The sequence below is a fragment of the Bos javanicus genome, chromosome X, assembly GCF_032452875.1.
Source record: "Bos javanicus breed banteng chromosome X, ARS-OSU_banteng_1.0, whole genome shotgun sequence".
In the NCBI taxonomy this organism is placed as follows: domain Eukaryota; kingdom Metazoa; phylum Chordata; class Mammalia; order Artiodactyla; family Bovidae; genus Bos; species Bos javanicus.
In genome coordinates this window covers 65,662,103-65,806,281 of record NC_083897.1, presented here as the reverse complement: position 1 = coordinate 65,806,281, position 144,179 = coordinate 65,662,103, and the positions used below count along the sequence as shown (strand labels likewise).

Sequence of the window (144,179 nt, the reverse complement as noted above, 5' to 3'; positions counted from 1 at the left end):
ATGAAATGTCCAGTAATGAGTTATGGGATGTCTATGGTTTTGAGGTGACTTTGGGCTGCCTGTATCTTGGAGCTCAGGGCTGTGTTCCTTGCTGCTGGAGAATTTGCTTGTTATGTCTTGCGCTGAAACTTGTTTCACCCAGAGAGGTTTACAGCATTATATGGAGAAGAGAAGAGTGAGGAGGGAGTTAGAGGTGACCCGAATGAGATGAGGTGGAATTAATAGAGCAGAGAGTGGGCTATTCAGTAATCTCTTCCTTATGTGCACTCCACAACTGGACCGCTCAGAGTTGTTCACAGAGTTATACAGAGAAGAGATGAAGGAGGAAGGTGGCAGAGGTGGCCAGGAGGATAGATGGGGGGAATGAAAAGGAGGGAGACAGATCCAGCCAGTAATCAGTTCCCTAAGTGTTCTCCACCGTCTGGAACACACAGAAATTCACAGAGTTGCGTAGAGTAGAGAGGGGTTAGGGAGGAGACACAGGCGACCTGGTGGAGAAAAAGGAGAGTCCAAAGGGAGAGAGAGCAGTTAAGCCAGTAATCTCGCTCCCTAGTGAAAAATGGGTACTGAAGATTGGGTCCTTAAAGGTACAAAATTGGTAACAAATACATAAAAGCAAAAATTAAAAATCCAGAGTAGAGTTTGGAATTTCAAAAATACGATGTTGAGGAAAAGAAGAAGGAAAAGAAAGAGATAAAAAACGAACAAACAAAAACAAACAAGGTTGCAAAAAGTATAAAGAAAATATAGGTACAAAATTGATAACAAATACCAAAAAGCATAAATTAAAAATCTAGAGTAGAGTTTGGAATTTCAGATATACAATGTTATTTAAAAGAAGAAGAGAAAGAAACAGAGAAAAATAAAAAGAAAAAATAAAAAAGGGTCACAGAAATTATTAAAAAAAAAAAAAATATATATATATATATATATATATATATATATAGGTACAAAATTGATAACAAATACCAAAAAGCTAAAATTAAAAATCTAGAGTAAAGTTTGGAATTTCAAAAATACAATGTTAAAGAAAAGAAGAAAAAAAAAGGTAAAAAATTATTTAAAAATATATATATATGAAGTTTGCTTTAAAAAAAAATAGGGTCTTCTTTTTTTTTGCAAAGTAATCGGTTATAAAAGTGGAAATTAAAGGAATAATAGAGGACTTAAAATTTTTTTTTAAATTAAAAAAAATAATTAAAAAAAAAAGAAAGAAAGAATGATCATACAAATAGTAAAAATATATTTACAACTTTCTCCAGTTTTGCTGTGAGTATTGTGGGTTCAGTTCATTTTTGGCTAGTTCCTTGGTCCGACTTATATTTCTCAAGATCTATAGGCCCCTTCCTATGTAGTTGGTAGTAACCATAGGGTTTTAATCTATTGCCTGTAGCTTCCAAGGCAGTTCCCTCTGTTATAGCTTCTTCTGTTTGCTGGTCTCTTCAGTGTCTGGTTTCCGCCCTGACACAAAGGGGACGGTGGAGGACACTTTTTTTTTTTTGTTTAGGCTCACTTGTTCAGTCACGCTGAAGGAAGGTAGGGAGGGATGCTGCAAACAAATAACACTGGCGTGTGCTCGCAGTGCCTCAGCCACACTAGGTCTGCCCCCCGTTCACAGCGCGTGTAGCCTCTCTGCCCACACTGCTCAGGCTCTAAGTTGCTCCACCGGGAACCATCCCGGCCGGCCCTGGGCTGCCTGTACTTCCCAGGTCCAAGCCGCTCAGGTTCAGGCACTCGGGTAGGTTCAGGCGCTCAGGTAGTCCTCAGAGGCACATACTCTTGGTTGGGCCTGCGTTTTGTGCCCTTCCCAGATCCGAGCAGCTCAGGTGATGAGGTGTTTTGCGCGCACGATTGCTGCGACTTATCGCTCCCTGTCGCTCGGTTATCTAGGTGTGCACTGGCACACCTTCTCAGACAGATGTTGACCGTCCAGACCCCCAAGAAGTTTTAGTTAGCAAAGAAGCCTGCTTACAGTTTTATAGATAATGTCTCTCTGGGGCTGCGATTGTCCCCTTCCGGCTCTGGCTGCCTATCACCGGAGGGGGATGGTCTGCCGCCAGCTATCTCTGTTCAGTCCTTTGTTCCGTGCTCGGGCCTGGCGGTGTCATAGGTTAGGGCTGGCTTTTCGCGTGGTAGATATCCCACAGTCTGGTTTGCTAGCCCAAATTATTTTGCTCTGATAGCGCTCGGGGTATTCAGGCCAGATTCTTGTGATGCAGCCCGCACCGCGCCTCCCTGCCCAGCCCCCGCTTGCTAATGGTGGATGCAGGCGTCTGCGCTGCTTCTCCGCTGGGGGAGTTACCATAGGGCTCACAATGTGTGGGGTTTAATTGTTTATTTATTTTTCCTCCCTGTTATGTTGCCCTCTGTGCTTCCAAGGCTCGGCACAGATTCGGCAGTGAGAAGGTTTCCTGGTGTTTGGAAACTTCTCTCTTTTTAAGACTCCCTTACTGGGATGGAACTCCATCCCCTCCCTCTTTTGTCCCTTTTTTTTTGTCTTTTATATTTTTTCCTACCTCCTTTCGAAGACTTGGGTTGCTGTTCTGGGTGCCTGATGTCCTCTGCCGGCATTCAGAAGTTGTTTTGTGGAATTTACTCGGCATTTAAATGTTCTTTTGATGAATTTGTGGGGGAGAAAGTGTTCTCCCCGTCCTACTCCTTCGCCATCTTAGCTACTCCCCTCTTCTTGCTATTCTTTGGAACTCTGCATTCAGATACTTATATCTTTCCTTATTTCCTTTGCTTTTCACTTCTCTTCTTTTCAGAGCTATTTGTAAGGCCTCCCCAGAAAGCCATCTTGCTTTTTTGCATTTCTTTTCCATGGGGATGGTCTTGATCCCTGTCTCCTGTACAATGTTACGAACCTCCATCCATAGTTCATCAGGCACTCTGTCTATCAGATCTAGTCCCTTAAATCTATTTCTCACTTCCAGTGTATAATCATAAGGGATTTGATTTAGGTCATACCTGAATGATCTAGTGGTTTTCCCTACTTTCTTCAATATAAGTCTGAAGTTGGCAATAAGGAGTTCATGATCTGAGCCACAGTCAGCTCCTGGTCTTGTTTTTGTTGACTGTATAGAGCTTCTCCATCTTTGGCTGCAAAGAATATAATCAATCTGACTTCAGTGTTGACCATCTGGTGATGTCCATGTGTAGAGTCTTCTCTTGTGTTGTTGGAAGAGGGTGTTTGCTATGACCAGTGCATTTTCTTGGCAAAACTTTATTAGTCTTTGCCCTGCTTCATTCTGTATTCCAAGGCCAAATTTTTCTGTTACTCCAGGTGTTTCTTGACTTCCTACTTTTGCATTCCAGTCCCCTATAATGAAAAGGACATCTTTTTTGGGTGTTAGTTCTAAAAGGTCTTGTAGGTCTTCATAGAACCGTTCAACTTCAGCTTCTTCAGCATTACTGGTTGGGGCATAGACTTGGATTACTCTGATATTGAATGGTTTACCTTGGAAATGAACAGAGATCATTCTGTCGTTTTTGAAATTGCATCCAAATACTGCATTTCGAATTATTTTGTTGACCATGATGGCTACTCCATTTCTTCTGAGGGATTCCTTCCCACAGTAGTACATATAATGCTCGTCTGAGTTAAATTCACCCATTCCAGTCCATTTCAGTTTGCTGATTCCTAGAATGTCGACGTTCAGTCTTGCCATCCCCTGTTTGACCACTTCCAATTTGCCTTGATTCATGGACCTGACATTTCAAGTTCCTATGCAATATTGCTCTTTACAGCATCGGACTTTGCTTCTCTCACCAGTCACATCCACAACTGGGTATTGTTTTTGCTTTGGCTCCATCCCTTCATTCTTTCTGGAGTTATTTCTCCACTGATCTCCAGTAGTATATTGGGCACCTACTGACCTGGGGAGTTCCTATTTCAGTTCAGTTCAGTTCAGTCACTCAGTCATGTCTGACTCTTTGCAACCCCATGAATCGCAGCATGCCAGGCCTCCCTGTCCATCACCAACTCCCAGAGTTCACTCAGACTCACGTCCATCGAGTCAGTGATGCCATCCAGCCATCTCATTATCCGTCGTCCCCTTCTCCTCCTGCCCTCAATCCCTTCCAGCATCAGAGTCTTTTCCAATGAGTCAACTCTTCACATGAGGTGGCCAAAGTACTGGAGTTTCAGCTTTAGCATCATTCCTTCCAAAGAAACACCAAGGCTGATTTCCTTCAGAATGGACTAGTTGGATCTCCTTACAGTCCAAGGGACTCTCAAGAGTCTTCTCCAACACCACAGTTCAAAAGCATCAATTCTTTAGTGCTCAGCCTTCTTCACAGTCCAACACTCACATCCATACATGACCACAGGAAAAACCATAGCCTTGACTAGACGGACCTTTGTTGGCAAAGTAATGTCTCTGCTTTTGAATATGCTATTTAGGTTGGTCATAAGTTTACTTCCAAGGAGTAAGGGTCTTTTAATTTCATGGCTGCAGTCGCCATCTGCAGTGATTTTGGAGCCCAAAAAAATAAAGTCTGACACTGTTTCCACTATTTCCCCATCTATTTCCCATGAACTGATGGGACCGGAGGCCATAATCTTCGTTTTTTGAGTGTTGAGCTTTAAGCCAACTTTTTCACTCTCCTCTTTCACTTTCATCAAGAGGCTCTTTAGTTCCTCTTCACTTTCTGCCATAAGGGTGGTGTCATCTGCATATCTGAGGTTATTGATATTTCTCATGGCAGTCTTGATTCCAGCTTGTGCTTCTTCCAGTCCAGCATTTCTCATGATGTACTCTGCATAGATGTTAAATAAGCAGGGTGACAATATACAGCCTTGACGTACTCATTTTCCTATTTGGAACCAGTCTGTTGTTCCATGTCCAGTTCTAACTGTTGCTTCCTGACCTGCATACAGATTTCTTAAGAGGCAGGTCAGGTGGTCTGGTATTCTCATCTCTTTTGGGATTTTCCACAGTTTGTTGTGATTTACACAGTCAAGGGCTTTGACATAGTCATAAAACAGAAGTAGATGCTGTGGATGTTGGCGATTGGATCTCTGGTTCCTCTGCCTTTTCTAAATCCAGCTTGAACATCTGAAAGTTCACGGTTCATGTACCGTTGAAGCCTGGCTTGGAGAATTTTGAGTATCACTTTATTAGTGTGTGAGATGAGAGCAATCATGCGGTAGTTTGAGCATTCTTTGGCATTGCCTTTCTTTAGGATTGGAATGAAAACTGACCTTTTCCAGTCCTGTGGCCACTGCTGAGTTTTCCAAATTGATGGCATATTGAGTGCACCACTTTCACAGCATCATCTTGCTATCATTTTGAAATATCTACCCTTAAATAAATGGGAGGTGAAAGTAAATGCATCCCAAAAAATGAAATTGGGCTAATAATCAGTTAAGCTTGTTCCTTTTCTTATATCTTGTATTTTATTCTTTGGCATTAAAAATATCCATTTCATAATTATGTTTGCTAGATTAATTGACAAATCTTCACAAAGTTGTGGTAAGGTTTTTCATGAGCAACATGCTTCACATGTTCTCATCTGTTTAAAGCTATTGTCTTTGCTTCTTTTCTCTTTCCACTACATTGAACACAGTGCCTCTGCTCCCCCACTCCTAGCCATTTTTTTTCTCATTAAGATTGCAGGTTCATGAGTTCCATTATTTAAGCTCAGACATAGAGAAAAGATGTAATTGAGGTCCTTCTTAAAAAAGTAGAGCTCATAAAAATATGTTTCTTTTCTTTCTTTATTTATTTTTTTGTGTGTGTGTGGTCTCTCATCTTTCCCATGGACTGAATAGGAGTAGTCTGTGGCAGATCCCCCTGTACTCACACTCTGATACACAGCTGGTGAATTGTTTAGCACTCAGCTTGTAGCCTGATCTGCACCAACACCCAGAGCTGGCTCAGTCTATAAAGAATCGGCCTTCAATGCAGGAAACCACCTCCAATGCAGGAGACTCAGGTTCCATCCCTGGGTCAGGAAGATCCCCTGGAGTAGGGAATGGCAACCCTCTCCAGTATTCTTGCCTGGGAAATCACATGGACAGAGGAGCCTGTCCAAGGACAGGGGAGCCTTCGTGGGGTCATGAAGAGTTGGATATGACTTAGCGACTAAACTACTCCCCCCACACACGTAACAAAAGACAGATTAACAAAAGAAAAACAGACAGAACTTTATTAACACGTATATTTCATGTATACATGGGAGATACCCAGGAAAACTAACTCCCCAAGATGGCCCAAGCCGTCACCTTAAGTAAATTCCATCTTTAGTTAAAAACAGAATAAAGATGTTGTAAGTGGGGAACCAGTCCTGGGAGGTGGCCAGGAAAAGCACAGTAGACAAGGGTAAGGTTTGTTATGCAGATTTAAGTAAACATCTTGTCCATTGATAAGGTTCTCTTCTGATTTAGAGTTTTTCTTCTCTTCCTGGTACAGAAAGGGAACCACATACAAGTGGACATTTACTCTATAAATGTAAATTTCCCTTATGAAAGAGTAACTTCTCTGTTTTCAGAGCTTCTTCTGTGTCTGCTGCCTCTCAAGATAATTAGCTCAAAATAATCCATATGCTAAAGAGGCATATTTTGGAGTGGCATGTTCTGCTACATCTCACTACCTTAGTTTAGTTTGTGTGGGAGGCTTTGGAGTCTATTTAACTCTACATGTAGAATTTGACTAGTCTCTGAACTGAATACTCATTTTAAAATATGTGACAAAATGAAAAGCCAGTATACACATACACAACCACAGTATGTATACCAGGGTTTTTAGTGATATAAGAAAAAAATTAATGCACTCCATTTCTGTTCCTGCACCCCATGAACAGAAATTCAACTCTTAGTGCATCTCTATTGCTCTGTATTGGAAAATAATAGAGAGCAAGTTCTCTGGATGTGTACTCTTAGGGATAAGGGAATCATTGGCACAGATTCCCTTGGATGATACAGTTGTAAAGCTACAATTGCACATTTATCTAATTTGTTATTATTAATATAGGAAGGCAAAATACAGGACCACTTAGTTCCATAAAGGCAGAAGTCAGCATTTTGGATTGTCATCACAAGCAAGTATGTGAACTGAGTTCATTACAGTTCACAGTTTTTAGATGTTCCACATGGTCAATGCCTAAAAGCAATCAATCAAGTTGCTATGTCTGGTGTTCCTGAAGATTTTTGGATACTTTTCAGGAATATGCTTAAGAATAATGCTTGGTTGTAGAGGAAAAGAAGAATACAGAGAATGTGATTTCCATATTAATATATATGGAAAGGAATGCTCCTAGAAAGAAACATCATCTCATATGCTTCATTCATTCATTCACTTATTCAATAAATACATATTGAACCAGATACTGTTCTACATTGTGTGAATACAACAGTGAATAAAGAACACAAAAAATCCCTGTCCTCATGGAACTTATATTCTAGTGAGGGAAGATGGATCATATACAAAAGAAGTAAGTAAAATGAATAGTGTAAGTGATAAGTGTTATGGAGAAAAAAATATGAAGGGAGATAAGAAGTTGTGTGTTGTGGGAAGTTGTAATATTAAATAGAATGGTCAGGAAATTCCTTGATGAGAAGACATTTTGAAACCTTTAGATAGCATTTTGGGGGACACCAAAAAGCTCCAGTCCTTTATGTCTCCGCACAGGAAAAATTCAGTGAGAGACAAAGTAATAGACAAGAAGTGATTTATTAGAATAGGAAGCTTGTGAGGCTTACAAGCAGGCAGAGGAGAGGGTGCCATGCCGATAACTTAGTGGACTACAGTTTTATAATCAAAGGAAAATATGGAGGGAGAAAAGATCATCTTCTTCCTCATTCTTGAACAGGAGATCAGAGTATTAAATGTTGGGGAAGGGAAGGAGGGAAAGTTGTGCATGACTAGGATGAAGCTATCATAACATTTTTGGCTCTTTATGTGACTAAGGTGGGAAGCCGTTTGCAGAGTTTTGAACAGAGGAGTGAAGTGGTGATTTGACTTATGTTTTAAACATGAATCATTCTGGTTTCTGTTTTGAGAAAAGACTCTAGAGTGCAAGAGTGGAAGCGGTAAATAAGGAGACCCATTATGCAGGTGATAGATGATGGTCATTTGGAACATCACAGTGTAAAGTGGTTGGATTTGGAGTATATTTTGAAGGAGCAAAATTGCATGTGGAGTGTGAGACAAATGAAGATAACAAGATTGTCAAATGTTCTACATATTTTTAAGTTATCCCTCATTTTAAATATTAGAAATATTTCTAAAAAGTTGTGTCTATAACTGATTCACATTTGAAAGTTATCAGAGTAATTTATTATCAACAATAAATAAACTATGAATTTATAAGAAAAATATTTTTAAAATAATTTATTGATTCCTTAATTTCTGATTTTGGTGTCATTGTTTATATATATTATTGATTTTTCTAAAAGCAGTATATAAAATGTAAGTAAATGTAAAATGTAAGCAAAATGTAAGATCCATTTATTTAATTTTTATAACCTTATTAAAGTATGATTGACAAAAATGGTATATATTTAGGTTATACATGTGATTTTTTTAAATATGTGCAACATGATGATTTAATATACATATACATCATGAAATGATTACTAAAATGACATTAATTAACACATCCATCACTTCACTTAAGATCTACTGTCTTAGCAAATTTTTGGTATGCAGTGACTTTTCACTTTCATGCATTGGAGCAGGAAATGGCAACCCACTCCAGTATTCTTGCCTGGAGAATCCCAGGGACCGGGGAGGCTGGTGGGCTGCCGTCTATGGGGTCACACAGAGTCAGACATGACTGAAGCGACTTAGCAGCAGCAGCAGCAGCAGCAGAGTATTATTAACTATAATCACCATACTGTGCATTAAATCTCCAGAAATTATTCATCTTATAACGGGAAGTTTGTACTCTTTGACTAACATCTACTCATAACTCCCACACTCTAGCCACTGATAACCACGGTTCTACTCTCTGATTCTCTGAGTTCAACTTTTTCACATTCCACATATAAGGGATATCATACAGTATTTGTCTTTCTGTGTCTGGCTTATTCACTTAGCATAATGTCCTCCAGGCCCATTCATGTTGTTGTGTTAGAATTTCTTTCATTTTTATGGCTGAATAATATTCCATTGGGTTTGTATAACATATATGTTTATATATATATATATGTATGTGTGTGTGTGTGTGTGTATTTGTGTGTGAGTTGCTCAGTCATGTCCAACTCTTTGCAGCCTCATGGACTGTAGTCTCTGTCCATGGAACTCTCCAGGCAAGAATACTAGAGTGAGTAGCCTTTCCCTCCTCCAGGGGATCTTCCCCACCCAGGGGTCGAACCCAGCTCTCCTGCATTGGCAGGCGAATTCTTTATCATCTGAGCCATCGGGGAAGCCCATGTTCTACAGAACATGGCATAGGAAGAGTCTAGCTGGCTGCTAAGGCTGTATCTTACAGGATTCTATACATGGCAGCGGGGTGGAGAGTCATAGTACACACAGAGTCTACTTATGAGGGACTTGAGGGGCAATGTTCACAATGAAAAACATGATAGATAAAAGTCTCCTTTGGTATAAAAGAAGTATGAGGGACAAAATTATCTTAATAGGTTACTGTAATCCAATTATGATAATTAGATACATCCACTCTTTCTGTAGGGATGAAGCTGTCAAAAAGAACAGAATCTTTCTTTAGTCCTCTCAATTGCATGGCACTGAGGAAATGGACAAATTGTTATACTTCGCATACCTTACTTTGAAGGGCATGCGTGCTGTCACGTCAGACTTTTCGAGACCCCATGGACTGTAACCAACCAGGCTCCTCTGTCCATGGGATTCTTCAGGAAAGAATATTGGGGTGTGTTGCCATGCCCTACTCAAGGGGATCTTCCTGACAGGAGACCATGTCTCCTGCAGCTCCTGCATTGGCAGGCAGATTCTTTCCACTGAGCCTCCTGAGAAGCCCACTTTAATATATCTCTTTATCAATCATCAAGATTTCTCTTCCATTCAAATTTCCTCATGAAAGAAATGTTTAAAAAGCCTCAATAATAGTTGATTGTTATATTTAAAGTTGACACTTTCTTTTAAAGGGGGTGCTTCTGACTTAGGAAACTTCTAGTCCAATGTCAAAACACTCATAAGTCATTTCATACGTGGGCTATTTTCCTGAGACTATTTTCACAGGTGATTAATCTTATCCATTTAGTTTTATTTTAATTTTCCCATCAGGCCACAACATTCCTGACCTTATCCAAAAATATTGGGGGTATATTGTATTTGGAGCCTATAGTTCTTTTAATTGAGTACAATTCACTTGGAGACTTTTTTTAATGTATATAATGCATTTAAAACCACTGAAGGGTTAAGACTTTCAAATTCTTAATTTTAGCTAAATACACCCTGAGTTTCCACCAGATCTTACCCACACTAAGGTATATTCAAAAGCTCTTCCTCTGGGATTAGTCATGTCTCACTGACTTCACTTACTGATTAACAGTCTGAGTAAAGGTCAGTTGCTTTCAAGCAGGTCAATGAAGTATTTCCATGCATTTAACCAATTTCTCAATTCGTACTATGAAACCTGCCAAGGAAGGACTTTAAGTAGGAACCAAGACATATTTCTTTAGTTTCAATTCACTATATTAAATCCTGTCTTGCCTCAATTTAGTTAGCTTTTTAATGCTGAAAGGATAACCAAAAAAATGTTAGAAGTTTCCAAGTTAAAAATGCAACCATTTTATATTCCTCTAAAACAAAGAATGCAAAGCAAAACGGCCATTTAAGGACATCAATAGAAGTACTTTCCAATATTCCTTTATTAATATTTCTATGATTATAATTTATATATGCTATTTATATTTTGTGAGACTATTTTAGATTTCCAAAGCCTGTCATGTTTTATCTTTTCCGTACTATAATCACTAGCTATACTTTGTAGTACTTGAAAAATTATATTGATGTGGATTTTAAAAATTGGGTAATTTTTAATATATCAGTTGCTTTGATAATATGTTCCTAAAGGTATAGAATGGTTTAAACTTGTTTCGAAGTTCAGAAACCAAGCATTACCTAAGTACTATGGCTGATCCTTTATATTTTAATGTGCAAGCCTTTTAATGATGAATTTCAAAACCACTCTGTGGGAGTTACCATGGACACTAAGAGGCACTCCACTACCAAATCAGGTGGATAGAAAAACGGCTCTTTTAATATATTTCAGGTATCTTCAGCCTTCCAGAACTGGTTCTGTCACTAATAAATGGGACTAAGCCTTAATTTTTCAGGAATTTTCTGACAGCATTTCAGCTACACATTTTTGTTTCATTCTCCTCTGCATTCTGTCTCAGTTCATATGTTAACTTTGTGAAAGGCCTTACAGTGAAGACACATGATAATTTCCTAAATGTTAGTTAGCTGAGACAATAAGGCCTATATTCAACATTGGGCTGGCAGATAAAGAAAGGAGAGATTTGCTCCTCCACAGAGAGACCTATTACATCTTGGAGAGAAAGACTTATTTATGCCTATACCCTTTCATCTGGTAAGTGTAAACCTGCATGCATTCTGCTTGTTGTAATTTTTGACTGTTGCTATGTATACTCTAAAATCATGAATATGAAATCTATTCATGTTCTTCACAGGATCTTCTTTGATAGGGATTCATAATATAATCCACTAGATAGACTTATGAAGCCTAATCTCTGAAGAGGTTTGACATATCGAGGATAGAATATCTTTATGCTATTATTTTTAGTATAACAAGTATTTTGCTTTCTAAAAATTTCTTTAAATGTAATGGAAAAAGTTAGGACATAATAGGATTGGCTGTTTACTTACTATACAATAACTAAACATTTTCATATATTATCAACTATTTTTCAAGCATTTAAGTAAATGTATATTATGTATTACAGTTTTGCTTCTATAATAGTGTTCTAAAGGTGATCAGTGATGTTGAGCTAACCAAGGTACTAACACAAATTTATGTCTTTTCCTCATTCTAGTCATTTAATTATTTTTATCTTTGGATGAACTAAAATTTTTATTACTATCAGACCTGAGTGCGTGTGTGCTCAGTTGCTTCAATCCTTTCGGACTCTATGACCCTGTGACACTCTGTGACTGAGTGTTAGTTGCTCAGTCGTGACTCTTTGTGATCCCATGGACTGTAGCCCGCCAGGCTCCTTTGTCCATGGGATTCTCCATGCAAGAATACTGAAGTGGGTTGCCATGCCCTCCTTCAGGGGATCTTCCCAACCCAGGGATCCAATTCACATCTCCTGCATCTTCTGTATTGTAGGCAGATTTTTTACACACTGAGCAACCTGGGAAGCCCGATTATTAGACCTACAAAAATTTAAATCCAATCTCTATGAATCACTCTAGTTTTAGAGATTAAGGCCTTTAAAATATAAAAATCAGCATAGTGTTATGTAGCATTATTCTTTCTTTTACCATATCAGTTACCTTTATTTAAGTCACTTGTTCAGAATTTTACCTATATTGGCAAGACTACTGTTTGTTTTCATTTCTATAGCATTAATGTACCAGCAGATACATTAGGAAGACAGGCAGACAGCTGGTAAACAGATTCATTCCCTGCCTCAGGGCTGACAGAACAATTCACCAAATTTATCTTTTCATAGTTCGTTTCACATCATCACTATTTCCAAATCATCTGCTTTTGCCCTCTAAGAATTTGAGAGTGTCTAATATATAAAATCAGCTGAAAACAAAGTTGTACTGCATCAGTTTTTATATTAGTTGATAGGGTTTTCTTTTATGAAATTCTGTACTATGCTCCTTTTTTTTGATTGACTCATTTCCCTTTTATTTTTAATTATATCGCACAACTCTAATTTCAGAGATTATTATTATGAAGGTTGTAAATAATATATTTTTAATATTCTGAATTATACATTTTCAGCATTAATTTCAATACATTAGAATTTTTAAATGACATTTTTTTATGGTTCCCTTTACATAAGATGTCTAGACTAGACAAACCCATAGCAATAGAAAGTAGATTAGAGATTGGGGAGAAAAGGGAGTGACTACTAATGAGTGCAGGTATCTTTTCTTCTTTATTTAAACTTTTTATTTTGTATTGGGGCATAGCTGATTAACAAACAATGCTGTAATAGTTTCAGGTGAACACTGAAGGGACTCATACATTAAATGACACTTTTATTAATCTTTCTGCTTTGGGTGAAATCAGAATCACAATTACAGAAATAGAGAGGATGTAGAAATTATTACCAAGTATTGAGGCAACTGGCAATCTCATGCAATTACATAGGAGGTGAAAAGTCAGGGTCACTGGAATCCAGCCACAGCTGTAAATTATAATAGAATAGGGAGATAAAGTGGTGCTCTAGAGCCAAGAGCCGGAGAAGGCAATGGCACCCCACTCCAGTACTCTTGCCTGGAAAATCCCCTGGATGGAGGAGCCTGGTAGGCTGCAGTCCCTGGGGTCGCTCAGAGTTGGACAGGACTGAGCGACTTCACTTTCACTTTTCACCTTCATGCATTGGAGAAGGAAATGGCAACCCACTCCAGTGTTCTTGCCTGGAGAATCCCAGGGACGGGGGAGCCTGGTGGGCTGCCATCTATGGGGTCGCACAGAGTCGGACACAACTGAAGCTACTTAGCAGCAGCAGCAGAGCCAAGAGCAACAAGGCATCATCATAATAATGACAGCCCTATTTGTGGACCATCACTATGTTCTAGGCATTATACTCATTATGTAGCTATCACTTTTAATACTAACCACAGCAGTGGGTAAGTATGTGCCAGAGTCCCCATTTTGTGAATTCACTGTTCAGTCAACAAATACTAAGTAATAAAGATGTCCCAGGTTCTAGGGATAGCACAGTGAACCAGATTTTTGTCTTCATGGAGCTTATGATCTTGTGGTGATGAACCACTTACCGAGTCTTAGAAAGGTTGTATACCTAGCTTAAGATCAGTTAGTGTGGATCCACAATCACATATTTACTTTCTACTTTATATTATGATGGCTGTGAAGTAGCACTCAGAAAGCAGGCAGTAGTCACAGGAAACTATGTGCAAGAGATCAAAGCTAGTTGGACTCTAGATAAGTGGATGAGTTTCCAGAATACTGGTACTGAAAGACAGAGCAAAAGGCATTCTGTGTACTAAAGAATGGGTTTTTTTGTATACTGAATATTTGTTCATATTATTTCTTGTATTAGAACCCTTCAATGGCTCCACATTGCCTTTGGGGCAAAAGCCAAACTTTTATGATAATCTATGTGGCCCAGAGGGAGAAGGCAATGGCACTCCACTCCAGTACTTTTGCCTGGAAAATCCCATGGATGGAGGAGCCTGGTAGGCTGCAGTCCATGGGGTCCCTAAGAGTCAGACACGACTGAGCAACTTCACTTTCACTTTTCACTTTCATGCATTGGAGAAGGAAATGACAACCCACTCCAGTGTTCTTGCCTGGAGAATCCCATGGACGGAGGATCCTGGTGGGCTGCTCTGTATGGGGTCGCACAGAGTCAGACACAACTGAAGCGACTTAGCAGCAGCAGCAGCAGCAGCATGTGGGCCAGAGAGTGTGAACACTGTATGTACCATTTCAGTCATTTTGTATCTTTGCGGCACTTCTGCTCTGAAGTGCAAGTCACTCAGTCGTGTCTGACTCTTTGTGACCCTATGGACTATACAGTCCATAGAATTCTCTAGGCCAGAATACTAGAGTGAGTAGCCTTTCCCTTCTCCAAGGGATCTTCCCAATGCAGGGATCGAACCCAGGTCACTTGCATGGCAGGGGAATTCTCTACCAACTGAGCCACAGGAGAAGCCATGCTCTAGCCATTCTGAATTACCTTCATTTTCTTGATTGAGCATGCTGTCTCTTACCTCCTGCCCTTTGCACAAGCTCTTCCCTCCCTTGCCTTGCTAACTACTGCTAATGGCTGAAATCTCAGCTTAGATAGTATTTCCTCCAGAAAGTTTTCCCTGACTCCCAAGTTCAGTTAGGTGCCCTTTCTCTATGTCCCCTTAGTACCTTACACTTCCTCCACCACACCACTTATTATTCTATAACTGTGAGTGTGTGCTTAGTTGCTTCAGTCGTATCTGACTCTTTGTGAACCCGTGGACTGTAGCCCACCAGGTTTCTCTGTCCATGGAATTTTCCAGGCAAGAATACTGGAACATATTGCCATTTTCTCCTCCAGGGGATCTTCCCTACCCAGGGATCAAACCCATGTCTCCTGCATCTCTGGCATTGGCAGGTAGGTTCTTTACCACCAAGTCACTCTATAACTGTACTTTTACCCTTTACTCAGGACACTATAAATTCCACCAAGACAGGAATGCTGCTGCCTGTTGACCATTGTATCTCTACAATGTAGCACAATGTTCGGCACATAGTAGTTGCTTATAAATGAATGCTAAATGAAGGAAAGATCAGATAGACCAGGGATATCAGCTTTGGAGGCCCTGACATAATTTTAATGATTCAAAGCATTTTATATAAATTTATCAAACATGTAAGCTAGAAGAGACACAAGAAGTCAGTTTACTGAACTCCCTACTCAATGTAAGAATTTCTGCTACATCGTACCTTAAAGAGAACTCTCTGTCCTCTATATATGAACACTTTCAGGGGTAAAAGTTCAGTATTTTGCAAGACAGTTGCTACTTCTATTGATGGCTATGCCTAATTGCTTTAAAAATATCTTCCTCATATTTGAACTTTACTGCTATAGCCTTCATCCATAGTTTAAGTTCTACCTTCTTAAACTACACAAACCTATGCTTTTCCTTTCTTGAGCAATTCAGATTCAATCTTTTCCTTTTTCCATATAAGAACCCTTACAAACAGTTGAAAGCCATTATGATGTACTTTGTAAATCATTAGTTGTCAAGCTTTAATATGCAAAATAATTGTCTAGAGGGCATGTTAAGAAACCCAGATCACCTAGTCCATTTCCCAGATATACCGATTGGGCAGGTCTGGGATGGATCTTAGGAATCTGAAAAGTTAACAAGCATCCCAGATAATTTTGATGCAGATAAACTACTCATCAAGAAACACTGCCCAGGAAAATAAATTTAAAATTTTTCACAATGAATGATATTTCTAACACTTGATCTTCAAACTCCCTGGATATTTTTGTTCATTCTCTTTAAGTGTAGCTCTCATGCTGGAACCAAATACCCAGTTGTATTTTGATGAACAAAAAGTAAAGTGAAGATAGTATCTCCTTTAACCTGATTCATGTACTTCTATTGAAATTGTACACAATTGTGTCACCAATTTTCAGTAGAGGTGTCACATTATTGACTGTGATTCTATTATTAACTAAAGCCTGAAAAAGCTGGAATGAATTACAGGGAATGGATTACCCAAAGTCACAGAAAAGAGGAAAGAGGGAATGGGATGAGATGACAGTAGACAGAAGTATATCCTGAAGAGGGGTAGCAATGTATAGTATTTCCGCCAAAGGGGGCACATAGACTCCTCAAAGACTGAAGTTTCCTTCTCCCACTGCCCATTAGATTTCCTACTGCCAGCCATGTATAAGAGCTGGTGCTCACTATTACCTACTGATTCTCTCTCTGAAGTCAGCAGACAAGCAATCTGTTTAGCTCCTTATTAGAAAGCTAGTAGACCTACTTAACCTACAGTAAGAATCAGCATCCTGTAATCAGTCCTGCCACATCAGAAGAAGTTGGACCTTGGCACATGTCTTTGGAAATATTTTTGATCTCTAATAGACTACTGAGGATACCTTGGCATATTTGTTGAAGATGATCTAAAACTCTAAAAATAGCTATGAGCACAATTCTCCCACATGTATACAATTTGAATAGGTCTGGCAAGATGCTTTTAACCTGATAAAAATGTCATAGACTTTTGCAAATTGGCTTTATACGCTTCAATACACCCCACGTATAGATTAGCACTTTTTGTTATGATACGCAGGCTCTCTGCCCTCTACTCCAAACAGCAGGAAAAATTTATGAGCCAGAAAACCTTTCTTAGATTTGAACTTAAGGCAGTAAGCAGTGGAATTTAGTTGCTCACAAGGCTGGAGTCTGAGGCTCCCAGAAATTGCCAGGGACAGGGGGCAGTCACATTGAGGAAAATTCCAGGCTTGCAAATAACAAAGCTTTGGAAAATGGCAACTTTGTGCTAAATACAAGAATAGAGAGTGGATTCCAACTATGATGTGGAGAGAGGCAAGCTTTGAACATGAGTCTGAGAAAAAAAAATCATTCTATTGTGGATATTAGGATTAAATGACTTTGATTCTCATACAAATATATGTGTGCCTCAAACGGGGTTGGGAGCAAAATATAAGGTGTTTATCCTAAGCCTTATTTTGCATTTTTCTATTCTGGAACAAATATTTTTGAGTTATACTATGTTCCAGAACACAAATACGAATTTGACACAGTCCCTGCCTTTTAGGAGTTCACATCTGAGAGAAAGGAAACAAGACCAAAAGTGATAATGTGTAATAACTAATGTGAAACAAATATACACAGAGTGTTTCGAGAATGCAGTGAACTGTAGGGAAGTCAACTGATGAGAAGTTGAAGAAAGGCTTTTTGGAAAAGTGATGTCTAAACTGAATCTTGAAGGATGAGTTGGAGTTACTCAGAGGAAATAGTTTGGGGAGGTCATTTATGTCAAGAGAAACAGCATGGTGTGTGGCAAGAAATATAAGTGATTTAGTATAGCTAGACTAGAGCATAAAGTAAAAAGCATCTGAATGGTGAGATGAGACTGGAGAAATAGGCAGGAACAAATCATGAAAGGCCCTATATGCCATACTGAAGGAATTGGACCTTCTTTTGTAGGAAATAAGGAAGGTGGCAAGTGACCATTTTTGATAAGTCACTCTGGCAGCAATGTGGAAATAGGCAGAGGAAAAACATCTATTTCTGTTTTATTGACTATGCCAAAGACTTTGACTGTGCGGATCATGACAAACTGGAAAATTCTGAAAGAGATGGGAATACCAGATCACCTGACCTGCCTCTTGAGAAATCTATATGCAGGTCAGGAAGCAACAGTTAGAACTGGACATGGAACATCAGACTGGTTCCAAACAGGAAAAGGAGTACGTCAAGGCTGTATATTGTCACCCTGCTTATTTAACATATATGCAGACTACATCATGAGAAACGCTGGGTTGGATGAAGCACAAGCTGGAATCAAGATTGCCAGGAGAAATATCAATAACCTCAGATATGCAGATGACACCACCTTTATGGTAGAAAGTGAAGAAGAACTAAAGAGCCTCTTGATGAAAGTGAAAGAAGAGAGTGAAAAAGTTGGCTTAAAGCTCAACATTCAGAAAATGAAGATCCTGGCATCTGGTCCCATCACTTCATGGCAAATATATGGGGAAACAGTGGAAACAGTGACAGACTTTATATTTTGGGGCTCCAAAGTCACTGCAGATGGTGACTGCAGCCATGAAATTAAAAGACACTTGCTCCTTGAAAAGAAAGTTATGACTGACCTAGACAGCATATTAAAAAGCAGAGACATTACTTTGTCAACAAAGGTTCTTCTAGTTAAAGCTATGGTTTTTCCAGCAGTCATGTATTGATGTGAGATTTGGACTATGAAGAAAGCTGAGTGCCGAAGAATTGATGCTTTTGAAGTGTGGTGTTGGAGAAGACTCTTGAGAGTCCCTTGGACTGCAAGAAGATCCAACCAGTCCATCCTAAAGGAGAACAGTTCTGCGTGTTCATTGGAAGGACTGATGTTGAAGCTTAAACTCCCATACTTTGGCCACTTAATGGGAAGAGCTGACTCATTTAAAAAGACCCTGATACTGGGAAAGCTTGAAGGCAGGAGGAGAAGCGGACGACAGAGGATGAGATGGTTGGATGGCATCACCGACTCAATGGAGATGAGTTTGGGTGAACTCTGGAGTTGGTGATGGACAGGGAGGCCTGGCGTGCTGCAGTCCATTGGGTTGCAAGGAGTCGGACACAACTGAGCAACTGAACTTAACTGAAAGGCAAGACCAGAAGCAGGGACACTAGTTAGGAAGCTGGTGTAATAATCCAAGAGAGAGATGACTAGGGTCTATTGAGGATGGCAGAAAGGGAATGGATTTGAGTTTGAGACTATTTAGAAAGAGTTTTGTTGTTGTTGCTCTTTTGTTTTGATCCAAGACTGAGTGTGACCTTGAGGTCAAAAGGGTTAATGTGGTGGCAACAGAAAAAGAGTAATGGGGTGGCGTGATGCAGCATCAAAAAAGATTATTTCAGAGAAGATATTTGTTGAAAATTTCTTCTGAAAGTGTTATTTTCAAAAAATATCCTTCTCAGCTTTCGAGGTAACCATTTACTGGAGATTGTTGCTTAATCTGTTGAGGGTTAATAACTCACATGTTTTAGCATGCTTTAGGCTAAATTGTACAGTGGGAATAAAGAAAGTTAGGGTTAGTATGAGGGAGACAGGCTCTGTCAACTGTCTCTTTTCCTTCTCTCACAAGGCACAAATATCCTGTAAGCGATCTCACACACACACAAAAAGGAGCTTTCTGTGCCAGAAATGTTTATTTTGCAAAGGGAGAGTCCAGAAGACCATATGGAATGCAATAGATAATGATATCAGTTCAGAATGTACAAGAACAGTAAGAAGTAACTAGAATAAAAGGTAAATTGTTAGTGATTTGCACTGAATCACAGAGAATAAACTTTAAAATATTAACTTTTTTAAGATAAAGGTTGATATATACATTGGAAAATGAGTCTTGTGTAAGAAAAAAATCAGAATAAACAGTGTATCAGATTGTGAAATAAGGTTATAATAGAACATAATTATACAAAGCACATCAATGAAACTGAACTCAGAATTCTTAATACTGAATAAATTAATCAAGAAGAATTAGATGATATATTATGCTTGGATAAGAAGAGAAAAGATCCCAGGCTTAGACTGCATAAATTGACTATGCAATTATTCTTGAATATAGATGTGAAAGGAGATGTAAATGTTAAATTATCACTAAATATCTATTAATGTCAAGGAAACAAGGAATAGAACTAGGGAATAAATGTCTAATCCATCTCCAAATCCTGTTAAGTCTTCCTGTAAAACCTCTTTTAAATTTGTCTCCTAAACATTTCTCTAACACCACTACCTTAGTCTAACATCACAATTAATTTCCCCCACTCCAGTTTCCTTCTGCCTAAAATCATCGAGCATAATGATGCCAGATCCTCTGAGAAATTTATCTAACGAATCCAACCTAATCACCTCTTTCTGACTTTAAGACCAACCATAATCCAGTTCCATCTTACTTAGGTAAGCTTATTTTCCATTATCCCCAATATGTCCCCTTTGCTCTGGTCAGGCCATGTTGAATACTGTTCCTAAAACACCACATGTTTACTTCCGTGTTTGCCCTTTCCTGAGATGTCATGTCCCTTCTGCTCTGTCTAGGCCATCACTCTTCAAGATTCAGATCAAGTTCCTCCATAAATATTTCCTTAACTCTATTCTCTGATTTCCCAGTACCATTATAAATGGAATCAATTATTACATGCAAGTTTTGCTTCTACAACTACACTGCAAACTCATCAAAGGGATATAATTGACAATTGCCTCAATAATCTCAATTGGAGCTAAACCATTTTTATTCAAATATTTTGGGCCATATTGATACAGTAGATATTTGGACTCTAAGGACATATTCATTTCTTAATTATATACAAACATTTAATTCAGAATTACATTTCATTATTTTTGTCAAGAAAGCATATTGAGAGTAAACTCACGTGGTTGTATGGCATAAACCAACACAGCACTGTAAAGCAATTATCTTCCATTTAAAAATAAAAATTAAAAAAAGAATAAACTCAACTCACTAAATTTAATTCTTTGGTCAATTTATATTAAATGCTACTAAAACATGTAAATATTTTTGTATTCACTTTCAGTTCAGTTCAGTTCAGTTCAGTTGCTCAGTCGTGTCTGACTCTTGCAACCCCATGAATCGCAGCACGCCAGGCCTCCCTGTCCATCACAAACTCCCGGAGTTCACTCAAACTCAACGTCCATCGAGTCGGTGATGCCATCCAGCCATCTCATCCTCTGTCGTCCCCTTCTCCTCCTGCCCCCAATCCCTCCCAGCATCAGAGTCTTTTCCAATGAGTCAACTCTTCGCATGAGGTGGCCAAAGTACTGGAGTTTCAGCTTTAGCATCATTCCTTCCAAAGAAATCCCAGGGCTGATCTCCTTCAGAATGGACAGGTTGGACCTCCTTGTGTCCAACAGACTCTCAAGAGTCTTCTCCAACACCACAGTTCAAAAGCATCAATTCTTCGGCTCAGCCTTCTTCACAGTCCAACTCTCACATCCATACATGACCACAAGAAAAACCATAGCCTTGACTAGATGGACCTTTGTTGGCAAAGTAGTGTCTCTGTTTTTCAATATGCTATCTAGGTTGGTCATAACTTTCCTTCCAAGGAGTAAGCGTCTTTTAATTTCATGGCTGCAGTCACCATCTGCAGTGATTTTGGAGCCCCCCAAAATAAAGTCTGACACTGTTTCCACTGTTTCCCATCTATTTCCCATGAAGTGATGGGACCAGATGCCATGATCTTCATTTTCTGAATGTTGAGTTTTAAGCCAACTTTTTCACTCTCCACTTTCACTTTCATCAAGAGCCTCTTTAGTTCCTCTTTACTTTCTGCCATAAGGGTGGTATCATCTGCATATCTGAGGTTACTGATATTTTTCCCAGCGATCTTGATTCCAGCTTGTGTTTCGTCCAGTCCAACGTTTCTCATGATGTACTCTGCATAGAAGTTAAATAAGCAGGGTGACAATATACAGCCTGTATTAACTTTAAATTTATTGAAATTTTAATCTTAAAAAAATCTTTTCCATGTTCATTTTGCAATGAATAATTTGTCACTTTAACATTTTTCTAGAGGTGTAATTGACATCAAATAAATTGCACATATGGAATATGTAAATTTGATAATTTTTGGCATATATACATACCCATGAAACTATTATCACGATTAAGATGTGAATATTCCTATTACCCCCAAGAATTTTTTAATGCTCCTTTGTGATTTCTCTTCCCATGCTCCCCACTTCTACATGCCTCCAGAAAACCACTAGTCTGCTTTCTCTCCATAGAGATTAGTTAGCATTTTTTGAGTTTTATGTAAAGGGAATCATACATTATGTACGCTTTTTTTTCTGGCTTTTTTCATTCAGCATATTTATTTTGAAATTCATTCACATTGTTATGGTGTATCAATAGTTCATTCCTGTCTATTACTGAAAGGTATTCCACTGTATGGAAATAATCCAATTTGTTTGTCCATTCTTCTATTGATATACATTTAAGCTGTCTTCAGTTTTTGACTATTTGACTAACAGTTTTTACTATTCCAGACAAATACTCTGTTAACATTCATATGTAAATCTTTGTATGTATGTGAGCTTTCATTTCTCTTGAGTAAATATCTAGAAGTGGACCAACTGAACCATAGGGTGGATGTTTGTTAAACATTTTAACAAATTGCCATACTGTTTCCAAAGTGGTTTTACCCTTCTACATTTCCAACAGCAGAGTATGAAGGTTCCAATTTCTCCACCTCCTTGTTAACATTTGGTATGGTCAATGTTTTTAATATTAGTAATTCTAAGAGAGGTATAGTAGTATCTCATAGTTTCATTTTTCATTCAGTAATGAGTAATGATGTTGAGCACATTTTCATATGCTTGTTTGCCATCCAGATGTTTTCTTTGGTGAAGTATTCAAATCTTTGGCTCATTTTTTTATTGGGTTGTTTGTTTTCTTAATATTACTTATGATTCTCATTACTCTGGAGAGTTATGTACATAGTGTAATCATGAGTCTTTATCTTATGTATGGTTTGAAAATATTTTCTCTCATTCTGTGTGTTTTTTTTTATTCTTTGAACAATCTCTTTCAAAGAGCAGAGGTTTATAATGTTGATGAAGTCCAATTTATCAACCATTTCTTTTATGGATTGTGCTATTTGTGTTATATTTGAGAAGTCTTTGTCTAAATCAAAGCCAGAAATATTTTCTCCTTTGTCTTAACTTTTCGATTTTACATAAGTCTATGATGGATTACTGGTAAATTTTTAGATGTAATGTGAAGTATGGATTCAACTTTGTCTTCTTTTGCATATGGATATTCAATTGTGCTAACAGTATTTGCTAAAACTGTCTTTTTCCTACTGACTTGTCTTTACACCTTTGTCAAAAGTCATTTGCCCATAAACAAGACATTATTTTTGAGCTTTCTATTCTGTGCAATTGATTTATGTATCTATATTTATACCAGTATGACACTATCTTAGTGTAGCTTTGTAGTAAGTCTTGCATTTTCATAGTCTTAGTCTTCCAACTTTGTTTTATTTTTCCAAATTGTTTCCACTATTCTAGATTTTTTGCATTTTCATATGAATTTTAAAATTAGCTTATCAGCTTCTCCTAAAAAAGGCTTGCTGAGACTTTGGAGAGAACTGGCATCATAGCAATATTGTCTTCTAATCCATGAAGATGATATATCTCTCTATTTATTTATTTATGTCTTAATTAATTTCCTTTAGCCATGGTCTGTAGTATTCAGTGTGCAGGTCTTTCACATCTTTGTCAGAGTTTCTATCCTTTATCTTTGCCAAACTCACTTATTTGTTCTTGTAGCCTTATTATAGATTCCATTTATTTTCTAAATAAATGATCATATTATCTGTGAATAAAGACTCCTTTCCAATCTGGATGCCTGCCTCCTTCCCTTCCTTCTTTCCTTTCCCACTTCCCTTCCATCCTCTTACCCTCCCTTCTCTCTTTTCTTTACCTTCTTCCCTTCTTTCTCTCTTGCTTTCTTACTCCATCTGGAAACTTTAGTACATTATTCATGAATTGGACACCCTTGAACACCCTTATTTTGTTCCTGATCTTAGAAAGAAAGCATTCAGTCTTTTGCAATCACAGCTCAGTGGTCAAGAATCTGCCTGCCAATGCTGGAGACATAAGAGAGGCAGGTCAGTCCCTGGATTGGGAAGAACCCTCAGAGAAGGGAATGGCAACCCACTCCAGTATTCTTGCCTGGAGAATCTCCTGGACTGCAAAGCACGGTGGGCTACAGTCCAGGGGGTTGCAAAGAGTCTCACACGACTGAGCACACACTCATGCACATTTCCACCATTAGGTTTATTGTTAGCTGTAGGTTTTTCATAGATCCCCTTTTTTCCAGCTGAAGAAGTTTCTGGAAACTCACTCAAAACACTAAGATTGGGCATTTGCAGGCCTTACTTCTTTTGTGTCTCATACCAGTATTACTGTTTTTGTTTAGTGATACTCAGTATTTTGAAAGTCATCGTTCTATATACATTGTCCAAATTTTTGATGGTTTCAGGTGAGAGGCTAAGTTTTGTCTTTAAAGCAGAAGAACTAACATTTTTTTTCTGTGTCATAATATACTAAAGATATTTACAGATAAAACTGACCATTCCCAATACTGGCAAAGATATTCTTAGAAAATTCCCTGGTGGTCTAGTGGTTAGGACTCTGTACTTTCACTAATGAGGGCATGAGTTCAGTCCTCGGTCTGAGAACTAAGATCCAACAAGCCATGTGGTACAGCCAAAAAAAATTTTTTCTTGCTTATATTGTTATTGACAATGTAAATTGGTACAAGCATTTTGGAAATGACTTGGCAATGTTTATTAAGAGGATTAAAGTACTTCTACTCTATGATTGAATAACTTAATTTTTTGGACTCTAACATAAAGGAATAATAAGAAAAATTCTTTATTAATAATAATATTAATAGAAAGCTTATATATAATAAAGGAATATTGGTAAGAACCTAGCTATCCCATAGCAGGTGTACATATCAAGTGGTATGTGGTTATATAATATAGAGTGTTATACAATATATAGTATCTAGCTATAATATCTATAAAGAATGTATAATAATAAAAGTACTTAAATAATTTCATAAAATAAATAAGTTTTGTAAATATTTATAAATAAAATAAAGGTTTGTGTTAATAGGAAAGCCTAGAATCAAATACATAAAAAACTTATCACTAAATATATCCCTTTGGCTGTCTTCATGAATTAGGATTATGAGAAAATTTTCATAATGAGAGGAAAACCTTTAAAAAGGCTGTTATAATAATTTGGTTTATGGCATTTTGAAAAAGAAGCCAGTCAATAGAAGCCCATATAGAAAAGTAAATTGGTCATCATCAAAAAGTCTACAAATAGTAAATGCTGGAGAAGGTGTCGAGAAAAGGGAAACTTTCTACACTGTTTGGTGGGAATGTAAATTGGTATAGCCACTATAGAAAACAGTATGGAGGTTCCCTAAAAAACTAAAATAGAATTAGTTACCATATGATCTAGTAATCCCACTCCTGGGCAAAACTATAATTCAAAAAGATACATGTACCCCAATGTTCATAGCAGCACTATTTACTATAGCCAAGACATGGAAGCAATGTAAATATCCACTGACAGATGAATGAGTAAAGAAGATGTGGGGTGTGTGTGTATATGTATGTGTGTGTGTGTGTGTGTGTGTGTGTGTGTGTATATATATATATATGCATGTGTGTGTGTATAATGGAATCTTAGTCTTTTAAAAGTATGAAATAATGCCATGTGCAGCAACATGGATGGACCTAGAGATTATCATACTAAGTGAAGTAAGCCAGAGAAAGACAAATACCATATGATATCACTTGTATATGGAAGCTAAAAAAATGGTGCAAGCGAACTTATTTTAAAAACAGAAATAGACTCTCAGAAAAAACACTTTATGGTTACCAAAGGGGAGAAGTGGTGGGAGGGATAAATTAGGAGTTTGGAATTAACATATACACACTAATATATATATAAAATAGTTAAACAACATGGACCTACTGTATAGCACAAGGAACTATATTCAGTACCTTGTAATAACCCATAGTGGAAAAGAATCTGACAGAGGAGCCTAATGGGCTATAGTCCATATGGTTGCAAAAATTGGACACGACTGAAGAGACTTAGCATGTGTGTGTGTGTGTGTGTATATATATATATATATATGGTGTGTATATATATATATGTGTGTGTGTATATATATAACTCAGTCACTTCGATGTACACTTGAAACATAAATTATATTTCAGTTAAAAAAAGGTTGATTTGAAACTTGATGAAAGTTGTTAATGAATAAACTTAATAATTTTATATAAGTTTACCAGGCAGTACTTAGCAACTGTTTTTTGGAGATAGTTTGGAAGGAATTAAACAGCTAAGAATTTTTGGACTGAGAAAAGATTCAAGGCAAATATCAATAGATTACTGCCAGAAGTTACAGTGGTTAAGAGCCTCAATTTAGCAGTCAGGTATGTTTCTATTCAAAGTTTTGCTGTGCCACTTCTCAACTGAGACCTTGAACTAGTTACTTAATTTCTCTGGAGTGTAGTATCCTCACATGTAAAATGGGGATAATAATGTCCACTGCACAAGACTCTTGTGCAATTCAGAGAGATAATTTACCTTTCACTGCTAGATATTATTAGCCAGTGGAAAATTTTAATGATAACAATAATGACAATGATACTAGATAAAGTTCTTACCATATGCTAGACATGTATTAATTCTAATCCTCATAATATCCCTATAAGGTAGGTAGTATTATCATTCCTATTTTTCAGATGAAAATGAAGGCATGAAGAAACTAAGGTTCTTGCCCAAGGCCACATAATTATTAAGTGGTAGAAGGGTAGGAGTAGAAAAGTCAATTAGGAGACAACTGTAGTAGTCCAGAGAAAATAGTGACTTGAGTTAAGGTTGTGGCAGTGGAGATAATGCTAGTAGTCAAACAGTACGGTACATTTTTATCTTTGGTTTTGTCAGCTTATCAAAAGTCTATTGTCTATGACCAGTGGGAGAAATCACAACCATCTCAGGAAATTTTAAAGTCCTCTGAAACTTTAAGTATGTGTCCTGGAAAAAAAAGAATTTATTCTAAGTAGAGGTATTTAAGATGAAGATTTTATTAAGGAGAGTTTAAGAAATACAAAATGGAAGAAGGGGATGAAGTCATCAAGGATAACCTAACACTTTACTAATTAGTACCTTAGAATTATCTACTCCATTATTTAAGGACTATGGCTAGCTGTTTTAAGAGATTTTTAAAACCACAAAAGAGTGGCAAAGTATGTTAGTTTCCTACATCAATACACCTATTAAAACCCGGAAGTGTGAAACATGAGGTCATCAGAACCAATATATTTTCTCCTACTTTGTAGAATCATACCATAATTGTAGACAAAGTACTTAAGCAGAAGTAAGTTTCTTCTTAAGGGTCAGCATTGCCAACCTAGACTTATAAGTGAAGGCTGAAATTTCTGACTGCCACACCAAAACAAAATACATCTAAAATATCCTGCAATATTTCATAACACACTCTCTTATTGGAACAGAGCTTTGACTCTTCTTTCTGACAACCCACCAATAGGCTAACTGGGGTCACGATCATGACCATGGTTCAGAAGAAATAGTCTTGTTGCCACATAGAGAGAAGCACTGGATTTTAAGGTCATGTGTGACCCAGTTATCACTTGAGAGCTTCAGGTTAAAGATTCAGCCTTTTAAAGAAGTTGCATCATAAATTAAAAACAAAACAAAACAAAAAAACCTTATAATTTAGGCACACTGCCACCAGGCCTGAAGTCACTTCAGTCACACTCCCACAGAGATTTATTTCATATGTTTATTTGATTTAGAGAAAGAAACAAAACCCCATAAACCTCTAACAGACACACTTTCCCATATATAGTGATGAAGATTTGAAGCAAAATTTAAGGTAAACAAATATAATTAGACTTTGGTAGATGCCCAACTTGATTCTTCATCATTTCATTTCAACTTTCATTTTGTACACAGATTTTGGTCCAGTATTTCTATTTCATTCTGTTTAAGGAAATACAGAATCTAAACCTTTTTGGGATTTATCTTTTCTCCTGGGGTTTTAATCTATCTTGATATTGTAATTCTTTTAATGTTGTTGTTCAGTCGCTAAGTTGTGTCCAACTCTTTGCAACCCCTTGGACTGTAGCCTCCTCTGTTTCTGGGGTTCTCCAGGCAAGAATATTGGAATGAGTTGCCATTTCCTTCTCCAGGATATCTTCATGAACTAGGGGTCAAACCCAAGTCTTCTGCATTGGCAGGTGGATTCTTTACCATTTGAGCCACCTGGGAAGCCCAATTCCTTTAACAGCCTTTACTGAAATGTCATTAACATCTTTTATTTTTTCCCTTACACATGTATAGCCTGCTTAGAGGTAACATGACAGTTGCCTAGGTCTTCCTTTTAGGAATTTAGATTTTGCTTGAAAAGGCCCTATTTCATCATTTTCTCTCACATACTGCCGGCAGAGGAAGATAATTATACAAGATTGCCCAAAAGGCATGTGGCTTGTTTCCATGTTTACCTATAAAGAGGAGAATTTCCAATGTAATACCAAAGAAAACTAAAAAATCTTTCTCAACCTTATATTTTCTAATTGAACATAAGAGTCTGAATAATTTAATGTGATATTTTATTTACTTTCTTTTGGCCAAGCTAAACTAAGCAAAAATTCAGCAATCTGTATTTTATACACTAATAAGAAACTCTTCAGGATTCTTTCATGTCTGACTCTGTGACCCCATGGACTGTGGCACTCCAGGCTTCCCTGTCCATCATCAACTCCTAGAGCTTACTCAAAATCATGTCCCTCAAGTTGGTGATGCTGTCCAACCATCTCATCCTCTGTTGTCCCCTTCTCCTCCTGCCTTCAGTCTTTCCCATCAGCGTCTTTTCCAATGAGTCAGTTCTTCATTACCTCCACCATAGTTTGGCCTCAGGTCAAATAACAGGGAGGGAACACAGCCCCACCCATCAACAGAAAATTAGATTAAAGATTTATGAAGCATGGACCCGCCCATCAAAACAAGACCCAGTTTCCCCCACAGTCAGTCTCTCCAATCAGGAAGCTTCCATAAGCCTCTTATCCTTATTCATCAGAGGGCAGACAGAATGAAAACCCACAATATCAGAAAACTAACCAAATTGATTACATGGACCACAGCCTTGTCCAACTCAATGAAACTATGAGCCATGCCATGTATGGTCACCCAAGACAGACAGGTCATGGTGGAGAGTTCTGAGAAAACGTGGTCCACTGGAGAAGGGAATGGCAAACCACTTCAGTATTCTTGCCTTTAGAACCTCTGTGTTGTTTACATAAAGCAAAAACATTTAAGATATATTTTAAATGAGGATTTGGAACAGATACTTAAATGGATTTCATGATATCAGAAGCCCCTTTTTGGTGGGGAGGGGGCAAGACTACTGGAGTTGGTTGCCATTTCCTTCTCTAGGAGATCTTCCCGAGCCAGGGATTGAACTTGGGTCTCATACTAGGAACACAGAGGTCAAAAACCTGGGATTGCATTAGAGACAGTAAGCAAGAATTGGAATCAAGTTACCGGATCATATAGTGAAAACACAAAAGTTAGGAGAGGCAGAAACCTGGGGTGAATCAGTAAGGATGTAACTTCAAGAGCAACACAGAAGAAAAGGTCTATTAATACTGGTAGCACAGTAGTACAGAGGAATTTAAGAACTGCTGTGCTGATAATTCATCATTCACTTTGCTCAGTGTTCTACAGGCAAAGTAAACAAAAAAAGGTAACAACTGTTATACGTGCTTTGTGTAAATATCTCATGTAATCCTTACTACAGTCTTCTGAGATATCTAACAATGTTATGATCCTTGTTTGATAAACAAGAAATCTGAGACTTTGAGAGCTTAAATGACTTGTCTATCTTGCGTCTTGTAAGCATCATAGCAGGGATTCTAACCAAGACAGAACATAATAGTGCTTACTGACATCACCATTAAAGTTTAGTTATATAATAGTCTCTTTTAAGTAATAGTAATCATTCTATATTTCTCCAAATCCCTTTTGAGTTAAGAAATATTAACTTTTGGATTAATGAATGTGTTAGGATTGGTTAAAGCAGTGCAAAGGGGGAATTACCTGGTGGTCCAGTAGTTTGGACTCAGTGCTTTCACTACCAGGGAACCTGGGTTTGATCCCTGATGGGGGAACTAAGATCCCATCCAGAAAGCTGTGTTCAGTTCAGTTCAGTTCAGTTCAGTCGCTCAGTCATGTCCAACTCCTTGCGACCCCATGAATCGCAGCACGCCAGGCCTCCCTGTCCATCAGCAACTCCCAGAGTTCACTCAAACTCACGTCCATCGAGTTGGTGATGCCATCCAGCCATCTCATCCTCTGTTGTCCCCTTCTCCTCTTGCCCCCAATCCCTCCCAGCATCAGAGTCTTTTCCAATGAGTCAACTCTTCGCATGAGGTGGCCAAAGTACTGGAGTTTCAGCTTTAGCATTATTCCTTCCAAAGGACACCCAGGGCTGATCTTCAGAATGGACTGGTTGGATCTCCTTGCAGTCCAAGGGACTCTCAAGAGTCTTCTCCAATACCACAGTTCAAAAGCATCAATTCTTCGGTGCTCAGCCTTCTTCACAGTCCAACTCTCACATCCATACGTGACCACAGGAAAAACCATAGCCTTGACTAGACGGAGCTTTGTTGGCAAAGTAATGTCTCTGCTTTTCAATATGCTATCTAGATTGGTCATAACTTTTCTTCCAAGGAGTAGACGTCTTTTAATTTCATGGCTGCAGTCACCATCTGCAGTGATTTTGGAGCCCCAAAAAATAAAGTCTGACACTGTTTCCACTGTTTCCCCATCTATTTCCCATGAAGTGATGGGACCAGATGCCATGGTCTTCGTTTTCTGAATGTTGAGCTTTAAGCCAACTTTTTCACTCTCCTCTTTCACCTTCATCAAGAGGTTTTTTAGTTCCTCTTCACTTTCTGCCATAAGGGTGGTGTCATCTGCATATCTGAGGTTATTGATATTTCTCCCAGCAATCTTGATTCCAGCTTGTGCTTCTTCCAGTCCAGCATTTCTCATGATGTACTCTGCATAGAAGTTAAATAAGCAGGGTGACAATATACAGCCTTGACATACTCCTTTTCCTATTTGGAACCAGTCTGTTGTTCCCTGTCCACTTCTAACTTTTACTTCCTGACCTGCATACAGATTTCTCAAGAGGCAGATCAGGTGGTCTGGTATTTCCATCTCTTTCAGAATTTTCCACAGTTTTTTGTGATCCACACAGTCAAAGGCTTTGGCATAGTCAATAAAGTATAAATAGATGTTTTTCTGGAACTCTCTTGCTTTTTCCATGATCCAGCAGATGTTGGCAATTTGATCTCTGGTTCCTCTGCCTTTTCTAAAACCAGCTTGAACATCAGTAAGTTCACATATTACTGAAGCCTGGCTTGGAGAATTTTGAGCATTACTTTACTAGCGTGTGAGATGAGTGCAATTGTGCTGTAGTTTGAGCATTCTTTGGCATTGCCTTTCTTTGGGATTGGAATGAAAACTGACCTTGGAATAGTTCAGTATGATGTAATTAATATTTTCAGGGTTTCTAATATATATGTCTTTTAAAATCTTAAGTGAAGTAGGTTGCCATGCCCTCCTCCAGGCGATCTTCCTGACCCAGGGATAGAACCCAAGTTTCCTGCATTGCAGGCAGATTCTTTACTGCTGAGACACCAGGGAAGCCCCCTTGATATGTCTTGATGATACTCAACATCTCACTGTTTCTTCTCCCCTGAGTTTAGTATTTAGCTGACGTTAAATACTAAAGTTTTCAGGAAACAAACTGCAGAGACTCCCTTGGCTTTTTCCTGCATCATGATCAGAATTTTAACAAAAATTAATATTATAATTCCGTGTAGTTCATCCTCAAGTTCATTGCCTTCTTCTAGATCCTGAAATAAAACATCTCACTTTTAATTTATTTGTAGGCTGATAAGAACATCCTGTAGTCTATCCCAATAATCTTGATGTCTAATAGAAGAATTTGGAGCTTTGGACTCTGCGTCTTCTTCTCTATATTATTTATAAATGTTGGGTAACTACCAATTTGCTTGGTTCTCTTGAATACAAATCACATTTGTAGTTGGCCAGTGCTTTATTCAATAAAGACTGCATATTTTGTTCAAAACTCTTTGTCAAAGAGCTTCAGAATGTGTTATTTTGCCTGTTTTCATGTATATCTAGCCTACCTTGTAGGCTTTCTGTTTTTTCTACTTACACTATCTTTTAAATTCTTTGAAAGATTACTTTTCTTCTGAAATTTGTTGTATAAGGCCTTCTCTTGACAGGTATTCTGAGGACATACTTTTCCTGGAGTCCAATACATTGTTTTAAATAATCACTAATTTTTTTATTGCCTAATTATTAAATATTCCTTTCCTAATCTTATCTCTATCTAATGCATTTAGTTTCCCTTTCCACCCTTTTTGATTCTGGGAATTCTCAATTAATACCTAATTTGATTTGTGATGTAAGAAAGATGAGATATAAGGTAGAATGTTCTTTTTTGACACCAGTGAGTTTAAATAATTTGATTTCGCTTCCTAATATGTTGTGGAGGTCTAATTTTCAGTACTGGTCCTTCTGTGGGTCATGCATGTGGCAAATGTGATTTCTTGCACCATAGTTATCTTAGTTAACCTATATGGCCACAAAGCAATTTAGACAAGTTGTAATTCTTTCCTGTATTTTTTCCCCAAAGTAGTGATTTTTGTGGAGCTTTCTCCAAGAAAATGAGACTGTTGATAGATTGTTTAAACTGAAGTGGATGTAAAAGAGATGCAGAAGATATTCTAATTAATGATAACTGAATATGATCAAGTATTCTGATAGTTTTCTTGTGTAACTTTTCTACGAGTGAAAAAGATTTGAATAACTCTGAGTGCGAGTGGAGGGATGGCAGTGACCTATCTAAATGGTTGGCTTCAGGTTCCAAGAATGAACTCGGAAAATCCAAGATTGATTAGCTTCCTATCCACAGCATTAAATCTTCAGAAAGCCTGTATATCAAAAATAAACTTTAAGGTTGTTTGATGATTAGAGTTTTCCATCAGCCATACTAACATGATGAGAAGAAATTCCAGATATTTTGGAGACCTTGGCAGCACTTCAAAGAGTTATAGAACAGAATGTAGAGAACTTTTCCAAGTTTTGGAAGGCAGCAGTTTGGCTGAGACATACACACACTGAAACGAGAGGCTTCCTTGAAAACATTTTAAAATGCTTTTCTTATTTTGGAATTCTAAATTATGGCAAAATTCATGCAGGCTTAAAACACAATTCTGCACCCATATTCCTCCCCGAAGTTTTTCTCCGTGTTCACACTGCTAAAGGATTCCTGAGGCATTTGCAGTAAGCGTTTCCATCAGGTAGCTGATAGTCCTTCTAAATGCCGCTTCAAAATATTCTAAAACGAATCTCTTTCATCTCTAATATATTTACTTTTGTTTTGCAGATCTCAAAAGGTGAAGCAACTTAGAGATCTGGGGTCACATCCCTGACGACCTAGAGTTAAGCTGGTGTCGCTTCGCAAGATTTTGGTACCCAAAGCAGCGGAACCGGGATTTAGCATCCTTCCTCTGATAGCACATTTCTTAAAGCAAGCATTCTGCACGTTTGAACAGCGTCTCTTCCATACCCAACACCTCCTCCCAGCCCGCCCCCTGGTTCCTTCCCACCCTCTACCTCGCATCCCCCACCTCCCGCCCCCAGCCTGCGCATGCGTCCTAAGAACCCCCTACACTCGCGGCACAGGCTCAGAGTATTGTCGGGGGCTATTCTCTATCCCAGGAACATGGCGGCGAGTCAGGGAGGTGGTGGTAACAGTGGGGGCGGCGGTTGTGGTGGAGGTGGAAGTAGCGGTGGCGGTGGTGGAGCCGGCGGGGGAGGTGGCGGAGCCGGAGTGGGAGGCGGCGGCGGCGGCGGCGGCGGGACCATGGTGGTGCCCATCCCGGTACCGACTCTCTTCGGTCAGCCGTTCCCCAACGGGCCGCAGTGGAACCCGGGGAGCCTGCAGCCTCAACACACCGTGAGGAGCCTGGACCGGGCCCTGGAGGAGGCGGGCAACTCCGGCATCCTGAGCCTCAGCGGTAGGAAGCTCCGAGACTTCCCGGGCAGCGGCTACGACCTGACGGACACCACCCAAGCAGGTGACAGGGCGGGGAGGGGGAGGGGAAACTGGGCGAGGAGGTGGGGGCAGTGGGTTTCTGGGTGGCTGCGTGGCTGCGTTGTTAGACTCTGCTGATCTGGGCGGGTGCGCGGGGGCGGCGAGACTGAGTCGGAGCAGCCAGTTCTGAATGTGAGGGGCAGAGCAGGGAAGTGGCGGCGGGGGGCGGGTGGGGGTAGTGGGGGTGGGCAGGAATGCTGACTGAAGGGTCTCTGGAAACCTGGTGGGATGTGAGGAGTGAAAGAGCATTACTGTTAAAGCGAGTTTCTCCACTAAAGGGATGGGGAGGGAGGTATTGACACCTTCCTGAATGCACTTCTTCCAACTCTCGTGAATGTTCCGGTCTTTCCTGGAGGGAAAAAAAGACAATACATGAGACCATAATCTATACATATTCTTTAAAGCCATGCGTGCCTGTAGGAATGGTATATCCCTTTTCCTAGTGCAGCAGCAGTATTGCCACGGTTTTTTTCTGTGTTCTTATTTTGTGTGTGTTTTAATCATCCTATAATAGTCTTGGCTTCTTGTCACGTATGCCTTTAAATACTGAGATTTGTCATTTTCCTGGTGTTGAGGTAGTGGTGCTTAAATTAGTATTTGCTGCAACGGCAAATTAAATCATCAATCACTTATGTGTCTGCTTTACTAAGGGAAAGAATCCTTGTTTTGAGTTGTGTTGGAGTCTTAATTTTCATTACAGATGTAACCAAAAATTGTAAGGGCATTTTTGAGAATCAAAATTAACTCCATTCTTTTTGGAGTTGTGGGTTAATGGCTTATCATTTTGGATGGGAAATTGGCTATTGTAATGTTCTTCATATACTCTCTGGTACTCTTTGTTGTGGATGGCATTTTTTGTTATGAGCAGTCTCCCCTCTGCCTTATAAGCCAATGATGATTATTTTAGTTGTGTTTTGATTTGATGAAAGACTTTTCACTTTTCATAATCTTCAAATATGTTATTTATGTATCTGTTTTCATCTGCTTTGCTGAAAGAAATCATGGACAAAATGATCTTAATAAATTTAGTGATTTTGAGGCAATGTAGTAAGTAAATTCACTCATAATGGGAGGTAATAAAAGACCTCTTATTTTCAGAATAACACTATTTCATTGTATTGTGTTTCTAGATATTAAATCAAGATGTGTGTTTGGATGAGGGTGGTGTGAGGAAGAGAACCTAAAATTGAAGCCTCCTATCCAGTTATTCTCTTAGGAGTTATCCTAAGAACCATCAATGATTTTGTGTGTTGGAAAGCATATTTGAGTATTTACTCTTTCACTCTGAACAGATTTCCTAAACAAGATGTTCACATATTCAAGATATACTGGCAAGACATTGTACTACTAGGTATGTTCTTCAAAGGCTTCGAGAAAAATGATTTCAGACTGCATCATTATAGGGATTTGTTGTTTTGCTTCTTGGTTAGCTATAAAAGATTTATCTATCTATAGTGCAAAGTTGAAGCATCCTAGGTTGGCATTCTGGCCTTTCATTGTCTGGCTTCTGTTTATTGTTGTAACCTTAAGTCCTCAAATGCTCCTACATAGAACCCTCTGTTCCAAATAGGTCAGCTCCCAGTTCCTCAAACATAGTTTATGAATTTCTGCCTCATCTTTGTAGAAGATCCATATTCATGAGATTTCCTTTTCTCCACCTATTTAATTTTGTTCAAGCCCCAGCTTTTCCAAGATGCTGTCTCCACCTCCCTTAGTCCAGGGCAGTCTTCTGTTTCTTTGAATTCCCATGGTACTTAATGTCTTTACCACTTACGTGCTAGTGCTGGCTTTATTTTCTTTTTTACGTTTTGCTTTCCCTGGGAAGATGGAAAACTGCTTAAGGGCAGGGAATAAGTAATACAGTTCCTTAGTTTTCTCATTATATACTGCTTATATTGTACTTAATACTTTTCATAAATATGAATATCATCTTATGTGATTATAACCATTGGCTTTTAAGGCTTCAGTTTGTTTTCTGAGGCAAGTTTTAACACAAATCAGAACCATATTTATTCTTGGTAAAATTCATTCATCATAAACTTTATCAGTGTCTACAGTAACAGAGAACTTTTTGAAATAATTTCACCTCATTTTACTTTTTAAAGAAAATTGAATTGGTGTTCCTTGTGGGAACACATGAGAATTTAAATTAGAAATCTGTGGGTGATTCATTTGCCATTCATTTTTGACCAAATTCAACCACAAGAGACTAGTATCCATTGTATATAAATGGAATTGAAGAAAAATAGAGCATGTTTGAGATTATACATACATACCTGTATATATACAAACATATAAATATGTATATGCAATATAGTCTCTGCTCAATGAAAACAGTTCTGTTTGTTGTTATTGTTATATTTAAAATGACTCTCAGTGGAATAATGTTTCAGTACCAAATTGATTAGTTAGACAGCAATGGTTTATTGAGTTGCGAAGAGACTGGAAGAAGGGAAAATAGGTAGGAAGCTATTTGTTAATCTAGGTGTGAGGTGGTGAGAATCTAGGTTAAAACAAAATTGTATTAGAAGGGGAAATTGATACATTTAAAGGAAGGGAGATAGCTCTTCACATTGTTTGCTGTTCCTTACCATGTATATAAAAGATGAAATAGACCTGTGCCTTTCCACCTTGCCTGCATTTTAAGATAGCAAGGGAGTTTTTTTTTAATCTATTCCCCGGGCTCCACCCCAGACCAATTAAATCAGAGTCTCAGGGGCAAAGAGATGTGTGTGTGTGTGTGTGTGTGTGTGTGTGTGTGTGTGTGTGTGTAAATATTCCCAGGTGATTCTTCTGTGCAGTCAGGGTTGGGAAACTCTAGAATTTTTTAGACATTTAAGAAATATTTATTGTTTGAGTGAATGAGAACATTGATAAAAGTTTGGTGACTAACCTAAAGCTAATTGTCAAGAAGGTCAAAACCAAAGCTAGGAAGGAACTAAATGTTCACGTTCTAGTTCAGTACTCTTTCAGATAGACTTGTGTGAAGCAGACTCTTTTTTTTTTCATCATATTATGTCTGTAGTGACTAGGAACTTACAGGAAACTATAGTTTCTCCAGTTCCCTTGAATAACTGTTTTACATTTAACATTGTTGGATAAATTTGTGTTAAAATACTGACTGTAAAATATGTAGCAGCAAAGTCTTATTTTCTCTATTAATAGTCTTCCTGTGAGGAAATGTGGATTATATGTAGCTGATGGCAAAGTTTATCTTTGGTATCTTTTTTATTTCTCTTTGCATTTCTGGTGTCTGTTCTTCTTCACCTGTCCCCTTCCTCCTGCTGCCCTCCTTATTTCTTTTCCCCTCTTCAGCCTCACTCCCTTTTCTTTGCTGGGATGGAGCTCAACTGCTAATAACTAATTATGGCAGCCTTTCTAGGCGATTAACATTTAAAAGAGAGAGTTTGCCAATTTACTTGATTCTCCATTTGGTTGTGCTCACGACCTTTTTTGAATTGATAAGCCTTCCAGATACTTCTTAATTAAAATCCTCATCCATATAAAAACATGAAATCAGGGATCAGAAAGTTTCAGGAAAGTAGCTAACTCTGGTTGTAATGTCTTATCTTTGCTGGTCTGTGGGTAGACTTGGCAAGACAAAGGGAAATTGCCTAGAAAGTTTTAGTCTATCTGGATACTGTGATACTTGTTGACTTTAAGAGAGCTTAAAAATGATAATGGGTAATGGCTATGAAAACAAATTTGGAAACTTTTCATATTTGACTGTCACCAGTACTACAAGTAAGTCTCAGTCTATTTGCAGCTGCCCTCTCTGCTTATTCATACTTCTTTATGCCCATAAACAATAGGTCTGTGAAACAGATTTAGGAATTCTTTACATACATCAGATTGTGCTGTGTCCTGGTGAATCACATGTTTTCCTGTAAACCTGGAGTCAACTCTAGTATTTCCTACATGTGCTGGTTCACCTCTTCAACTGTGGAGCATGATGCATTGTATCTGCTTGTAAAATGGAGCCAGTTAAACTTTGCAGTCTCTGATTTTGTTACATAGGTGAAGGCCATCTTAGTGCATTCGGTGGAATAAGCTTGTGATTTTGTTGCCAGAGTCAAATATCTGTCTTGCTTTATGTAATAAATATCTTGCTGAAAAATTGAATATGAAGGACATTTTTGTTGGTTGACTCATATTTTAATTGGTTCAGATTGAATTTGAGTTGCTAAACCTTGCAGTGTTTTTATTCAGTGATGAATTCTCCTAGAGCATAAATAGTTGCCCTTTCTTTCTTTTGCAAGTTCACATTTTAAAATGTTAAAAAAAAAAAAAAAAAACCCAAACCCACGGTAAATAAGAAACACAAAATAAAAAAAAAAAGTTATCTTAAATCAGAGTGTATGTTTGTCATTAAACTCATACCATTTATACAGCTCCTTGTAAATTCTAAGCACTTTCATATATATTACCCTTTTGTATCCTAATAATAACCCTGTGAGCTTTGTAGAGTGCATAGTAATTACCCTTTGTTGTTGAGAGAGATTAAGTGATTTGCCAGAAGTTAAATGGCTAGTATATGTCAGAGTGTGGGTCAGAGGCTAGATTTTCTAAATTTAACACTATTCCAGTGTTATTTCTGTTGCAATACTTTCTCTTCTTATAACAAAGCTATTAATAAACACTGTGCTAATAAATGGGTGATTTAGTCTGAAAGATGAACACTTACTTAGCTTCATAGATTATATAGTTTCTGTTTATGGTCCAGTGTGTTTTGTTTTGCACATGATATTTGCATAGCTTGTCTTCATGGTATTGGTTTTACAATAGGTACATTAAGCAAGCTTTTATTCAACTCTAACTCTGGAAACATGATCCTCTAAAGGTTTATAAAATAGGTGCATGTGTTCAGTAATATATGTAATTATTAGAAAAGAGATGTAGCAATATTAAAAATATATATTTTAATAAACTATACAAATAAGTTATATGGAACTGTGGCATACGGCTTAATTTTATTGGGAGTTAAGTTAGTTTGAGAAAATTTCCTATAAAGTTAACTTGCTGAATCTTGAGTTAAATGATCACTATGGGATCAGCTTCAGTTCGGTTCAGTGGCTAAGTTGTGTCCCCCTGTTAGCGACCCCATGCATGCCGAGTTGGTAAGGATTAAGCAGAAAGGGACAATTGCAGGCTTTCAGGGGAGAAATTACACCCATATGGAGTTGAGAATGGCATTGCATATTAAGGGCAGATGTTACCTGAAAGTTCACTCTGTATTTTCTCAAACATACTTGGAGGCTGAGAGGAGGGAATTGGTGGAGAGTTCAGTGTTAAAATACAAGATGGGGAGGGAGGATCTTCATGGACTGGGTGTAGAGTCCTTAGCAATGGAAGGGAGGGGTTACCTAGTTCCCTGACTTTTACTAAGGTGGACGGGAATGTAGATCCGTGGGGATAATAATGTCTTAAATTTTAATGTTAATCGATGCAGTGTCATCTGGGAAAACAAGTTTACAAGCATAGGAATAGGTACTCAATAGAGCAAAATGCTTTAAGGAGTCATTATGGAGAATAAGCCACAGTTTAGAATTAGGACTGTGTGATAAGCAGCTAGATTAGTTGCATTTGAAAAATATGAGCTTACCATGTTTTCTGAAAAAAAATTACCATATATACTACATGACAGGTAAAAGAACAGAAGTGGTTGATTGGAATATTTTATAATTGGGATTATAGAGACACTGGCTTAAAGTTTAAATTTTAATATTTTGATTTAGATTGTTTGTAACATAAACTCTGAAGTATTTATTTATCATCAAAAGCATAAAGATATACAAGATCCAGAACCTCATTGACAGCATGAGAAGTAATGTTCAGGACACTTTTCACAAATAAAAGTAATTGAAGACTTAGAGCATATTGATTTCCTGGGAGGTGGTATTTAAGTTCCAAGGCATACAGTCACACTTTGCAAAAGGGTATATCATTCTTCTAGCCCATCCCAACAGTACACTCTAAGGGATACTTAAACTGTGTGATGCCCACCCCCATTGTATAGAGACTGTTCATCATCATGAACAATTTAGAAGGGGAAACCTTTTACATTTCTCTATACTTTGTGTATATTTAGGTAGTTCTTGAAGCATTGTAATACAATCAGTTCTCTGAAAAGTTTCAGAAAGTTTTCTCTGCTTCCCTTTTTTCCCCCATTTCCCTTTTATAGAAAAAAAAAATACCTTATACTCCAGGGAACCATTTAATGTAATAAAAGAAAACTGTACAAGTGAGTTTTATAACAATACTTTAAGTTTGTGTTTAGTTTCATTTTAAACTAGTATATTCAGTCTGCTAAAGGTCTTTTAGTCTTTACATTTCTACTGTTTCAAATAAATTATAAATTTATAGCATTCCACTTATAGACTACCAGTCAGTAGACTGTAATGGATAGTTAAACAATAGATATTTTCTAATATATATTTTGATAAAAAAAATTTTTTTAAGTTTTTTTTCCAAATAGGAAAGTAAAGTCTTACCTATTTGTGGACATTGTTTATCTGTATACTCTTATAATTTGAGGCATGGATTAGTGTTTAAATTAATTATGCTTCTTTCGGTGAAATTTTATGCATAATATTAGGGATGTAAGGGGACAAAAGACAGAAATAAAATGACTGTGTGTACACTTTTATTTGAACTGTATAGAGACTAACCAATTCTAGAACATTTGTGAATTTGGATTTGATTAAAAAATGACTTCGTTAAATGATTATGTCCCTAAGAGACTCCAGAACGTGCAGCATAGAAATTTTCCCCTCTTAAAAAAAGAATTCCAATAAATAAATCCTTAGTACTTTAGCTAATTGATTAGAGATGCCTGTGTCAATGGGAAATCAATTACTTTTAAAGTTATTTATAAATTTAAAAATAGTAAATCAAACATAGATAACTATCTCCTTAATCTACCTTGATGAGTATGTAAGAATACATTTGTCATATCTATTTTATATAAATGGACAAGATGGTAAAGTTGCTGCCTTTAGGGAATTTATGATTTAAAGTGGTGGTATAAATTAAGTATTCATGTATCTATTATATAGGCTAGATCATGGTTTTAAGGAATGGGAAACTTGCCCCCAAGAGATACTTGGTAATGTTGGGGCTTCCCTGGTAGCTCAGATGGTAAAGCGTCTGCCTGCAATGCAGGAGATCTGGGTTTGATCCCTGGGTTGGGATGATCTCCTGGAGAAGGAAATGGCAGCCCACTCCAGTACTCTTGCCTGGAAAATTCCATGGATAGAGGAGCCTGGTAGGCTACAGTCCATGGAATCGCAAAGAGTTGGACACGACTGAGCAACTTCATTGGTTTTTGGAAACAGTTTTGATTGTCATAACTTGGGGATGCTACTGACATTTAGTGGGTAGAAGCCAGGGATGCTGCTAAGCATCCTAAAATGAACAGGACTGCACACACAACAAAGACTTTCCAAGTCCAAAATGTCAATGGTGCCAAGACTGAGCACTGCTTGGCTAAAGTAAGATGAATGTCATAAGCGAAAACAAAGCAGTGTGCAAATTTGAAGAGGGAATGGTGACATCGATTATAGGATAGGCTTTGAAGGGGAAAGGATCAGATTTTATATTTAATCATGAAAAGAGGATCCAATTCTCTATAGCTTACCAGTCTCCTCTGTCCATGGAGTTTTCCAGGCAAGAATACTGGGGTGGGTTGCCATTTCCTCCTCCAGGGGATCTTCCCAACCCAGGGGATCGAACCCATGTCTCCAGCACCTCCTGCAGTGGCAGGCGGGTTCTTTATCACTGCACCACCTGGGAAGCCCATTTAAAAAAAAAAAAAAGAGGATACTACATGAATATTGACATCCCAGAGTCTCTTGAAACTCAAAATGTCAAAAAAAAAAAAAAAATCAACTTTTGTATTTACCCTAGGACCTCTGGTCTTGCAGACCAGAAACTTGGGAATTGTTCTTGACTCTTCACCTTCCCTCACCCTCTATATATGGTTGGAACTTAAGGGCTCTTGATCATAACTCTTTGAATAGCTTTCAATTCTGTTCCATTCCTGTCTAATCTCAGTGTCAGTTGTTGTTGTTTATGTCCTTCTCTCCTCACCTTTAACTGACTCTATCAGCAGTTTTCCCAAATGATTTCTCTGCTTCACGTTCAGTTTGCTTCAAGTCCAATTTGTTCTTCATACTGTAGCATGAGGACTCTTTCTCATAAGCAAATCTGCTTGACACTTGTTGCTACTAAGACAGCTTCGAGCCAGTAAGCTAGCTCCTTAATAATACATTGCTTAGTTCTTGTTTTGAACTTTTAAAAAATGTAATTCATAACTCTGCTTTATATAACTGGTAATTTTAATATTATATTACTTACTACTAAGTTGCAAAGATATAAATTGTTGTATGAAACTGTAGTTCATTCTTTTTGATGGCTGAATTATCTTTCATTGTGCAACTATAGCATACTTTATCCACTTTCTCACTGGTAGCCATAATATTATTAACATATTTTTACTCTTGTGAACAGTACTACTATAAGCCTTATTATTCATGTGTCCTGTTGTACATATGCAAGAATTTCTTGTGTGTATACTTGTGAATGAAATAGCTGGGTTATATAATAATATTTGTTGTTGTTCATTTGCCAAGTTGTGTCTGACTCTTTTTGACCCCATGGACTGCAGCATGTCAGGCTCCCTATCCTTCACCATTTCCTGGAGTTTGCTCAAACTCATGTCCATTGAGTTGTTGATGTCATCCAGCCATCTCATCCTCTGTGGTCCCCTTCTCCTCCTGGCTTCAATCTTGCCCAGCATCAGGGTCTTTTCCACTGAGTCAGCCTATCGCATCAGGTGGCCAAAGTATTGGAGCTTCAGCTTCAGCATCAGTCCTTCCAATGAATATTCAGGGTTGATTTCCTTTAGAATTGACTGGTTTAATCTTCTTGCAGTTGAAGGAACTCTCAAGAGTCTTCCCCAGCACGGCAGTTCGAAAGCATCAATTCTTCACCGCTCAGCCTTCTTTATGGTCCAACTCTCACATCCATACATGACTACTGGAAAAACCATAGCTATGACTATACGGACATTTGTTGGCAAAGTGATATCTCTGCTTCTTAAAAGCACTGGCTAGGTTTGACATAGCTATACTTCCAAGGAGCAAGAATCTTTTAATTTTGCAGTCAACTTCTGCATTGATTTTGTAGCCCAAGAAAATGAAATCTGACACTATTTCCACATTTCCCCCATCTATTTGCCATGAAGTGATGGGACTGGATGCCATGATCTTAGTTTTTTTAATGTTGAATTTTAATCCAGATTTTTTCCTCTCCTCTTTCACCATCATCAAAAAGCTCTTAAGTTCCTCTTCACTTTCTGCCATTAAAGTGGTGTCATCTGCATATCTAAGGTTATTGATATTTCTCCCACCAATCTTGATACCAGCTTGTGCTTCATCCAGCCCAGCATTTCGCATGATATACTCTGCATATAAGTTATATAAGCAGGGTGACAATATATAGCCTTGACATACTCTTTTCCCAATTTTGTTCCATGTCCAGTTCTAACTGTTGCTTCTTGACATGCATACCTACCTCAGAAGGCAGGTAAGGTGCTTTGGTATTTCCATTTCTTTAAGAATATTCTGCAATTTGTTGTGATCCACACAGTCGAGGGCTTTAGCATAGTGAATGAAGCAGAAGTAGATGTTTTTTTTTTTTTTTAAATTTTAATTGGAGCCTAATTACTTTACAATATTGTGGTTTTTGCCATACATTCACATGAATCAGCCATGGGTGTACATGTGTTCCCCATCCTGACCCTCCCCCGACCTCCCTCCCCATCCCATCCTTCAGGGTCATCCCAGTTCACCAGCCCTGAGAACTCTGCCTCATGCATCAAACCTGGACTGGCGATCTATTTCACATATGATAATATACATGTTTCAATGCTATTCTCTCAAATCATCCCACCCTCACCTTCTCCCACAGAGTGCAACAGTCTCTTCTTTACATCTGTGTCTCTTTTGCTATCTTGCATATAGGGTCGTCATTACCATCTTTCTAAATTCCATATATATGTGCTAATATACTGTATTGGTGTTTTTCTTTCTGACTTACTTCGCTCTGTATAGTAGGCTCCAGTTTCATCCACCTCATTAGAACTGGTTCAAATGTATTCTTTTTAATGGCTGAGTAATATTCCATTGTGTATATGTACCAAAGCTTTCTTATCCATTCGTCTGCTGATGGACATCTAGGTTGCTTCCATGTCCTGGCTATTGTAAATGGTGCTGCAGTGAACATTGGGGTATACGTGTCTCTTTCCATTCTGGTTTCCTCGGTGTGTATGCCCAGCAGTGGGATTGCTGGGTTGTATGGCAGTTCTATTTCCAGTTTTTTAAGAAATCTCCACACTCTTCTCCATAGTGGCTGTACTAGTTTGCATTCCCACCAACAATGTAAGAGGGTTCCTTTTTCTCCAGACCCTCTCCAGCATTTATTGTTTGTAGACTTTTTGATAGCAGCCGTTCTGACCGGCATGAGATGGTACCTCACTGTGGTTTTGATTTGTATTTCTCTGATAATGAGTGATGTTGAGCATTTTTTCATGTGTTTGTTAGGCATTTGTATGTCTTCTTTGGAGAAATGTCTGTTTAGTTCTTTAGCCCATTTTTTGATTGGGTTGTTTATTTTTCTGGAATTGAGCTGCAGGAGTTGCTTGTATATTTTTGAGATTAATTCTTTGTCAGTTGCTTCATTTGCTATTATTTTCTCCCATTCTGAAGGCTGTCTTTTCACCTTGCTTATGGTTTCCTTCATTGTGCAAAATCTTTTATGTTTAATTAGGTGCCATTTGTTTTTAAGGAATTCGCTTACTTTTTCTATGATCAGCGTATGTTGGCAATTTGACCTCTGGTTTCTCTGCCTTTTCTAAGTCCAGCTGGTACATCTGGACATTCTCTGTTCATGTACTTCTGAAGCCTAGCTTGAAGGGTTTTGAGCATAATCTTGCTGGCATGTGAAATGAGTGCAATTGTACAGTAATTTGTACATTCTTTGGCATTGCCCTTCTTTGGGATTGGAATGAAAACTGATTTTTTCCATTCCTGTGGCCACTGCTGAGTTTTCCAAATTTGCTGGCATAATGAATGCAGCAGTCTAACAGCATCATCTTTTAAGGTTTGAAATAGCTCAGCTGGAATTCCATCACCTTCACTAGCTTTGTTTGTTGTTCAGTTCAGTTCAGTTGCTCAGTCGTGTCCGACTCTTTGGGACCCCATGGACTGCAGCATGCCAAGCTTCCCTGTCCATCACCAACTCCCCGAGTTTTCTCAAACTCATGTCCATTGAGTTGGTGATGCCATCTGACCATCTCATCCTCTGTTGTCCCCTTCTCCTCCTACCTTCAATCTTTCTCAGCATTAGGGTCTTTTCCAATGAATCAGTTCTTCACATCAGGTAGCCAAAGTATTGAAACTTCAGCTTCAGCATTAGTCCTTTGTAATGAATTGAATTACATCACTTTTGTTATAATGCTTCTCAAGACCTACTTGACTTCACATTCCAGGATATCTGGCTGTAGGTGATTCACCACATCATCATGGTTAACTGGGTCATTAAGAGCTTTTTTGTACAGTTCTGTGTATTCTTTCCACCTTTTCTTAATTTATTCTGCTTCTGTTCCATCATTGCTGTTTTATTCCTTTATTGTGCCTATCTTTGTATGAAATGTTCCCTTGGTAACTCCAGTTTTCTTAAAGAGATCTCTAGTTTTTCCCATTCTCTGGAACTCTGCATTTAGTTGAATATATCTTTCCCTTTCTCCTTTGCCTTTCATTTTTCTTCCTTTCTCAGCTATTTGTAATGCCTCCTCAGAAAACCACTTTGCCTTCCTGCATTTCTTTTTCTTGGGGATGGTTTTGGTCATCACCTCCTGTGAAATGTTATGAACCTCCATCCATGGTCCTTCAGGCACTCTGTGTACCAGATCTAGTCCCTTGAATCTATTTGTCACCTCCAGTTTATAATCATAAGGGATTTGATTTAGGTCATAATGAATGGCTTAATGGTTTTCCCTATATTCTTCAATCTGAGCCTGAATTTTACAATAAGGAGCTGATGATCTGAGCAACAGTCAGCTCCAAGTCTTGTTTTGGCTCACTGTATATGTCTTCTCCATCTTTGCTGCAAAGAATATAATTGGTTGACTTTGGTACTGACCATCTGGTGATGTCCCTGTGTAGACATCACTACATAGGGATGTACATATCTACTACATCACTACACAGTAGATGTACACATCTACTCCCTGTGTAGAGTTGGCTTTTGTATTGTTGGAAGAGGGTGTTTGCTATGACCAGTGTATTCTTTTGGCAAAACTCTGTTAGCCTTTGCCCTATTTCATTTGGTACTCCAAGGCCAAACTTGCCTGTTATTCCAGGTATCTCTTGACTTCCTGCTTTTGCATTCCAGTCCCCTATGATGAAAAGACATCTTTTTTTGGTGTTAGTTCGAGAAGGTCTTGTAGGTCTTCATAGAACCATTCAACTTCAGCTTCTTTGGCATTAGTGGTCGGGGCATAGACTTGGATTATTGTGATATTGAATGCTTAGTCTTGGAAATGATCAGAGATCATTCTGTCGATTTTGAGACTGCACCCAAGTACTGCATTTCGGACTCTTTTGTTGACTATGAGGGCTATGCCATTTCTTCTAAGATATTCTTTCACACAATAGTAGATATAATGGTCATCTGAGTTAAATTCGCCCATTCCAGTGCATTTTAGTTCACTGATTGCTAAAATGTTGATGTTCATCCTTGCCACCTCCTGTTTGACCACTTCCAGTTTACCTTGATTCATGGACCTAACATTTTAGGTTCCTATGCAGTATTGTTCTTTCCAGTATTGTTCTGGAAGTAAAACATTGGACTTTACTTCCATCACTTGTCACATCCACAACTGGGTGGGTGTTGTTTTTGCTTTGACTCCATCTCTTCATTCTTTCTGGAGTTATTTCTCCACTCTTCTCCAGTGACATATTGGGCACCTACTGACCTGGGGAGTTCATCTTTCAGTGTCATGTCTTTTTGCATTTTCATACTGTTCATGGCAAGAATACTGAAGTGATTTGCCATTCCGTTCTCCAGCATCCCATGTTTTGTCAGAACTCTCCACCATGACCTGTTTGTTTTGGGTGGCCCTACATGGCATGGCTCATAGTTTCATTGAGTTAGACAAGGCTGTGGTCCATGTGATCAGTTTGGTTAGTTTCTGTGATTGTGTTTTTCATTCTGTCAGCCCTCTGATGAATGAGGATCAGAGGCTTATGGAAGCTTCCTGATGGGAGAGACTGACTGGGGGTGGGGGGGGGGGGGACTGGATCTTGTTCTGATGGGCAGGGCCATGCTCAGTAAATCTTTAATCTAATTTTCTGTTGATGGGTGGGGCTGTGTTCCCTCCCTGTTTGTTGGCCTGAGGCCAAACTGTTGACCCATGCCTCCACTCCTGGACACTCACAGGCAAGTCTGACTCAGTCTTTTGTGGGGACACTGCTCCATTCTCCTGGCTCCTAGTGCACACAGGTTTGGTTTGTGTCCTCCAAGAATCTGTTTCCCCAGTCCTGTGGAAGTTCTGTGATCAAATCCTACTGGACTCCAAAGTCAAATTCCCTGAGGGTTCTCAGTCTCTTTGCTGGATCCCCAGGTTGGTAAATCTGTTGTCAGTCCTAGAACTTTCTTAACAGTGCAGGAATTTCTTTGATGTAGTTGTTCTGCAGTTTGTGGGTCATCTGCCTGGTGGCTTCATGGTGCAGCTAATGGTGACCTCCTCTAAGAGGGCTTATGCCACATGCTGCGTGACCCAGGTCTGCTGCAGTCCAAGCCCCTGTCCCCACGGCAGGCCATTGCTGACCAGTGCCTCTGCAGGAGACACTTAAACACTCAAAGGCAGGTCTGCCTCAGTCTCTGTGGTCCTGGTGTGCATAAGGTTTTGTTTGAGCCCTCCAAGCATCTCTGGCGGGTGTGGGGTTTGATTCTAAACGTGATTTTGCCCCTCCTACCGTCTTTTTGGGGCTTCCCCTTTGCCTTTGGACATGAGGTATCTTTTTGGTGGGATCCAACATTCTGTCAATGGTTGTTCAGCATCAAATTGTAGTTTTGGAGTTCTCATAGGAGAAGATGAGCGCACATCCTTCTACTCTTTGATTGATTCCTGTGCTCATTTACACATCTGAAGGTTGTCAGGGGGCCTGCAGATTCTAGACACTAGGGGGACCAGCAGCTTTTAGACACATTCCCTAAGCATGGGTCACACACTTGTCATCAGTTACTTAAGCCAGACTGGTTCCTCCTCACCCTGCAGATCTTGGTGGCCGCCATCGGGATTCTGGCTGTGACAGCTCTACCAACCCAGCTGGGGTTTAGAGTGGGTAGCCTATCCTTTCTCCAGGGGATCTTCCCAACCCAGGAATCTAACTGGGGTCTCCTGCATTTCAGGCAGATTCTTTAGCAGCTGAGCTACTAGGGAAGCCCCTGTAATATCTTTGAGAACCTTTAAAATGATGGGCAAATTATAGTGTCTTATTCTTTACTCTTCTTTTGATTAACAGTGAGGTTGAATGTATTTTCACATACATCTTGGTCATTGATAATTTTTATTTTTGAATCTATTTATGTCCTTGGCCCAGGCTTTATATATGAACTGTTAGTATCATTTTGCTTAAAAAAACTTTTTAAAATTTATTTTGCTGCACTGGGTCTTACTTGCAGCACTCTGAATCTTCGATTTTCGTTGGCGGCATGGGGATCTTTAATTGCAGCATATGAACTGTTAGTTTCAGCATGTGAGATTTTTGCTGTGGCTTGTGAACTCCCAGTCGGTGCATGTGGGATCTAGTTCCTTGACCAGGTATTGAACACAAGCCCCTGCATTGGGAGCACAGAGTCTTAGCCACTGGACCACCAGAGAAGTCCCTCATTTTGCTCTTTGACAGACTGTAGTTTTCTTTATGTAAAACTTATGTAGCTAAATCTAGAAATCTTTTCATTTGTGAATTATTTCTTCATTTGATGCTTTGAAAGTCCATCCCCAATTCTAGAATTGAGTGACTGTTCACTAAAATGTTTCTCTAGTTTTCTATGATTCATCTTTATGTTTATCTTTTTCTTCCATCTGAAACTTATTTTAGTAAAAGTTATGTGATGAGACTATAACATTTGTCTTTTGAAAATAAAGTTTTTGAGAACCATTTAATAAATAATACAACATGAGTTCAAAATGCTAAATTTATAGTATAATCAATTTTATAGGGGCTGAAGTAGAGTGCCATTCTCAAACATCACTTTGATGTTTGAATGTCATTATACTGCATTATTTTTTTGTGAAATTGAAACAATATGTAGAATTTTCTACAGACAGCTGTGCGTAGAGCTTGCCCTTCCCCCCTTAAAAAATAAAGTCTTGTCTTTCCACGTGGCTTAGTAATTGTATGACTCAAAGTCCTTTTCTCACTGAGCATGCATGTAATCTGTCCTCTGGTTAGCAGCTGTGGTTTCTCCTTGCAGCATCTGTTTTTGTTTGCACCCTTGTTTCTCAAAGTGCCTGTGCTCAAAAAGAAGTCTTCCATTATTGGTTGCTGCAGGTCACTGAGGTCTGCTTGTTATTGTTTCTCATAACTGTTGGCTTTAAAGCATTTTTATTCACTTTTTTGAATATCTACATCACTTTTTTTCTCTCCACTGTACTTATGGTTAATACTTTAACTCATCATGAAGTAGCTTATAAATTCTTGAGCTGTGCATCTTATTCAATAAGGCTTCAGTGCTATAGCGGAGAAGGCAATGGCACCCCACTTCAGTACTCTTGCCTGGAAAATCCCATGGATGGAGGAGCTGGTAGGCTGCAGTCTATGGGGTTGCTAAGAGTCGGAGATGACTGAGCTACTTCACTTTCAGCTTTTCACTTTCGTGCACTGGAGAAGGAAATGGCAACCCACTCCAGTGTTCTTGCCTGGAGAATCCCAGGGATGGGGGAGCCTGGTGGGCTGCCGTCTATGGGGTCACACGGAGTCGGACACAACTGAAGTGATTTAGCAGCAGCAGCACCTATAGACTGATTTTTCATTATCTTGTTCAGAATGACAGCACAATACCCTTTTAGGGAATACTGAATCAAGAAATCACCTGTCTTTGCTGAGGGCATCTGTTGAAAGCAGATGCCAGAGCCATGGGGTTGTCATTTCCCATCAAGTTCCGACATCAGAGTCTAATACTTCAAAGATATTCTCCATTCTTTTATCGACAGACAGCTGTGGTGCCTCGTGTTTTCTTGTTGCTTTTGTTTCTACTCCTAACATTTCTTTTAGATGAGAAAATAGATAAGGAAGCATTAGTATTTTAGAGCATATTAATCAGATATCATGTACACCAATTACTGAAAAGCACAGAAAATTTATTTTTTTCATTTTCATGTTGGGAAATAAGTATTTAAGTTAGTTGATTTTATGCACTTTCCTAAAGACATGTAATTCTAGCATATATTTTTCATGTAAATAAGAACTAAGTATAATAGTTTTCAGCATTTTATTTTGTACCTTTATGAACATTATACATCATTGGCTGCAAATTGATAATTTTCCTTTCATTTCTTTTGCTTATTTCCTCCAGGGATTTAAGAATGTTTACTTATTTCCTCCAGGGATTTAAGAATGTTTACTCATTTTCAGTAGCTCTGAGGTAGTGAGGAGCAGTAATCAAGTGATTTGGACAATCTTTTATAGGTAATCATGAATAGAATTAGAATATAGTTCAGATACAGTCTAGTGCTCATCTACTAAGTAACAGTTATACCTAATTTTTCAGTCTACAGGACTTCTGTAAACTGTGAGATAAACCCCAAGGATGATGAAGTATTGGTCCCATCACAACATGTTTGTACAAATCACAATTTTAGTCAAACTAAGTGGGGGTATTTTTTTTTTTTTTTTTTTGCATAGTTCCTTTTACCGAAGTGTTATAATCTGAGCTGATAATATTTGGTGCTAGGAGGGAACCATAATTAGAATTTCTTAGAGGTGATATCTGATTGGCTTTTAACCTACCCTAACATGTAGTACCTGATTTGGTCCTTAAGGAATTTTGAATGAATGACACAGGTTATGATTCAGTTTAGGATGCTGCCTGGGAAATAAGAATGAGACTTGGAAGGTGAGAATGAGGATTTGCCTGCCTCTGTCTCAGACTCTGAGTGCAGAACTACAGAGAATTTGGTGCTTATGATATTTATTTTACCTTGTATATTTTCTGTGGTGAGGCTGCAACTTCTAATCTCTGGTCAATAAGGAATGTACATGGTAGAGTTGGGAGATAATATTCCATGGGTCTCGTGTTTTTACACATCTTGCCAATGAAACACTAACAGCCCTTTTGTTCAGGACCATCTTTTGGAAGAATGAGATAATTTCTGTCTCGAGAGCAAAGGACAATTATGCTTATTATCAAGAAAAATAATGTTTCCTTTTGAACACAGTGCAGGCATATGTAGTATTATAAAAGATTTGAGTTCCCTTAATTCGGAGCTCCTTTTCTGTAGTGTGGTGTATTTTAGGTGCAGGTATCCATCTATACCCATATATGTTGCCCCTGTGAGATTTGGGGAGAAAGAGGAACTGCTACAGATATGCTGGTCATGCCACTTGCTTTGCTATGAGTAAATGAGTCCTTTGACTCACACACGGGTTTCATGCCTTCTGCCAGCACCCATTAAACTGTTAGGCTAACTTGTTGGCTGACAAGTAGGTTGAAGTCTCAGATCCTTTAGAGTTCTTGACAAGTACTCAATAGAATGGTTTTGCCTGTAAGATGTTACAAACTTTTCGAAGAAACTTGTTTAATTTTTTTAATCCTTGTTAATTGAGTTGGTTAAAATATTGAAAAATTAATAAGGGTCCTCTCTTTTAAGGAGCCAAGAAAGCTGTGTGTTGGCTCAGACTAAGCAGTTCCGAAATGCTAAATTGGGAACAGCTGAAAGTTTTATAATGTTCATTATTTTCTTAACTAACAATTGGTGCTTGAAGTAAGATTTTTGTTCTGCTTCCTATTGCAAGAAGAAACCTAGGATATGAATGTAGTTAGGAGATTTAGACTTTCTTTGACTCTACTTTGGGGTTCCAATGGAACAGAATATTTGAAGTCTGAGACAGGAAGTCACAGTGCATAATGTGTTGGAGGAATGGATGAGCACACATAAAACATGGACTTTGAAGTCATATCTGAGTTGGGAACCTCTGTGCTGTCAATTATTAGTAGTAGTTTTTTAACATTAGACATGCCATTCAATATGTCTTTGATTCATGTGTATAATGAGGAGTAGTGGCTACCTCATAAGGTTGTTTTGAAGATTAGAAATTGTGCAAAGCCTATAGCCTTCAGATCTAACATATATGGAAGGTGCGTGTTTATGTTCATGCACGCAAGTGTGTGTATGAGGTATTTGCTTTAGTTCCACTTAGGTTATTGTTGATGTGAATTTACAATACTGATTTCAAATTATTTCTCTACTTAACTGTCATATTTCTTTAAGCAGAAAATTCTCTGTCTCTGTTAATGATGAGCCTTTGTTCTAACAACACCCATCATTTGTTAAACATTTTTCCATAGGTGAAAATGTGACAGTTTTTCAAAGATGATCTAGGACTTTTTTAAAATAAGAGCAACTATAGCAGTGTGTACTATTAAATATCACTCAGAGAAGACTCATGTATCTTAGTTCATTTTAACAATTTGTGACAAAAGTCATACAGCCTTTTGTACAGTGAATAAGACAAAACTGAAATTAGTATAGTATAATAGTATACTTCCTGAAAATAATTTGCTGTACCTTGGCAGAAATGATAGCCAATGGGCCAAGAATTGTACTTGGTGACAGATGGACCCATCTATGGCTCTTGTGGCTGCAGCTTGGGAGGCAGCAAACAGATTTCCATTCCATCTGACTCCTTTTCTCCCTTCTCTAGCTTTTCTGACCTCTGAAACTTGAGTGATACAGAACATAATTTGGATCAGATTATTTAAAATGATCTATTAACATCTCTAACAGGCTCCCAGCAGTTTTACAAGGAGCAGTTTGAAGGAAGGCAAGAAACAGTACACAGTCTGTCTACTGTTGAGTTATTGCCAATACTGCTTGATATGATTTATAATAAAAACTAAGATGAAACCTAGTTCACTGGTGATACAGGTTTTTATCCTCAAGGATACTAATTAATTGAGTTATCACCTTACTACTTAAGAAAAAAAATGTACAACTATTAAAATATTTTTGCGGGCATTTTCTCATTAATTCTGATAAACTATTTTTGAGAAATGTGTTTGTTTCCTGTGGCTGCTGTAACAAATGACCCATAAACTTGGTGGTTTGAAACAACAGAAATTCACTCTCTTATAGTTCTTGAGACCAGAAGTCTAAAATAAGTCTTTTGAAGCTAAAATCAAGGTTTCAGCAGGGCTATAAACCCTCTGGAGACTTGATAGAATCCACTCCTCACCTCTTCCAGCGTCTAGTGACTGCTGGCATTCTGTGACCTCATCACTCCAGTGACTGCCTCCATCTTTCACATGGCCTTTTCCTCAATGTGTCTCTCGTTTCCCTCTGTTGTCTTCCTATAAAGATATGTGCGATGGCACTTAGTACCCACCTGGGTGATGCAGGATAATCTCCACTGCAAGACACTTAATTATATCTGCCAAAAAATTTTACCATATAAGCTAACATTGACAGGTTCCAGGAATTATTAGGACCTGATATCTTTGAGGGGCACCATTCAGCTCGCTACAGGAAGATAAAGAGCAGAATTTAATTTCTTTTCTTGTGTGTGTGTGGGAAAGGTGAAACATTTTTACAATTGTCTTTTCCCAAGTCTTACTTGTCCCCTGAGAAGGTAGACTTTAAAGCTGTTGTGAAATGAATCTCACCATCAGGAAGAAATTAAAAGTGTGTTTTCCATCTTTAGATGGAGCCATATTAAATAAAATACCAATTTTGCATGTATTTCTTGAGTATAATATGTTCTTTCTTTATGTTATTCTAGTTGCCTTAGTGCATGTGTTCATTAAATGATTTTTAATGTTATAAAATCTTATTTAATTGTACATCACAAGATAAAAAATTAAATCAGAGGTTAAATTTATCCATTATATCTATGTAAAAGTTAATTTTTACTTTTTTGAAGGAAAATATGAGATACTGTTAGTGTGAGATAGATCAAGAAATTAAAATACAGATTGTTTTGTGTTATTGGCTACCTTTGTCTCTATGGTTGTATTTTTCTTTTGGCACTGTTATTCTGTTTACCCCATTCTTAGAAAAGATGTTTATACAGATTTAAAATATTAGAAAAGCCTAAATCAACTATACTCCAATTAACAAGTAAACAAATAATGCAATGAGCCCCCTAAAATAAAACAAAACAAAAAAGAAAAAATATCTGAAAAAGCCTAGAACAAGATTTTCTTAGAGCCTTTATAATGGCTTGAGTTTTGATTTTGACTTTATTATACTTTATTTGCTTTACTCAATTATACCTGAAAAATAATTGTAATTTTAAGTGGTGTTTACTAAATAAATGTATTAGCTCATTCAGAAAATAGTTTATGAATGAAAATTCATTTGAATTCCCTAAGGGAGCTCATAATATTACTTTGTAATTTAACTGAGTCTTGTTTTTGGAGGGGAAGGAATATAAAGCATCACACAATAATAAATATGCAAATTATTAAAATAATACTTTGGTTTTATTTAAATTATTAAAACCATTGGTTATTAATACTGACACTTTTGCTTTTTCTCCAGTTGCTTCTTAGAATGTTCTCTTTTTTATGGTTCTTGTATTTTCTGTTGACTATTATTTTTAGTCTCCTCTGCTTGCTCTTTTTTTTTTTTTTTCTCTGCTTAACTTATAAACATTGGTCTTCTGGATGGCCCAGTCTTGAATTTCTTTTTGACTTAGTACTCTGATTTTAGGTGATGTCTTCCATTTCTATAATTTTATAGTACTAACCATATTCCCACAACTTTCAATTTTATGTATCCATCCCAGACCTCACGTATGAGATCCAGAATGATCTGATTAGCTTGCCATTTCACAATCCCTTATCTTTCAAATATCTCAGTTTGTACAAATGTGAAATTGAACCCTTGATTCTATCCTCTTCTTCAAAAGGCAAAACAAAGCTGTATAGCAAAAATAAGAATAAAAATCCTGTTCCACCTCTCACTTTTCTGTTAAGTAGCATCATGTAGTTGCCTAAGCCAGAATTCTGGATTCCATTCTTTTTTTTAAAAAAAAAATTATTTATTTTTTAATTGAAGAATAATTGCTTTACAGAATTTTGTTGTTTTCTGTCAAACCTCAACATGAGTCAGCCGTAGGTAAACCTATGTCCCCTCCCTCTTGAACCTCCCTCCCTTCTCCCTCCCTTTCCCACCCCTCTAGGTTAATACAGAGCCCCTGTTTGAGTTTCCTGAGACATACAGCAAATTCCCATTGGCTATCTATTTTACATATGGTAATGTAAGTACTCTCTGCATACATCTCATCCTCTCCTCCCCTCTCCCCGTGTCCATAAGTCCTTTCTCTATGTCTGTTTCTCTATTGCTGCCCTGCAAATAAATTCTTCAGTACCATCTTTCTAGATTCCGTATATATGTATTAGTATAGGATATTTATCTTTCTCTTTCTCACTTACTTCACTCTGTATAACAGATCTACCTATTTTGAAAAATACTCCTTTATATTGTGGTGAATGCATATCATAAGATCTATCCTTTTAAGATAGATAGGTTCATGTACCTCATTAGAACTGACTCAAATGTGTTCCTTTTTATGGCTGAGTAATATTCCATTGTGTATATGTACCACAACTTCTTTATCCATTCATCTGTTGATTGACATCTAGGTTGCTTCCATGTTCTATCTATTGTAAATATTGTAAATAGTGCTGCAGTGAACATTGGGGTACATGTGTCTTTTTCAGTTTTGATTTTCTCAGGGTATATGCCTAGGAGTGAGATTGCTAGGTCGTATGGTGACTTTATTCTTAGTTTTTTAAGGAATTTCCATACCATCTTCCACAGTGGCTCTATCAATTTGCATTTCCACCAACAGTGCAAGAGGGTTTCCTTTTCTCCACACCCTCTCCAGCATTTATTGTTTGTAAACTTTTTGATGATGGGCATTGTCACTGGTGTTAGGTAATACTTCATTGTAGTTTTGATTTGCATTTCTCTAATGATGAGTGATATTGAGCATCTTTTCATGTGTTTGTTAGCCATCTGTATGTCTTCTTTGGAGAAATGTCTGTTTAAGTCTTTTTCTCACTTTTTGACTGGGTTGTTTGTTTTTCTGGTATTGAGTTGTATGAGCTGCTTGTATATTTTGGAAATTAATTCTTTGTCAGTTGTTTCATTTGCTGTTATTTTCTCCCATTCTGAGGGTTGTCTTTTCATCTGGCTTATAGTTTCCTTTGCTGTGCAAAAGCTTTTAAGTTTAATCAGATCCTACTTGTTGACTTTTGTTTTTATTTATATTCTTTAGGAGGTGGGTCATAGAGGGTCTTGCTTTGATTTATGTCATCAAGTGTTCTGCCTATATTTAAGAATTTTGTAGTTTCTGATCTTACATTTAGGTCTTTAATCCATTTTGAGTTTATCTTTGTGTATGATGTTAGTGTTCTAATTTCTTTCTTTTGCATGTAGCTGTCCAGGTTTCCCAGAACCACTTAATGAAGAGGCTATCTTTGCCCCATTGTATATTCTTGCCTCCTCTGTCAAAAATAAGGTACCCATAGGTGTATGGGTTTATTTCTGGGCTTTCTATCTTATTCCATTGGTCTGTATTTCTGTTTTTGTGCTAGTACCATATTGTCTTGATGACTGTAGCTTTGTAGTATAGTCTGAAGTCAAGAAGGTTGATTCCTCCAACTCCATTCTTATTTTTCAAGACTGCTTTGGCTATTTAAGGTCTTTTGTGTTTTCATATGAATTGTGAAATTTTTTGTTCTAGTTCTTAGTAATTTGATAGGGAATTTTTTGTTCTAGTTCTTAGTAATTTGATAGGGATCACATTGAATCTGTAGATTGCATTTGGTAGTTATAGTCATTTTCAGAAGGTTAATTCTTCCTACCCAGGAACATGGAATATCTCTCCATCTGTTTATGCCATCTTTGATTTCTTTCATTAATATTTTATAATTTTTTGTATGCAGTTCTTTTGTCTCCTTAGGTAGGTTTATTCTTAGATATTTTATTAGTTTTGTTGCAGTGGTAAATGGGATTGATTCCTTAATTTCTCTTTCTGATTTTTCATTGTTAGTATATAGAAATGAAAGTCATTTCTGTGTATTGATTTTGTATCCTGTGCCTTTGCTAAATTCACTGATTAGCTCTAGGAATTTTCTGATAGTTTCTTTAGGATTTTCTATGTGTAGTATCATGTCATTTGCGAACAGTGAGAACTTTACTTCTTCTTTTCTGATCTGGATTCCTTTTATTTCTTTTTCTTCTCTGATTGCTGTAGCTAGGACATCCAAAATTATGTTGAATGATAGTGGTGAGAGTGGACACCCTTGTCTTGTTCCTGATCTTAATGGGAATGCTTTCTGTTTTGCACCATTGAGAGTAATGTTTGCTTTCGACTTATCATATATGGCCTTTACTATGTTGAGGTAGGTTCCTTCTGTGCCCATTTTTTTAAGAGGTTTAGTCATAAGTGGGTACTGAATTTTGTCAAAAGCTTTTTCTGCATCTATTGAGATTATCATATGGTTTTTATCTTTCAGTGTGTTAATTTGATGTATCACATTGATTGATTTGCATATATTGAAGAATCCTTGCAACCCTGGGATAAACCCAACTTGATCATGATGTAGCTTTTTAATGGTGAGCTTTTTAATGTGTTGTTGAATTCTGTTTGCTAGAATTTTGTTTAGGATTTTTGCATCTATGTTCATCAGTGATATTGGCCTATAGATTTCTTTTTTTGTGTTGTTTTTGTCTGGTTTTGGAATCAGGGTGATGGTGGCTTTGTTGAATAAATTTAGAAGTGTTCCTTCCTCTGCAATTTTTTGAAAGAATTTTAGAAGGATAGGCATTAGCTCTTCTCTAAATGTTTGATAGAATTCACCTATGAAGCCATTTGGTCTTGGGCTTTTGTTCTTTTGGGAGATTTTTGATCAAAGTTTTGATTTCAGTGCTTGTAATTGGGTTGTTCATAATTTCTATTTCTTGCTGGTTCAGTCTAGGAAGAGGTCATGTATGGATGTGAGAGTTGGACTATAAACAAAGCTGAGCACTGAAGAATTGATGCTTTTGAACTGTGGTGTTGGAAAAGACTCTTGAGAGTCCCGTGGACTGCAAGGAGATCCAGCCAGTCCATCCTAAAGGAGATCAGTCCTGGGTGTTCATTGGAAGGACTGATGTTGAAGCTGAAACTCCAGTACTTTGGCCACCTGATGTGTAGAGCTGACTCATTTGAAAAGACCCTGATGCTGGGAAAGATTGAGGGCAGGAGGAGGAGGGGATGACAGAGGATGAGATGGTTGGATGGCATCACCAACTCGAGGGACATGGGTTTGGATGGACTCTGGGAGTTGGTGATGGACAGGGAGGCCTGGTGTGCTGTGTTTCATGGGGTTGCAAACAGTCAGAGACTACTGAGTGACTGAACTGAACTGAAGAATCTGTTTCTTCCAGGTTATGCATTTTGTTGCCATATAGTTGTTCATGATGGTCTCTTATAATCCTTTATATTTCTGCATTGTCTGTTGTAACCTTTCCTTTTTCATTTCTAATTTTGCTGATTTGATTCTTCTGTCTTTTTTTCTTGATGAGTCTGGTTTGTCAATTTTGTTTATCTTCTTGAAGAACCATCTTTTAGTTTTATTAATCTTCATTAATTAATAATTAGTAAACCTTTACTAATTAATAATCTTTATTTATTTTTCCTTTATTTCTTTTTCATTTATTTCTGCTCAGATATTTATGATTTCTTTCCTTCTGCTAATCTTGGGTTTTTTTTTTTCTTTTTCCAGTTGTTTTAGGTATAAAGTTAGATTGTCTATTTGATGTTTTTCTTGTTTCTTGAGGTAGGGTTGTATGTCTACAAACTCCCCTCTTAGAACTGCTTTTGCTGTATACTGTAGATTTTGAACTGTCATGTTTTCATTGTCATTTGTTCCCAGGATATGTTTGATTTCCCTTTTTTATTTCCTCAGTAACCTGTTAGTTATTTAGAAATGTATTATTTAATCTCCATGCATTTGTGTTTTACAGTTTTTTTTTTTTTTTTCTTGTAATTGATATCTAGTCTCATAGCATTGTGGTTGGAAAAGATGCTTGATACAATTTCAGTTTTCTTAAATTTACTGAGGTTTGATTTGTGACCAAGATGTAGTCTATTTTGGAGAATGTTCCATGTGCACTTGAGAAGAAGGTGTATTCTTCTGCATTTGGATGGAATGTCCTGAAGATATCAGTGAAATCTGTCTCATCTAATGTATCATTTAAGACATATTTCCTTATTAATTTTCTGTTTTGGTGAACTGTCCATTGGTAAGTGGGGTGTTAAAGTCTCCTACTATTATTGTGTTACTGTCCATTTCTCCTTTTATGTCTGTTAGTGTTTGTCTCGTATATTGAGGTCCTCCTGTGTTGGGTGCATAGATATTCACAATTGTTATGTCTTCCTCTTGGATTGATCCCTTGATCATTATGTAGCGTCCTTCCTTATCTCTTGTAGTATTCTTTATTTTGAGGTCTACTTTTTCTGATATGAGGCTTACTACTCCTGCTTTCATTTGCTTTCCATTTGCATAGAATCTATTTTTCCATCCTCTCACTTTCAGTCTATATGGGTCTTTAGGTCTGAAGTGGGTTTCTTGTAGACAGCATGTATATGAGTCTTGTTTTTGTATCCATTCAACCAATCTGTGTCTTTTGGTTGGAGTATTTAATCCATTTACTTTTAATTATTGATATATTTGTTCCTATTTCCAGTTTCTTAATTGGGGTTTGTTTTTGTAGATCTTCTCTTGTATTTCCTGACTATATAAGTCCCTTTATCATTTTTTGTAAAGTTGATTTGGTGGTACTGAATTCTCTTAACTTTTGCTTATCTGAAAAGCTTTTAATTTCTCCATCAATTTTGCATGAGATCCTTGCTGGGTAGAGTAATCTTGGTTCTAGATTTTTCCCTTTCAGTACTTTTAACTATATCCTGCCATTCTCTTTTGGGCTGCAGAGTTTCTGTAGAAAGATCAGTATAACCTGTTCAAAAATTTTGTCATACCCTTTCTTTTTCTCTTTTTTTTTTAATGGGACCCCTGTAATTCAAATGTTGATGTGTTTAATATTGTCCCAGCGGTCTCTGAGTTTATCTTCAGTTCTTTTCTTTCTTTTTACTTTATTCTGCTCTTTAGCAGTTATTTCCACCATTTTATCTTCCAGCTCACTGATCTTTTCTTCTGCTTCAGATATTCTGCTATTGATTCCTGCTAGAGTATTTTTAATTTCAATTATTGTGTTCTTTGTTTCAGTACATTTACTCTTTAATTCTTCTAGGTCTTTGTTAATTGATTCTTGCATTTTCTTCATTCTATTTTCTAGGTTTTTGATCATCTTTACTATCATTATTCTGAATTCTTTTTCAGATAGTTTGCCTATTTCTTCTTTGTTTATTTGGACTTCTGTGTTTCTAGTTTGTTCCTTCATTTGTGCATTATTTCTCTGCCTTTTCATTATTTTCAAAAACTTACTGTGTTTGAGGTCTCCTTTTCCCAGCCTTCAAGGTTGAATTCTTTCTTCTTTTTTGTTCCTGCCTGTCTAAGGTTTGTCCAGTGGTTTGTGTAAGCTTTGTGTAGCATGAGATTTGTGCTGAGTTTATTATTTTTTTTTGATGGGCAGGGCTGAGTGAGGTGATAATCCTGTATGCTGATGATTGGGTTTGTATTTTTGTCTTGTTTGTTATTTGGATTAGTAGTAGCACAGGATGCTACTGGTAGTTGGGTGATATTGGGTCTTGTATTCAAGTGGTTTCCTTTGTGGGAGTTCTCACCATTTGATATTCCCTTGGGTTAGGAGTTCTCTGGTAGTCTAGGGCCTTGGAATCAGTTCCTTCAGGGTTTGATCTCTGGCCAGGAACAGAGATTCCACAGGTAGTTTGTTACGGCATTAAGTGAGATTAAAACAGATACCCAAAAATGAGAAACCCAAGATGATCCCCAGACAAATGGCAGTTACAAAATCATGCAAATAATAATTAAAATAGTGGAATATGCACATATACACATACACACATAAGCAAAATCAAGATAGTCCAACAAAAATAAAGTACAATAGATTGACCCTACAAACACTGGAAACCAAAAATGATATCCACCAGTTAAGAACACTAACTGAAACACAAACTAAAAAACAAAACTAAAGCAAGGTGCCAACTGGGGATAAAGCAATGAAAACAAAACTAACAAATATGAGAAAAAAGAGAGAAAAGAAAGGAAGAGTAGATATGCAAAGTTAAATAGAGGTAGATAAAGAAAATTTATATATATTAAAAATTAACTGCAAGGGGAAAGGAACAGTAGAAAAAGCAAACAAAGGAATAAATGTAGAAAAAATAATAGGTTTAAGAAATTTAAAAATTAAAATTAAAAAAAGAGGGAAAAAAAAAGAAAACTCTACAGAACTGCAAAAGGCCAATGTAGAGGTAGAGGTTTATAACAGGAATAAAAAGTGTGATTGAAAAAAAGAAAAACCTCAAAAGCTTAATTATATTTCATAGTGCTAATAAAATCAACAACTACAACAGAGGAAAAAAAAAGGAAAGAAAAAAAAAAAAAGAAACTACAGAACAAGTCAAAATATAAGAAGAATAAATGTTTTTCTTGAGTCACTGCTGTCAGGGTTCTTTCCCTTGCTGGGAGTCACAGTCCACCTCGCCTACCTAGGATGCCCTCCAGCACTGTTCTGGTCTCCAGATCTGCAGTGAGGGCAGCTCAGACTCTAATCTGGTCCTGCTCCTTTGTGTTCTTGCCTCCAATGTCCACAGCTCTCAGAACTAGTGCATTTTCTCTTGTGGGAACTCTCAATGTCCTTTTATATATTCCATAGACATAGGCTGCCTAGTTGATCATGTGGATTTAATCTGCAGCTTGTACAGCTGGTGGGAAGGTTTTGGGTCTTCTTCCTTAGCCACACTGCCTCTAGGTTTCAATTGTGCCTTTATTTCTACCTGTGTATGTGGGTTGTCTACTGGGGTTTGCTCCTGAGCTTGCCCTGGAAGACTTGTGTCTGCCCCAGTGAGAGTTAAGCGTGAAGGTGGCACAGCTGCTTGGGTTGCAGGGACCCTGGCTGTGCCAAGTGTGCAGGGACACAGACTGCCTCAGCCACAGGATTTATGGCCCTATCAGAGTCTTTTTTTCTAGCCTCTGGTGATCAGAGGGCCTCTTTGGCTAGTATTTCTCCATAGCTCCGCCTGTTCAGGCACTTAGAAGGCTCCATTGTCTAGGGTCCTTCTCTGTTGTTGGGTGCATCAGGTGCTTGATGGGCCAGCCTCTCTATTATTCAGTTGCTGGCGATGGCCTGTGGGGAGAGAGAGACTGTGGTGATGGTTCCACCCCACTATGCATGACTCACAGTATCACCTTGCTTCCATGGCTTTCCTCCACAGGCATTTCCCACCACAGTCTTCTCCTTCAGGTCCCCTTGGTCCATCTCTCTGCAGTCAACAGCAGCCCTCACCCTGGGATTGCTTTACAATCCCTATGCTCCAGCTCCCACTGCTGCACCTTGTAGGGGACCTGTGTCCCTTTCTGGGGTACATATGGCTGTGGCAAGGACTGTCTGATTCTCATTCCATTTAGGCTACCACAGATCAGCTGCTTCACTCTCAGCCTTAAATGTTTCTCTTGTGACCCAGATAATTACCTTGATGTGGGAATTGGACCCCTGTTTCAGTTCCCCCACCCACCGAGGGCAGGTCCAGTCCTACTAACACTCCTGTTTTCCCTCTTAGTTCCTTCATCCTACTGAGTTTTGTTTGGTTCTATATATTCTTTTCTGGTGGTCAGGTACTCCTATCAGCTCTCAGCCGGTGTTCTGCAAGCACTTCTATCCTACTTCTCTGCCATCTTGTTCTCCTTCCAGTCTTCTCTGGATTCCATTCTTGATTACGGTCTCTTATTTATCCCACATAGACAATTACTTGCCCAATTCCTGTAAGTACTAATATCAAAATATATTTCAAATTCTATTTTTTATCTTTATTCTTGCCATCTCCATGCAAGCTACCATCATCTAATTCTAGGGCACTAGAATTTATGTATTATTTATGAGTATTTACTAAATATTATACAGAATAACAAACTGGGCAGAATTTGTTTTTAGGATTTCAAATTAACTGTAAACAGTAATTTTCAACTCCTAGAGTTCTGAAGTTATAAGGATAAGAGGTAAAAGTCAAATGTAAAAGAAATATTCTAAACTAAAAAAAAGAAGTCTTAATTTTTCTCCCTCAATAGAACTGCATGATGCCTGGGTATCTACAGGAGGTGAGCCAGTAAATTGAAAACTTCTATTTCAGGTTCAGATTTTGATTTCTAATAATCCCATCTATCCTTTTATTTAGTTATTCAGAGTCTTTTGGTGAGAAGAAAAAGAATCCAAATTAACTTTTATATTATATAATCATAACTAAAATTTTATTTAGCCAGTTACAAAATTTTGCATTAGGTGAATGAATGTGTGCATGTATACACACATATGTAAAAACATACATAGATATTAATATTCTGAATAGCAAATTATTATGCTGCTAAATAAATAGATGTCATCCTTCAGAGTGAGAAATTTTAATGTTGGTAGGAAGCTGTTCTTATGTGGGCAGACCAGATGAGGAACAGCAGCCTAAGATACACCATAGATGTTCTTCTTTTAACTTTTTATGTTATATTGGAGTATAGCCAGTTAACAAAGTTATGATAGTTTCAGGTGGACAGTAAAGGGACTCAGCTGTACATATACATGTATCCATTCTTCCCCAAACTCCCCTCCTATCCAGGCTGCTACATAACATTGAGCAAAGTTCTCTGTGCTATACAGTAGATTCTTGTTGGTTAACCATTTTAAATATAGCAGTGGAGAAGGAAATGGCAACCCACTCCAGTACTCTTGCCTGGAAAATCCCATGGACGGAGGAGCCTGGTAGGCTACAGTCCATGGGATCGCAAAGAGTCGGACACGAATGAGAGACTTCACTTTCACTTTTCACTCTCATGCATTGGAGAAGGAAATGGCAACCCACTCCAGTATTCTTGCCTGGAGAATCCCAGGGACAGAGGAGCCTGGTGGGCTGCTGTCTATGGGGTTGCACAGGGTCAGACACAACTGAAGCGACTTAGCAGCAGCAGCAGCATCAGTGTGTACATGTTGGTTCCAAACTCCCTAACTGCATAGATGTTTTTCTTGATAAAGGTAAATGATAGTCTTATGTTTTTAACCAAATAAGTATAATGAAGTAGTGTTAGCAAAGTGTGTGTGTGTGTGCATGCGTGCTAAGTTGCTTTAGTCAGATCTGACTCTTTGTGACCCTGTGGAATGTAGCCCTCCAGGCTCCTCTGTCCATGGGATTCTCCAGGCAAGAGCACTGCAGTGGGTTGCCATTTCCTTCTCCAGGGAATCATTCCCACCCAGGGATCAAACTTGCATCTCTTAAGTCTCCTGCATTGCCAGGTGGGTTCTTTACCACTAGCACCACCTGGGAAGCCCTTAGCAAAGTATATTCCTATGGTAAGATAGCTAATTTGATAATTGTTCAGGCAGAAGTTCTCAGGGGTAGGAGGGCTTATATTCCATGGGATGTTTTTTGACTACCATGACCAGAGGGTGTTAACTGGCGTCTAGTAGATGTTAGGGATGCTGCTAAATATCCTATAGTGCCCATGACAGCCCCATACAACAAATAGCTATACAATGCAAAAAGTCAATAATACTTTGGTTGAGAAACTCTTTTAGGGTATTTTTTTCCTGCCACATGATATCATAAGTATTTTTCAAAATTTCATTTAACAAAGTATCAATAGATGTATAATAGTTATAATAATTCTATTTGTGTGTGTATGTGCATGTGTGTGTGAAAACTTAAGTGAATAGAATTATTTATTTGTACTTGGAATAGTTTAAGAGAGGAAGGAATCAAGTGTAAATGCCAAGTTTCTGGCTTGAGCAGCTCATGAGGAGAATGTTGGTGATTATGACATTATGTAAAGTGAAAGAAACAGATATGTGGAAGAAGATCTTCAATTAAGATTTTGCACTTGCAGAATTTGAGGTACCTGAGAGATATGAAGAGGAAGTCCTAAAGATTAGCACATAGGTGTTCAAACATATATTTAATTTGAAATCGTCAGCATATGAATAGTAACCCTAGTTTTGGATTAAATCATCTAATAGAGTATGTCTTAAGGAAAAACCTTGACTTCTCAAGCTATGGGCCCCAGAGGATTTGGATCTAGTGATCTAGCTTTTGGGTGTAGGAAATTACAGCTTCTAGGCCTTTAAAAGCGGAGAAGGCAATGGCACCCCACTCCAGTACTCTTGCCTGGAAAATCCCATGGATGGAGGAGCTTGGTAGGCTGCAGTCCATGGGGTCTCTAAGAGTTGGACACGACTGAGCGACTTCACTTCACTTTGAGGAAAGAGTACCTTATATCAGAGTCCTTAGGAACAAAAACATTCACAGTATGGGTAGAGGAGAATCTAGCAAGAGACTTAGTAGAAGCCAGGGAGATAATAGGAAATGATCCAGAAGTGTAGTTTTCCAGGCCAAGGGAAGAGAAACATTTCCAAATGGATGAGTGGTGGTTGATATGGAGGCTTAGTGACCTTGGTGGACATAAAAAATGAATAGAAGGCAAATTATAATGGGTTGAAAAGTCCATGGTAAGTACGAAATATAGTTATGTTGTAGATTTATTTAAGTTTTGTTGTAAAGGAGGAAGAGGTGGATGGAGAGGGATGTGAGATCAGGGAAGGTTTTATTCATATTTTTAAATATCAGAGAGAATTCTTCATTGGTATTTAAAAAAAACAATATTTAAAGATATTGAAGTATATCAAGTGCAGTTTGTTAATGAACAGACTTTCCATTGAGTATATTTCTATATATTTTTTGCCTTCAAGGTGAAGGCAAAAGGTCAAGGTCAGTATTTTGAATAGTTGGTTGGATTCTCAGTAATTCAGCAAGTATGTAAATAGTTCTGTTAATTACCACAAATGTAGGTGTGTGTTTGACATGCAGACATTGCTTTTATTTTTCAGATCTTTCAAGAAATCGTTTTACAGAAATTCCTTCTGAGGTCTGGTTATTTGCACCTCTTGAAACATTAAATTTATACCATAATTGCATCAAAATCATTCCTGAAGCCATTAAAAACCTGCAGATGTTAACATACCTTAACATTAGGTAAGGAAGCAATTTTGGGGAGAATAAATTTTGTTTTTTTTTTTAATACAGTTCTAATGATTTTTAGTTGCAAAGGAATGTAATTGGTTTGGCTATGTAACCTATGTCTCAACAGCATCTTATTTGTATTTTCTATATGTCCATATTACTTTATAGATTTTTGGTCTTGTTCTTGAGAGCAGTGCTTCTCAAACTTCAGTGCCCAAAGGAACCAGATGCAGATTCTGATTTCATAGGCCAGCATTTCTAACAACTCTCTGGTAATGCCCATGCCTGCTGGTCCTTAGGTTACTTTGAGTACCAAGGCTTTAGAGCAGAAATATTTTGCTGAAATCATAGTACTACAACACAGGTTTATTTATTAGCACCCCCAATTAAAGTGGAACATTATAAAGAAACAGTTCTTGAGTTATATTTTTCACTCTTGTGACTTCTTGTTGCTACCTCAAGGATGGATAGATTGGGATGGGATTATTGGAAGGTTTAGGAAGTGGATAATAGTTGATGTTAATAATAATTTCTTACTGTGTGCCAAGCAGTGTTAAAAATACTTTACCCATATTACCTCATTTCATCTTCACAACATTTTCAGATATGTGGTTATTATCCCTGCACTGCAGATGAGGAAACTGAAGCACAGAAGTTAATTAACTATTTGCTCAAAATTACACATGCTGCAACTAGTAGAGCCAAGATTCTAATCAAAGCAGCAGTATGGCTGTAGAACTCTCACTCTTAGCTTTATGCTGTTTTTATAATAGACTGAACATTGAATAAGTATAAGAAAAAAAATGCCCTACCAAATGAGTGACAGTAAATGGGAAGTGGTATATTGTGACTTAATTTTAGAATCTTATTCTTATTTTTGTTTTATGTTTTGAATTATAAGGGAAAACTTCTTCCTTAATGAAGTTACTTGTCTAAATTCTCAAATAGGGAAGTAGTAAATATAATTAATATACGTCAATGATAATGTTCCTTTCTCTGTGATATTGATCATGTATATCTCCCTCAATGGGGTCACCTGGCAGTACATATTACTTTAACTGAAACAATTTTAACCTTAATATGTGTGAGAGTAATTTCCTTCCATAGATATTGGTCATTTGGGTTGCTCCTTTCTCTAACTGGGTACATAATCTCCTTGGCCTGGCTTGGGAAAGGTTTGAGGATATCATTTTATTATGTTCTTTTATGGAAAAAACAATTTGTCAAAAATTGAATTGCATTTATATATTAACATTTATGGTATATCTTAGAATAGCTTTACTAAAACTTTTTCTGATTCTTTCCCATTTTGATCTCTAAAAGTTGACTTGGAATTTTTATTTACAGACACAATATTAACATAACACTTGTTCTAATGACTGGCTTCCTCTGGCTGTCTCTAAAGCATGTGGGAAAAGTGAAGATTTATGATTATTATCTATGTATAAAGAAATAGAGAGCTGACTTCTAATTCAATAAACCTGCTTCTTAAGGGAAGAAAAGAAACCAATTTTTAAACTTTCCTAGTATGAGGGAGATTAGATTGAGTTTTTATGTGCCATTCTTTTTCCTATTTATTTATTTTTTATTTTGGTGAAAAGATTTTAAGAAACTTGTAAGATAATTTTTGGCTTATTCTTTCTTCCTGTATACTATGCTTCTTTTCAGTAGAATCCTCAGGAAGACCCTCTGTGCTCCAGACAGACCACTTTCCCAAGGATTGTACTTGATCCTTAAAGTGCAAGAGTTGTGACAAACACCTAGCATATTTGACATTCCAACAGTCTGGCTAGGATTTCTGGTCTTGGGGCATTAGCCTTTTTTATTGAAGTCTGTGCCATGTGATTAAACCAGTCTAGTTTTTCTGGACATCCTCTGCAGGCATAAAATGGGGCAAAAGGGCTTGAAGTCCCTCTCTTGGGGTAACACTGGAGTTTTATTGCTGTGTATGTTATATAAAATGCTATGTACAGGCCTATAAATATAGGGAAAATAATAGCAAATTGCTAATGAATGCTTGATAGTATGTAAATGTAGTGGTACACTTTATATATATTTTGGTAGTAGAGTTGTCTTAGTCCATTCATGGCACTATAACAGAATACCATAGACTGGGTGGTTATAAACAACAGAAATTTATTTTTCATAGATTTGAGGGCTGGAAATTTCAAGATCAAAGTGCCAGCTGATTCAGTGTCTGGTGAAGACCAGTTTCCTGATTTATATAGATAGATGACTCTCTTCTAGCTGAGTCCTTACATGGAGTAAAGAGCAAGGGAACTCCCTGGGGTCTCTCTTTAAGGCCACTAATCACCTCCCAAAAGCCCCACCTCCATGTACCATCACGTTGGGGATTAGGCTTCAATATTATAGTTTTGAGTGGAGAGAACACAAACATTTAGTCTACAGCAGGGATAGTTCAGGTCAATCTACATTGGCATGCAAATTTGGCCAAAATTAGTTTGAGGGTAAGGGACCCAAAGCCAAATCGCCTGGATTTGAATCCTGGTTCTCTCACTTACCAGCTCTGTGACTTTGAGCAGTTTACTTAATCTCTTTTAGACTTTTTCTTCATCTGTAAAATGGGCATTATGATAGTATCTATCTTCCTAAAGTAGGTTGTTGTGAGGATTAGTCAAGTTAATTCATGTGAGGTGCTGTGAACGTGGCCTGCTGCTGCTGCTGCTGCTAAGTCACTTCAGTCGTGCCCGACTCTGTGCAACCCCATAGAGGTGCAGCCCCACTCTGTGCAGCCCACCAGGCTCTCCCGTCCCTGGGATTCTCCAGGCAAGAACACTGGAGTGGGTTGCCATTTCCTTCTCCAATGCATGAAAGTGAAAAGTGAAAGTGAAGTCGCTCAGTCATGTCTGACTTTTAGTGACCCCATGGACTATGGCCCACCAGGCTCCTCCATTCATGGGATTTTCCAGACAGCAGTGCTGGAGTGGGGTGCCATTGCCTTCTCTGGAACATGGCCTGCTACATAGTAACAAATGTTAGTTGTCCTTATATTTAAATAAATCTGCAGAGACGGGAATGTTGTATCAACTATGAGCTGAAATGAAGGTGCTAGTAGACTGTTCTACCATAAACCTGCAACAAAAGAGAATGGGTTAAGGTTACTATGTATTTTTAAAGGTATAATTCTATTCATTCTTTCATAAATTTGAACACAGGGCATGCAAATTTATCCTTGGAGCCTTCCCCTAGTGAGAGATGTAGAGGTATTGAATATAGTGAAATTATACCAGAGAGCAAGGTTCTGGCAATTCTTTAGCTCGGAAGAATTTTGAGAATTCTGTTAGAATTTTCTCTAGCTCAGAAAAATTCTGAGTTTTGAGAGCTGGTGATGTGTAGGACAATATTACAGATCACAGTTCAGGCTTGTGCCTGGGCACGTGACTTAACCACATTTAACCTTTAATTTTATTTGTATAATGCAGGTAATACCACCTGTCTTGTTAGGTTAATATGAGGATTTAATGAGACAGTGCATGTAAAGATATTAGCCTGTTACAAAGTAAGCAATAATTAAATAATAGTTGTTATTTAGTGAAAAATTCTTAATTTTGAAGTGATTTGTTCTTTTTCAGCATACTTCATTTCAGACTTATTTCTCATAATGAGACTTTCTTATTCTTTTCAGTCGAAATCTTTTATCAACATTGCCAAAATACCTATTCGATCTTCCCCTTAAAGTTTTGGTCCTCAGTAATAATAAACTGGTATCCATTCCAGAAGAAATCGGAAAATTAAAAGATTTAATGGAATTGGTGAGTAAAATAGTTGTGTCGATTGTATGTAATGTGCATAACACGTATCTTTATATTTCAGGAGATTAATTCCTTTATGTAATTTCACTTTAATTAAAAAAAAAATCTTGGTATATGCCTAAGTTCTCTTTAATGATATTTCGAGATACCCTTGCTTATGTCTGATTTTAGCTCACAACTACAATAAAAACCTTGGTTGTTCCTTAGTCCTAGTGAGATCAGAAGACTTGCTTACAAATCTTAAAAAATACTTTCAGACAAATAAGCAATTGTCTATCCTTTTTGTAGACAGTAAAGTTCTTAGATCAGAAAAAGGTAAGGTTATTTTTTTTAAGGTTTTACAGGACTTCAATGAAGTCTTCAGAGAGAGGAGATAAGAAAGAGAGTACAATGCCTACATGCAGTAGAATTAATAAAATGACCTTTGTCTATATCCCCATGTAATTTTATAACACTTTTGAAATGAAGATAAATGGAAAGAGGCCTTTATATATAATTGATTGTAGAAATATAGGAATAATTTAAAGTAATTACTTTGAACATATCATTTTAGGTATTATAGGACAATGAACTCAGAGAAACATAATCAAATCTTCAAAACAGTGAGCTATTTTCACATCTTTCTGTTACTTCTACCTTACACAATATACCATGCTGTTTTTTTTTTTTTTTATTTTCTGTTTTATCTTGAGTAATGCTTTTCCAATACATAGATTTTTTTCAAGTGTTCATAAATATGATTTTTTATGTGTGGAGGGCGAAAAGTTTTCTTGAGGAACTTATGTACTAGTTTATAGTGGGAAATTAATGTACAAATAGAATGTAATGAACAGAAATTTCAGGAATGCCTTTTTTAAAATTCATAAGCATATGCAGTTGTAATGCAAGGAAACTTCCTTGAGTTTAGTCTTATTATGTTGTAGAACCACAGAATTTTAATATTGTAAGAAATCTTGTAAGTAATCAGATAAAACCACTTCCTAATGCAGGAATCCCTGACACATCTAGTTGTATATTTTCAATGGTGGACAAATCTTTGTGTTTGTGTATCTGAGGCAGCCCTAATTCTCTTTTGCAAAATTTTGTTAACTTTCTTATTTTGAACTAAGATACATGCCCCATCACTTTTATCCATTGGTCTTGAGACTATCATGTGAAGAAGTATAGATACTGATAACTTTTATTCCCTTCAGATATTTATAATTTATTGTGTGTGTACTCTCCATTTTACCAAACTCTTAAGACCTGTTTTTCTGTGGCTTAAATATTTTTATTACCTTTATTCCTTTTTATGGTTTCTATATTTCTATTCTTTATTGCCTTTTATTTTTAGCTATTTCTATCCTTAAAATGCTCCCTTTTATTATAGTCTCTTTTAATGTAACACTCAGAAATGAGCAGAAGATGCCAGATGTGATCTAACAAATTCATAATATAAGGGGTTCATTACTGTCTTTGGCATGCACACTGTTAATGTTTTTAAAGATTTTTATGTACATTCTCCTTTAAGATTCTATGATTCTGGGACTTCCCTGATGGTCCGGTGGTTAAGAATTCACCTTGCAATGCAAGGGATGCAGGTTCCATCCTTGATCAGGGAACTAAGATCCCACATGCCATCAAGCAAGTAAGCCCACTTGCCACTAGAGAGCCAGAGCACTGCAAGGGAAGATCCTGCATGATGCAACAAAGATCTTGTGTCTGCAAATAATATGGGAAGAAGCCAAATAAATATTTTTTTTAAAAAAGATTCTATGGCTCTGTAATTTCTTTTTCATTCAGTTTTTAACCCTATGTTTTAAATTACATTACATGAGATAGTTTTTGGATAAATGAAATTTCAAAAATATTTAGGATTTTGAGATTTAGTGTAGTATTTTTATTTAAACAGAATATTAAAACATATTAATCATTGTTTTACTAGCACTGTAAATTTATTGCACTTTCAACTTTCAAAATCAGTAACAGTGGATAGATTGCATTAGGGTGGCTAATTGATAATTTTATTTTTTGAATTGACAATTTACATCACAGAATTAATTTGTGGATATTACCTGTCATTGGAATGTTTTCCCAGGACAGTATATCCTAGGAATGTCATAGCCAGCTATAGTGAAGTCTATCATTAGATCTAGGAAATACTCTCAGGCCTTCAAATCCCAGCTGAGTATTTTGTAGAGTACCCATTGGTGAGTAGTTCAGTATCCTGTGCCGGGTTTGTTTCTTCTATGAAGTGGCAGCTGCCTGTCAAATTTTTATTATTTTTTTTGTAGGGACATCTTCAGTATTAGGCTCTTTTGGGAGGGAGCCATAGTATCTAATGGATGTTTTTCCGAAGTTTTCTTATCCATCATTTGGACTATCCTCAACACAATAGCTAAGATGATATTTGTCAAAACATAAGTTAGATTGTGTCATACCTCTGTTTAAAAGTTTCTGGTACCTGGCCACATTTCTGAGTAAAAGCCAAAACTTTTCCCTCCATCCTAGTCTTCCCCTTGCCCACTTTTCTCTAGCTACACTGGATTCATTGCTGTTCTTAGTACATGTTACATATGCTTTGCTTAAGAGCCTTTACATTTATTGTTCCTTCTGTCTGGAATACTCCTTTCTTATGTATTGGCATGGCTCATACTCTCAATTCCGATAATAGTGCTCAAATATTAACTACTTTATGAAACAATCTAAATTCCTATTCTTCTCCAATATTACTAACACTAATTTTCCTTTACCCTGCTCTGTTTTTTGCCTCCATAGCACTTCTAGAATATTGTGTAATCTACTCCTTTTGCTATAATGCAGTATCCATAAGGAGCTATGAGGGCAGGACTTTTTGTTTGTTTTATTCATTGATACGTCCCCAGCACCTAGAACAGTGCCCAGCAAATAGTTCGTATTTGATAAATAGTTGTTGAATGAAGATGGCATGTAGATATATTTTAAAATCTATAGATGATTAGATATTATTTAATATTCTTTAGGGGCTTCCCTGATGACTCAGTGGTAAGTCCACTTGCCAATGCAGGAGATGAGGGTTTGATCTCTGGGTTGGAAAGATCCCCTGAAGAAGGGGATGGCTACCCATTCCAGTATTCTTGCCTGGGAAATCCCATGGACAGGAGAACCTGGCAGGCTACAGTCCATGGGGTCGCAAAAAAGTTGGACACCACTCAGTGACTAAACAACAACAATATTCTTTTGAATTTACCCTCCTGCCTTTTTTACTTTTGATAAAACAGTACATGTACGTGCCACCCCTTTCCTTCCAAGCTAAATGTCATTTCCAGTCAAAGTTGGAAATTGGGGGCAGTTGCAGTAGAATATGAATTTCATTTGCAGTGTGTCTAGAATGACTTCTGCCTGAGATCTTGCAGATTCTTCTTCCCTTTCTGTTGATGTGATAAGAAAGGGGGAGAGGACTGCACAGTTTAATAACTTAAGCTGTTCCTTTCTTCTATTATTGTGGAAATGTGGTATTGTTTACCTTTAAATTGAGGTTTGCATTTTAACATAACCATGAGGCAGTTCTGACCAGATCTCTTAGAATGTCTTTGGGTTATGATGTGAGCCACCAAATTTTGAGCCTGTAATCCCTCATAGAAACAGGTTTTGTTAAATCAGTTCTGACCGTGGGCTTTGATTCTCCAGCTCACATCTGTAAATCCTTGACTTTCTCACCTCCTGCCCAACCAGGTATCTCAAAACAACTACTTTTTGTACTTAGTCACTCAGTCATGTCTGACTCTTTGAGACCTCATGGACTGTAGCCCACAAGGCTCCTCTGTCCATGGGGATTATCCAGGCAAGAATACTGGAGTGGGTTGCCATGTGCTCCTCCAGGGTGTCTTCCCAACCCAGGGATCAGACCCAAATCTCCCACATTGAAGGCAGATTCTTTATCGTCTGAGTCACCAGGGAAGCCCAAACAACTACTATAATTGACAAATTATCCCAGTGATTGATAGTTCTCTTTCATTTTACCTATGAATGAAGAGCACCTTCTGGTTTTAGTTGATAAGAGTGGTCTTTAGTTGAGATTTTCAAAATGCTGACTTGTGTATTACTAAGTTATAATCTCACACTTTTACACAAAAAAATTTATGTTAATTGTGCTGGACTGATTTCATGATGTAAATATAAATCTGCCTGATAATCCATATTTAGAGAAATGACATTGGAGGTGACTTGCTAGCTATTAGCCATGTGCTCTAATTAAAAAGTAGAAATATAGCTCTCTTTCTCCATTAGTTTGTTATAATTTTATTTTCTTTTTTCCTTAGGATATTAGCTGCAATGAGATTCAGGTTCTTCCCCAACAAATGGGAAAATTACAATCACTTAGAGAGCTAAACATAAGAAGAAATAATCTTCAGGCATTACCAGATGGTAAGATGCTCACTGTTCTTACTCATATGAATAAGAGAATAACTATATAGAATTTAATTAAATTATTTTTGTTTCTGAACAGAATTAGGAGATCTTCCCTTAGTCAAGCTGGATTTCTCTTGTAATAAAGTGACTGAAATTCCAGTTTGTTACAGGAAGCTGCATCATTTACAAGTAATAATTTTGGATAACAATCCTTTGCAAGTACCACCAGCACAGGTTTGTAATTTAAAACAATGATACTTGCTTCTTTTATTTTTATTCAGAATTATATGTTTCTGGTAAATACAAAAGCATCAGAATTAGGAGTCAGTTTGTTTTTGAGGTATTACTCTCAAAAGTGTTTTTTCTGGGAAGTGGCTTTTTCACTTGCATAGGAGGGTTAGCTTTGTTTCTAGAGAATAGGATTTGGATAACCCAGATACCAACTTTCTGCTGTGAACTGATAATTCTGGTTGTTTGTGTTGTTTTAAAAGGGTAGACTAAGAATTCTGTCTACCTCTGTCCTACTCAGGTATATATATACTTGAGATTTGTTGTGTGATTGATTGGAATACATTTTTAGCACCAATAGGTGGAATCATAACAGAAAGAAAGATTCAAGTTGAAAAGTATTAATTCCTACTTTTTTGTTCAGTCACTCAGTCATGTCTGTCTCTTGCAACCCCATGGTCTGAAGCATGCCAGGCTTCCCTGTCCCTTATTGTCTCCCAGAGTTTGCTCACTCATGTCCGTTGAATCGATGATGCCATCCAACCATCTCATCCTCTGTTGCCCCCTTCTCCTCCTGCCTTCAATCTTTCCCAGCATCAGGGTCTTTTCCAATGAGTTGGCTCTTCGCATCAGGTGGCCAAAGTTTTGGAGCTTCAGCTTCACTATCAGTCCTTCCAGTGAATATTCAGGGTTGATTTCCTTTGAGACTGACTGGTTTGACTTTAAGTTTGAGAATTAAATTCATGTGGAATCCACTAAAATGATAGTAAAGGAGTACACTAAACTCTAAACCCATGAAGACAAAGATTGAGAGAGAAGAGGACAGCAGGGGAGAGATGGCAACAGAATTTTGGAAAATGGAAAATAGGTGAAATAGTGGTAACTAGGATCTCCACTTACACTGCTCAAGAGTATCTGATTGAGGAGGCACATGGTAGTGAAATGCCAGCCTGTACTCTATTTCCAAGCTATGTGCCCTGGCACTGGGTTTGTATACATCCAGAAGAGTTGCCTTTTTTTCCTCTTTTCCTACTAAGGTGCATTCCACTCAATGCAAACGAGTGCCTTTTTTCTAATTTCAAATACTAAAAGCTGGCTGGAGTCTTGGTAGTAGCTACCATAGCAGGATGGGGAAACCCAAAACCTGTGTCTGCTATGGGAGAAGGCAACAAGAAGTGAGGTGATTTAACTGTGTTAAATTTGGGAATGGCTTGGGTGTTTCCTTGGTGATTATTGAATGAAACATGTAACTAAATAGAGGGATGAAAGACTTAAAACATGAAGGTCTGTAGAATATCTAAGGCTCTGCTATTTAATAGGACTTTCTAAATAATGGAAATGTTGTATAATCTGTGATGTCCAATACTATTGTTCATTCACTCAGTCATGTCAGACTCTTTGTGACCCCATGGACTGCAGCATGCCAGACTTCACTGTCTTTCACCATCTCTCCGAGCTTGCTCAAACTCATGTCCATTGAGTTGGTGATGCCATCCAAACATCTCATCCTCTGTTGTCCACTTCTCCTCTTGCCTTTAGTCTTTCTGAACATCAGGGTCTTTTCCAGTGAGTTCACTCTTCACATCAGGTAGCCATGTATAGGAGCTTCAGCTTCAGCATCAGTCCTTCCAATGAATATCAGGATTGACTTAATTTAGGATTGACTGGTTTGATCTTCTTGCTGTCCAAGGGACTCTCAAGAGTCTTCTCCAACACCACACTTCAAAAGCATCAATTCTTTGGCGCTCAGCCTTCTTTATGCCATGAACTTCCAGATGTTCAAGCTGGATTTAGAAAAGGTAGAGAAACCAGAGATCAAATTGCCAGCATCTGTTGGATCATCGAACAAGCAACAGAGTTCCAGAAAAACATCTACTTCTGCTTTATTGACTATGCCAAAGCCTTTGACTGTGTGGATCACAACAAATTGTGGAAAATTCTGAAAGAGATGGGAATACAAGACCACCTGACCTGCCTCTTGAGAAATCTGTATGCAGGTCAGGAAGCAACAGTTAGAACTGGACATGGAATAACAGACTGGTTCCAAATCGGGAAAGGAGTACGTCAAGGCTATATATTGTGACTCTGCTTGTTTAACTTCTATGCAGAGTACATAATGAGAAATGCTGGGCTGGATGAAGCACAAGCTAGAATCAAGATTTCTGGGAGAAATATCAATAACCTCAGATATGCAGATGACACCACCCTTATGGCAGAAAGCGAAGAAGAACTAAAGAGCCTCTTGATGAAAGAGGAGAGTGAAAAAGTTGGCATAAAGCTCAACATTCAGATAACAAAGATCATGGCATTCAGTCCCATTACTTCATGGCAAATAGATGGGGAAAGAGTGGAAAGAGTGGCTGACTTTATTTTTGGGGGCTCTAAAATCCCTGCAGTTGGTGATTGCAGCCATGAAATTAAAAGATGCTTGCTCTTTGGAAGGAAAGTTATGACCAAACTAGACAGCATAATAAAAAGCAGAGACATTACTTTGTCCACAAAGGTCTGTCTAGTCAAGGCTATGGTTTTTCCAGTAGTCATGTATGGATGTGAGAGTTGGACTGTAAAGAAAGCTGAGTGCTGAAGAATTGATGCTTTTGCATTGTGGTGTTGGAGAAGACTATTGAGAGTCCCTGCAAGGAGATGCAACCAGTCAATCCTAAAGGAAGTCATTGCTGAATATACATTGGAAGGACTGATGTTGAAGCTGAAACTCCAATACTTTGTCCACCTGATGCGAAGGGCTGACTCGTTTGAAAAGACTGTGATGCTGGGGAAGATGGAAGGCAGGAGGAGAAAGGGATGACAGAGGATGAGATGGTTGGATGGCATCTCCAACTCAATGGACATGAGTTTGAGCAAGCTCCAGGAGTCGGTGATGGACAGGGAAGCCTGGCATGCTACAGTCCATGGGGTGGCAAAGAGTTGGACATGACTGACTGAACTGAACTGAACTGAACTTCTTTATGGTCCAATTCTCACATTTATACATGATTACTAGAAAAACCATAGCTTTGAGTAGATGAACCTCTGTCACAAAAGTAATGTCTCTCCTTTTCAATATGCTGTCTGGTGCTGCTGCTGCTAAGTCACTTCAGTCATGTCCAACTCTGTGTGACCCCATAGATGGCAGCTCACCAGGCTTCTCCATCCATGGGATTTTCCAGGCAAGACTACTGGAGTGGGGTGCCATTGCCTTCTCCACAATATGTCTAGGTTTGTCATAGCTTTTCTTCCAAGGAGCAAGTGTCTTAATTTCATGGCTGCAGTCACCATTTGCAGGGATTTTGGAGCCCAAGAAAATAAAGTCTGACACTGTTTCCATTGTTTCCCCATCTATTTGCCATGAAGTGATGGGACTGGATGCCATGATTTTAGTTTTTTGAATGTTGAGTTTGAAGCTGGCTATTTCACTCTCCTCTTTCACTTTCATCAAGAGGCTCTTCAGTTCCTTTTCGCTTTCTGCCATAACGGTGGTGTCTTCTGCATGTCTGAGGCTATTGACATTTCTCCTGGCAATCTTGATTTCAGCCTGTGCTTCATCCAGCCCGGTATTTTGCATGATGTACTCTCTATATAAGTGAAATATGCAGGGTGACAATATACAGCCTTGATGTATTCCTTTCTCGATTTGGATCCAGTTCACTGTTTCATTTCTGTTTCTAACTGTTGCTTCTTGACGTGCATAGAAGTTTGTCAGGAGGCAGGTCAGGTGGTCTGGTATTCCCATCTATTTAATGTTCCACAGTTTGTTGTGATCCACACAGTCAAAGGCTTTAGCATAGTCAATGAAGCAGAAGTAGATGTTTTTTTGGAATTCTCTTGCTTTTTCTATGATCCAACGGATGTTGGCAATTTGATCTCTGGTTCCTCTGCCTTTTCTAAATCCAGCTTTGAACATCTGGAAGTTCACAGTTCATGTACTGTTGCAGCCTGGCTTGGAGAGTTTTGAGAATTACTTTGCTAGCATGTGAGATGCTTGCAGTTGTGCCATAGTTTGAACAGTCTTTGGCATTGCCTTTCTTTGGGATTGGAATGAAAACCAACTTTTTCCAGTCCTGTGGCCACTGCTGAGTTTTCCAAATTTGCTGGCATAATGAGTGTAGCACTTTTACAGTGCCATCTATTAGGATTTGAAATGGCTTAGCTGGAATCCCATCACCTTTACTAGCTTTGTTTGTAGTGATGCTTCCTAAGGCCCACTTGACTTTGCACCTGCAGGATGTCTGGCTGTAGGTGAGTGATCACACCATCGTGGTTATCTGGGTCACTAACATCTTTTTTGTATAGTTCTTTTGTGTATTCTTGCCATCTTTTCTTAATATCTTCTGCTTCTGTTAGGGCCTTAACATTTCTGTCCTTTTTGTGCCCATCATTGCATGAAATGTTCCCTTGGTGTCTCTCATTTTCGTAAAGAGCTCTCTGGTCTTTCCCATTCTATTGTTTTCCTCTGTATGGATGGAGGAGCCTGGTAGGCTGCAGTCCATGGGGTCACGAAGAGTCGGACACGACTGAGCGACTTCACTTTCACTTTTCACTTTCCTGCACTGGAGAAGGAAATGGCAACCCACTCCAGTGTTCTTGCCTGGAGAATCCCAGGGATGGGGGAGCCTGGTGGCTGCCGTCTATGGGGTCACACAGAGTTGGACACAACTGAAGTGACTTAGCAGCAGCAGTAGCATTGCTATGGAGCACTTGATATATGACTAGTGTGACTAAGGAACAACATTTTCCATTTAATTTCATTTTGATTAATTGAAATTTCAATAGTTTTACATGACTAGTTGTTAATATATTCAACAATATAGATCTAAATTTGTACTGATTTTGCCCCTTGCCTTAGCAGAAACCTAGGGTTTTCTCTGAAGAGTAGGTAGATTCTCTCAGATTCTCTTCCTCAGCTCATCAGTGAAATGAGTATCATTCCTTCCCTCAGCATAAGCCTGGAATTTACTCTTTAGAGCAGCGCTGTCTATTAGAACTTTCTGTAATGATGGAAATGTTCTATATTTGTAGTGTCCTATATGGTAGCCACCGGAGAAGGCAATGGCACCCCACTCCAGTATTCTTGCCTGGAAAATCCCATGGACGGAGGAACCTGGTAGGCTGCAGTCCATGGGGTGGTGAAGAGTCAGACATGACTGAGTGACTTCACTTTCACTTTTCACTTTCATGCATTGGAGAAGGAAATGACAACCCACTCCAGTGTTCTTGCCTGGAGAATCCCAGGGACAGCGGAGCCTGATGGGCTGCCATCTATCGGGTCACACAGAGTCGGACACGACTGAAACGACTTAGCATAGCATAGCATAGCATAGCATATGGTAGCCACAAGTGGCTGTTGAGCACTTGAAAGTATATAGTGTGATTGAAGAATTGCGTTTTTCGTTTTATTTAGATTAAATAGCCACATGTGGCTAGTGACTACTGTATTGGATAGCACAGCTGTAGAGAGACTCAACCAGAGTTAGGGGCTGCAGGTACAGCTATGGACACGAATGAGATCCCATACTGACAACAGTGAATGCATACATACTGAATATTGGGAGTGTCAGTAGACTTCTCTTGCTTGGCTCCCAGAATGCTGGCAGCCTCTCTTATGTGACTTAGGATGGTGATTTCTCTCTTGGTAGACTGATTGAACTAGGAGAAAAGACCTATAGTTATACTGATCATTGGCAGTCCCTGAAGCACAAGTCACAATCTGTTCTCTAGACATGGGCTGACCATTGATAAACTTCTCCCTCTTACAAAGAGCTTCCATTTGACTTCTTATCATTTTTCTTTTGAAAATGAACAGACAGCCATGGATCACTAGACATTGTAGAAATAATTTCTAACATGAAAGACAGAGACTGAAAGGCTTCCATGAAGACAAAATGGGTCACATTCATAGTGGTGGTAATCAGAATGACTTCTCAGCAGCAGCATGAGGAACTAGAAGATGTTAGAATGATGCCTTCAGTGACTGAAGGAATATTCCCAAATTTGTAATCTCAAACTGTCAGTCAATTTTAAGATAGAAAAAAAAAAAGACAGTTTCAAACATGCAAGATCTCAGAAATTTGACACAACTGAGCGACTGAACTGAACTGAACACTTTACTAGAAAGCCAGCCAGTAGAGGGTGTACTATATCAAAATGAAGGAACAAATTAAGAATTCTTCATGTCTAAGATAGATTGGTATGCATGGACCTAGAGTCTAGCAACCAATCAGTTTGGTCGGGGGAGGGTTGTCTCCCAGAAGAAAATAGAAAAAGAATAAAGAAGTTAATAGTTGAGTTGATGTACATGTCAGTATGGAGAGACATTTTACAATTCTGTCAGAGTCAGGAATGAATTAGTAGTAGGCACACAGAAAATTATCAGTTCAGTTCAGTTGCTCAGTCATGTCCGACTCTTTGTGACCCCATGGGCTGCAGCACACCAGCACACCCTGTCCATCACCAACTCCCAGAGCTTACAGTCATGTCCATTGAGTCGGTGATGCCATTCAACCATTTCATCCTCTGCCGTCCCCTTCTCCTCCTGCCTTCAATCTTTCCCAGCATCAAGGTCTTTTCCATTGAGTCAGTTCTTTGCATCAGAAAATTAAACAAAGTAGAAAAATGGGGCAAGTAGTCACTTTAGGAAAAACAAAAACTTACAAGAGAAAGGAAATGAGTCTAACTAACCTCTGTGGTTCATCTGTGACTACTTTCTTGGTCATATTGTTGTAAATACTAGATCTTGATTTAATGAAAAATTGTGACATAGATGTAATGATAGCAAAGATTTATATGGCACTTACCATGCTCCAAGCACTGTATTGAACATGCTTTACGTGCATTCACTCATTTCTTATAGCAACCCTATAAAATAGGTACTGTCATTATACTTCATTTTATAAAAGAGAAAACAGAGCTGTAGCTGTTTTCTGTCTTTTCTAAGGTCACATGACTAGCATGTAGTGGAGCTTGGTTTCAAACCAAGGCAATCTTAACTCCAGAGTTCATGTTCCAACCACTATGTTATACTTCTGAAGAGGGAGGAAGTATGTTTATATGAGTTGATAGGTGTTGGTGATGGGAGAATGGTGGTTTGATGATATGTGATAGTGGTGGTGATCTCATGCATATGGCAGTGAGCAGTGGCTTGCAGCAAGATCTTAGTTCCCTGTCTAGGAATTGAACCTCTGCCTAGAGGCTAGAAGCAAAATTTAGCTGTCTCTTGCCCCTGTTTGAAAGTAAGAATGTTTCAAGGAGGCAAAAACTGGAAAAACAGGTACATAGTTTGTTATTAGAGACACAGCACTTCCCTGGTGGCTCAGACGATAAAGAATCTACCTAAAATGCAGGAGACCCAGGATCGATTCCTGGGTCGGGAAGATCCCCTGGAGAAGGGTATGGCAACACACTCCAGTATTCTTGCCTGGACAAGTCCATGGACAGATGATCCTAGTGGGGTACAGTCCATGGGGTTGCAGAGTTGGACACAACTCAGCGACTAACACACACAAGTCGGAGAGCACACAGAGAAACAGTTTGTTTAAGAGAGAAGCAAGGCAGAGATACATACTGGAGAGAAAGTGTGTGTGGTCGACCCTGAACACCACCCCCCTGCTCCCCCTCCCCAGCCAGTGAGGAGGAGCACACCAGCCCTAAATCACTCATATAGGGCACTTTTTCCAAGTCTCCTTTGGCCAATCATCTGGCTTTTGCCTGGCTCTGAATCCCTATTTGGTTTAACTCAGGGTCTTCCCCTGTGTGTGTGTGCATCTCTTAGCCAAGATGGATTCCAAGGCAAGGGCTTCTGGGAAGAAGAGCATATTATGGTCTGGTGCTCCCTCCCTTCTCTGACCTACTGAGGAACCTTTCTGCACATGTATAGTCAGAGAGGCCTCTTTGACCTTAAGAATGAGAAATATGTGGTCTCTTTATCTTCTATCCAAGTTCAAGCAGGACTCAGTTCCTCCTTGTTCCTGCCATTATCTTTATCTTGAAGTATCTATCCACAGAGGATTTCAGCTGCTCAGACTGGGGCCCATCTATCTGGTACGTCAGTGGTGTTGATAACAAGAAATCTAAGTCCTCATCCTCCTTAGTAAGATCTTGATAAATAAAATCTATAATTGAAAAATAAAAAATACCACTAGAACCATGTTATTTATAAATATGAAGGTAAAAAGCAGAAACCAACTGAAAGAGTTAAATGTGGGGACTGGGTCTCAGTTGTGTACGACTCTTTGCGACCCCATGGACTGTAGCCTACCAGGCTCCTCCCTCCATGGGATTCTCCAGGCAAGAGTACTGGATTGGGTTGCCATTTCCTTCTGCAGGGGATCTTTCCGACCCAGGGATCGAATCCGGGTCTCCTGCATTCCAGGCAGACACTTTAACCTCTGAAAAACAGGTGCATAGTTTATTATTAGAGACACAGCTCAGGGAAGCCCAAAGGGGTGGAACAGGGGATTAATTTTTTGTTAACTGTTTTATAATTCTCTTTGATTTTAAAACTGTATGTGAATTATGATGATATAAATTAAATTTACAAAAGTAATTTTTCAGCATTTAATTTGGAAATAGATAATTTTTATAAATTTGGATAGATAATAGGATACATTTTAATTGGTAATATATTTATGTTCTAAAGCACAAATGGTTTACATTTTCCTTTTAAATGAAATTTTTCAGTGGTCAAGTCAGATCTGGTATCTATTAGATTTACCTAAGAACCATTTTTCCTTTCTACCTGGAATGATAATTACGTTTTAATGTGCTATCTCTATTGTTTTCTTTGATTGTTTTTGTGTGTTGCTAGGTTATGTACATCCATAAAACAATATTTTCTATTCTAAATTTTGAGAAATACTTATTTGATAACATTTATGGTGATTGCAGTTATCCTTTGTAAAGCCAACTTATTGTTTCCCTACTGCTCATTGTCTATCTTTTTTATATAAAGTACTTTCTTTCACACAGTATTTTCCCCCTTATTATTTTTTTTTATTTATTGTCAATGAAAATAATTTTCCTGGATATTATATTAGTTGAATTGACGATTTAAAAATTTGTTTTGTTTTATTTTAAGTGGCTTACCATCACACCTTTCAACAAATTTATCCTGTATTTGCATTCTTTTGATTAACTTTCTTCCAGTCTTTAGACTTAGTGGTTCTGATGAGGTTACTTTAAAGAATTACATGGGTTATTTTTTTTCTTTCTGTTCTTACCACTATAAAGAATATATTTCTTTTCATTTTTTCTGGAGAAGGCAGTGGCAACCCACTCCAGTACTCTTGCCTGGGAAATCCCACGGACTGAGGAGCCTGGTGGGCTACAGTCCATGGGGTTGGGAGGAGTCGGACACGACTGAGTGATTTCACTTTCACTTGTCACTTCCATGTATTGGAGAAGGAAATGGCAACCCACTCCAGTATTCTTGCCTGGAGAATCCCAGGGATGGAGGAGCCTGGTGGGCTGCTGTCTATGGGGTTGCACAGAGTCAGACACGACTGAAGTGACTTAGCAGCAGCAGCATTTTTTCTAGTGAAGGCAACTTTTATGAATTATAAACTTTATATTGCTTAGTGGTTTGTACATTGTGCTTTTAACAAAATAGTTCAGGGAAATACAGAAAAATTAACTTAGTTTTTTATAATAAGAACAGAGACTACAATAGTTTTAGTTATTGTCAGTTCTGTCAGATTTTTTTCACCTAGTGTCAGAAGCACAAAGTATTTAAATATGTAAAGTATCATGATTGTTATATCTCAGAGTAATTTGAAGTTATTAAAATTTATTAATAAATTAGTAAATGACTTTATATATTTGGAACTATAATCTTACTCTATTATTTATTGACAGATATGTTTAAAAGGTAAAGTACACATATTTAAATACTTAAATATCCAAGCGTGTTGCAGAATGGATAAGAAACCAGATTCTCTGGATCTTCCATCATTGAGTAAAAGAATGCCCTCCCAACCTCTCACAGACAGGTAATGTAATATTCTGTAAGATTCTAATTTCATGATGATGGTGTCTTCTCTCTATATATAGATGATATTTGTTTATTTTGAGTGAAATGAATATAGTTAGGATGATTGGTCCAGTGTTAAAATCAGTAATTAGCTGAAGTGAAATATCACCATCATAGAGTGAACCTCTGATAGTAGAATAAATTTGGAGTTTTCTCAAAAAGTTTATTATTAAAGCTTTTAGTAGTAAAATGTAAAGTAAAAGTGTACTTCTGACATTCTAGTACAGAAGAACTAATTTCTCAGCACTTGACAACTGTTAATGTTCTACTGTAATCACTATGCTGTAAATTTGGAATAAGTAGAATTTGACTTTGAACTGAGGTTAGTGGAAGAGTAAGACATTTGTGGTTGGTTACGTTTCACCTCTGTTTTCTTGATGCATTTCTATATGGATATTTTTTTATTCAATTCTTTATGGATAAGGGATGATTTATCATTGATATTCTGTTTGATATTGGTATTTTTTCCTCAAAAGATTTTGAAATGTTAGATTTGATATTTTGTTTTTAATTCATCCTTTTGAGACGTAGATTAGACTGAAAGATTTTATGAAAACATAATTCCATCCAATACTATGGAAAATAATTTGGAGTGGCATGAGACTATACAAAGGGAGACTGTCCCTGACTTAAATACTTAAAGATTTGTTATTGTATTTATGGCATAGTTTAGACTACATGGAATGCCAACATAGTAAGTATTATTGTTAACAGTGCAAGTTTTTGAATCTGAAATAGGATTTTTCTCAAATATTTTTGTTGCCTTAGAATGATTAAGAATCTGAGCATTAAATTTAGTTGCCAAAGATTAATTTGCTTAGTATTATAAATGATAGTAGCCCAAACAATTCTACAAAAATTAGAATTAATTCATATACTAATCTCTATTAGTATGCTTTTATATTTATAGTCATTTATTTATTTAAGTTGAGTGCCTACCAGTAGATTCAGGGTTTGTTGAATTACATATTGGCCTCGGCCCTCATGGAGCTCACATTCTAGTGGAGGAGTTGGTTGTTAAATAAAACAAGAACACAGACACACACACATAATTTTAAATTTTGGTGAGTGCTTTGAAAGGAAGGAACATGTTTCAGGAGTGTGGTTGAGGAGTGTCTCTTTGGGAAGGTGAGGTTTTAAGTCAAGACCTGAAAGGAGAAAAGTTAGCTGTGGAAAGAATGAGGGAAAGAGCATTTCAGGCAGAAATAATGGCATGTGCAAAGGTCTTAAGTTAGAAAGAAACTTGGTATGTTAAAAAAAAAAAAAACCTGAGAGGAGGCCAGCATTGTGGTACAAGTTGACTTTGGAAAGTTAGTCAGGGCTGAAGTTATACGGGGGCTTTGGAGGTTGTGGTAAGAAGTTTGAATTTTATTTAAAGTACAGTGGGTAGTCATTGGACAATTATAAACAGGAGGATAACATGATTAAATTATTTTTAAAGGAACTATTTTGGCTCTTATAGAGAGAATACATTGGAAGCAAACAAGTGAAAACACAGGGACTAGTTAGGGTGTTGTGGTACTACCAAAAGATCAAGGGGTCTAGAATAGGGTTATTGCAGTAGAGATGAAAAGGAGTGGACAGAATTGAGATAGATTTTGAAGATGGTGTCTAGCAGTGCCATCCAATAGAAAGGCAATATGAGCCACATTGGTAATTTTTAAATTTTCTTGTAACCCATTTAAAAAATAATAAATTAATTTTAATAATGCATGTTACATTACCCAATATATTAAAAATGTCATTTCAGTATGTCAGTTCAGTTCAGTTGTTCAGTTGTGTCCAACTTTTTGTGACCCCATGGCCTGCAGCATGCCAGGTTTCCCTGTCCATCACCAACACGTGGAGCTTGCTCAAACTCATGATCTTCGAGTTGGTGATGCCATCCAACCATCTCATCCTTTGTCGTCCCCTTCTCCTCCTGCCTTCAGTCTTTCCCAGCATCAGGGTCTTATCAAATGAGTCAGTTCTTCTCATCAGGTGGCCAAAGTATTGGAGCTTCAGCTTCAGCATCAGTCCTTCCAATGAATATTCAGAACTGATTTTATTTAGGATTGACTGGTTTGATCTCCTTGCAGTCCAAGGGACTCTCAAGAGTCTTCTCCAACACCACAGTTGCAGAAGCATCAATTTTTCAGCACTCAGCTTTCTTTATGGTCTAACTCACATCCATACATGACTGCTGGAAAACCATAGCCTTGGCTAGATGGACCTTTGTCAGCAAAGTAATGTCTATTTTTTATATGTCTTTTAAATATGCTGTCTAGGTTTCTCATAGCTTTTCTTCCAAGGAGCAAGCATCTTTTAATTTCATGGCTGCAGTCACCATCTGCAAGGATTTTGGAACCCAAGAAAATAAAGTCTGACACTGTTTCCATTGTTTCCCCATCTATTTGCCATGAAGTGATGGGACTGGATGTCATGATTTTAGTTTTTTGAATGTTAAGTTTTAAGCCAACTTTTTCACTCTCCTCTTTCACTTTCATTAAGAGGCTCTTCAGTTTCTTTTTGCTTTCTGCCATAACGATGGTGTCATCTGCATATCTGAGGCTATTGATATTTCTCCTGGCAATCTTGATTCCAGCTTTTGCTTTATCCAGCCTGGCATTTTGCATGATGTACTCTATATATAAGTGAAATATGCTGGGTGACAATATACAGCCTTGATGTACTCCTTTCTTGATTTGGAACCAGTCCGTTGTTCCATGTCCAGTTCTAAATGTTGCTTCTTGACCTGCATAGAAATTTGTCAGGAGGCAGGTCAGGTGGTCTGGTATTCCCATCTCTTTCAGAATTCTCTACAGTTTGTTGTGATCTACATAGTTCAAGGCTTTGGCATAGTCAGTAAAGCAGAAGTAGATGTTTTTCTGGAACTCTCTTGCTTTTTCTATTATGCAATGGATGTTGGCAATTTGATCTTTGGTTCCTCTGCCTTTTCTAAATCCAGCTCTGAACATCTGGAAGTTCTTGGTTCATGTACTGTTGAAGCCTGGCCTGGAGAATTTTGAGCATTACTTTGCTAGCGTGTGAGATGCTTACAGTTGTGCCATAGTTTGAACATTCTTTGTCGTTGCCTTTCTTTGGGATTGAAATGAAAACTGACCTTTTACGGTCCTGTGGCCACTGCTGAGTTTTCCAAATTTGCTGGCATATTGAGTGCAGCACTTTCACAGCATCATCTTTTAGGATTTGAAATGGCTTAGCTGGAATCCCATCACCTTCACTAGCTTTGTTTGTAGTGATGCTTCCTAAGGCCCACTTGACTTTGCACCTGCAGGATGTCTGGCTGTAGGTGAGTGATCACACCATCGTGGTTATCTGGGTCACTAAGATCTTTTTTGTATAGTTCTTTTGTGTATTCTTGCCACCTTTTCTTAATATATTCTGCTTCTGTTAGGTCCTTAACATTTCTGTCCTTTATTGTGACCATCTTTGCATGAAATATTCTCTTGGTATCTCTCATTTTCTTGAAGAGATCTCTAGTTTCCCATTCTGTTGTTTTCCTCTATTTCTTTGCATTGATCACTGAGGAAAGCTTTCTTACCTCTCCTTGCTATTCCTTGGAACTTTGCATTCAGATGTATATATCTTTCCTTTTCTCCTTTGCCTTTAGCTTTTTTTCTTTTCTCGGCTATTTGTAAGCTTCCTCACCCAACCATTTTGCCTTTTTGCATTTCTTTTCCTTGGGGATGGTCTTGAATACTGCCTCCTGTACAATGTCTTGAACCTCCATCCATAGTTCTTCTGGCACTCTATCAGATCTAATCCCTTGGATCTATTTGTCACTTCCACTGTATAATTGTAAGGGATTTGATTTAGGTCATACTTGATGGTCTAGTGGTTTTCCTTATTTTCTTCAATTTAAATCTGAATTTGGCAATAAACAGTTCATGATCTGAGCCACAGTCAGCTCCCGGTCTTGTTTTTGCTGACTGTATAAAGCTTCTACATAATTGAAATTTCAATATATAATTACATATAAAACACTAGTGAGTTATTTCACTTTCTTTTAAATCTTTGAAATCTAGCATGTATTTTACATATGTAGCATGTCTCAATTTGGACTAGTTACATTCAAATGCTCTGTTGCCAAGCATGACTAGTGGCTACTGTATTGGACAGGACAGATCAATAGAGTTTATTTGTGGCTCTTGGATGTACTTATCTCTCACACAGAGCTGGTATTGAATTACTTAGTTCTTGTATGTACTTTCTAGTTTCTCACTCATGTTCTTGGCTATATGGTTCTTACTACTTAGAATACCTTTCCTTGATATTTTGTAAACTCTTTATTCTATATAGGCATTGCAGTAGTTACACTTATCTTCAGCTTTTGCAGTCAGACATAATATCCTCGTGAAGCTCTTCTCCAACTCTTAATAACTGTATGTCCTTGTATCATATCATCTCTGGTTTTTAGCTTTCTTGTATGTGAAAAGGAAAATAATCATACAGATGTTGTCAGGATTGAATAAAATAATGCATATAGAGTATTTATCATGGTGTCTTATTAATTCCTCAACAAATAGCTTATTATTATCATTGTCATCTGTTTCAAACACACCAATGTATGTTAGTACAGTATATGGATGTATTATTGGGTGGTGGAGTCAGATGGATTTCAGTTCTAATCATGGTTTAATGATTAATTCATTAAACCTCTTAATTCCTCCTTGGCCTATGTAAGTTATTTAATCTCTCTGAGCCTGTTTCTTTATTTAAAATGTTAACAATACATATTTCAAAAGCTTGTTGTGAGAATTAAATGTGTGCCTAGCAACTAGTTCAGTAAATGATACTCAGTAAATGTCATAATATTTCCCCTTGGAAAGTTAACTTTTATTAGCTTTATTTCTTCATTTGTAAGAAGAAATAATAATGCATAAATCGTACAATTTCATTATAAATAAAATATGAGGTGCACCTGGCATAGTATCTAATACAATGTAGACACTCAGCAAATGCTAGCAATTGTTGTCTTTCATCCTTCAAGATTAATCTCAAATGCTTCTTTCTTGGGTGAAGCCTTTCCTCACCTTCCCAAGGAGAAATTTATATTTACCTTTGTTCTTGTTGTTTATTTGGTAAGTTGTGTCTGACTCTTTTGTGACCCCATGGACTATAGCCTGCCAGGCTCCTCTGACTGTGATTTCTCAGGCAAGAATACTGGAGTGGGTTACCATTTCCTTCTCTGGGGATCTTCCCAACCCAGGGATCAAACCCTCGTCTCCTGCTTGGCAGGTGGATTCTTTACCACTGAACCATCTGGGAAGCCCCGTTTACCTTTGTCATATCCTTCAGAACAGATAAGCATACTCCCCCGCTGGGCTGAGAATGCATTGAAAGCAAACATTAAAATTCATCTCATCTCAGGTGTTCAGCATAGTGCCTTAACCCTTGGTAATTGCTTCCCTAAGTTTGTTGATATACTCCTGAAAAGTATAAAATCAGTATTTGGGGAAGAAATATAACAGATCAGGGACTTCAGTGTTAGATAATCTTGGGATAAAACTTAGACTTCCATTTACAAGTTGTATGTCATTGAGTCATTTTTTCAACCCTTTCTGGCCTCAGTTTCTTTTTATGTAAAATGAGAAAGCACCAATAACCTGCTAGAATTTTCACAAGGAATATGAAGTATTATCTTTAAAATACTTTAAGAAAAACTTAGCCCAGTTCTTGGCATATAACCAGTGGTCAATGTACAGTATATGATAAATTTGCAAATTAAAGTGAAAACTATTTTGCAACTTCGGTGGTATTCTGTAATTCAGAAATTTACAAGGACAGCTCTTTCCTCACACCAAAACAATTGCTTATTCAATGCTTTACAGGCGTTTTTTGACCTTTTTTCTCTTAATTACTTAATGGTCCTTATTTATGAAGCTAAATATATTTTTAGAGATAATGAAGAAGAAGTGGTTGTATTAAGGTTAAAAAACATTTCAGCATTATATGGTAAAATTTGACAAACTCATAAGAAAAACAGGTCTTTATCAAGATGATTTTCTAGCGGGACTATCTGCTTTTCTGAATCTCTCAGAATAAATAATAGGCTATTGTTAAGGCTATTGTAACCTATTTTACAATAGAGCACATGAAAATATTACATGAGGGACATGAATAAAGTGTTTTATATGATCCAGTATTTTTCTCCTCATGTTTTTAAGGATCTTACATATCAAAAATATATATTCTATATTATCTAGCAAAATTCTAGGTCAATTATGTATTATCTATTTAAGAAGAAAACCTTAACTGCCCTTAGAATTTGTATTTCCATAGTATGGAAGATTTTTATCCAAATAAAAATCATGGTCCTGACTCTGGAATTGGAAGTGATAATGGAGAGAAACGATTGTCTACAACAGAAGTGAGTCTTTTCTATTACTGAACTATTTTATTTTAAAATTTTATTAGAAAAACAAACAAAAAATTTACTGGAGCTTTGAAGTAGATAGGCACTTGCACACATTTCATTTATTTTGCTTAAAAATGTGATCAGCATTGCATTTTATGACCTCAAGTTAAAAAAAAAAAGACGTGCAGTTTTAAAAGCAAAACAGTAAACCTCATATTAATTTTTGGTTTTAAAACTGGAGATTTAAATCAGGTGTTCTGTACTTCATATATGTAATTAAAACAATCCTTATCATATATTTAAAATGCCTCATTTTTACTTTTTACTTATTGCATTCAGCCATCAGATGATGACACAATCAGCCTTCATTCTCAAGTCTCAGAATCAAATAGAGAGCAGACATCAAGAAATGACAGTCACTCAACAGGAAGTAAACCTGATTCTCAGAAAGGTAATTCATAAAGTGTCTGCTGTTTTTATGTCATGTATATATATCCCTTTTTAAAAATGAATATATTTTTTAAAGTGGGCTTTAAAAATAATAGTGTGTGCGTGCTTGCTAAGTTGCTTCAATCATGTCCGACTCTGTGCAACCTATGGACCATAGCCTGTAAAGCTCCTCTCTCTGTGGGATTCTCCAGACAAGAGTACTGGAGTGGGTTGCCATGCTCTCCTCCAGGGGACCTTCCTGACCCAGGGATCGAACCAACATCTCTTGCATCTCCTGCATTGGCAGGTGGGTTCTTTACCACTAGCACCACCTGGGAAGCCCCCAAATTATAGTATCTTTGATCAACTCTTTTATTGAGAAAAAGATACTTTTTTCTAAGCACTGCAGTGGCAGAGCACACTGTTTACTATTCATGTTTTCTAATAAGTATTAATCTATACTTAGACCAGGAGGTGTATGATTTTACTGACGCCAACACAAATGATGTAGTAGTTCCTGAACAAGGAGATGCACATATTGGATCATTTGTTGCTTTCCTTAAGGTAAAGAAAACTTTGAACAAATATCAATACCAAGTTCTCCTTAATCTCACAAAAGTGAACCATACAATTTAAAATGATAACTTTCTTTTATATAAGGGAAAAGAGAAAGGTCCTGAAAAATCTCAGAAAAATGAAGAATTGGGAGATGCAAAAAGGTAAGCACACCTGAATTTGCAAATTGAAGTATTGCTTATTAATACTTGAAATATCATAGATATTTCTGAAGCTTGAATGAATAAATTCTTTGTTCATTTACCTGTTAAGTTCAGATAGTTAATTTGTGAATATTTCATCTGCCTGCTTTCCTCAATGAAGCTGAAAATTATAGTAAACATATAAGTTAAATGTAGTATATACACTGTTTTTCTCCATAAGTGTAATTATAATGTCCCCTATTACTATTATTGAAGAAAATGATACTTTCCCATACATTGCCTCATTTAAGCTATTTAGCTGTTCTTTAAAACAGATGGTATTGGTATAATTTGACCAATTGGGAAACTGAGACCTGGAGTTTCAAGTGTCTCAAACTGAGGTGTTCTGACTCTTGGTTTAATAAACTTTACATTACATGAGACTGGTTATGGTAATTTTAAGGGTATTTACTTCTTTATTTTATTAAAATAATTTACTTTGGATCTTCTCTGTATCCTTTATCTTATGAAATGATAGAAATTGACCTACCACATTTTTTCAGAAAAGAAAGAGTGTTTGTTGAATACCTACCATCTACCAGGATCTGTGCTACATGCTTTGCTATGTTTCTTACTTAATCTTCACTAAATCCTGCTGCTGCTGCTAAGTTGCGTCAGTCGTGTCCAACTCTGTGTGACCCCATAGACGGCAGCCCACCAGGCTCCTCCGTCCATGGGATTTTCCAGGCAAGAGTACTGATGTGGGTTGCCATTGCCTTCTCTGTCACTAAATCCTACAGGGTGGATATTGTCCACATTTTTACAGATAAGGAAGGTAAAGCTGGGAGACTATAAAGTTTCTTATCTAAAACCACTTAGCTAGTGTCCACTAGAACCTTGGGTTTGAGTCTAGCTTTCTGATCCCCAAGTTTTTCTCTTTTCTCTGTATTGTGCTTCCTTCAAATGACCTCATTGGAAACTTTTTAATAGTCATTAATTAATCATCTCTGGTGCTCCATAAGGAGATACAGTGCTTTGTTTTACTCTCTGTGTTTCATTTTTCTCTTACTTTCTCATGTTATTGCATGAGGACAGTTGTCTTACCTTGAGAGACTCCAGTAGCATGTAAGATATGGTAAAGATACAGAGTCTTAGGTTTGATACCATTGTTTATTTATTTACTTGCTTACTTGCCTACTTACCTTACCATGCAGCATGCATGATCTTAGTTTCCCCACCAAGGATTAAATCTGTGTCCTCTTCAGTGAAAATGCAGAGTTTTAACCACTGGACTGCCAGGGAAGTCACTGACACCATTTTTTAAATGAAATGCCTTTGGGATAAGATTGCTAGAGTTTAGAGAAAAATTTTAAAATTTCTTTGTTTTCTTTTGAATGATAAAAAAGATACATATATTTTAATGAATTTTTCTTGCAAATTTTCCAATCTTATCTGAATCTATTTTGCATTTCTACTACTTAAACATTTTACACAGAGATTTTAAAAATCAAAATATATGAACTGATAAAAGCAGAGTGGTTTGATAAAATGAAAAATTTTCATAACATTTTCTATTTATTTCTAAAGATAGGCAAATAGAGCTCTGTGGTCCTTATTATACTCAAGATGGAGAATATGTATTGTTAAATTACTATGGCCATTTCACATTTCAGAAATTACAAAATGGTAATGCAGTTTACTTTGTTAGCCATTAATTATATTAATATAACCAGAATGCGACATTTCCTATTGAGTAGAGAGGATAGATATTAATATGTTTGTATATTCCTTCAATATTCTTTATTTCTTATTTTAACATTTTAAATACAAGAACATTTCATGTGCTATTAAAAACAAAAAATGGTTTCTACATCTGAAAGCTGGCATAAAATATCATCTGCCTTACTTTTTGGATAATCATGTTTATGTTACCTTTCAGACTTGGGAAAGAACAACTACTTACTGAGGAAGAGGATGATGGTTTGAAGGAAGTAACTGATTTGAGGAAAATAGCTGTTCAGTTATTGCAGCAAGAGCAGAAGAACAGGTATTTTTTTCAGTAATGAGATTTAAATGGGCAAATTTTATAATCATTAAATTTGATATTTAAAGATTGTCAAACAGTAAACAAGAAGACCGTCTACTAAAAGATAATAGGAAATACTTAGGAAAGAAATATAAAATTACATATATAATTAACAGAGTACTTTATCCTCATATAGTCATTCTATTTATTGCTTCAGTATCTTTTTTATTCCTTTGTGCTAAATAATAATAATTGATATTCATCTTAGCTCACAATAGCATGATATGTTATAAGCATTCTTTCCAAGTACATGTCACAAGTATATAGTGTGCTTTTTATCTGATTTTGAGTTACTCGGGATATGTGTAAACTCCTTAAAATTGAATTATATAATCACTGATTAAATCAGTGTGACAGTTTGAGAATCACAGGTTCACTTTAGTCTGTGTCTTGGTCAATGAGCATTTCTCCCTCTGGCTAGGCTTTCGCCAAATGCATGTTATTGGCAATGAGCAGGACCTTGTGTTAATGAGTATAAAATCAGTGCAAGTCCATTTTTTATACAGAGAAGGTTCTGCGTGCTGCTGAGGGTTGGCTATTATTGCCATCTTCATGTATTGAGAGTGCTACATTTATATTAATAATTTCGAAATAATAAAATAGAACTGAGATTTTGTTTGTTTTGAGAAAATTAAAAGAATAATTTTGGTGCATTTAACTTGGATAACTGGTATGTTTTTTACATATTCAAAGCAATAAATGTTTATGGATCACAGGACCATGTTTTAGGATGTTTAAAAAAGTATGTTGGCATTTGCTTAAAGATGTTTTGAAAAATAATTACTATTAAAACTTATTCAATGACTGATGTGTGGTATTAGGGGCCACTATAATAGTTTTTAAAATAACCACTAAGTATCTCTTTTTGCACTGCTACTACATTTATAGAATTAAAAACCATACTAGAAAATATATTTATCCCTTCTATATCTAATGTATCCTCATTCCCAATTGACATTTTTCTTCTGTCATAACTCTCTATCACGCTTTTCTGTCATCCTTTTTGAAGCTTATCTTCTAATCTTTCCTGTGATTCATTTCTAATGGGCCTTTTTAAAAATTGACTACTTATGAGGTTGTATGTGTTTTCTCCCCTTCAGTATAATTAAAGTATTGATGGCCCCATTGGTTTAAGAGTTTTGATGAAGCAAGCCACCACCTGCTCTATGTAGTTTACAAAGTAGTTAAGTTTCTACCTCCCCTACTTGGCAGGTGAAAAAATTGGATTTATCATTATGAATAGAGAATATTGATTTTATAAGAACCCACAACAATATGTATTTCCCTCATGTCAAGAATTGCATTTGAGTGTATAATTTTAGATTTTAATATAGCCATATATATCATTTCTATATTTTCATTTTTCTCCTATTGTTGTATTAGTTTTACATCTATCCCTCTGACTTAAATTACTCTTTCAACCTAAATACATCAAATGATGTTTCATAGGTCTTGCTTTTTGATAGTTTGTAATAAATACAAAGCAGTACCTAGCTCTGCCTTGTACATAGTAGGTATTTGTTAGTACTGTTACTGGTTAATTACTTGAAAATGAGATCAAATTTAAAGCTAGTAGGAACCATTAATTTAGTTAATATGTTCTCTCTACATAATTTTTGTTATTTTTGAAATTTATGCAAAATTAATTTCTTTCTCTGAACTGTTTCCATTCTCCTTTTCAGATGTTAGTGCATATAAATATAAGAGCTTTTTGGATTAATAATCAGTGACATTAATATTATAATAACTATGTCTAATTTTTGAAGGCATTAAAATTTTATGATATCTGGACATAAAGTAAGGAGTACATTTTACTTTTAAAATATGTAATCTATAGACAGTTTAGATCCCTAGCCAATTCTGTTCATGGCTAAACTTAAACTGGGCTCAGAATTTTCTTATGCTGAATCTATTATTTTCTCCATTAAATCATATCATCCTTCCTTCTAAAATATCCTGCTAATGCTTATATCTCTTAGATTTAGATAATTAAAATTATTGTTTACTGTTACAACACATAAATTTTAGTGAGTCTAAAAGTCAAAAGTAATCTTCTAAAAGAATATATTCCTTAGAGGATTTGAGTTTTTATACCTTCTCTGGCTGTAGATTTCCCCTTTCACAAAGTATTGTTTTAGATTCTAGCTTTATTAAATGAATCTGAAATGCTATTTAAAATTGCAAATCAACCAGAAGTTTTTTTTTTTTTTGAGAAATTATGCAAATGCTTTTTAATTGCAGAATATCAAAATATCTCCAAATAATCAACATAAAAATAAGACAAAATTTTTTTCTTTTTAAGTTTTAATATAATTGTTGCAATGTTTTTGTCTATTTATTGTTAGTCTTGATTTAAAATAATTTATCTGGGGTAAGATTATTCTTGTATAGCAAGAAGTACCACTTAGGATTTCTACTTTGACTGTATGCTTATTATTTAGCTGTTCTTTAGCTAGCTATTCGTGGAAAGTAAATGCAGTGTTAACTCTCAGCTAAATCTAAAAGAAGCCAGCCATTGTTCTTCAAAATTAGAGGGAATTTAAAAACAGCTTATGTTGAGTTCAGTGATGATTTTCTTAGAGCATCTTTGCCACTTTAGTTCACACTGTTTTTTTAAAAGATATATGTAATTCTTTAATAAGGTTTATACTAGTACTTGGTAGATGAAACTATCCTAGGAAAATAACAAGAGAATATTGCACAGAATTAGTAATCAAAAAGGGTGGGAAAAGAGATCACCAAGTAAACCATCAAGTAGATATATCCTAAGTGTTCAAAGTCTGAAACCTAGTTATTTATAATACTGCCCTTCTTTGTCTAATTGAGATGCATATATTAAACTACTTTATATTGACAGTTTATTGTTAAAATTTTAAAGCTAATCTTTATCCTCTTTCTTAAAAGATCAGATTATTTTTACTTGTATTTGAGTGTATTGAAGTCCCCTTGAGTCAGTGACCTTGTCTATATTAAAATAGCTGTTCCACAAATCATAATTTTATTTTTATTATAATTTTGGAAGTTAAATAAAAAACTATTATCTTAAAATAATATTGCTCTGTAAATTATTTAACCAATTCTTCAAATTTCCACCAACTCTACTTATGTATCTTAGTGTTAGAGAAGTGGCTACTGTTCTTTCTTATACTGATTTTCTTACTATGTGGCTTATTAAGTAAATGTTTAGCTGGCTTCTTAAAATTTGATTTTCATGCTAAGAAATGATTATATGAAGACTTTTGCAATGAATAGCTTCCGTTGATTGGTTCCCACAGCATGTTCATTCCTGTTAGCTTATTCTGTAGTATTTTCTAATATATATTTACTTTTAATAATTATTTGATTTGCTTTTATGTGTGTCCTGAGAGTTTTTACTTACTGTGGAAAGATGTACTTCTGAGTACTATGTAATACAGTTAAATTTTAAAAAGTAATTATGAAAAGTTATATTGAAGTATAATTATTTAAGGATCATGTAAAGCAAAATCAGATTTTGAGCAGTTTAGTATTTTAGTTTTGAATTATAGAAATTATGTACATTACTTTTTCATGTGATTTTTTTTCTTTTTCTGATCATATGAACTCTTAATTTGAGGAGCATTATGTTAACTTCTAGCTTGTTATAACTAATTAGGTAGTTCTCTCAACCCTTAAAATCTATCCATTCTTTCTTTTCTGCTTGCTTTACTAATGACTTCCCTATCCTCTCCCAAAACATCTTACTTCTTCCATCTTTTGGTTTGGTTGATGTACGTGAAATATGAATACAGACGGAGGCCTTTATGTTATAGAGCATCATTCAGTGAAAAATTCTTCCAGAGGACCAGAGCAGCAGGACGTGCATCAAGGTATCTAGAGTTTGTGGACACCTTAAGTATTAAGTGGCCAGGTTAATGCAACTGAATTATATATATACTCTTTTACCTAAAATTCAGTACTGGTACCTGGATTAGGGAAGTGTTTTAATAATCTAGAATAGATATTTAGATAAAACAGACATTTATTTTGACTCTGAGTATCACACAGTAAAACATTAAATATCAATGTACAGAGTAAAATTTTTCAGAGAATTTTTAATATAAAATATATTATATCAGTAAGTAGAGCTCAATATTTTTCTTTCTCCTCTAATGTGACTCATGCACATTAGTAGTCACAACACTAGTGTGTGTGGTGTGGGGAGAATTCTGAATTTACTGCAGTGGGGAGCATTGTAGTTTGATGCCCCCTTCCAAGGGAATAATTCTGACCCTCCCCCTCTCCCAGGAACTTTGCAGTGTTAAAAAGGATACATCTCCTTTTTAAATCAATTTTTTACTCTTTCAGTTTTATCGAGATATAATTAACATGTATGTTAATTATACAAACACCTTGTATAAGGTGTTTGGTATAATGATTTGACTTCCATAAATCATGAAATCATTATCATAAGCAGTTTAGTGAACATCCATCATTTCATACACAGATAAAGAAACAGAAAAAATATTTTTCCATGTGAAGAGAATTCTTAGGATTCACTTCCTTTTTAAAAAATTAGTCTTTAATGATATATTTTTTCCTGATGTTCTTAGATATTTTATTATCTAAATTCCTCTGCATTTGGGGATTCAATACAATTTTAGTGCCTGTCCACACAAAGAAGAATAAAGATGTCAGTAATCTAGAAATTACTTGGTGCAAAGCTACACTGCTTTGTATGTGATACTTGTCATTTGCCTCTCTCTGTAGCTTCCTCCTGTTGAGGCTCTACTAGATCTTAGCTAGTGAGAAAAACTGGGGTAGTGGAAATTGGTTTCTTTATGAAACCATCTTTCTGTAATTATGAACTTATATTTATTTCATTATGTATTTTAATAGTCAATATGTATCTTTAATTTGAAATTCTCTTCTTCTGTGTACTCTTTTGATAGTTGACATCTGGTTATATTATTTTGAATAAAAGGCAGATATTCTACTACCTATAAAACTAAACTTTAAAATGGAAAATTAACATTTATATCCATAGTAAATAGATAAATATTAATTCAAATATATTAGTTACTTATATTAAAGATAGATTATTATTCATTGCTTTTGACTTTGAGATCAATACTTAGAATTCTATAAAATTATGAACAAATGGTTCTCTCATGTAATGGTTTATCAGTCTTTATTTTTCTTTCTTTTTTTGGTTTTCTTCAAATATATTGTTTCATTCTGTTATTAAAAGTTTTATAGACTTGTGGATTTTTTTTAAAGAATTGAACCTTAGTGCTGGCTTTGCATTTGGAATTAAAGTTTATTATTTGGCAAAATGATTGTTTATTACTTCTACATGGCCTTATCATTTGCTATGCTGGGAAAAATGAAGTCAGTTATGATGATACTTAAACAATCTGCATCTCTTTATCTTCTATCTCAGCTAAAAGTTTGATATGCACAGGAAAATAACATGGCTGGAAAATATCCAAGCCTCGATAAAGGGTTTATAAAAGAAAATGCATGGAAGAATTGGTGAGCTTCATTCCTTCATAATAGCCAGTGAACTTATGGGCATCTGATCTAAATAATATTTAAATATTGTTTTCTAGCAAAGATCTTCATGGACCAGATGCAGTTTATTATCGACATTTTTATATCATGTATATACACTATTCTCTTTAATATATTATGAAATTAATGTGCTGATTTGCTTCTAGGATTCTTAATCATTCAACTTATGTCATAAGAAACAAGCCAAAACAAACTATGGAATGCGAAAAGAGGTATAAAAATATCTTAGTTCTTATGGTCAATATTGTATAATGAGAGTTGATCCTTTGACAGTAATGTTCCTATATGTAGGTTTTAATAGAATAATTGATATCAATTTAATATAATGAGATAATTTAAAGAAGAAATGGCTTTTTAATTTTTTTAATGTATTATACAATATAAGTTAAATTGACTTTTGATGTAAACAAATGCAAGAATGCTGACTTAAACTTTTTGTGCTCATACCTGCATTTTGTTTTGATGACAGAATCATTTATCCACCTGTTGTTGTTGTTCAGTCGCTAAGTTATGTCCTACTCTTTGCAATGCTATGAACTGCACTACACCAGGCTTTCCTATCCTTCACTATCTTCCTCAGTTTGCTCAAACTTGTGTCTATTGTGTTGATGATGCTATCCAACCATCTCATTCTCTTGCTCTCAATATTTATCCATTTAGCAGACATTTATTGTATTAGTATTATGATCAGGAATAATGTGTTATCATTGATTGTATTTGTTCTCTATGTTATAGTTCACTATTTAATTTCTTTTTCATTAGGTTTTATTCACTTCTTCTATATGAATACATAGTCTAAATCCAGGTATATGAATTCCAGAGAACTAGAGGACCTTGAAAGTTTCTATTTATTCTTTTTGGTGGTTTGAAAACTTGCACCAAACTCAACTTCTCAGTTATTCCTATGGGAATGTAAAAGTTGAAGGCTAGGGTGTGGGTACAGAATAACACACAGAGAGAATTAACATTTGTTAAATGGTTGTTGTATGTATACTATTCTTAGTGTTTTAGCTGTATGATCTCATTTAATCCTCATAATAACTTAAGAAGTTGTTGCTATTGTCATCCCCATTTTATAGGTGAGAAACTGAGGCTCAGAAATTGCCATAGCTTTTCAGGGTCACACAGCTAGTAAATGGTATAGTGAGAATTTAAACCCAGGAAGTCTGGCTTCAGAACCCCAACTTTTAATGTATGGAAACAAGAACAGCTTGCTTTCTCCAGATGCATACATTTCATTGATGTCTTTTCCAAACTACCTTACAATCCAAACTGGACTTACTTTTCCCAAATCTATTTCTTCTCCTGTATAGTGCACCTTGAGTGAATGTGCCACTGTTTATATAGTCAACTTTGGAATCATTGGAAATTGCTTTCTCTTACACATTCTTCCCAATCCAGTCAGTCACAGAAAACTTTAGCTTGTTAACATTATTTGTATCTTAACTTCTTAACATTATTTACATCTGTCTCAACCTCTCCATTCCTGTTGCAGTGATGTTGGCTCAGGCCCTGTCTTTTCTACGTTTCTACCTGGACTATTGGCAACAGTTCGCAGCCATACCTCGTTTCTCAAGTTTGGCCTACCTTTAAATCTGTTTTCTGTGCCAATGGTGTAAGAGTGATGGTTCTTTTTTTTTTTTTTTTTTTTAGAGTGATGGTTCTAAAGCACAGGCCTGACATGTGTTTCCAAGTTATTAATCTTCTTTTTCTAACTTTTAGAATAAAGCTTAAAATGTTTGGCTTAACCCACAAGATTGAAGTGAGTTTCTGCCTAGCTTGTAAGCCTCAGCCTGTGTACTCTTGCACTGGCACGTTTTACAGCTAGGAACCATAGTACTCCTTCCTTTATTCCAACATGATTTCATATCTCTGTGTTCTGTGTCCTGGTGTTTCTGCTGGAATTGCCCCTTCTTCTTCCATTTTTCACTTCAGTTCAGTTCAGTTCAGTCGCTCAGTCATGTCCGACTCTGCGACCCCATGAATCGCAGCACGCCAGGCCTCCCTGTCCATCACCAACTCCCTGAGTTCACTCAGACTGACGTCCATTGAGTCGGTGATGCCATCTAGCCATCTCATCCTCTGTCGTCCCCGTCTTCTCCTGCCCTCAATCCCTCCCAGCATCAGAGTCTTTTCCAATGAGTCAACTCTTCGCGTGAGGTGGCCAGTTCCTCCCAGCATCAGAGTCTTTAACAATGAGTCAACTCTTCGCCTGAGGTGGCCAAAGTACTGGAGTTTCAGCTTTAGCATCATTCCTTCCAAAGAAATCCCAGGGCTGATCTCCTTCAGAATGGACTGTTTGGATCTCCTTGCAGTCCAAGGGACTCTCAAGAGTCTTCTCCAACACCACAGTTCAAAAGCATCAATTCTTCGGTGCTCAGCCTTCTTCACAGTCCAACTCTCATATCCATACATGACCACAGGAAAAACCATAGCCTTGACTAGATGGACCTTTGTTGGCAAAGTAATGTCTCTGCTTTTGAATATGCTTTGGGTTGGTCATAACTTTCCTTCCAAGGAGTAAGTGTCTTTTAATTTCATGGCTGCAGTCATCATCTGCAGTGATTTTGGAGCCCCAAAAAATAAAGTCTGTTTTTTTCTTTAAAAAAAAAAAAAAAAAAAAACTGTTTCCACTCTTTCCCCATCTATTTTCTATGAAGTGATGGGACTGGATGCCATGATCTTCATTTTCTGAATGTTGAGCTTTAAGCCAATTTTTTCCCTCTCCTCTTTCACTTTTGTCAAGAGGCTTTTTAGTTCCTCTTCACTTTCTGCCATAAGGGTGGTGTCATCTGCATATCTGAGGTTACTGATATTTCTCCCGGCGATCTTGATTCCAGCTTGTGTTTCGTCCAGTCCAACGTTTCTCATGATGTACTCTGCATAGATGTTAAATAAGCAGGGTGACAATATACAGCCTTGACGTACTCCTTTTCCTATTTGGAACCAGTCTGTTGTTCCATGTCCCGTTCTAACTGTTGCTTCCTGACCTGCATATAGATTTCTCAAGAGGCAGGTCAGGTGGTCTGGTATTCCCATCTCTTTCAGAATTTTCCACAGTTTATTATGATGCACACAGTCGAAGGCTTTGGCATAGTCAATAAAACAGAAATAGATGTTTTTCTGGAACTCTCTTGCTTTTTCCGTGATCGGGTGGATGTTGGCAATTTGATCTCTGGTTCCTCTGCCTTTTCTAAAACCAGCTTGAACAATTTTTCACTTAGGCTTTAGAATTCAGTTCAGGTATAAGATAACTTTTTATACCCAAATCTAGAAACATTCATCTGTCTCAAATTTCACTTGTGTGTATGTGTGTGCTCAGTCATTCAGTCATGTCCAACTCTTTGTGATCCTATGGGTTGTAGCCCACCAGGCTCCTCTGACCATGGGATTCTTCTGGCAAGAATACTGGAGTGGATTGCCATTTCCTCTTCCAGCAGCTCTTCCTGACCCAGGGTTTGAGCCCTCATCTTCTATATCTCCTGCATTAAACTGGATTTAACCCACTCTCTCCCTTTTTGAATACTGATTCTTTATCTCACATGTTTTTTGTCCTTGAAGTTTCTGTTATTACCTTCCTTCTCAGTTTCTTTCCTTTTTTAATTTATTTTAATTGGAGGCTAATTACTTTACAATATTGTAGTAGTTTTTGCCATACATTGTCATTTTCTTTCATTTCTATCTTAAGCTTCCTCACCAGGTTCCTAACATTCTCTTGAGAAAGCCCCAATTACCCAAACTTCAAAATGGTGATATTCAATCTTGGCCTTTTCTTTACAAAACTCTTACTTTCACTTTTCTCATTTTCAGAACAGTCACCTAATTTCTTCTTTAAAAACAAAACAAAATTTTAGTTTTTTCCTGTTTATCAGAATAATGTAGCTTTATTGTTTAAAAATAGGAAAATTTTGTCATAAAGGAAAAAAAGAATCATCTATTATCCTACTCCCCAGAGATGACAAGTCTTAATATTTTGGTATTTTCCCCTTAAACCAGTTTTCTGTATATATGCATGAACATCTGCATGTGCATGTGTATTTCTGTGTACATATGTATATATATACATACACACACACACAGCAGAGTTGTATTGCCTGTTACCTACTCAACAGCTCTGCTAGGATGTATGATGCATTTGAGACTTAACCTTCCCATATAGCACTTTTAATCATTCTCTTTGTGCCTCAAAACTTAACTCTTCTTGCATTTTTCCCCATTTCAGAAAATGTCAGCTCCATCCTTCTATTAATAGTTGCTCAGCTCAAAGACCTCAGAGTCATCTGTAACTTGTCACTTTCTTTCACATTCCACAACTAATCCTTTAGCAAATTCTATTGACTCTACCTTCAAAATATGCCCAGAATCTGATCATGTCTTACCACCTCCACAACTATCACCCCAGCCCTAGAAATCTCTTACTTCAGTTATAACAGCCTTCTACCAAGTCTCCTTTCCATCCTTGCTTCTCTCTAGTCTGTTTTCAATTAAAAAAAAGAAGAAGAATCAGATTGGTATTTTTAAAATGTAAGTTGCATCATGTCGTTCTTCAGAATTTTCTAATGATCTCTCATTTCATTCAGAATAAAAACTAGGGTCTTTTAAGGACTTGTGAACCTTTGCATTATTTGGCTCCCTACTGCATTCCTTTTGCCTTGTTCTTCCTGCTTGTTAATTCTTCTCTAGTTATACTGGCCTCCTTGTTGACTCCCAATACTCCCAAGTTTCCCACCCCCTCAAAGCTTTTGCCTCTATTGAAATGATTTCCTCTCAGAAAACCATATGGCTTATTCCCTTGTCTTTACGTTTCTGCTCAACTTTCATTGCTTCAGCACGAGATTCCCTGGACAGCTTAGATAAAAGAGCGTCTCTTCCTCATTCCTTCTTCCCTTTTCGCATACCCTGCTTTACTTTTCTCCACAGAACTTAGTACTGTCTGACATTGTAAATATATACTTTTTTACCATCTGACATTCTCAGTACTTTATTATTCATATCTCAGACTTCTTTATTTGTTCATTGTTTGTCTTCACCACCCTACCACCACCTGGGTGCAAAACAGTGTTTCTTTTATCAATTAATCAGATCAGATCAGTCACTCAGTCGTGTCCGACTCTTTGCGACCCCATGAATCGCAGCACGCCAGGCCTCCCTGTCCATCACCAACTCCCGGAGTTCACTCAGACTCACGTCCATTGAGTCAGTGATGCCATCCAGCCATCTCATCCTCTGTCGTCCCCTTCTCCTCTTTTCCCCAATCCCTCCAAGCATCAGAGTCTTTTCCAATGAGTCAACTCTTCGCATGGGGTGGCCAAAGTACTGGAGTTTCAGCTTTAGCATCATTCCTTCCAAAGAAATCCCAGGGCTGATCTCCTTCAGAATGGACTGGTTGGATCTCCTTGCAGTCCAAGGGACTCTCAAGAGTCTTCTCCAGACCACAGTTCAAAAGCATCAATTCTTTGGCACTCAACTTTTTTCACAGTCCAACTCTCACATCCATACATGACCACAGGAAAAACCATAGCCTTGACTAGACGAACCTTTGTTGGCAAAGTAATGTCTCTGCTTTTCAATATGCTTTGGGTTGGTCATAACTTTCCTTCCAAGGAGTAAGCATCTTTTAATTTCATGGCTGCAGTCACCATCTGCAGTGATAGGAGACTATTTGAAATTTCCAACACTGTGAATTTGTCTTTAAAGTTCTTTCATTTTTCCTTCATATATTCTAAAGCTGTTATTAAATATATAAATGTTTAGGATTATAATGTCCTTTTGGTGGATTTACATCTTTGTCATTATAAAATGACTTTTTAAATATTCCTGGTTAGGGTGGCTTTTTTGTGTGTGGTGTACAGGGTCTTAGTTCCTCAATCAGGGATCAAACCCATGCCCCCTTCAAGAGATGCACAGACTCTTAACCATTGGACCGCCAGGGAAGTCCCCTGGTTATATTCTTTGCTCTGAAGTATACTTCCCTGATAGTATAGAGTCACCTCAGCTTTCTTCTAGTTTAGTTTCTTTCTGAGTGTTTACATGATATATCTTTCTTCTTCCTTTTATATTTAACCTATTTGTGTCTTTATGGAGAAAGGCAGTTTCTTGTTGTTAGCATATGGTAGCATCTTCCTTTTCTATCAAATCTGACAATCTAACTATTAATTCCAATGTTAGGATTTTTAATATTTAATTGAAACTACTGGTATTAATGGATTTAAGTCTACTCTATCATTAGGTGTTTAAATTTTGTCTTATGCATTATTTTTAATATCTTCCTTCTTTTTCTCCTATCTTTTGAATTACATTTTAAATTCCTATTTATCTCTGTTGTGGGCTTATTAGACATAACTAGTTGTTATGTTAGTGATTGTTTTAGGGTTTAAAGTATATTTAATTTATCACAGTCTATCTTTAAGTGCTATTATGCCATATATATATATTGGATAAGAACAAGAGTATACTTCTATATCTTCCCTCCTGGCCTTTGCAGTATTGTTGCCATACGTTTTACATTTGTGTTAACATCAGTTCATTTCAGTTCAGTCGCTCAGTCGTGTCCGACTCTTTGCGAACCCATGAACTGCAGCATGCCAGGCCTCCCTGTCCATCACTAACTGTCGGAGTTCACTCAAACTCACGTCCATCAAGTCAGTGATGCCATCCAGCCATCTCATCCTCTGTCATCCCCTTCTCTTCCTGTCCCCAATCCCTCCCAGCATGAGAGTCTTTTCCAATGAGTCAACTCTTCACATGAGGTGGCCAAAGTACTGGAGTTTCAGCTTCAGCATCATTCCTTCCAAAAGACACCCAGGACTGATCTCCTTTAGAATGGACTGGTTGGATCTCCTTGCAGTCCATGTGACTCTCAAGAGTCTTCTCCAATACCACAGTTCAAAAGCATCAATTCTTCAGCACTCAGCTTTCTTCACAGTCCAACTCTCACATCCAATAATGACTACTGGAAAAACCACAGCCTTGACTAGACAGACCTTGGTTGGCAAAGTAATGTCTCTGCTTTTGAATATGCTGTCTAGGTTGGTCATAACTTTCCTTCCAAGGAGTAAGTGTCTTTTAGTTTCATGGCTACAATCACCATCCGCAGAGACCCTGGAGCCCCAAAAAATAAAGTCTGACACTGTTTCCACTGTTTCCCCATCTATTTCCCATGAAGTGATGGGACCAGATGCCATGATCTTCGTTTTCTGAATGTTGAGCTTTAAGCCAACTTTTTCACTCTCCTCTTTCACCTTCATCAAGAGGCTTTTTAGTTCCTCTTCACTTTCTGCCATAAGGGTGGTGTCATCTGCATATCTGAGGTTATTGATATTTCTCCCGGCAATCTTGATTCCAGCTTGTGCTTCTTCCAGTCCAGCATTTCTCATGATGTACTCTGCATAGAAGTTAAATGAACAGGGTGACAATATACAGCCTTGACGTACTCCTTTTCCTATTTGGAACCAGTCTATTGTTCCATGTCCGGTTCTCACTGTTGCTTCCTGACCTGCATATAGGTTTCTCAAGAGGCAGATCAGGTGGTCTGGTACTCCCATCTCTTTCAGAATTTTCCACAGTTTATTGTGATCCACACAGTAAAGGCTTTGGCAGAGTGAATAAAGCCGAAGTAGATGTTTTTCTGGAACTCCCTTACTTTTTCGATGATCGAGTGGATGTTGGCAATTTGATCTCTGGTTCCTCTGCCTTTTCTAAAACCAGCTTGAACATCTGGAAGTTCACGGTTCACGTATTGCTGAAGCCTGGCTTGGAGAATTTTGAGTGTTACTTTACTAGCGTGTGAGATGAGTGCAACTATGTGGTAGTTTGAGCATTCTTTGGCACTGCCTTTCTTTGGGATTGGAATTCTAGTCCTGTGGCCACTGCTGAGTTTTCCCAATTTGCTGGCATATTGAGTGCAGCAATTTCACAGCATCATCTTTCAGGATTTGAAAGGGCTCAACTGGAATTCCATCACCTCCACTAGCTTTGTTCATAGCGATGCTTTCTAAGGCCCACTTGACTTCACATTCCAGGATGTCTGGTTCTAGATGAGTGATCACACCATTGTGATTATCTTGGTCATGAAGAACATTTTTGTACAGTTCTTCTGTGTATTCTTGCCACCTCTTCTTAATATCTTCTGCTTTTGTTAGGTCCCTACAATTTCTGTCCTTTATCAAGCCCATCTTTGCATGAAATGTTCCCTTGGTATTTCTAATTTTCTCGAAGAGATCTCTATTCTTTCCCATTATGTTGTTTTCCTCTATTTCTTTGCATTGATTGCTGAAGAAGGCTTTCTTATCTTTCCTTGCTATTCTTTGGAACTCTGCATTCAGATGCTTAAATCTTTTCTTTTCTCCTTTGCTTTTTGCTTCTCTTCTTTTCACAGCTATTTGTAAGGCCTCCCCAGACAGCCATTTTGATTTTTTGCATTTCTTTTCAGTGGGGATGGTCTTGATCCCTGTCTCCTGTACAGTGTCAGGAAGCTCAGTCCATAGTTCATCAGGCACTGTCTATCAGATCTAGTCCCTTAAATCTATTTCTCATTTCCACTGTATAATCATAAGGGATTTGATTTAGGTCATACCTGAATGGTCTAGTGGTTTTCCCTGCTTTCTTCAATTTAAGTCTGAAGTTGACAATAAGGAGCTCATGATATGATCCACAGTCAGCTCCCGGTGTTGTTTTTGTTGACCGTATAGAGCTTCTCCATCTTTGGCTGCAAAGAATATAATCAATCTGATTTTGGTGTTGACCATCTGGTGATGTCCATGTGTAGAGTCTTCTCTTGTGTTGTTGGAAGAGGGTGTTTGCTATGACTAGTACGTTCTCTTGGCAAAACTCTATTAGCCTTTGCCCTGCTTCATTCCATATTCCAAGGCCAAATTTGCCTGTTACTCCAGGTGTTTCTTGACTTCCTACTTTTGCATTCCAGTCCCCTATAATGAAAAGGACATCTTTTTTGGGTGTTAGTTCTAGAAGGTCTTGTAGGTCTTCATAGAACTGTTCAACTTCAGCTTCTTCAGCATTACTGGTTGGGGCATAGACTTGGATTGCTGTGATACTGAATGGTTTGCCTTTGAAACGAACAGAGATCATTCTCTTGTTTTTGAGATTGCATCCAAGTATTGCATTTTGGACTCTTTTGTTGACCATGATGGCTACTCCATTTCTTCTAAGGGATTCCTGCCCACAGTAGTAGATATAATGGTCATCTGAGTTAAATTCACTCCTTCCAGTCCATTTTAGTTCGCTGATTCCAAGAATGTTGACGTTCACTCTTGCCATCTCCTGTTTGACCACTTCCAATTTGCCTTGATTCATGGACCTAACATCCAGGTTCCTATGCAGTATTACTCTTTACAGCATTGGACCATGCTCCTCTCACCAGTCACATCCACAGCTGGGTATTGTTTTTGCTTTGGCTCCATCCCTTCATTCTTTCTGGAGTTATTTCTCCACTGATCTCCAGTAGCATATTGGGCACCTACAGACCTGGGGAGTTCCTCTTTCAGTATCCTAGCATTTTTCCTTTTCATACTGTTCATGGGGTTCTCAAGGCAAGAATACTGAAGTGGTTTTCCATTTCCATCTCCAGTGGACCACATTCTGTCAGACCTCTCCACCATGACCTGCCCGTCTTGGGTGGCCCCACTGGGCATGGCTTAGTTTCATTGAGTTAGACAAGGCTGTGGTCCTAGTGTGATTAGATTGACTAGTTTTCTGTGATTATGGTTTCAGTGTGTCTGCCCTCTGATGCCCTCTTGCAACACCTACCGTTTTACTTGGGTATCTCTTCATGGCTGCTCCAGCAAAGTGCAGCCACTACTCCTTACCTTGGATGAGGGGTATCTCCTCACTGCTGCCCCTCCTGACCTTGAACATGGAGTAGCTCCTCTTGGCCCTCCTGTGCCTGTGCAGCCACCGCTCCTTGGACGTGGGGTAGCTCCTCCCAGCTGCCGCCCCTGATCTTGGACTTGGGGTACCTCCTCTCAGCTGCTCCTCCACAGTCGCAGCCTGGCACTCACGAATGCATCCCCTGACCTCAGACACAGGGTAGTTCCTCTCGGCTGCCGCCCCGACCCCGGACTTGGGATATTCAGTTCAGTTCAGTCCCTCAGTCATGTCCAACTCTTTGTGACCCCACGAATCGCAGCACGCCAGGCCTCCCTGTCCATCACCAACTCCCGAAGTTCACTCAGACTCACGTCCATCGAGTCAGTGATGCCATCCAGTCATCTCATCCTCTGTCGTCCCATTCTCCTCCTGCCCGCAATCCTTCCCAGCATCAGAGTCTTTTCCAATGAGTCAACTCTTCGCATGAGGTGGCCAAAGTACTGGAGTTTCAGCTTCAGCATCATTCCCTCCAAAAAATCCCAGGGCTGATCTCCTTCAGAATGGACTGGTTGGATCTCCTTGCAGTCCAAGGGACTCTCAAGAGTCTTCTCCAACACCACAGTTCAAAAGCATCAATTTCTTCGGTGCTCAGCCTTCTTCACAGTCCAACTCTCACATCCATACATGACCACAGGAAAAACCATAACCTTAACTAGACGGACCTTTGTTGGCAAAGTAATGTCTCTGCTTTTGAATATGCTGTCTAGGTTGGTCATAACTTTCCTTCCAAGGAGTAAGCGTCTTTTAATTTCATGGCTGCAATCACCATCTGCAGTGATTTTGGAGCCCCAAAAAATAAAGTCTGACACTGTTTCTACTATTTCCCCATCTATTTCCCGTGAAGTGATGGGACCAGATGCTATGATCTTCGTTTTCTGAATGTTGAGCTTTAAGCCAACTTTTTCACTCTCCTCTTTCACCTTCATCAAGAGGCTTTTTAGTTCCTCTTCACTTTTTGCCATAACGGTGGTGTCATCTGCATATCTGAGGTTATTCATATTTCTCACGGCCATCTTGATTCCAGCTTGTGTTTCTTCCAGTCCAGCGTTTCTCATGATGTACTCTGCATAGAAGTTAAATAAGCAGGGTGATAATATACAGCCTTGACGTACTCCATTTCCTATTTAAGACCAGTCTGTTGTTCCATGTCCAGTTCTAACTGTTGCTTCCTGACCTGCATACAGATTTCTCAAGAGGTAGATCAGGTGGTCTGGTATTCCCATCTCTTTCAGAATTTTCCACAGTTTATTGTGATCCACATAGTCAAAGGCTTTGGCATAGTCAATAAAGCAGAAATAGATGTTTTTCTGGAACTCTCTTGCTTTTTCCATGATCCAGCGGATGTTGGAAATTTGATCTCCGGTTCCTCTGCCTTTTCTAAAACCAGCTTGAACATCAGGAAGTTCATGGTTCACATATTGCTGAAGCCTGGCTTGGAGAATTTTGAGCATTACTTTACTAGCATGTGAGATGAGTACAATTGTGCAGTAGTTTGAGCATTCTTTGGCATTGCCTTTCTTTGGGATTGGAATGAAAACGGACCTTTTCCAGTCCTGTGGCCACTGCTGAGTTTTCCCAATTTGCTGGCATATTGGGTGCAGCACTTTCACAGCATCATCTTTCAGGATTTGAAATAGCTCCACTGAAATTCCATCACCTCCACTAGCTTTGTTCGTAGTGATGCTTCCTAAGGCCCACTTGACTTCACATTCCAGGATGTCTGGTTCTAGATGAGTGATCACACCATCGTGATTATCTGGGTCGTGAAGATCTTTGTTGTACAGTTCTTCTGTGTATTTTACATGGTTATTATTCTTACTTTAGTCAATTTTTTCTTTAAAGAGATTTAATCAGAATAATGTCTTCTATCTTTACCCCTTTAGTTACCATCCAGTAGCCTTAGTTCCTTTGTGTAGTTCTGTATTTCCATGCATATCATTTTCCTTCTATCTGAAAGAACTATTTTCACATTACTTTTACTGCTGGTCTGCTGATGTTGAATCCTTCAGTTTCTGTAATGTTTTAAAACGTCTTGACAATTCCCTGGTTGTCCAGTGGTTAGTTCAACCCCTGGTCAGGGAACTAAGATCCCATAAGCCACATGGTGTGGCCATAAAAGAGTATTTCACTTTCATTTTTGAAAGATATCTTTGCTAGTATACAAAACAAAGTTATCAAATGAGAATTTTATACTAGCATATATATATATGAGAATATATTTGAGAATTTTGTTTTCTTTTGGTACTTTAAAGAGGTTTTTCTCCTGTCTTCTGGATTGCAGTGTTTCCTTTGAGAACTCTCTTGTCAGTTTACTGAGCCTAATGTGTATTTTTTTCTCTGGCTGCTTTTTATATTTTATCTTTATCATTTGCTTTTAATTTAATTGTGATGTATCTTATTGTAGTATTCGTCTTTTTTTTTTTTTTTTTTTTGCTTGGAGTTCATTGTGCTCAAATTTGTGTGTTGTGTGTTTATTGTTTTCATGAAATTTGAAATTTTGAAGTCTTTATTTATCTTCATCATTCCTATCACATAGCATATATTATTTTGGAACTCCAATTATATTAGGTCACTTGAAGTTTCATGCAGATCATCTAAAGAAATTGCATTTTTTTTTTAGTTTTTGGTAATGAATTAATATAATAAATATCCTATAATATTTTTGACCATATATCTCCAGATACTACATTTCTTTTGGGCTCAAAAGTCTCTAGAGTAGCTCTATGCATAGGGTGTTATTAAATAATAAATGCATTTTGATGTTTTTTAAACGAGCATAAGTTAATCAGAATTGAATACGGTTTGTAAAAGTTTTATGTTATTAGTTCAAAGCATAGGCATGGGTAAATTCTTTAGATTTCTGGTAAAAAGAAAAAACTGATAATTTTATAATGTTAAAAATGTATACCTAAGAGTAATTCTAAATATTTTAAATAATAAGCCATTTTTAATTTTTTAGTGTCTCAGCAGATGAAGTTAATTCACCATTATCACCCCTCATATGGCAGGTAAGAAGAAATTAAATTTCTGTTATATCTAATATTTTTTTCTCATTTATTTCATTAAAATAAATTATCTTGTTACAGCCCTTAGAAAATCAAAAGGATCAAACAGATGGGCAGCAATGGCCAGAATCTCACCCTATAATCTGGCAGAGTGAAGAAAGGAGGCGGAGCAAACAGATTAGAAAAGAATATTTAAAGGTACTTTATTCAATTATAAAATGTACTTTGTAATTATTAGTTTTGATTTTACCCATTTTGTTTTACATCAATATGACAGAATATAACTCTCTAGTTAAATATAGTAAATGTGTTATTTTATCTTGATTTCCTACATGCATGTGGTATAATTATATGATCCAGTTATTTCCATAAAATTTCAGCCATTCAAAATAATTAAGAGTAGATCAGAGTGAATTGTGATTTGCCAGATACTTTACAAGAAATATGAATGTTTACTACACTGATTGTTGTAGCTATATGTAATAATGTTTTAAAAGAATTGCCTAAAAATGTCTTTCATTGAGTTTGTTTCAATAGAGTTGACACATTTTCACAATTAGCATTTAACTGTTTCAATGTAAATAAATGCTATTTATATAATTCTAAAAAGCCTCTCCCCCATTTTCTTATTACCTTAATATATTTCTTAGGATGATGTTTTGTCTCAATTAAAGGCTCAGGCCATCTGAATTATCTCAAATTTCTAGTTAGCAGGATTTTAATGAAATTTCATTGCATACGCCTTCGTAAACATTGAAATATTTTTTGTCTATTTGTGATTCAGGTCTGCTGTATTTGTAGTGACCAGTCATTAGAATTGGAGTACTCTTGAATTTGTTATTGGAATTTCTGATTCAAATGAACAGTGAAAAGAAGTTCCTGCTCTATTCAGCAAATGTTGTTGTCTTTGTGGACTTTTTCTGTTTCCCCAAACCTAATTTTGTCTAATAATAAATACATATATAAGTACATAGTTCTTATTTCATGCTGTTATCAGTTTGATAAAAGTGGATCTCTATGCACATTGATCAGTTTTCTTTTTATGTATGTGTAACATATATTTGGAAGTAGTATCATACGCCCAAAACAAAAATGTTATATGTCTTAGTCTGTGTAAGTTTATGCTGTCAACAAATAATTACTGGATCCTTTTAATGAGCCTCATGTTACCTGGTCAATATGAGAGATAATGAAGAAATAAAAGACAAAGGGAAAAAGGGAAAGACATTCTAGGTAGAACCCTGGTCAATACCCTTTACAAATCTGCAGTTATATTTACATTCTGGTATTTATTAATTTAAAGTCCCCTTTTTTTGTTTATGGAACTTGAACAAAGGCACTAAAGGAAATTTGTTAACAGATAAAACTTGATGAGTAACTGATGATGTGGTATAAATTTTAATATTTTTAACTAATAAAAGAGATTTGATATTTATTTGATCATTAGTGTAGTAAAAGCATACAGATTCTGTTTGTCAAAATACTTATATATGGCAGTTAGTAAGTGCCAGGCACTGTTCTAAGTACTTACTTTACAAATATCAACTCATTTAATCTTTATAACAACCCTATGAGTAAGTACGTTTATTACCATGTTTACTTTATAGATGGGCAAATTAAGGCACAGAGAGGCTAAGTAATATGCTCCAGGTCACTTAGGGTAACAAACGTCTGAGTTCATTGAACCCAGAGCCTATGCTGTGCTGCCTGTTGATCTACTGGGATAGCCTAATACCAAATGAACACTTTTGTGTTTTTAATTTATTGTAACTCAAGTAAAACTCTCAATAAAAATCTTAATATAAGCCTCAGTGAACCTTAAAAAATAGTTGTTTGATTTAATTAGAATAATTTGTTGTTTAATATTTTGTTTTCTATGGCTTAAGTATACCTTCCATAATATTACCATTTTATAAGTTGCTAAGGGATCAAATAAGATAATATTTGAAGAGTCCATAATCATCATTCAACAAATGTGAATTTCTACTATAGTTAATAAAGTAGGTGCAAAGATAAGCTTCAAGTACTGGGAAATGTTTTAAGCAGATATGTAGTTCTCCTCAATAGTCAGAAGATGTCAGTGTTAGGACACTGTAAGAAATTGAATGTCAACAATTTTTTCCTAAGATGTTAAAAAAACTGTAAAATTGAGATACTACTGCTAAGTTGCTTCAGTCGTGTCCGACTCTGTGCAACCCCATGGACAGCAGCCCACCAGGCTCCCCCATCTGGGATTCTCCAGGCAAGAACACTGGAATGGGTTGCCATTTCCTTCTCCAATGCATGAAAGTGAAAAGTGAAAGTCAAGTCGCTCAGTCGTGTCCGACTCTGAGCGACTCCATGGACTGCAGCCTACCAGGCTCCTCCGTCCATGGGATTTTCCAGGCAAGAGTACTGGAGTGGGGTGCCATCGCCTTCTCCTGAGATACTACTAAGTGAAGTCAAAAGTGTTGTTCAGATTTGCCAGTGTTTTCATGGTTAAAATATCATCGATTTCTGTGAAGTATCTTTCTTTCAAAAAGAAAATTTCTTTTAATCACTTATCCCTCAGGAATTAAAAGGCTTACTCATAAGATATAATATTAACTTAATTTAGATACATAGTTAATGTATACTACTCTAGAGATATATATCAAATTATCACTAAACTCACTCAGTGATGGCTCCTTTAACTTGCTTTGTTATGAAACATAGAGCTTTTGTGCAACTTTACCCCAGCACATATAAATGACTGAACCACAGGATTTCTTTGTTTGTGTCCCATGGTAAATTATTCATGATGCTGTTATTTAGGAGATTTATTGAAAATGTGTGTGTGTAAACTCTAGCTCTCCAGTTTCTTAGTTGCTGGGACTGGTTTGGGGAGGTATGTTTTTCAGGTAAGCCCCTGAGACGAAATTAAAAAATGTTTCAACATAATTGGCCAGATAATGTGAGTAAGAAGATAATTTAGGTCAAACTATATGAGTAAGTAGATCATTGTAGGAGAGTTATGTTAACTTTTAGACTCTTGGCCACCCTTGTTTAGATTACTATTCTAGTAAATAAAATTTAATGTCATTGTTGCTGAAATAAAACCACTGCATTTCTCAAAGTAAAGGTATTCCAGAAAATACATTACTTTAAAAAAAATCTTAGAGAAATGTGTTAGTATATAAACAAAGTATGAAAATCTAACCTTTTGTTGATAATGTTCAATGTAAATTAGAAGCTTTCATTTCTTGTAATGAAATGATGGAATATTTCATCATGAAATATTGGAATGAAATAATGGAATGACAATACAAATTTCTAAATGCATTTGATTCTTTTTTAAATAAAGTTAAAAACACTAGATAACTGTTCTAAATTAGTTTTTTAACATAGTTTATTTATTTTAATATAAATTTATTTATTTTAATTAGAGGCTAATTACTTTACAATATTGTATTGGTTTTGCCATACATCAACATGGATTATTTGATTTATTTAAATGCCATATATATATTTGTCTTCAAATGTATCTCGTTACTTTTGTGATAAAGCATTATGACTCTTAGAATACTTATTTAATTTTGTAAATATAGTACGATAGTTTAATTAGGCTTAACCTGAAGGAAAATATTTTTTCTGACTGTGTTTAACTGTACCAGAATAGGGAAACCAGCTGGGCTTGTGAAGTGAATTGATTTGTTCTGAGTAAGTTTGTGCACAAGTACTGTCTTTTCTGTGAAGTTAATATGAGCTTCAGAGATGAACAAACTGATCTTTGTTTTTTAAATAGGCCTTTATTGTATAGTATTTGAATTTTGAATTAATGAAACTTCAGTTTTTCAAACTAATATTAACTGAGGATAGCTGAGGTGAATTAGTAAGAATTTGGACTTACAGAATACTTTAAATCTATGTATATTTTCAGATTTGGGTTTTAGGATATTTAAATATGTACAGTAATGCAAAACAAATATCTTTCTAAGTTTTTGTGTATAATGGATATTTTAAATTAGAATAGTACTTGAGTAACAATAATACAAGGCTCATCGAGTTTTTGACTGCATCATCCTCTGTTTCTGTCCTTTATCAATTATCTGCTCACTCTTCTATGTCCTGTCTCTTTACCTTCCATCTTATAAATGTGCTCAGACCTCTACTGTTATCCCTGATTCCCTTTTCAGCTGTTGCCTTGTTTCTTTGCTTTCTTCTGGGACCAAACTTGCCTTTTCTAGATCTGCAGTTTTTGATCACTCCTTAACTCACTGTGGGCTTTCCTGGTAGCTCAGCTGGTAAAGAATCCACCTGCAATGCAGAAGACCCCGGTTTGATCTCTGGGTTGGGAAGATCCCCTGGAGAAGGAATAGGCTACCCACTCTATTATTCTTGGACTTCCCTGGTGGCTCAGATGATAAAGAATCTGTGTGCAATGCAGGAGACCTGGGTTCAATCCCTAGGTTGGGAAGATCCCCTAGAGAAGGAAATGGCAACCCATTTCAGTATTCTTGCCTGTAAAATTCCGTGGACAGAAGATGCTGGCAGGCTATAGTCCATGGGGTCTCAAAGAGTCGGACACAACTGAGCAACTTTCATTTCACTTAACTCACTGCAGTGCAGCTTTTACTTCCATTTCGCCATTAAAATAGTCTCACTGCTTCTGCTGCTGCTGCTAAGTCACTTCAGTCGTGTCTGACTCTGTGCGACCCCATAGATGGCAGCCCACCAGGCTCCACCATCCCTGGGATTCTCCAGGCAAGAACACTGGAGTGGATTGTCATTTCCTTCTCCAATGCTTGAAAGTGAAAAGTGAAAGTGAAGTCGCTCAGTCGTGTCCGACTCTCAGTGACTCCATGGACTGCAGCCTACCAAGCTCCTCTGTCCGTGGGATTTTCCAGGCAAGAGTACTGGAGTGGGGTGCCATGGCCTTCTCTGAAATAGCCTCACTGGAGCGTAACATACCTATTAGCGGCAAAATTCAGTTCAGCGTTTGACAGTGATGAGACATCTTTCTTCTCAAAACCCTTTTCTTGGTTTCTTCCTCATTTTCCTTCCCTGATTCTTCTTTTTACTTTTTGATACTCCTGGCTAACTTTTCTTCTGATTTTTCTCCTACTTGCTCTTAGGGTCTCATCCTCTTTCCTTACTCTCTCTGAAGCTTTTATGATTTCAGATGTCTCATATTCTCCTGGGTCTAAATTTACATCTCATAACTTTTTTTCACTTGTCTCTGTACCTGTGTTTCTAATTGTCTGGATACCATGTGTTTCATATTCATCGTGTCTCCCTGTCCCATCCCACCACCATGGAACTTGCTCTTCCTCTCTATTCTTTATTTTAGTTAATAGCAGTATTACCCATCCAGTTTTCTAAGCTCTGTACCTCAGTCTTCCTTGATCTTGCTCTTTCTTTCTCCTCACCTACTTGTTCACCAGAATGCTAACTATACATCTTTCTCCAGTTCATTACCTCTTCTCCATATCTACTGCCCTTCCTTGTGTTGGAACACATATTCTTTCTTTTATGGGCAGTTGTGTTAATAATAACTTCTTAATGATTCTGCTTTCTCTAGTTTCACAGTTTGTTGAGAAATCCCTGGCTTAAAATTCTTTATTGGCTCCCCATTAGCAGTAACAAAATATGGACTTTTTAAAAGCATCATGTCCATCTTTACCTAAGTTCTATTGCCTGACACAGTCTCATTAGCAACTCTTTGACTTTTTCCAAGGCTGAACTTTTTTCCTTTGTGCTCTCCTCTTTCTGAGCATGCTCATTTCCTTATTCCTGAAAAATCCCTAGTAATCATTTAGGATTTAGGAATGAGAGTATAGCATAGTGGTTAAGAGCCTTGTCCTCAGAAATCAAACCACTTTGGTTCCAGTTCTCACTTAGATATCTAATTGAGTGACTTTGGTAAATTTGGTAAATTACCTAATCTTGCTGAGCTTATTATTTTTATCTTCAAATGACTCTTTTGGTATCTTCCTTCACAAGATTATTGTAGCTACTGAATTATTTAATGAATAATTAATTATTTAATGAATAATGTAAAGTGCTTAAAACAGTACTTGCCACAGCTACTGCTGCTAAGTCACTTCAGTCGTGTCTGACTCTGTGTGACCCCATAGACAGCAGCCCACCAGGCTCCCCCGTCCCTGGGATTCTCCAGGCAAGAACACTGGAGTGGATTGCCATTTCCTTCTCCAGTGCAAAGAGTGTATACTTAATTAGCATGTGTGTGTGTATGTGTATGTGTGTGTTATTCACTCAGTCGTGTCCTTTGCAACCCCATGGACTATAGCCCGCCAGACTCCTCTGTCCATGGGATTCTCTAGGCAAGAACTAGAGTGGATTGCCATACCCTTCTCCAGACTTCAGTTCAGTTCAGTCCAGTCACTCAGTCGTGTTCAACTCTTTGCGACCCCATGGACCACAGCTCGCCAGGCTTCCTTGTCCATCACCAACTCCCGGGGTTTACTCAAACTCATGTCCATCAAGTCAGTGATGCCATCTAACCATCTCATCCTCTGTCATCCCCTTCTCCTTCTGCCTTCAATCTTTCTCAGCATCAGGGTCTTTTCCAGTGAGTCACTTCTTCACATGAGGTGACCCAAGTATCGGAGTTTCAGCTTCAGCATAAGTCCTTTCAATGAATATTCAGGACTGATTTCCTTTAGGATTGACTGGTTGGATCTCCTTGCGGTCCAAGGGACTCTCAAGAGTCTTCTCCAACACCGCAGTTCAAAAACATCAATTCTTCAGTGCTCAGCTTTCTTTATTGATAAATCTCTCACATCCATACATGACTACTGGAAAAACCATAGCTTTGACTAGACAGACCTTTGTTGGCAAAGTAATGTCTCTGCTTTTGAATATGCTATCTAGGTTGGTCATAGCTTTTCTTCCAAGGAACAAGCATCTTTTAATTTCATGGCAGCAGTCACCATCTGCAGTGATTTTGGAGCCCAAGAAAATAAAGTATGTCACTGTTTCCATTATTTCCCCATCTGTTTGCCATGAAGTGATGGGACCAGATGCCATGATCTTAGTTTTCTAAATGGTGAGTTTTAAGCCAACTTTTTCACTCTCCTCTTACACTTTCATTAAGAGGCTCTTTAGTTCTTCTTCACTTTCTGCCATAAGGGTGGTGTCATCTGCATATTTGAGGTTATAGATATTTCTCCTGGCAATCTTGATTCTAGCTTGTGCTTCATGCAGCCTGGCATTTCGCATGATCTATTCTGCATATAAGTTAAATAAGCAGGGTGAAAATATACAACCTTGACATACTCCTTTTCTGATTTGGAACCAGTCTGTTGTTCCATGTCCAGTTATAACTGTTGCTTCTTGACCTGCATACAAATTTCTGTATGTATTTCCCCGTACTTATTTAGCTTATTATTTACTAAAATGTCATTCTTTTGTTTTTGGTTTGTTTTTCTACTAGTCATCTTTTATCAGGTGTTAATTCTCAATTAAAATATGAAAGGATTCAGTAAAGATCAGGGCTGTTGGGCAAAGGTAGTCATGGTCAGGAATGCAGACTGTGTCCTCTTCAGTGGGTACTTGTATAACTGCTCATGTTTGAGTTCCTTTTAAGAAAGGCAGTAGTTGAAAAGCACGTAAGCATAGAAACTCCAGTGACATGCTTGTAATACCTTTTTGAAAACCTTTTTGAAACTCTTCAACAGTGCCTTTAGAGGTGAAATCCTGCAGCAGTAACAAGCTTGGGCAGTTCCTCTGTTTTGACGTCCATGAGTTTCTTCTCCTTCAATAGTGTGACTGATGCTATCTTGGGGTCCTGGTGTTCACTCTCCAGGTGTTACTCTTTTATTGAAATAGAACAAGTGCCATCAGTGACATCATGCTTAAGGGTGGAAAATAGGTTTATTCACACATGCCAGCTCTGTTCAATGGCTATCTGGAACACTGGGTTGAAAGTGTATTGAGGCTTTGTCTGGGATTGGCTGCAAAGAACACCTTGGTAGATTACTGATAGTTTTTGTAAGCCACAGGAGAGACAGTAGAGGAATTTAGGTCTTATATTTATAATCCCTGATGCTGTTCATCCTCCAGTTTGTGGTTGAGTTACCAGGTAGGTTATCTGTTTTTCCAAGAGTTATGGAAGATAATTCTGCAGAAGTAAAGGTGGGGGGCATTACATAGAACCTTGAATGCCAGCAGAGAAATTTGGACGTAATTGGAAAGTTAGTGTTTTTCCAATAAAAGAGTTAGTGTTTTGAAAAAGGTCAATCTACCACTGATTTGCAGGAAAATTTCTGTGATGGAGGAATCAGAAGAACTTTCAGTTCAGTTCAGTTCAGTCGCTCAGTCGTGTCTGACTCTTTGCGACCCCATGAACTGCAGCACGCCAGGCCTCCCTGTCCCATCGCCAACTCCTGGAGTTCACTCAAACTCACGTCCATCGAGTCAGTGATGCCATCCAGCCATCTCATCCTCTGTCGTCCCCTTCTCCTCTTGCCCCCAGTCCCTCCCAGCATCAGAGTCTTTTCTAATGAGTCAACTCTTCGCGTGAGGTGGCCAAAGTACTGGAGTTTCAGCTTTAGCATCATTCCTTCCAAAGAACACCCAGGACTGATCTCCTTTAGAATGGACTGGTTGGATCTCCTTGCAGTCCAAGGGACTCTCAAGAATCTTCTCCAACACCACAGTTCAAAAGCAGCAATTCTTTGGCGTTCAGCCTTCTTCATAGTCCAGCTCTCACATCCATACATGACCACTGGAAGAACCATAGCCTTGACTAGATGGACCTTTGTTAGCAAAGTAATGTCTCTGCTTTTCAATATGCTATCTAGGTTGGTCATAACTTTTCTTCCAAGGAGTAAGCATCTTTTAATTTCATGGCTGCAATCACCATCTGTAGTGATTTTGGAGCCCAAAAAATAAAGTCTGACACTGTTTCCACTGTTTCCCCATCTATTTCCCATGAAGTGATGGGACCAGATGCCATGTGTCAAAACTGTATTTCCTTGATTATTGATCGTAGTAAAAGCACTTTTTACATTCCAGCACTTGTGATATTAAGCATATTACCTCTGTTCCTCATATAAAATGGAGATAATAGTATTTAGCTCAGAGTTGTTAAGATTAAGTGGGTGTATACATATAAGACACTTCAGTCAGTGCCAAGTATATATTAATAGTAAGCACTAGTATAAGTTAGCTATTATCACTGTTACTATTATTGTATAGTCAATACATACATGTCATGTAGTATTTCTTAACCTAAAATCAGTAGGTTTCTTAAAAATGACATTTTTGAATGGTGAGATTGCAAACTAATCATGAGGTAATAAGGCCTAGAATAGACTAATAGTTTAATAGTTGAGAGAATTCAGAAGTCTGAGAGGCTTTTCAGAAAGAACTGATCTGATGTTTTGTATATAGTGGATTAAGAAAAAGGAGGATTTAAGACAAGACTCAGCAAACCTGAATGAATGGGAAATAGATTGGTTTAAGAAATAAATGTTACTTGATGTATGTACTTAGAACAATGCCTTGCATGTAGAAAGTACTATTTGTATTTGCTATTAGTAAGTAGTAGGACTGTTTAAAATGATTATGAAATTAAACAGTTTAAAGATATTTACATACAATTTACATTTTACATATAATTTAGATAATTTAAAAGTATCAAAATGTGAATAAACCTCATATATACTTTACTAGTTAGAGAATTCATGTCCAAGGAAAAATAAAGTATGTGTTTTATGTGTTTTTTTCAGTATAAATCATCAAGGAAAAGTTCAAGTGGCAATGAAAACAATGAGGTGAGAAAAGAGTGTAATATTAGTAATTATTTAAAACATTTATTTTCATATGTAATTGGCTCAATCAGAGTAAAAGATAATCCATCTTGTTATTTATTGATTTAATGCATGGGTTTTATCCAGTAATAAAAAATTAGCATGATTAGACTGTTATTAGTTTGATTATATAATTTCCACATGTTCTTAGTAGTTTGGTCTTAGAATTTTATTAACATTCATATTGAAACTGTGATTAAAATTTTTGCATATTTTATCTTAAATCAGCATGGTGGTCAATTGAGATTTTTCCTTTGAAATTTATTAATCTCTTTTCACAACTCTGTATACTATTTTAACATTTAAAATTAGATTTCTACAGTTTGAGCATTACTGTAAATTTTTATACCTCATCATTTTAACTTGTACAACAGCCTGGCATTTTTGAAATGATACAGTCTCATCACCATAAATACTTAAGTAACTCTATGTACTTTTGTTTGGACAGATTGGTAATTAATATGATGTTGAATACTTGGGAGGACTTCTGAAAGCTCTTTTAATTTTAAGATATGGAATCACCCAAAAAGTGTGTGTTGTACTGTAGGTTAGAGGTTCCACTTGGATGCTTTCTTTGTTCCTTTTTATGTTTAATCCACTTTGGTCCTGCATGCTTCAATATCTAATCAGTTACCAAAACCTACTCTCTTTTTTTTCTGAATACAGAAATATTTTGAATACATTCTCCATCTGCATTTCTGCTCTGGCACAAGCCCTTATCATTTCTGGCCTGTACTACTGCAATAGCATACTTGATCTTCTCCCTTTCTCCAATCCCTTTTCCTCTCTGCTGCCAATGATTGTTTCAAAGAACGCAAATATGATCAGGCCATTCCTTTGCTTAGAAACCTTCTCTGTCTCCTCATCACTTAGATAGTAAATTCAGGGTTCTTCTTGATCAAGCTTCGGCTTCCCACATCAGCCTCAATTCACGATTTACCTTCCTTTCACCATACTCTTCAAAAATACAAAACTACAAGGTTTTCTACTAAGCACAGCACAGCACAAGGTTTTCTGCACTCATCCTTATATTTATTGTTTCTGTGCCTTTGTCCTTGTCCTCTTATCTTGGAATATTGTTAAACATCTCAGTTTTTAGTTTCTCAGGAAACTTGCCTTTACTTATCAGCCCCACCATTTCCCCGTGTCCCTTATCTGTGCCTAAAATATGTTATGCATAGCTCTATTATCGTTCTGAGAAGTTTGTATTGCTTCTGTAAATGAATCTATTTTCCCCCTAGACTGAGAGATCCTTGAGTGGATGATATTTTACTAAGTTTCAATATTCCCAGGGTCTAGCACCAGTATCTGACATATAGTAGACAGTCAGTAATCATTTGTTGATGATGAATGTATACTCTGTGTTGTATGTATATTCAAGGTTAAATGTTAAAATTTTTGTATTTGTTTAGTAGTAGTCATTGAGAAAAAACATGAACCATTTAGTAGTATTTTATGCAGTTCAATTCTTTGTCATTATTTCTAAGCTTATATTAGATAAACGTAATTTTCCAGGTAAATGTTATTATTTGGGGTGATGGAATTTTTGCATGCGTCCATGTGTCTGTCACACATTAGAACATATTGCTGCCATTTCCTATCAGGAATTAATCTTAAAATGTGGCTATTTTCTAAGAATTATAGAAAGGTTTTTCATTTGTGATATTTAAAGGAAATAAACTTGTAAGAAAATATTTGATATAAGTAGATACTACTTATAAAACTTTAAATTGCTTATGAATCACCTGGAGATTTTACTGAAATACAGATTCTGATTCAGTAGGTCTTGGGTGGGGCCTGAGATTTTGCATTTGTAACAAGCTCCCAGAGGATGCTGATGCTACTGGTCTACAGACCACACTTTGGCAAGGTGGTGGATGGTATTTTCCAGATCCTTCCTTTAGTAGTTTCAGTTTTCTTTTTACATGTCTGAATCATCATTCATATTTTAATTTCATGTTTCATGTTTTTATTTTTATATTTTAGCAAGACAGTGATAATGCTAATATGTCACCACAATCTCCAGTATCATCTGAGGTACAAGTTCTGTTTTTTAAATGTGTTTACATAGGTTTTCTTTGTCACTTCTCTCTAACCTCATCTTTCTTTTTTAAATGTAGTTTATTCACCCATATTTAAAAATACATAGTAGGTTAATTTGTACAAAACTAGCCTACAAAAACTTCTAAGAACACCATGTTTTGGTACAAATATTCATAATGAATATCACTTAAATTACTTATTGAAAAATGCCAATAGATCACATGGAATAATTCACTTTATAAATTTTTATGTTTTATAATTCATCCATATTTTGAAATAAATGACAAGAGTAGCTTTCAGATTTTAAATTTGAAAAAAATACTTCAGCATTGTGCAATGACCTTTGGTTTTTCTCATAACCAATTAGGTCTGAAAGCAATGCAAGAAAAACTTCCTTTTTCCACGAGAAACATCCCTGTAGTGGGTTGTTCCTATCGACAAGAGGGTACACTTTTCCTAGCATCTTAGACCTAAGGAGGGGGCATGGGGAAAAGGGCTAGATGAAAGTTAAGAGTTTTTGAGATCTCAACCAAATATTCTTTTGGTTTGAATGATTGACTCTTCTAATTTAGTTAAACGTGTTGCTTTTAATATGTTATGAGATAAATTTTAAAAATTCTAAACGATAGCTCTTCTATTTCAGATTACTTAGTATTCTAAAACTATACTGGCATTAGTAAATCGATGATTTTTTATTTATTTGGTGAATTCAGGACTTTAAATACAATAAATTTATATTGTGTGAATTAAATCACAATATAATTTTGGTTAATTAGACAGTATTTCATTTTATATAGGTAGTATTATTTTTTTTTTAAAGCCAGAATTGTTTATGTATTGTTTTGGGTGAGTTGCATTATAAAACTTTAAGATGGACTTGGACATTAGTTTCATAAACATGTTTCTAAATTACTTATATGGCAGGTAAACTGGTTTACATTCTTTTTTCAAAACAGTTTAAATTAGGATATTCTAAAATTCGTCTTTGTCACATGCTTTTGTAAATCCTTTCTTTTACATTCAGTTATAACAAATGTAGGTGATGACTTATTTACTTAGACTTTTTTATGATTTTATGATCTATGCTCAATGAGAAGAGGATCAGTGCCAATTTTCCCAATTAATCTATATTGCTTTTGTAACACATTTTCCTTACATTTGGATAAGCTAAATTTGTGTCTGGAAATTCATAATACTTTAACTGAAATAATCAAGACAAACAGGCTTGTGGATGGATAGGTGGTGAGCATGTATTTTGGTAGCTCAACTGATGTTCCAGTTGAATTGCTTATCCCATATTAATCAGAAAATTAAGAGAGTCACCAGAATGCTGATTGTTTCAGTTTCATCAGTGAAAGGAAAATGGTAAAAACAATTAGTATTGTGCTTTACTATTAACAAAGTACTTGCTTATACATTTAAACCTAAGAGCAGTCCCATGAACTGGGTATTATCCTCATCCTTTTACAGCTCAAGAGTGATAAGTTTTCCTAAAGACTTCAGTCAATAAATGGTAGAGGAGTGACTGAAGCCCAAACTCTTAACAACGTCACAGTTGTTGTACAGATTAAATAAGATGCTATTAAAATTGCATTATATTTCCATTTTATAATTTACAAAGTGCTTTCTTTTAGTTATCTCAGTTAATTTTTACAGCAGCCTATTTTAAAGGTGAAAGGATAGTTACAGAAAAATTAAATGTTTTGCTTAAAACTTAGTCTAAACTTTCTGACTCTAAGTTCAGATTTTTAAAATATACCACGTTTCTTTTCACAGTACACTACTGTTTGAAAGCACTTTGAAATAATGTGAATTCAGATAGAACAAATAATGCTTTATTATCTATCACTCTGTAGCCACTGTTAGTTTGAATGTGTATATATGCCTCAGATTATTCACTAAGAGTCAAGTCCATAGTAGACAGTGAGTAAGTGTCACTAATTTCACTTATCTTTTCATTGAAACTTTTTTCCATTTTTCAGGAGATTTTAATATGGTTCTTCATTCAAAAAAAAGAGTATATGTTTATTTGATTCACTTCAATAACTTTCATTTCCCTTATGCTAAGAGAGAGGTTAATTAGCAAATATTTGTAGACCTTTTAAAAATGAAACATTATATATTTGAATTAAACTGCAGTTTACCTTTCTCTACTCCACTAATTATGGAAAAAAATAAATACTTCTCAAAATTGGAATGGATATAACTACTTTATTTTGAAAGAAAAAAGATTTTATTTGTTTTTTGTTTTTAGGAGTATGATAGAACTGATGTTTTTTCACATGGTCCCTTTGGCTTGAAGCCTAGATCAGGTAAATATATATTCACAAATACAATCTATTGGTTATATACAAAACTAGAGTTTCTCAGCTTAAATGGGATTGATTCCTTAGTTTTAAGTACACGTAGATTCTTTCCCCTCTCCTAAAAGTAATTTTCTCTTAACCTTATTTGTCTTTCCAATTCCCATTCCCCATTTCTTTCTTCCTCTTTACCTTCAAGCTCCTGAAAACTCAGCTTTTTGCCTTAGATATACTGCAGTCTTATTTCTACTCTACTGTGACTGCTATTAGAATGACCACTCTGCCAGCAGACCAAACACTGTTTGAAATTATAGCACTCCATTATATTGTGGTTTTAAAAAGGGATCTTTTCGCAATTGGCAAGCCCAAAAGAAAATGGATCCATGTTACTTGGCAAGGTATTGAATTATAGTTTTTATTCCTGAATAACTGTATTGACCGTCAAGAATAATTTCCTTTTCTTTAAAGATAATAAAGGCTGATTTCTTAACCTGGATCATGTTTCTAATAACATATGTTTAAGTAAGAACATCTATAGGTGGTAGCAGTTGTTACACTTGTCTTCCCTATTGTTTTCAATTATGCAGATAAGTAAATTTCAATTATATTCTGTAAAAAATATTTAGAATTCATTAATAATGAAAGTGTTTTATGTCATTTTGTTCTAGTTCTTTGTATCATGCCTTTTCCCCGCCGATGGTTGATCCTTCCGATTAGCTTTGTAATAAGCTAGGAAATTTCTGTTTTTATAGCTTTCAGCCGCTCATCTCGCCAGGAATATGGGGCAGCAGATCCAGGTTTTACAATGAGAAGAAAGATGGAACATCTACGGGAAGAGCGAGAACAAATACGACAACTTCGCAATGTAAGTCACATTGACCTTTCAGGTCTGCTTTATAGAAATGGGTTTAACTTGGAAAATTAAAAAAGAATATATTATTTTCAGTACTCTTTAAAATTTTAGATTATGTAATGATTAGTTATATACACATATATTTAAATAGAATGTCTGTGATTTATACCCATTTCTTTTATAGAATCTTGAATCCAGGTTAAAAGTAATTTTGCCTGATGACATAGGAGCTGCACTGATGGATGGGGTTGTTCTTTGCCATTTAGCCAATCATATAAGGCCACGCTCTGTAGCTAGTATTCATGTGCCATCACCAGCAGTGGTAAGTTTTGGCTACAGTTTGTTAGTTCTCTAAAGAAAGATAAAGCTGCTTGAAACAATCTTTAAATAATATTCTTCAATAAATATAATTTTCAGTTTTTATAAGTTTTATACAAATATACCTGAAAATATACTATTTCTCTTACTTTACAGCCTAAGCTTAGCATGGCGAAATGTCGAAGAAATGTAGAAAATTTTCTTGATGCTTGTAAAAAGTTGGGTGTCTCACAGGTAATTATTTTTCTAACAAAATGATCATTTAAATATGAATTTATTACATGCAAACTGGCTTCTTCACAGTAGGCGTGAATAATGCTTTCTGAACATGAAAATGAATACCTTCCTTTTCACCTTCTACTGAATTCCATATTTAAATGTAAAAGCTATCTACTGAATGATTTTTAAGCTGCTTTTAAAGTAATTATAAAATAGCTACATATATAGAAAAATTTACTAATCATGCACATCATTGAATAAACATAATTTACTGGTCATATGACAAGTTGATTATGATGCTGTTGCTACTCTTATTTTTCCTGATAGAGGATATTTGGATTCCTTTAATCTAAGAATAGACTCTGATTGGAAGATTTGCATTCAGTGTGAACAACATTTAAAACTTTATTTAAAATGTCAATTTGGAAATCTTAGCGACATTATGATAATACCTCACTGGATAAACTTTTTCTGACATTTGTAGAAATTAGCTTATATTTCATGTAATAATTGTAATAGTATTAAATTAACAAAGCAATATTATAAATAATGAAAATGAAAAATAAAAATATTGCTTTTTTGATAACATTATAAACTTAACAACATGATGGACTGTTGAGAGGACTTGGAATTGTTAGCAGGTCACAATGTAGTTGTACTTTTTTTCCTGTTATTTTTTAAAGTGTATTTTATTGAGATATCATTGACATAACATTTTGTAAGTTTAAGGTGTACCGTGTGTTGTTTTGATACACTTAAATATTGTGATTATTAAGTTCTCTTTTCAATAGTGTCATAATAATCTGGTTTACAAATTCTACTGTAACCGCTTCCTGCAAGTGAATAAATGTAATTTATATAGAGAGAATCAGTTGAATTACTGTTTAATTTGGAAGCTATATTCAGTTCTCCTCTAGTTACTTCTTGTCTATGCTTGACATGATGTTTAGAAATTTTAATTCCTAAGCATTTTTATGTTAGTTCTTTCTTTTTGTACTCTTAATCTCTTAGTGAGAAAGTAGAAAAATTAGGAAGGTTTTTTTGAAGTTTGTTATTGCATTGTATATATTTTCCTGTTTTGTCAGTTTTTGTTTTAAGAGTTTTTTGATGAGGGGTTCTCAGTCAACATTTATTAAATGAATGACATTTTACAGATGAGGAAACTGAGGCACAGAGAGCTTAGAAAACTTATCCAAGTTTGCTAAACTTTACTTTTACTAAAACTTTAGTAAACAGTGGAGGCAAACTATGAACCCCAGTGATCTAATTCCAGAACCCACCCTCTAACTTGGATATTCTCTATTTCTGTTCTTTTACATGAAATGAAAGATAGTCTGACTTACTCCTGACACTTTCTTTATACAGTAGCCAAGGAGAATGACAGGAAAGGTCTTATGAAAACTATTCTACTTAGCATGCTCTCATCTTTCTCCTGCTTGTTTGTTCTATGACAGAGTTAGTGACTCACCCATCCTCACCATAAGGGTGGCTTACCAGCTTTCATTTTCAAAACTCTCCAGGTATTGGTAACAAAAGGAGAGATTTTATTTTTAGCTTCAATTTGTTTTTCCCTGACTTGAAAATGATAATATATAGTCAGTTTTTAAATTTAACTTTTTAGGATATTTTTGTATTTTTAACAGTTTTATTGAAGTATAATTGACATACAATAAAGTTCATATAAGTAAAGTATACAATTTGATTAATTTTGACATATGCATATAGCATGAAATCATTACCATAGTCAGGATAATGAACATGTCCATTACCCTCAAAAGTTTCCTTTTATCCCTTTGCAATCCTCTAGTCAACCACTAAAAGCTGTTTTCTGTTATTATAGTTTAGTTTGTATTTTCCATCTGGAGTTATATATAACTGGAATGATAAAATATGTACGATTTTTTTTCTGGCTTCTTTTGCTCAGTGTAGCTATTCTAAGACTCATCAATGTTGCATGTATAAATAGGTCATTCCTTTTTATTATTGTATAGTATTTTATTATATGAATACATCACAATTTGTCAGTCCATTGACCCGTTTGTTGATGGCCATTTGGGTTGTTTACAGTTTTAGGGACTACTATAAATAAGGCTGCTATGAACATTTATGTACCAGTCTTTGGATATATACATTCTTTAATTTTGGGTAGGCACATGAAAGTGGAATGACTAGAACATATAGGAAGTGTATGCTTAACATTGAGTATAAAACTTTTCCAAAGTGGTTATATCATTTTACATTCCCGTCAGCAGCGTAGGGGAGTTCCAGTTCCTCCACATCCTCAGTGATATTCAATATGGTCAGTGTTTTTTTAAATTTATTCATTTTAATAGGTATGTACTGTTTGTCAGTGTGGTTTTAGTTTCCATTTGCCTGAAGACTAATGATGTTGATCATTTTTTCAAGGTCTTATTTTCCATTTGTATGACTTTTATGAAGTGTCTGTTCCAATCTTTTGTCTATCTTTTGAGTTATTTCTTATTGAGTTTGAGATTCTTTATAAATTGTAGACAAAGTCCTTTATTGGATGTGTGGATCAAGTCCTTTATCAGATGCAATATATGATTTACAAATACTGTATCCCAGTCTTTGCCTTGTCTTTTCATTTTCATTATAGTATCTTTCAAAGATTAGAAATTTTAAATTTTTTGTAATTTTTCATTTAAAAAAATTGATTGTACTTTTGGTGTCAAACCAAAGAAATCTTTACATAACTTAAGGTCACAAAGATTTTATCCTATATTTATTTCTAGAATTTTTATGGTCTTAATTTTTACATTTAGGTCTATAATCAAATTTTAGTTAATTTTTATATATGCTGAAAGGTATGGATTGAAGTTATCTTTTTTTTAGGCCTGGGGGCACACATTGTTTTTTATTTAAAAAATATTTAATATTTCATGAAATTCACCCATTTAAAGTGTATAATTCAATGGTTTTTAGTATAGTCACATAGTTGGGCAGCAAACTATTAATAAGAGTAGAATATTTTTATCACCCCAAAAGAAACCTCTTAGCTGTTAGCAGTCCCTCCCCTTTTTTATCTGTATGAATTTGCCTATTCTTGACATTACATATTAATAATGTCATATGATATGGGGTCTTTTGTGTGTGGCTTCTTTCATTTATTATATGCTCTCAAGGTTTATCCATGTTGTAGCATAAAGCAGTACAGACATACTCAGGTTTATTGCACTTCACTTTATTGTGCATCACAAATACAGCATTTTATATGAATTCAAGATTTGTGACAACCTGCACTGTCAGATGATGAATAGTATTTTTAGTAATAAGATATTTTTTAATTAAGTGTTTTTAAAAAGATGTAATGTTATTGCACACTAAGAGACTACAGTATAGTGTAAATATAACTTTTATATACATTGGGAAACAAAAATTCATGTGACTTACTTTATTGCAATATTTGCTTTATTTGGGTGGTCTAGAACTGGAGTCTCACTATCTCTGAGGCATGACTGTACTTCATTTTTTGGGGTTGAGTAATAGTCCATTGTATGTATGTACCACATTTTGTTCACCATTCATCAGTTGATGGATATTTGGGCTGTTTCCACTCATTGTTTATTATGAATAATGCTACTGTGGACATTCATGAACATGTTTTTGTGTGAATGCTTGTTTTAATTCTCTTAGTTAACAAGGTTATATGGTAGGTTAAATGGTTGCTCTGTGGTGGGTTATATGGTAACTCTCTATCTTTTTGAGGAACTGCTAAATTATTTTCCAGTTTACATTCACAGAAGCAGTGTATGTGGATTCTAATTTCTCTGCATCCTCACCAATTATTATTGTCTACCTTTTTGATTCTAGTCATCCTAGTAGGAGGTCTGAAGTGGTCTCATTGTGGTTTTGCTTAGCTTTTCCTTAATGGCTAATGATGTTGGTCATCTTTTTCTGTGCCTGTTAACTATTTGTATATATTCTTTGGAGAAATGTCTTTTCAAATTCTGTGCTCATTTGTTAATTGAATTAGTCACCTTTTATTATTTCTTTATATATTCCAGATACAGGTTCCTTGTGAGATACATGATTCTAGTTTGCTGAGAGTTCTTACCAGGAATGAATTTTGTCAAGTGCTTTTTCTACATCTACTGAGTTAACATTTTTTTCTTTCACAGCATTGTTAATTACATTGGTCGATTTTCAGATACTACCTCACACCTTGACTCCTGGGATAAGCCCCACTTGGTCATGATGGATTTTGTTGTTGTTGCTATTTTTATGTTGTTGGATTCAGTTTGTTAAAATTTTGTTTAGCCTTTTTGCATCTATATCAATAGGGTTATTGTTTGTTAGTTTTCTTTCTTTTAAAGTTTTTGTCTGGTTTTGGTGTCAAGGTAATACAGACTTCATGGAACATGTTAGGAAGTATTCCCCACTCTTCACTTTTATTGAATATTATGGATAGAATTAATATTACTTACTCATTAAATATTTAGTCACAGTCATTATTGAACTTTGAATCCATCTAGGCAGGGGGTTTTCTTTGTAGGAAAATTTTTAACTACAGTTTAAATTTCTTTAATAAATATAGGGCTATTCTAATTTTCTATTTCTTTTTGTATGAGCTTTGATATATGGTGTCTTTCAAAGACTTTGTCCTTTTCATCTAGTTTGTCAAACTTGTTGCTATAATGTTGTTTATAATATCCCCCTTTTTATCATTTTAGTATTTATAGATTCTCTTGTGGCATCACTTCTTTTATTCCTGATATTGTTAATTCGTGTATTTTTCTCTCTTTTTCCTGATTAATCTAGCTAGGGATTTTGTGAATTAAAAAAAAAAATTCTCAGTGAACTAACATTTGGTTTTATTGATTTTTTTCACTAATATTTTCTGTTTTTTAATTTTACTGGTTTCCTTTCTTATCTTCATTATTTGCTTCTTTCTGCTTACCATTGGTTTAATTTGCTCTTCTTTTTCTAGTTTCTAAGGTGGGAGCTGATGCCATTGATTTGAAACCTTTTTTAGTTTCTGATATATGTTGGTGACTTTTTGAATAAACAAGCAAAATATTAGGAGGGCAATAAATGTTGCAGTGAAAATGGAGTGAGAAGATAGTTTTTCAGAACTGTTTTAATAAATGGGATAGTATCAGTAGTATTTGATGACTGAGTTAGGGGAATAAGGAAGAAAGATGATTATGATTCCCAGGTTTATGTTGAGAGAGACTGAATAGTGTATTACTGACTGAGGTATAGAATACAGACAGAAAATTTAATTTAGTAAGGAAGTAGTTCTGTTGTGGACATATTAATTTTGATATGTCTGTTGGACATCCATTTGCCTGTATCAAGTTGACGTTTGTATCTGGAGCTCAGTAGAGAGATCTTGGCAGGAAATAAAGATTTGAAAATTAACAGAATGGAAGATATAGTTGTTACTCATTGGGGTTAGGGGCCTTATCTTGCCAAAGTTTCCAGTGTTTCAAGAAACACTGGATTAAAAAAAGTAATGTTATAAAACACTATGCTAGTCAACTAAAACAAATCATGGACCATATGGGACCTATAAATGGTCTGTTTGGCGCCTACTCTATCCACTACTAGCTTATTTTCCTGAGATGAGTGAGTGTTCCAACTGAAGCGGTAGACTGTATCATTTCTTCAAAAAATGCCACCAAATTTATTTGATGCTGTGCACATTCATGCAGATCTTCAATTAAAATCCTTGTGATTTTGATGAGGCTTTGAGAATACCAAAGAGAGAATACAGTACAGAAAGAGAAGAGGGTGAAGACAGAACCCTTGGAAACATTAAGAATGTTAAAAGAGGATCACTGAAGGCTAATGAAACCTAATGCAAAGTTGTCTCTAAGCCCTCTTTCTCATAGAATTGTGAAGAAATGACATATATAATGACTTAGAAGAGAAGACAGTTGTTATTTACCAAATTCTAGACTATTTTAACTAAGAAGCAACACAACATCACTAGAAGCTGGAGGGAAGTCATCTTAATGACAAAAAAAGTACTGAAGTGCTATATACATCACAGACCATGTAACCTAAGAACTGGTAGAAGGAAGGAGAGTGGCTAGTTTTGTATAGGACTAAGCAGGTTACAAAATGCTTAAAATGCTTCCATATATAGATTCTTCTATTTGTTTCTCACACAGTTCCATTTTCAGGATGAAAAAACAGTATCTCAGGGAATTTTAGTACCTTTAGTACTCCATATGACCCTTAGATCTCTTGGCTGGAAGCATAGTGCTCTTTCTGCTCTAGCACAAGGGCTTAGGGAACATCTAGCACCACCGTCTCACTTAAAAATATTTTCTTATTGTGTAGATCAGGTCAACCTCAGATAAAAATACAGCCCATAAGAATCTATTGAAGCAGACATCTTAAAGTTTATTTCATTAGAATTGTATAATTTTTACCTGGAGTTTTATAAAAAAGCAGGATTTAAAAACCCAGTTCTGACTTACTGAGGTTTTGCTGTACTATTAAAAAGCACATGTTTAGATATCATTTGTTTTGTTTTTTCAGGAAAGACTCTGTTTGCCTCATCATATTTTGGAAGAAAGAGGTCTTGTGAAAGTTGGTGTCACAGTTCAGGCTCTTCTTGAATTACCTACAACCAAGGCATCTCAGCTTTCTACGGCTTGACATAACATTTAAAAATCCTAAATGTCTAGTTTCATTTATTTGAAGTGATTTCAAATATCTCAGATTTATGAATAAGGATGTCTAGTCAAAAATAATTTTATTATTCAAGCCTTAGATTTAAGAAAAATCATGTTAAAACATCAAATTCAATTTTGAATTGCCCAAACTTCTTTTGAGGGAAAACTAGATCAATTTGATAAGAGTTTTTGATAAATTCAAATTCTCTTTTTGCTAAGTTAGCTAATAATCTTGATTATTTTTCAATAATCAGATTAACACTAAGTTTAAAATGTGATTTCAATTTAATAATCACATTAGGTTTATTTTGTTTTATCATAGCATACTGGTAAACATCTGGACAAGGTAATCATTTTTTTACCAATTTAAAACTAATTCTATATTTGAGTTATTTAATATACTTGTGATTCTAGTTTATACATAATTTCTTCCGTCTTTGGTCTTAGTTTTATAGAAAAAAGTGAGTAGAAGTTACAGAACTCTGGCTTTATATTGAATTCTTTTAGTATTATAGGTTGGTGCCAAAATATTTTCAGTTGTACTGTAGATTGTTTACATGTGAAGTGCCTGTGTAATTGATGACTCTCATATAGTCTTAAACATTTTTGCAGTTTTTTTAAATGTATTAATGGAATTTTAAAATATTTTAGTAGATTTTGTAAGTTCAGTAATATGTGAGGATAAATGTGCCTCACATTGTGACATTTGTGTTTTTTATTTAGTCCATAGCAGTTTTCTTAAACTGGTTATTTCATGTTGTCAGAAAAACGATGTTAATATGCTTAATTTATACTATTTAATTTTGCAAAACTTAATCATCTTTTGAAATATATTATTTGAAGAGTATTTTATTTCTGTATTGAAAATGTTACACAAAGCAGTAAGGTTTTTGAGAACTAGCAGAGTATTTAATTATCAAGAACATTTTGATAAAACTGCCAAAGTTTGGGTTTATGTCTTGACTTTCAGGAACATTACTACATCAGTATGCTGCCTTTGGTTATATTCAGATTCAGAGAGCAGCAGCTGAGGAATAGGTTTTTATTAGAAAATATGTCCATTTGTGGATCCTGTAAATCTTAACTTATGCTCAATTAACATGATGAAATAAATACAGACCACTCTATAAATCTTTTCATAAGCATACTATTATATAAAGTCCTTGTTTAATTTAAGGATGGATAAATTGACATTTGTAGTAGTGCAGGAATTTTTCAAAAACATTACTGTAATGAATAATCAGTTTCCTACAGAAAAACTTAAGTATAATTACTTTTGTAGTAGTCAAGCAAGTATCATATCTTAAGTATGTGATTATTTGCACTTGTTACCTCTTAATATGGATGCAACTTATTAGAAATGTTGGCCTGGGTGTTTCAGTGATATCTATAAAAGGTAAAAACTATTGTGCCAAATGATATAATAAGGATTGGTTTAAGAGTAACTCTACTTTTTTTGATCAGTTGGCATGAAGCCATATAATTAAGTTTTGGCTTTAGGATACAGATGTGTTTTTACATTCCCCAAGGGTCAAATCGGAGCTTTTAAAGAACTAAAGCTTTTTATGACTAAAAGTTTTAAAAATTAAATCATTGATAATTTATTACTTTAAATATTTGAGCTAATTAGTTATTTTTCAGTTGGATCTAAAAAAAGTCATTGACAAAAATCTCTCTCTAGTGAAAAATTGGGTAATAAAGTAAGAAATTACAAATATATACCTTAGTTATTAGTTTTTAATGTAAAAATTGGACAGTGTTACAAATGAAGTGATCATTAAAAAGCTACAGCAATCATTCATACTGCTTTCATAGTTATCATGCTGTAGAATTCCTCTTGTTAATTAATCTAGATGTTAATTATTTTACAAGTATGTTCATGTTTTGTATCATTGAAATATTAGTGAAATTATAGGCCATTTCCTTATTGCATTTCACTTACTTGTCAATTAATTATTACTTTAAAGAGAAAATAGACCAGAACCTCTGTAACATTCTTTATTGCAAAGTTCCGTTTAAGATGGGTCTATCTGAGGTCCATACCATGGCAGTTTTATTTACTGAGTGACAAAAAGAACACTTCTCTTGCTCAGTTTCTCAGCATAGTCCCCAAGCAAACATTATACCAAGTCTCTGATGTATTTCTTTTAGTAGTTTTTGAGTAAGTGTAAAATTTATTCAAAATAGTTTGTATGGTTATTATATATTTACTTCACCAGTTATTGAATAAGGAATGATTATCATTATTTGAATTGGATTTGTGATTTGAAGAACGTTAAGTAATCAAACTAAAATATTTTATTAGGCCCTAAAACATACAGTAGATGGCTTTCTTCCTGCTAAATTTTATTCCTATATGGCACAAGAAAGAAGTGATGTTGGATATGTTAGAACTGAAATAAGGAGTAAAAATACATTACCATTTGTTTAATAATTATCTTTACAGAAGTGCTAGTTTATTGACTTTACTAACTGAATTTTTTGAATTCAGAAATGTTTGTATTGGTCACAGATCTATCATGATTGATTTTCTGATGCATTTAAAAATAAATGGAACACTAAATGTATATTACCAATGCGAATTGTGTATAAAGTTGAACAAAAAAATTAAAGGCTGAGATTTCTTTTTTCCATTTCTACCTCTTCTCTTAACATCACAGCATCCATTTTCTGTAGGTATTTGATAACTTGTGTCTATGTTCCCTAGTATGGAAAAATAGACTTTGAGAGGATATTCAAAGTAAGTTTAGTCTAGATTTTCTGTACATCATGATATTTTTAATAGGCAATGTTTTCTTTTAGAAAAATGGTTTCTTTGGATATCTTTAGAAAATGATGTCATCTTAATCCTGTATGGGACTCTCTGCGCTTCCTGTCGTTCAAAGTTAGAAATAAATTTATTTTTACTGTGCTCCATTAGTATGCATCAAGTAGCTACCTAAATAAATAAGAAATGTATTATGTACATGTGTAAATACATGGGAAAAAATAGATTTTTCAGTTAGCAAGTTGAATTTTCTAGAACTTTGCTTAGATATCTCAGTCATTTCTAATGCAGAGAAATACAAAGTAATGTTGTATAATTTATAAAGTAGTAATTGAAATTATACCCTAGGGCTATTATTCTTTTTCATTATATAAGTTTTAGGTATACAGGATTATAATTCAACATGTATACATATACTACAAAGTGGTCACCACCACAAAGCTAGTTACCATCCATCACTATACAGTTTACCCACTCCAGCTATATTGCCTTTCCCCCACCCCCTTACCCTCTGATAAACCACTAATCTGATCTTAAAATCTGTCAGTTTGTTTTTGTTTTATTTTCTTTTGGATTTCACTGGCCTAATACCTTCAAGGTCCATCCTTGTTGTGTAAATGGCAGAATTTCATTCTTTTTTATGACTGAGTAGATTTTGTTGTGTATATAAACCATATTTTTATTCATCCATCAATGGATACTTAGTTTATTTCTGTATCTTGATTATTGTAAATAATGCTGCAGTTAACATAGGGGTGCATATATTTTTTTAAATTAGTGTTTTGTGTTCTTTAGATAAATACCCAGAAGTGGAATAGCTGGGTCATATGGTAGTTCTAGTCTTAAGTTTTTGAGGAATTTCTCTGCTGTTTTCCATAGCGGCTCTATCAATTTACTATCCCACCGACAGTGTACAAGTGTTCTCTTTTCTCCACATCCTTGCCAACACTTATTATTTCTTGTCTTTTAAATAATAGCCATTCTTACAGGCAGGTGATATCTCATTTTTGTTTTGATATGCAGTTCCCTAATAATTAGTGATGTTGAACATCTTTTCATGTACTTATTGGTTATCTGTATATCTTTGGAAAAATGTCTATTTAGATCCTCTGCACATTTTTAATCAGTTTCTTTGTTGTTATTGTTGAGTTGTATGAGTTCTTTATTTATTTTATATATTAACCCTTTATCAGATATATGATTCACAAATATCTTCCCCAGTCAGGAGATTGCCGTTTTATTTTGATTATGATTTCCTTTGTTGTGTGGAAGCTTTTTAGTTTGATGTAGTCTCATTTGTTTATTTTTGCTTTTGTTTCCCTTGAGTCAGATCTGCAAAAACATTGCTAAGACTGATGTCAATGAGGTTACCACCTATTAAAATTTAATTGTTTTTCATGCTCATATTTTGCAAGTTTAATTTTTGAAATTTACCTCTCAGTACTACGCTTGTCATTGACTATTAATTTCTTCTAGCTGGTTCTGACAGTCATATTTCTTTAAAAAATAATTATTTTGAATGATAGTATGCTATATTTTCATGGAGGAAATTGATATATCTATTCCATAGATTTGTAAAATATTCTATGTAAAAAACAATGTATTTCATTAAGTTTTATATTTTTTAAAATAGTTTATTTCTAAAGCAGTTAACTCTGAGATCTTTCTCTGTGTTAAGTTTTAGAATATTTCACGTTAGCTTAAATATAATGCTTTTATGTTTATGGTTCTGTTGCAGATAAATCATTAATATTACTCAGAAGCTCTGGTAATTTTGGCCTATGAAAATGTTAATCAAAAGTTTTTTTTTAAACAAATTATAAAGTAGCAGGAAATTTTTCACTATTTTCTGTACTTGTTTGTAGATACTTTTGATATTATTTGAAAATTAGTTGGTAAGATTTATATCAGTTGTTGTTTAGTTGCTAAGTCGTGTCTGACACTTTGCAACCCCATGTACTATTATAGCCCACCAGGTTCCTCTGTCCATGGAATTTTCCAGGCAAAATTACTGAAGTGGGTTGCCATTTTCTTCTCCAGGGGATTTTTCCAACCCAGTATCAAACCCATGTCTCCTATGTTTTCAGGTGAATTTTTTACCACTGAACCACCAGGGAAGCCCCATGCATAGTTCATTGATGGCTCCAATCTATATATTCACAGTCAAAAGTTTTTCATTATTTTCTGTAAAATTCTTATGTAGTTATTAAGTCTTCAATATTATGAAAATAGAGAGTTAAATAATAGTTAAAAGGAAGCCATTTCTGTTTTTTTAAGAGCATTTTTGAGAGGTGGAGAGAGAAAGGAGAGAAGAAAGGACAATTTGGAGATATTTAGAAAATTGATAAATTGTAATCTTGGAGAGGTAAGGCTTTAAGAAATGGGATAAACTGTACTTTGTTCTGTATTTGTTGCAAAAAGATCAGTTTTTTAAAAAGTGAAAATGTTATTATGGCTCTTCATCTTTCTTAAGGTTGGCATAGCAATTTGTGGGCTTTTATTACATTGTGTACATTTTTATTACATTTATTTACTTTCTTTAAAAATCAGCTGAGATTTTGGTTGAGATTACATTGAATTTAAATATTAATGTGGAGACAATTGATATATTTATAATAAGTCTTCCCATTCAAGAGCATGGAATGTATCTCTATTCAGCTCAACTGTTTCCTATGTTCCGTTCAGTTCAGTTCAGTCGCTCAGTCATATCCGACTCTTTGCGACCCCATGAACCTCAGCATGCCAGGCCTCCGGGTCCATCACCAACTCCCGGAGTCCACCCAAACCCCTGTCCATCAAGTCGGTGATGCCATCCAACTATCTCATCCTCTGTCGTCCCCTTGTCGTCCTGCCCTCAATCTTTCCCAGCATCAGGGTCTTTTCAAATGAGTCAGCTCTTCACATCAAGTGGCCAAAGTACTGGAGTTTCAGCTTCAACATCAGTCCTTCCAATGAACACCCAGGACTGATCTCCTTTAAGAAGGACTGGTTGGATCTCCTTGCAGTCCAAGGGACTCTCAAGAGTCTTCTCTAACACCACCTATATTTCCTATATTAGAGTTAATAATTTTCTCCATAAAGGTGTTAGGCCTACCTGATTAAGGTAATGCCTAAGATATTTTTAAATTTTGATGCAATTGTGAATAGTATATTTTCTATTAATTGGTTGTTGCTGGCATGGGAAAATGCTGTTGATTTTGTATCTGGAAGTCTTGCTTAACTCTTCATAGTTTTAATGATTTGCTAATTCTACACATTCTTCTATGCAAACAATCATATAATTTGCAAGTAATGATATTTTTAAGGTCTTCCTTCTAATCCGTAAACTTCTTTATATTTTATGTATTTTTTATAACATTGTCCAGGACCTGCAATACCATGTTAAACTGCGGTGACAGCTGGCTGCTTTGTACTCATTTTGGTTTTAATGGAAATATAACTAATGTTATTCCATTAAGTATAATATTTTCTATAAGTTTTTGAATATTTATCAAGTACCCAGCTTTTATGACTTTTAAAAATAATCATAAATGGATGTTGAACCTTACCAAATATATTTCTGCATCAATTGTAATTTAATCCAGTAGTCTATTATGCAAAGATTTATATTAACAGATTTTCTGATGTTGACTCAACTTTGTATTCATAGGATAAATATTTCTTTATAATGATTTTTTTAAACCTCATATTTTATTTGGCTAGCCCTATGTAATGCGTATTTCAAGGAGATGCAGACTAGAGACAAAACCAAAACATAAACCTCTTCTTTTCCTAACCGTTTCCCTCATTGCTGCCTCCAACTAACCTTTGCACCAGACTTCAGCCCCTTGTCACACCTTCACAGGGGGTTTTCAGGGATTTCTTAAAATTAGTTATTTGGGTCTATGTTTACCTGTATAGTTTCTTGAAAATTAATGGGAAAAAAAGCTAGTAATCTTGCTCGTTTTCCATCATTGATAGGACCTTTGGAAGTCTTGTTTAGGTATTTTATATATGAACTACTATTAAACAAGAGTCCCCTCTTTTGTGTTTGTACAGTTTAGTTTTTGAACCTTTACATTTCTTCTCAATACATTTTATCTTGTTATTTGTCAGACCTTTCCAAAATATTTTTTGAATTTTGATTCTGCAGTCCAAAATTTTATAATCACACCATTTATGTCTTCATCTAAGTCTTTATACATTGTGATGTTCAGCATTTTATGAATGTGGTAGTCTGGTTGAGATCTTATTCACTATTGATAGCAGTCAACACTGTGAATGTCATTTGTCAACCAGTTACAAACCTACCAGAGTCACCTAGGTCAGTGCTTCTCAAACTTTAATGTGCACACAAATTACCTGGAAATCTTGTTAAAATGAACTGATCAAGTAGGTCTGGGGAAGAGTCTGAGATTTTGCATTTATAACAAGCTTTTATGTGAGGTTGTTGCTGATGGTCTGTGGAACATTTTGAGTAGCAAGGACCTAGGCACATTTCTTAATCACAAATAAAGTAATCATGAGCAGCTTTGTAAATAACTTCTTCAGGAATAAGACACATTAAAAATAAGACTTTCCCTGACTTGCCTGCCAGGAAAAACCATAAAAAGAAATTAAATTTGCTCTATAAACTGGCACAGAAAGCTGCTTACTAATCTCTCTGTACATTGCCAGGATTCCGAAAACACTGAAGATGCAATTTTTGGTTAACAGTATTATTAATAATGAGCCCTATTTTGGACCAGCTTAGTTTCTGCCAAGTCTTCAACAAACTCAGACAGACTGACAAATTAGACCAAAATACTTTGAAATTCTCATTCACTTACTTCCATCTATTTACCTGCATGTTTCTAGGCTCTTGGTTATGATGAAAATGTGGAGGAATGCTTGATATATAGATATGATTGATTTAAAAATCATCTAGATAATGGTAAGTAGGTGTTTCTAAAGTTTCAGGGTGCCTATAATTAGTTTCTACATATTTTAGACATGCCATGAAAAGCTACTTTTGCTTAGCTTAATTCATTTCAATTATTTATGAAAAATATTAAGCAAAAATAAGAGTTAAAATTTTGTCTGGAATATTGATATCAGCGCAGTTCACATATTTTAATGAGATGTAGATGTTTAGAACAGTACTTCAAGATAGTCTGTTATAAGTGAAATAACACGAGAACCATCCACCTCCTTAAAAGTGCTTGATTATTTATATATATATATATATATATATATATATATATATATATATAATAATAGTTACGAGGTCATACTACAAAAATAAAATATATTGCTTAAGACATTGCTGAGCTAATAATAAGGCACCATAGCTGCAGATTAGCCTGATGTTTTCTGAAAAAAATCCTGTTTTGACAGTTGCATGGGACTTGAGGATAGGAGATAAAATCTGAGATTTTTCAAAGTTGGCATTCCAAAAGGAGAATGTGGCATAAGGCTTAAACTTCAAAAGGTTGTGTAATAAGGAGTAAAAGGAAACTTGCCTGGCTTGACTTTGACATTAAGTAGAAAAGAAAAAAAAAATCTCTCATAAGTATTTAAAACCTCAAATTAACCATCTCCAGCATGGGCTTGTAACTTATTGCACATTTTTTTGTGTATATTGCAAAAGCCTCACACATAGAGTTTAATTGAAGTGTACTCAGATTGGTAATGTTTTCAGGTAACTTAACAAAGCAAAAGAGTATCTCTTCTGGAGGAGTGAATCTTCAATGACAAATTCTCAGAGTTTTATAGAATATAAACTCACAGTCAAATTTCAAAAACAAACCACAAGAAAACAAGGGTTCAACAGAGATAATAGAAAATAGACTAAGAAGTGAAAAGACTTTAGATGTTGAAATTACTGAGCACAGAATATAAAAGATTTTTGAAAGTGTTTGGAGATATTAAATATGGAAATTGATAGTATGAATAAAGGATGAAAGACTATAAAAAAGACCAAGCAGATGTTTTTAAAACTATCAAAATGATCCAGAAATAAAGTTATAATCACTAAATTTAAAAAATTCAGTCAACAGATTTTGGAGCACAGAGGTAGCTGAAGAGAGAATGAAGAAGAAATTACCTGGAATTTATCAAAGTGAGGAAGAGAGAAATTTAGATATGGAAGATAAAAGTGGGAAGGTCTAATCTCTATAATGGGATTTCCAAAAGAAGAGGTGAAAGAAAATGGGCGAGAGGGAATAATTGAATAGAAGA

The 144,179-nt window shown here is 36.4% G+C and overlaps 1 protein-coding gene and 1 non-coding gene across 2 annotated transcripts; both read left to right on the top strand.

Moving 5' to 3' along the window:
* Positions 1-33,722: 33,722 nt before the first annotated feature.
* On the top strand, positions 33,723-137,847 carry LRCH2 (leucine rich repeats and calponin homology domain containing 2). Its single transcript, XM_061409537.1, has 21 exons — positions 33,723-34,151; positions 66,516-66,660; positions 70,295-70,421; positions 74,702-74,807; positions 74,890-75,026; positions 84,867-85,000; positions 91,327-91,414; positions 91,742-91,853; positions 92,298-92,395; positions 92,492-92,550; positions 94,469-94,576; positions 100,294-100,359; positions 112,992-113,040; positions 113,119-113,235; positions 122,751-122,795; positions 124,818-124,868; positions 127,129-127,186; positions 127,930-128,042; positions 128,215-128,352; positions 128,505-128,582; positions 135,078-137,847. Exons 1-21 carry the CDS (start codon positions 33,797-33,799, stop codon positions 135,195-135,197), a joined length of 2,304 nt encoding a protein of 767 aa, XP_061265521.1. The 5' UTR covers positions 33,723-33,796; the 3' UTR covers positions 135,198-137,847.
* LOC133243609 (small nucleolar RNA SNORA35) lies at positions 125,199-125,327 on the top strand. Its single transcript, XR_009735160.1, has one exon. It is a non-coding gene; the product is annotated as a small nucleolar RNA SNORA35 (small nucleolar RNA).
* Positions 137,848-144,179: the final 6,332 nt, after the last annotated feature.

Coding starts and splice junctions, on each gene's coding strand:
- LRCH2 (XM_061409537.1), top strand. CDS start 33,797: ATGGCGGCGAGTCAGGGAGGTGGTGGTAACAGTGGGGGCGGCGGTTGT. Junction 113,041..113,118: donor TATCACCCCTCATATGGCAG/GTAAGAAGAAAT, acceptor ATCTTGTTACAG/CCCTTAGAAAATCAAAAGGA. Junction 128,043..128,214: donor AAATACGACAACTTCGCAAT/GTAAGTCACATT, acceptor TTTCTTTTATAG/AATCTTGAATCCAGGTTAAA.